The sequence below is a fragment of the Anabrus simplex genome, chromosome 10 (assembly GCF_040414725.1).
Source record: "Anabrus simplex isolate iqAnaSimp1 chromosome 10, ASM4041472v1, whole genome shotgun sequence".
Taxonomy (NCBI): Eukaryota; Metazoa; Arthropoda; class Insecta; order Orthoptera; family Tettigoniidae; genus Anabrus; species Anabrus simplex.
This window is the reverse complement of record NC_090274.1, coordinates 22,783,987-22,919,216: the sequence shown is the minus strand read 5'-3', so window position 1 is coordinate 22,919,216 and position 135,230 is coordinate 22,783,987. Positions and strand designations below refer to the sequence as shown.

The window sequence follows — 135,230 nt, the reverse complement described above, 5'->3', positions numbered from 1 at the left end:
TAACGCAGTGTGACTATTAAAAGAAAAGTTTTAATGTTGGAAGATAAATTTAATGTGATTCACCAAATTGAGAATGGAATTTAAAAAAGCTGACGTCTGTGGTGAGCCTTGGTAATTCCACAGTCCATACAATTTGGAAGAGCAAGGAAAAAATTGTTGCTGCATTTGAACAGAATGATTTGAAAATTAAGCGGCCATGTAAACCTGAATGGACCGACGTGGATGAAGCCTAATTAAATTTATGTTACTGTATTCTTCATTTTGCACCTCACTGGACTGATAATATGAATCTCCGTTACTATGACACTCGTTTATAAGGACTGATTTTTCAGGTCCCTTGGATGTTGTTATAACCGAGTTCTACCGTATATCCCGCTGCAGCCTTATGTCATTTTTATAAACATTTCTGCCCGATCCAGAAACCAAACTTTCCACAATATACCCTCCTGTCATTATTATTATTACTATTATTATTATTATTATTATTATTATTATTATTATTATTATTTATTATTATTATTATTATTATTATTATTATTATTATTATTATTGAAGCCTCCATGGCTCAAACGGCAGCGCGCCGGCCTCTCACCGCTGGGTTCCGTGGTTTAAATAACAGTCACTCCATGTGAGATTTATACTGTAGAAAGCAGAGGCGGGACAGGTTCTTCTCCGGGTACTCCGGTTTTCCCTATCGTATTTCATTCCAGCAACACTCCAAAATCATTTCATTTAATCTGTCATTCATTAATCATTGCTGCAGAGGAGTGCGACAGTCTTTGGCAGCCGGCACAATTCCTATCCTCGCCGCTAGATGGGGGCTTCATTCATTCCATTCCTGACCCGGTCGAATGACTGGAAACAGGCGGTGGATTTTCACTTCATTATTATTATTATGGACAATGGAGAATAGCATAAAACGGTTTATAAGGAAATTTTTTTTTTTTTTGCTAGGGACTTGACGTCGCACCGACACAGATAGGTCTTATGGCGACGATGGGATAGGAAAGGCCTAGGAGTTGGAAGGAAGCGGACGTGGCCTTAATTAAAGTACAGCCCCAGCATTTGCCTGGTGTGAAAATGGGAAACCACGGAAAACCATTTTCAGGGCTGCCGATAGTGGGATTCGAACCTACTATCTCCCGGATGCAAGCTCACAGCCGCGCGCCTCTACGCGCACGGCCAACTCGCCCGGTATAAGGAAATTGAATCAGTATTGAGCATGATAAGGAAAAAACATGTATCATTCTCTGGATATCTTATCAGAACACCTGACACCGGAATTAGCAGAAGAATAATTGAATAATTATGGAATAGCAAGACCAAGATTAAATGGATGAGGGAAATTAAGGAGGATATTAAAGAACTACAAATAACAATAGACGATCTCAAAAACAAAACAGAAAAAATTAAGATACTTCAAGGCACACACACCAGGCTACAGACCAAGTTCAATAAAAGGTCTAATGGGAGGGTATTTTCAGTAGAACAAAGGAAGGCAGCATCTCTCAGAATGAAAAAAATATTGGGCTGATAGGATATCAAGAAATCCTTTGTATAACATATTGACTAGAGCGATCCAATGTAGGCCATAAAATGTAAAATAAATAAATATATTATTATTATTATTCTGGCTCTTACCTGAGGATCCTGGGTTCGATACCTAACCAGTCCTTGGTTTTTAATTGTGGACTGAGGGCTGGGACGACATTCAGTCAGCCTCAAGATACCAACTAAGCAGCTGTCTGATACGAAAGACAGCGGACCCGGTGAAGAAGGCCAAGCAATATAGCTAAAGATATCGTCGGGCACCCCGCTATCTGCAGGCTATCTGACCCTTAATGGGAAGTTGCACCACAAGTTTTTTCTTAAATTATTATGTAACATGTTCGAGTAAATATTTGTCCAGTGGTGGTGGTGGTGATTGTTTCTTTTTTTTGCTTTACGTCGCACCGACACAGATAGTTCTTATGGCGACGATGGGACAGGAAAGGCCTAGGAATGGAAAGGAAGCGGCTGTGGCCTTAATTAAGGTACAGCCCCAGCATTTGCCTACTGTGAAAATGGGAAACCACGGAAAACCATCTTCAGGGCTGCCGACAGTGGGGTTCGAACCCACTATCTCCCGGATGCAAGCTCACAGCTGTGTGCTCCTAAGGTGATTGTTTTAAGAGGAAGTACAACTGGGCAACCATCCTCTATTAAAACTAATCAGAGTGAAAATAGAGGAGGTCTGCTACTTGAAAGAATGAAGGTTTCGTCAAAAGACTCCCTGAGCCTCGCAAACTTAACACCATCAGGTCGGAAAAAAAAGATCTGGCTGAGGGAGGTCGGATAATAATAGATGAAATTGAGTCTGGTTTAAGTGGAAGGAGTGCCAGATTCAGCTAGGGAAACTGTGGTCATCCACCCACGTTCCCAGGTTGAGTGCCCCTGGTCACCCTTTTAGTTGCCTCTTATGACAGGCAGGGGATACCATGGAGGTATTTTACAGACCCCGCCTTTAAGGGGTACTCGGTTCAGAGGACCCCGGGGTTGATTCCTGGCTGGGATGGGGATTTTAACCATGTCTGTTTAATTCCTCTAGTTCTGAGACAGGGTCTTTGCATTCGTCTCAATATATTTCTTAATTTACAAATCTGATGTCAGTCTACAAACCACCATCACAAATACAGGCAACAGTGAATACAGAACATTCCCAAGTAAATGGGGAAAGAGGCAAAGAAGTAGTAGTTCGTAAAGTGTGTTAAATTACAGCTGTATCAACTGGCAAATGTTCCCTTCTTCAGGTGAATCCCTACAGTTACATCCAGTTTCCATTCATTACAGCAGAACCTCATTAATCCGGACTGCGAGTTGGCTGTGTGTGTAGAGGCGCGCGGCTGTGAGCTTGCATCCGGGAGATAGTAGGTTCGAATCCCACTATCGGCAGCCCTGAAGATGGTTTTCCATGGTTTCCCATTTTCACACTAGGAAAATGCTGGGGCTGTACCTTAATTACGGCCACGGCCGCTTCCTTCCAACTCCTAGGCCTTTCCTATCCCATCGTCGCCATAAAACCTATCTGTGTCGTTGCGACGTAAAGCCCCTAGCAAAAAAAATTAATCCGGACTAATTGGGGCTCTAGGTTGTCTGAATTAATTAAACTCCGGATTAAACAAAATAATGTATGAAATGGCCAAAATACGTATTTAAACACACTATTCTGTAAAAAGAACGTGTACAGTACAGCATTTTAAATTTAAGAAAGACAAAGGTTATTTAGTATTCAAGATGTAATGCAATACAGTGTTAGGCCCCTCGACCACAATACAGAATAAAAAAATGTAGTACATAATTAGAACATGGCAATCCAGGCACATTTTCATTGACCACACTTGACACACTTACTGGTTTCAAGAAACTGCTGATATTTTGATTCCTTTAAACAACAAGCATCAACTTCACCATCTTTTGTTGTCTTCCTTTGACATTAATTCAATTAATGATTAACTCACGCAGATCCTCAAATGTTCGTAATATGCAGACATGTTTTCATCGTTGTCATCTTCAACGTACTTAATCGCTATGTTAAGGTGGTCTTTAATTTCAATAAGTTTTGGCTTAGGGTTAATAATATCACCTGCTTCATCCTGGTTAGCTTGCTGCTGAGATCACGCTTTCAATGATCTCCTCTGTTAACACGTGATAACCTGGATCATTTTCATCTGCTTCTAGTCACAACTCAGTGTCTTCCAATGTTGCTGAATTTTCACCACCTTGGTGGAGAGTATTGTGAAAATCCTCTGTTTCCAATCCAGTCGTATCCGGTTCGATCTCTTCATTTATTCAAAGTTTCTTTCACGAGTTAATAAAAGTTGATGGTTGTATATCATTGACAGCAGAAGCAAAATTGAGAATCATAGATCCGAAATTGTAATTGCATTTATGTATTACTAGCAGGTGCTCGCGGCTTTGCCCGTGTTTATTAATTCAACCGCGTTCGATTTTTCTAAACTGTTTAATTAAATGCAAAAGAAAGACTATATTTATTAACATACATCGTTTTCACTTTTAATATTAGTCGTTTTCTATTATTTCAATATTTCACCCCCTTCAACCTCCGGCCGTAGGGGTGTCTTACCCTACAGTTTTCTTTCTCAAACAGTAAGTCGTATGAGTATCATGTTTGGTTGAGAGCTATGCTGGAACATGCACACGTACATCCATGATCTCGGTCATTTTGGACAATCCTTTCACCCTGACTGGGAATGAACTTTGGCTAAAACGGCATCCAGAGTGTTAAGGTACATCTCAGCTACCCCAAAGACTATGAACATGTGTATTTAGTTTGGTTGAGAGCTATGCTGAAACATACACACACATTCGCCCGTAATCTCTTGTCATTTTCGACATTTCCTTTCTTCACTCCTTCTCACTCCCTATGCCGTCCGACTCGTTGGCTGAATTGTCAGCATACTGGCCTTCGGTTCAGAGGGTCCCGGTTCGATTCCCGGCCGGGTCGGGGATTTTAAATTTTAACCTTCATTGGTTAATTCCAATGGCTCGGGGGCTGGGTGTTTGTGCTGTCCCCAACATCCCTGTAACTCACACACCACACAACACTATCCTCCACCACAATAACACACAATTTCCTACACATAGCAGATGCCACCCACCCTCATCGGAGGCCTTATAAGGGCTGCACTCGGCTAGACATAGCCACACAAAATTATAATTATTATTATTATACTCCCTATGCCATGGGGACAGAACTTGGACTTTTCATTTTCATATATCGTTTATAGAAGAAGAAGAAGAAGATAAGTTTTAAGAAACACATTATAATCTTTACATACTCTGGTTAGGCAATCCACTGATCTGACTTGTCAAGCGTTTTACTTACCATCCCCTATTTTTTTTCTTCACACTTCTCAACCTTTATGCCGAACTACCCATCAGATTTCATTCAAACCACTTCCTAAACCCACCCCGGGGTAATAAGAACAAACTCTGAAATTTTCAGTGAAATCGGTCAAGTGGTTTTTGAGTCTATTCGAGACATGTATACAAACAAACATTCATTTTTATATATAACTATATATACTTTAAACAGCTGTCCAGATGAAGTGAAGTCCACAGTAATGGGGTTCGGATTAATGAGGTTCTGCTGTATTTCGATAGAGAGTTTGAGTGGAAAATAGTTGAGTAGAAGTCATTTTTCAATCTGTTTCGTGAGGTTTAACGACGCACTAACTCAGATATATTTTCGGCGATGATAGAATAGGAAAGGGCTAGGAACTGAAGAGAAGCGCCCGTGGCTTATTAAAGTACTGTACTGTCTGGTGAGAATATTGGAAACCACACAGAAAAACATCTTCAGGTTACCGATGGTGGGGATTGAAAGCGCAATCTGCTGAATGCAAGCTTACAACTACATGACATGCTACCACGCATCCAACTCGCTTGGAAGACGTAAAACTATAATTTTTTATATTCGTTATGCCCAACTAAGGAGTGCATGTGAACTTATTCAGCACAACGTTTCTTCCTGTCTTCCCAAAATCTCTTCATCTTTTCGCTGTGCTTCTTTTTGCGTTCTTCCGTCCATCCTGTGCTTTTCTTTTAGGTTGATCAGCAAATTTGTGTTTGTTTATGGGAATTCTGAATTTTTTCTGTCTTGCAAGATTTCTTCATTTATACCAATTTCCTGAAGATATTTGTTTATTTCTCTAAGCCAGTTGTGATTCTTAGAGATACTGCGAGTTTTAGTATTTTCTTTGTCAGCCTATTGTTATCCATTCTGGTCAGACGACCGTAGAATTTTAATCTTTTTTTTTTTCTAATGGTGTCTGATTTTTCTGTCACTTGATAGATTTCCTGCAGTTTCCTTTTCAACCAAATACCATTTTCGCATTTAGGTCCTAGAAATTTCCTGAGAATTTTCCTCTCTTGTTTTTCGATTTTTTATTTGTGATCTGCCACTAATTATCAGAGTTTCTGATGCATAAAGGACTTCTGGTTTGACAACTGTGTTGTAGTGTCGTAATTTTGCGTTTTGGGATATAGATTTTTTGTTGTATCTTCTCCAGACAATTTTGTATGCTTTTTGTAATTATTTCTTTGTTTGCTTGCTGATTTAACCCATTTGGTTGTAAAATTTCACCTCGGTATTTGAATTTTTCTATTTGGGAGATTTTCCCATATCTAGTGACTAGAGAATGGTTGTTAAATCCTAATCTTGTACCTTCCATATACTTCGTCTTTTCATATGAAATTTGCAGACCTATTCTTGCCACTATTTCACAAAGTTTTTGTACGGACTGGAGTGCTTGTTTGTTGTTCGAGAGCATTGCCACATCATCTACAAAGGCGAGACAATCAAGGTGACTTTTGTTTTTGAGAAGTCTACCAATATTGATCCCTTTATTTTCATCTTTCCATTCTCAAACCACTTTTTCCAGAAGTAGATTGAATACTAGTGGTGATAATTCATCGCCTTGTCTGATCCCTGTTGTAATTTCGAATTGCTCTGAAACTTCTGCTAAAAATTTAACTTTCGCTATTGTGTCTGTCAGAGTTTGCTTGATCAATTCCCTTGTTTTTCTGTAGACTTGAAATTCCTCAAGTATGTTGAATAGATTCTGTCGGTCTATTGAATCAAAAGCTTTTTTGCATTCAATAAAGGTAATTATTGTTAGTAGTACGGTACTGGACCATGGCATCAGCATTTTTTCTGCTGAGTCAGCACCCGAGGTCATTGACCCCGGCCAAGTGCATTGACGTCATGACCACATGACTGTGACATCACGACCACATGCTTCTGTTTGTAAACAAAGCCACGAGCATTTGTTGACAACTGTCATCTTAACGGACCCTAACCTCACTTTTTCGGACAAGTGAACATCGCTAACCTCACTGCTGCCATCTTGACAGACCCTAACCTTACTGTTGCCATCTTAACGACCTAGGGGCGCGGAATTTAAAATCTACGTGCTTTTGACTGCTGTCATCTTGACAGGTCCTAACCACCTGGGGCCGCAGAATTTTGAACAAGTGAACGTCGCTAACCTCACTGCTACCATCTTAAGAGGGCCTAACCTCACTGCTACAATCTTAACGACGTAGACCCCCTGTGGGTGGGGGCGGTAGAATAATACCCACGGTATCCCCTGCCTGTCGTAAGAGGCGACTAGAAGGGGCCCCAAGGGCTCTGAACCTTGGAGCGTGGGTTGGCGACCACGGGGCCCTCAGCTGAGTCCTGGCATTGCTTCCACTTACTTGTGCCAGGCTCCTCACTTTCATTTATCCTATCCGACCTCTCTTGGTCAACTCTTGTTATTTTCCGACCCCGACGCTATTAGGTTTGCGAGGGCTAGGGAGTCTTTCATTTCACGCCCTTCGTGGCCCTTGTCTTCCTTTGGCCAATATCTTCATTTTTCGAAGTGTCGGATCCCTTCCTTTTTTCCGTCTGATTAGTGTTTAATGGAGGATGGTTGTCTAGTTGTACTTCCTCTTGAAACAATAATCACCACCACCACCACTTAACGACGTAGAAGACACGGAATTTAAAATCCACGTGCTTTTGACAGCTGCCATTTGACAGCTCCTAACCACGCGGGCGCGGATTTTGAACAGGTAAACGTGCTGCTAACTAGGTGTGAATTTTGCACAATCAGAGATCAGGACTGGAAACGACCGGAAGCGTTTGAGATGTGGGTCTGGAGACGAATGCTCAGGCTTAAATGGATTGAAAAGGGAACAAACAAATGCGTTCTAGAATAAATTCAAGGGAAGAGAGAACCGATTTTAACGATACAAGGAAGAAGAGCTAAGTTCACTGGCCACGGACCGGCTCCGTGGCTAAATGGTTAGCGTGCTGGCCTTTGGTCACAGGGGTCTTGCGTTCGATTCCCGGCAGGGTCGGGAATTTTAATCATAATTGGTTAATTTCGCTAACACGGGGGTGGGTGTATGTGCCGTATTCATCACCATTTCATCCTTATCACAACGCGCAGGTCGCCTATGGGCGTAGAATCAAAAGACCTGCATCTGGCGAGCCGAACTTGTCCTCGGACACTCCCGGCACTAAAAGACATACGCCTCTTTTTTTTTCACTGGCCACATCTTGCGACACAACACCTTTCTTACCAATCTGCTAGAAGGAAAAATCACGGGGAAGAAAGGCCGAGGACGACCGAGGAAAAAAATCCTTCAAGACTTAGCACAGAGTCTTCATTATGGTTCTTAATTATGAAATGGAACGAGGAGCTGAGGACAGGAAAGAATGTCTGCATAGATAAGGCATTGCCTTTAGACGATGATGATAGTAATTTTTAGAAGACAGGTATAGTACCGGTACATACAGTAGTGAAACAAGAAACATACGTCGGTTAACACCTTAGTTAGTCTCTTCTGTTTGTTACTGTTAACCTTTCCTCCCTTCACGTTGAAACTTCTCGTCAATACCACGCAGCCGAGATTCGTAACTGCAGCTTATCATCCGCGACTTCTGGGATTGCTTTCGTACGCGAACGGTAATCAGTTCACACCCGAGAATCAGCGAGGCTTCGCCGACTTTCCGATCATTAGAAGTTTTAGTTTCTCGGTTCCTTTCATATTTGCTCGCAGCATCACTATAAACCTTTATTTACTTGTTAACTGTTCCTCACAAACTACAAATGCCGTATTGCACAGTTAGTGTTGCACAAAATATGAGTTACAGAATATTATTTTCTTCAAGGGAGGAAATGTTTGCTTCGAGAAATCGAGAAATTCGTGTAACCGAATTTCGAGTAATAGGAAAATAAATACACGTGAAGAATAGGATAAACGGCCGGGAATTTTAAGTTACTTCGAGACATTGAAAATTCGAGTAATGGAGGTTCGAGATATCGAGGTTCGACTGTATATCATTATCTGGAAATATGGACGTGGTAAGTCACTGATAACTGGCAACCCGAAAGATGAAAGTGACAAACCAAGTCATTTTGTCCTCTTTTTGATGTTCCTAACGACGTGGGTAGTCTTCACTAAAGAATCTTTAAAAATATCTCATAATTCAATTAAATTGGAAGGTTAATGAAATGTGCAAATTAAGGAAAATAATTGTCTCAATTGAAATAGCATTTGAGAAACTGGCTCTTCACGTAGACGACGATGCCATTCAGTAACGTCCTGAATTAACTTACGTTCCGTCGCTCGCTGTTTCCTTGAATATAGAATAGCACACATTTTTAATGTCCCTATATCTGCAAAACAGTTGGCACCTACTACATGATGTGACAGCAAGCGAAGACGATATTTTGTCTGATTCGACTGGGGAAACGTTAAACATTCCACCTGTCATTTTCCTATACTGAACTCCTTTCTTCCAGACGTGTTTATTAGGTACTTTCCCAAACATAATGGATTGGCTTTTCTGGTTATGTGTACGGACTTCATGACACCTAATTCTTATACAGTATTATTCAAAGTAGCACACATCTTTGAATAGCCTTATATAAAAAAAACAGGTGGCATTTCCTGGGATTTCCGCAAAAATGAGTTTGTCAACATCTGAGATGTCCCTGAACTTGAAATTTTCTATAAGGCAAACCTCTCTTTTGAAATTCAACAGTATTAACAAAGTTTTAAATTACGAAATATTTCTTTTGGTTTACTAAACGTAACAGATCCTTCAATTTTGCGGTGATATGGGGCCTATTGTTAGGAGTTTCACACAAATTTATACTGAAAGTGATTTCAGACTATAAGTAAACGTTAAGAAAATATCTAGCTCTCCGTATTATTTTTACCATTGCCATTGCATCCTGGTAATTTTGCATCAAATCTCGAGGTTCACGTAAAAGAAGGTAATATAACCATACGCCCGACACTTAAATTCATGTTTATTGCGTATTTCTTACGCCAAGTGGATAAAATAAAGAGAAACTGTAGATATCTGCGGAAAGCAGTAAAGATGGATGACACAGTTGGGGCTGCGAATACTTGGGAGAAAGGAGACGAGCTGCTCGACTAAGTGGTATGTTCCAAGCTGTCAGTGGAGAGATGGCGTGGAATGACATTAGCAGCTGGGATATAGTACCATATCTGAAGTACTTATTTGATATTCTTTGTATGAAGGAGCTATACCAAATGAATGGAGAGTTGCTATAGTAACCCATGTGTATAACGGAAAGGGTTTTAGACATAAAGCTGAAAATTACAGGCCATTCAGTTTGACATGAATTGCATGTAAGCTTTGGCTTAGGGAAACTATCCTTTCTGATTATATTAGATATGTTTGCGAAATTAATAACTGGTTCGATAGAAGGCAGTTCGGGTTTAGGAACGGTTATTCCACTGAAACTCTTGTAGAATTCCAGCAAGATATAGCAGATATCTTGGATTCAAGAGGTGAAATGGACTGTATCGCGATTGTCCTGTCCAAGACATTTGATAGAGTGGGTCATGGGAGACTACTGGCAAAAATGAATGCAATTGGACTAGACTGAATGGGTGGCTATATTTCAAGAAAATAGATCTCAGAGAATTAGAGTAGGCGAACCTTTATCTGACCCTGTAATAATTAAGAGGGGAATTCATCAAGGCAGTATTATTGGACCGGTCTAGAAAGCCAAGAATAACTGCCTTCTAACGTGAACTATGAAAAATTAATTAAAGACAGACAACGAAAAAGATCTGAAATATGGAGTGAGTTTTATTCCACTGATGCTATGACAACCAATGATTGGAAGCAAGCTAACTTTAACCTCAGACATATTATAACAAGGTTTGCTACTCATGGGTTCCACTACAAGATATGCGCACACAAACGATTTCACGAACCCGGCAAACATGTGTGTGTGAAAGATGTAACCTACATTGCGATAGGTATCATGCTATGTACTGTGTATTTAGAACAGAATCTTTGACAAAATTCTGTTCTTCCATGTAAATTTTTGCACATTGTGCGCATTTTCTATTATTATTATTATTATTATTATTATTATTATTATTATTATTATTATTATTATTATTATTATTAATGCCGGCCCCGTGGTGTAGGGGTAGCGTGCCTGCCTCTTACCCGGAGGTCCCGGGTTCGATTCCCGGCCAGGTCAGGGATTTTTACCTGGACCTGAGGGCTGGTTCGAGGTCCACTCAGCCTACGTGATTAGAATTGAGGAGCTATCTGACGGTGAGATAGCGGCCCCGGTTTAGAAAGCCAAGAATAACGGCCGAGAGGATTCGTCCTGCTGACCACACGACACCTCGTAATCTGCAGGCCTACGGGCTGAGCAGCGGTCGCTTGGTAGGCCAAGGTCCTTCAAGGGCTGTAGAGCCATGGGGTTTGGTTTGGTTTGATTATTAATAATAATAATAATAATAATAATAATAATCTGCAGGCCTTCGGGCTGAGCAGCGGTCGTTTTGTAGGCCAAGGCCCTTCAACGACTGTAGTGCCATGGGGTTTGGTAAGTATTATTGGACCTTTATGTTTTCTTATATATAAATGATATGAGTAAAGAAGTGGAATCAGAGATAAGGCTTTTTGCGGATGATATTCTGTACAGAGTAATAAATAAATTACAAGATTATAAGCAACTGCAAAATGACCTCGGTAATGTTGTGAGATGGACAGCAGGCAATGGTGTGATGATAAACGGGATGAAAAGTCAGGTTGTGAGTTTCACAAATAGCAAAAGTCCTCTCAGTTTTAATTACTTCGTTGATGGGGTGAAAGTTCCTTTTGGGGATCATTGTAAGTACCTAGGTGTTAATCTTTGTATAAGGAAAGATCTTCATTCCTTGGAGTAATCACATAAATGGCATTGTATATAAAGGCTACAGATCTCTGCACATGGTTATGAAGCTGTTTAGAGATTGCAGTAAGGATGAAAAAGGAGAGGCGTATAAGTGTCTGATAAGACCCCAACTAGAGTATGGTTCCAGTGTATGGGACCCTCACCAGGTTTACTTGATTCATGAACTGGAAAATATCCAAAGAAAAGCAGCTCGATTTGTTCTGGGTGATTTCCGACAAAAGAGTAGCGTTACAAAAATGTTGCAAAGTTTGGGCTGGGAAGACTTGGGAGAAAGAAGACGAGCTGCTCGACTTAGTGATATGCTCCGAGCTGTCAGTGGCGTGGAATGACATTAATAGACGATTATGTTTGAGTGGTGTCTTTAAAAGTAGGAAAGATTACAATATGAAGATAAAGTTGGAATTCAACAGGACAAATTGGGGCAAATATTCGTTTATAAGAAGGGGAGTTCAATAAATATCCGAATTCTTTGCAATTATTTAAGAAAAGGCTAGGTAAACAAGAAATAGGGAATGTGCCACCTGGGCGACCCCTAAACAAGTTCAAATCATTTTTTCTCAACAAAAAAAAAAAACGCTTGCGACAATTTCATTTCATCATTTTATAAATTAACTCATAGCATCATTAATTTATTTAATAACAAATACTTGTGGCTAGCCTGGTGAAGCGCCTGAGAACAGACCTGCGTGTTAGGGCGGGCGGCGTCTGCCGTGTATAGGAAACTGCGTGTTAGTGTGGGGAAGGAGGGTGTTGTGAGTGGCAGGAATACACACACAGTCCGTGAACCAAGAAAATTAACTGTTTACAATCAAAATCCCTCTACCCGGAGCCCGAAGGCCAAGACGCTGACCATTCAGCTACGGAGCCGGACAATGTATTTAATCAAATGTGCTGATGTCATAATATATCTCTATTGTATATTTACTTGAATATCCCTCTTAGCTTGAAGGTTTCATTATAATTATATACGGTTAGTGTGGTATGTGAATTATTGGCCTAATTTTTTTTTTTGAGTGGTTCATGATTTTATGTTATATAGTTAACGAAATGCATGAGTTAGTACAGATAAACCTCAACATGGAATAAAAAATCTACCTATTCATTTAGACGCAAAATGGTGTCCTTTTAAAAGGACAGTAGCCATGTACGAGGTAGGTATACAGGCACATATGGCCAATAAGGTTAACATGTATGCAGTTGTCTGATATTTATTGTAAGGAAATTTGTTCAATAACGAAATAGGCTATCATCGTCTTCACACACACACACATACAAATATGCACATAAAGGAAAGAAGACTTATGTAGGTTATATTATTTTGAAGTGATCTTCAAAATTATTCTCATGAAAGGCAAAGTCATCGTTCATTGTGGTACTGCACAAAACATTTGATTTCTAGCGTACCAGACACTTCTCACACTTCAATGATGAATGACATCATCACACGCCTTGGTCTTTTTTCTGTATCGTATTGCGCAAAGCATTTGATATGCTATTCAACACCGCACTTCTCACATTTCGTAAACGCCTCCTTGTGACAAATTCTGTACCGCGTCTGCTTTCCTGGTGGTATGATGATATGGTTTATTTGATCATACCTGGAATCTGAGTTCTCAAAACTAGAAGGACGACACCTTTTCTTTGCTAGTCCGCTGGTTTATTTCTAGAAGGGCAGTTACAACCAGTCTGCGGAAAGTCAGGTGGTTTAAATTTCCTTTGTTCAGTCTGTGCAATTGCCACGCATTTTCTTCACACACATCAAAATGCACTTTCCACGAATGGAAATTATGTAGAGGCTTACATTCTGGTTACCCCTGGTCCACTCCTTCCATTCCAGAACTGTACTCATGGAATAGGTGTGGTTGTTTCAGTGAGATTTTTTCTTCCCTTTATAAGATATCTCAGTTTTACTAAAATCATCATCTTTCTCCAATGCACTCACTATTTCATCAAGAGTCATAAACATGAAAACGAAAACGAAGGTTGTCGTGGACCCATATTTGCCTACTGTCCTTTTTATAGGATACCTATATTCTCCTGTCATCGACGTTGCAACCACACAAGTAAACCATTAGGTGATATCGAAATATAATACTTACATGCCAAGAGAATATAAGGTATGAAAAATAGAATCGGCCAGGTACTTGTAGTAACAATAATCTTATTACCTTTGAATTCGTCGGCGCACGTCGTCTTCCATGATTGTAATATGGGTTTTATTTGGAGATGTATACCACACAAACAAACTCACTCAGCTAACCTAAAATGGGTACGGTAGTGTGCAAGTATACTTACCTTTCCCTCCAATACTGCAGCATCGTTAAGCCGAACTCATTATATAGCCAGCAACAATGACTGACAAATAATACAAGAGTGTCAGCTGTTCTTTTAAAAATACGGTTGGCATATCTGGGTTAAAGGTAGGCCTACTGTGTGTATTTTTGTTGTGTATGGTATAATTTGTGTGTACTATTTATACCAACACATTCACAAAATTGTTCTTTTATGTAATGTATGGCTTTGTGAAAAGGTTCCATTACTTTTAGAGCTATACCTGGCAAATCTACAATATGTCTGAGCTAAATACAATTATTTGATATAATAAATAGGCTATTTGTAATCAGAAAGTCCAGAGGTCGCAACCATCCAGAATAACCTCTTGGAAAGAATCGCCAGCCAAACAGGACTGAGGATCTCAGCAGAAAAGACCAAAATCATGCCAAACATCAAAGATGGACCAAAATTCCTGGAAACAGAGATAGGACGGATAGAAAGGGTCAAGAAGTTCAAGTACCTTGGTGAGACGATACAGGAGAATGGACTAGAAAAAACTGCAGTGGAAGATCGAATCTCAAAAATGGAGAGAGCATACGGCTTGACAAAAAACATCTACAATATGAAGTGCTTATCCTGGAATTCCAAATTAAAACATTACAACACCGTGGTCAAAGCAGAATGCCTGTATGCCAGTGCTTGCCTGTCCATGAACTACAAGCTGGAGAAGCTGGAAAGAAGAATCCTCAGAAAAATGATGGGAGCTGTCCAAACCGGAAGCGGGTGGAAACTTCGGAGCAGCAAAGAAGTTTACCAGAACGTGGAAAGAATCTCAGAGACCATGAAGAAAAGGAGACTGGCGTTTCTTGGACATCTGTACAGAATGAACGCGAACAGATTTACCAAACAGATATTTGATTACTTCTGGAGAAAAAGACCACTACAGCATGGATTAAGAAAACGACGAAGTATATGGAAAGGTTAAGGATCTTGGAAGCCCAGCTATTAGAAAGGAGTAGGCCTACGTTTAGGAACACACTGAAGAATTTGAAAGGTGTTCAAGCCGCAGGAAGAACTAAGAAGACCGGAAAAGCCTGGACAGATGAACAACGGAAGCAGGCCAGCGAACGCATGAAGGAGTATTAGACACAGAGCAAACTGCGCTCGAAGAGAAAGAAATGAAGTTGTGGCGTGATCCTTAGTGGTCCATTTGCTTGTTTAAAAAAATATTTAAAAAATAAAGTTATTTGATCGCATAATCCGAATCTTTAAGCTATTGCAATTTTAAAAGTGTTCAGGAGTGTCGAATGACTGCTTCTTGTAGGAATTAAATGGCAATGGTGATCTTGCCAATATGACGACTCACACGAAACGAGCGAGCGGTTTGAAGTAAACGTCGTCATTTTTATATTATTCTGTGCTCGTTGAGGGATATGCATACCCTGCAATTTCAAAATTCTAACAGCTATAATGATGGACTTTCATTCAACCTTTGTCTTTATCTGGTAACTGGTGAAAATTTAATGGCTTAAATTTAATTTCTAAACAATATTTTAATGACTATCAATACTGCTTTGTTTCTAAATAATAAAAATACTGTGAATGCAATGGCTGATAGTTTTAATTACGCTGCAAGATGCTTTAGATAAAGATTATCTAGCAGCAGGCTTAATCTCAACTTACAAAAAGCTTTTGGTACAAGTGGTGGTGATTATTGTTTTAAGAGGAAGTGCAACTAGGCAACCATCCGCTATATAACATTAATCAAAGAGAAAAATTGAAAGGGATCCGACACTTCGAAAAATGAAGATACCGGCCAAAGGAAGACAAGGGCCACGAAGGGCGTGAAAATGAAAGACTCCCTAGCCCTCGCAAACCTAATAGCGTCGGGGTCGGAAAAGAACAAGAGTTGACCAAGAGAGGTCGGATAGGATAGATGAAAGTGAGGAGCCCGGCACAAGTATATGGAATCAATTACAGGACTCAGCTAAGGGCCCCGTGTCATCAACCCACGCTCCAAAGTTCAGAGCCCTTGGGGCCCCTTTTAGTCGCCTCTTACGACCTGTACTTAGCGCAACCTGCCCAGCGCGAAAACGGAAACAGTTTCTCAGTATACAACGGAAAATAAACATTATTTTTATCGGTGTAATTTTTCATTCATGATGCGAGCTGAATTGTTTACGAGTTTTTGAATTCATAATAATGTTATTGGTTAAATGCCACACTAACCAAATACCGGTATTTTACGGTTTTCGGACACGCTGAAGTTCCGGAATTCTGCCTCGCTGGAGTTCTTTTACGTGCAGGTAAATCTACCGACACGAGGCTGGCGTATTTGAGCATCTTCAAAATACCACCAGAATCGAACCTGCCAACTTGGAGTCAGAAGATCAGCGCTCTACCGCCTGAGCTAACCCGGCATTTTAAAATTTTTTTGTATCTCTAAGGAAGAAATAATGTTTATAAGCTCACAGGTTATGTCCAGAAATCAATTCTTGTACATTTAACAAATTGTAATTGTTACGACAGCCGGCCCCGTGGTGTAGGGGTAGCGTACTTGCCTCTTACCTGGAGGCCCCAGGTTCGATTCCCGGCCAGGACAGGGATTTTTACCTGGACCTGAGGGCTGGTTCGAGGTCCAGTCAACCTACGTGATTAGAATTGAGGAGCTATCTGACGTTGAGATAGCGGCCCCGGTCTAGAAAGCCAAGAATAACGGCCGAGAGGATTCGTCGTGCTGACTACACGACATCTGCAGGCCTTCGGGCTGAGCAGCGGTCGCTTGGTAGGCCAAGGCCCTTCAAGGGCTGTAGTACCGTGGGGTTTGTTTAATTGTAACGAGAAATTTAACTTCCTTCTTCTTCTTCTGTTCACCCTCCAGGGTTGGTTTTTCCCTCTCCTCAAGGGCAGTGTCCTGGAGCTTCAGACTCTGGGTCGGGGATACAACTGGGGAGGATGACCAGTACCTCGCCCAGGCGGCCTCATCTCCTATGCTGAACAGGGGCCTTGTGGGGGATGAGAAGATTGGAAGGGATAGGCAAGGAAGAGAGAAGGAAGCGACCGTGTCCTTAAGTTAGGTACCATCCCGGCATTTGCCTGGAGGAGAAGTGTGAAACCACGGAAAACCACTTCCAGGATGGCTGAGGTGGGAATCGAACCCACCTCTACTCAGCTGACCTCCCGAGGCTGAGTGGATCCCGTTCCAGCCCTCGTACCACTTTTCAAATTTAGTGGCAGAGCCGGGAATCGAACCCGGGATTCCGGGGGTGACAGCTAATCACACTAACCACTACATCACAGAGGCGGACTTTAACTTCCTTGAGACTATGAAAAGCTGTGAAAACGAAATATCCGAGTATTGGGGTCTCTCTTGTGTAAAATATACAGTTTCACAGCATTCAGTAGTCGATTGTTTATCGCAACAGGTCCATAATACGGTCAAGTGACTAGAAAACACCACTGTGCAGAACCCCAATGCAATGTACCTTACATCACGTCAAAGGAAACCCGTGTACAGCGGAAAAGAAATGTGATACCATGAGATTCCATTGGGTACAGGTTTCACTGTGTAGGGAAATAGGATCCAGGAGATAAGCCAACATTATTTGCTGATGACACTATCCTCTTTCACACCCGAAAGACAGTGAGGGATTTACAGATTGATATCATGTATGGTTTTGGGATTCCTGACAACTGATTCTTCTTCTTCTTCTTCTTTCCTGGCCGCAGGTAAAGGCGCAGGAACATTTTAGTCTGCTCAATTAGATTCTACTTGGCGACATGCAGATATTTCGTCTGTCTCATGAAATTTGCTGCAAAGCACATGAAATGCACTGCTAAAAATTGTTTAGACTGTGTATGGCGAGGCGTACGTCCGTCCGCGCTATTGGTATGTGGATCCAGTGAAGTTAGTGTCTTGACAAATGAAATGAAATGGCGTATGGCTTTTAGTGTCGGGAGTGTCCGAGGACACGTTCGACTCGCCAGATGCAGGTCTTTTGATTTGACTCCCGTAGGCGACCTGCGCGTCGTGATGAAATAATGATGATGAAGACGACACATACACCCAGCCCCCGGTGCCAGCGAAATTAACCAATTATGGTTAAAATTTCCGACCCTATCGGGAATCGAACCCGGGACCCCTGTAGCCAAAGGCCAACACGCTAACCATTTAGCCATGGAGCCAGACAGTGTCTTGACAGATGCAAAATGTATGGCAGTTTTGCTGATGATTTCTAAATAATGAAGTTTATTGATTTTCACTCAGGTGTACTCTTATTTTTGCTTTTGTTTAAGTGACCCTTGACAGTGGTATGGGAAAATTGTGATATATAAAGAGCCTTGAGACCATAAAACCCTAAATCTGACATAAGCCTAACCGGCTCCTGTCCGCTATTAATGGAAGGATGGAACAAAGTTCAATTCGTTGGTAGCTGTCGCAAGACCTGTGATTGTAGAGGTTCTGGTGCCAGGTATCAGGACTATTGTACTGTTAACAGATCTATCCGTGTGTAATATACAGCAGTTAAATATTTACAATATCCGCGGATTCGGATGTGGATAACATTTTGTATATCGGCGCAGGGTTCTAGCTAATGGATCCGTTTACCCTGGTCAGACTTAGTACGTGCAGCATCTACCCTGTCGTGTCGCGGTCTGCTTGAAGCAAGCAATAAAAGATAAAAAGGTTGAGGCTCAGGAGTGGGGCGGGTCACATGAAGAGAAGAGAAGAGGAGGAGGAGGCAGAAAGAAGAAGGGTTGTGAGGGAATCAGTCCAGCCCAGACTGGAGACAGGTTGTTGACTATCAACAGAAGGTAAGTAAACAACTTACAATCATTCTTTCTTCTTGCATAGCCTTTATCAAATAACTGTTTATCAGCATGCTCAAATTAAGCAAGAGCCTTTATAACATCTACCCGATTACTTTCTGATGTTCTATGTTGTATTTCATTTCTGAAGGGGTATGTAGTGTCGTCATTGCATAAATATCGAAACCGAAGAGAATTTGTTTCAGGATTTTTAACATTTAGTCAGATGCGAAGAATTATTGCTTTAAGGGCAAATAGTGACATTATAAACCTATAATTTGTAATGTTCATTCAAATGAAGGGAAATAAAATGTATTAAAATGTAAGTCATCTCCCGGACAAAACTATCTTTACATCGGTCCATTTTACGGGAGTGAAAGATGGGTAGATTCAGGATATAGAAATAATAGACATGAAAGTAGCGAGAATGATTGCTGGTACAAACAGGTGGGAATCATGGCAGGATGGTACTCGAAATGAGGCGATAAAGGATAAGTTAGGAATGAACTCGATGGATGAAGTTGTACGAATAAACCGGCTTCGGTGGTGGAGTCAAGTGAAGCGAATGGCGGAGGACAGGTTACCTAAGAGAATAATGAACTCTGTTATGGAGGTTGGGAGACCAAGACAGCGATGGTTAAACTCAGTTTCTAACGATTTAAATATAAGAGGTATAGAACTAAAAGAGGCCACAGAACTAGTTACAAATAGAGGATCGTAGCGGCGTTTAATAAATTCACAGAGGCTTGCAGACTGAACGCTAAAAGGCATACAGGTCATGTATAAATTCAGTCGACTCCCAATAATCTCTTTTAACCGATTCTACCTCGGATAACTACAATCTCGGATAGTCATTTTGTAATTTTGGGTTAAAATTTTACAGATATGAAAGATTTAGCAAATTGTTGTCTATCTTTTTTCTGGTGTTGTTCCCAGTTATCTAATGATGGTAGAATTGGTTTTTTTTTTTTTTTTTTGCTTTACGTCGCACTGACACAGATAGGTCTTATGTTGACGATGGAACAGGGAAGGGCTAGGAGTGGAAAGGAAACGGCCGTGGCCTTAATTAAAGTACAGCCCCAGCATTTGCCTGGTGTGAAAATGGAAAACCACGGAAAACCATCTTCAGGGCTGCCGACATTGGGGTTCGAACCTACTATCTCCCGAATACTGGATACTGGCCGCACTTAAGCGACTGCATCTATCGAGCTCGGTGGACTGAGGATTAAGCTCAGTTTTGCGACCGGATGCACTTTCTATATGTCAGCCCTATATAGAGATTATATTCGCTATTGTTTGCTTCTGTGGTAGCTGGTAGTGTTATGTGTTGAACGTAGATGAAAATTGGTATCAGCACGACCAAAAACGCCCAGCCACCAAACTAGAGGAATTAACCAGATGCGACTCAAATCCCCAGCCCGGCCGGGAATCGAACCGAGTCCCTGTGAACTACACTGAACATGCAGCCAACAAGCCATACATTTTTCTATTCTACTTCTTCTTCTTTCTTCTTCGATTTCGGCCATTTATGGTCTACGTAAAATAAGTTCATGTTTGTGTCTATTTTCTTGATTCTTCGGTCGCTCCAGTACTTCTTCATGATTTCACTGTTTTTCTCATTTGTTTCAACCATCCAGACAGTTGCACGCTTTCTAACTTTTTTCCTCAAAATCCCCAAACTTTCTACTTTATTGCGAAATGTAAGTCTGCTTAAACTTTTGGCTTTCGTAATCCTCACATTTCTGCTAAACCCTTTTTCACTTCGATAAACCAACTTATTTATGTTTTGGGATTTTTGTCAAAATTGTCAAATATATTTGACATTCTTTCCGTGTTCATTCACACTAAATTATTCTTTTCCTGGAGACATATGATATTTTTTTCAGTTTGCCTATACATTTGTTTATCACTTCTTCTTATTCAAGTACTTTCCTTTCCTTATTATTTTCTCTAATTCTTCAGTTTGTCCTTTTGTGTTTTAGACTAAATATTCCAGTTTTATTACAGTGTTGGAGTTTTATTTAACGAACGAGTTGACCGTGCGGTTAGGGTCGCGCAGCTGTGAGTTTGCATTCGGGAGATAGAGGGTTCGAACCCCGCTGTCAGCAGCCCTGAAGACGGTTTTCCGTGGTTTCCCATTTTCACACCAGGCAAATGCTGGTGCTGTACGTTAATTAAGGCCACAGCCGCTTCCTTCCCACTCCTAGCCCTTTCCTATCCCATCGTCGCCGTAAGACGTATCTGTGTCGGTGCGACGTAAAGCAAATCGTAAAAAAATTGTGTGGATTTTTGTTTTAACTGAGTTATTTTTTATTGTAATGTTTTTCGTTTCTTGATACGCCAGTTCCATTTTCTGAACTCTGTTTTTGTTTACTTCTTTATCGAGGCTGGTTGGATGCATTATTCCCCCTAGGTATTTGAATTTCCGTGGTTCAAATCCTGGTCACTCCATGTGAGATTTGTGCTGGACAAAGCAGAGGCGGGACGGGTTTTTGTCCGGGTACTTCGGTATTTTCTGTTATCTTTCATTCTAGAAACACTCTCCAATATCATTGCATTTCATCTGTTAATCATTAAATCATTGTGCCAGAGGAGTGCGACAGGCTTCGGCAACCGCCACAATTCCTATCCTCGCCGCTAGATGAGGGCTTTATTCTTGACCAGGTCGAATGACTACAACCACGCTGCGGATTTTCATTTTCACTTGAATTTATTCACTCTCCTGATTCTACCATATCTTATGTTCAGGAATCTTGGAGCATTGTTAATGTTCATTACGAATTCTGTCTTCTCAAAAGAAATGTATAGCGCTGCCTTTTTCACTGTTTCTTTCAATCATGATTATGCAATAATTTTACTTCTGAAGCTATTCCGTGTATTATTTATAAGAGTATAGGCGATTTCGGTAACTGTTGACATTCCTCTCATGTACTCGTACAAGGCTTCTTGTTCTCATGTTTCCTTCTGGACCTCCCTTGTTTAAAACCTGTTCTCCTAGTATTACGCTGCGAAGCCTATAGAGCCTTTCATGGCTTTTTCTTTCTTTAGCCAATATCCTCAGTGCTGGACGGATAGGAACGTTTTATTACTCTCCCCCAATTAACGTTAGGTGGGTCTGATATTTTCACAGTTCTTCCGTAGAAAACAATGTTTAGAGGATGTCCCGAAACTTTGCAGAAACGTGGTTAAAGGGGAAAATTGAGTACAAGTGAGATATTCATTTATAGAGAAAGAAATTGATAAAACGAATACAGATAATGCTTGCATTCGGGAGATAGTGGCTTCGAACCCTACTGTCGGCAGTCCTGAATATGGTTTTCGGTAGTTTTCTATTTTTACACCAGGAACATGTTGGGGCTGTATGTTAATTAAGGCCACGGCCGCTTCCTTCCCAGTCCTTTCCTATCCCATCGTTGCTATAAGGTCTACCCGTTTCAGTGAGACGTAAAAAAAAGCATCGCTGTGTCTCTAATTTTCGTTTGTTAAAAGAATCTTACATTTTATACTACACTAAAAGACTATTAATCAGAGCCAACGTTGTTAATAATGTTATTTCTTTTGCGTCCCACTAACTACTGTTATGGTTTTCGCAGACAGTGAAGAATTTTGTCCCGGAGAAGTTCATTTTGCGGGGTGGTACATATACCGACGCAAGGTTGATGTATTTTGAGCACCTTCTAATACCATTGACTTGTCCAAGGGTCGAACCCGCCAACTTGAACTTAGAAAGCCAGCGCTCTACCGTCTGAGCCACTCAGCCAGGCGCTCAACGCGTTTTTTTTAGTAGTTTTTTGTCGGCCTACTAATATTTCAGCTGTCTTTTCTAGGCTTTGATCTTTGCGCAGTCCTCCTTCATTTGTTGCCGCTACTGCTCTTTCCTTTCCTCCGTCCGCGTCTTTCCCGTCTTCAACTTTGGCCTTTCGTGAAATCCCTAGTGGTCTTTTAGTTTCCTCCTGAGTGGGTTGCGTTCTTGTATATATCTTCTTAAGTGATCCCCAATCTCCTGCAGGTCCTTTTCCGCCTCCTTGAATCAACTTGGCTGGGCCTTCCTATCTTTAAAATAGCAAAAGATCGGGTTCGATAATCGTGTTGGTTTAATTTTTAGCAAGTGGCCATAAAATGCAATTCTCCTTTTCCGCATGGCATCAGAAATCTTCTGGACATGAATATACAGCCCATGGTTATGCCGACGTCTATATTCATCTTTGTATTTAATTGGGCCAATAATTTTCCTTAAGTTCTTTCTTTCTTTCTTTCCTTAATTTTCAGTTTTTCTATCAGGCCTTTCTTATTCATATCAAGGCATTCCGCTACATCCAAAACCTCTGGTTTTATGAAGATGCAATAATGTCTGAGTTTTACGTTCAAGGATATGGACTTCATTTGTAAACTTCTTTGGTCAGTTGATAAGCCATTTCCATTTTATTCATGCGCGGCGCGAAAGCTTTTTTTTTTTCAGACATGTTTATCTTCGTGCTAGCTCGATGTTACTTATGAATTGTGTTTTCTCCAGAGATCTGGAGACCCGCTGCCTCTTCTTCTTCTTCTTCTTCTTGTTATTATTATTATTATTATTATTATTATTATTATTATTATTATTATTATTCCGATTTTGGCTTATTTTGGACCGTAGGAAACAACTCATTTACTGGTTCGTCTCCTTTTCTCTTCCTCTTTCCAGAAGTTGTTCATCCTTTCACTGAGGTTCCTCCTCCTTTCTTCTGACCAGGTAGTCTTGGCCTTTCCTGGAACCTTTTGAATGTGGTCGTCTTTACTTTGGCAATGTAGTTGAAAATTATTTTTGTCAGCTTACTCTCACTCATTTTCCTAAAAACTAAACCCCACGACGCAACATCCCCGACGGGTCATGACCTACCAAGCGATCGCTGCTCAGCCCGAAGTCCTGCAGATTACGAGGTGTCATGTGGTCAGTACGACGAATCCCCTCGGCCGTTATTCTTGGCTTTCTAGGCCGGGGCCGCTATCTCACTGTCAGATAGCTCCTCATTTGTAATCACGTTGGCTGAGTGGACCTCGAACCAGCCTTCATATCTAGGTAAATCAATCAACAAATCAGTCACTTCTGATCTGCATTTAGGGCAGTCGCCCACGTGACAGATTCACTATCTGTTCTTTTCCTACCCTTTTATTAAATGATTACAAAGAAATTAGAAATTTATTGAACATCTCCCTTGTTAAGTTATTCCAATCCCTAACTCCCCTTCCTATAAAGAAATTTATCCTCTTCCACCAGGAACTGTCTTTTACCTTAACTAGTCCTAGGATTCTTCTTAAAATATTTTCTTTCTTTCTTTCTTTCTTTCTTTCTTTCTTTCTTTCTTTCTTTCTTTCCTTCTTTCTTTCGTTCTTCTCTAGCTTCTCAATTTCCATTGTTTTTATTCAGTACCAGGCATTATGAGGTATACAGGGCCTTTATCTTGGCAACTGTTGTATAATGTCTAATCTTTGTTTTGTAAGAGGGCGTTCTCTTACAATATCTCTTTTGTGTTAAGTCTGTATGCTAGTCCTATCTTCCTATCTCTTGCTTTATTCGCCTCCTTATCGAGCGCATTTAGTTGGATTCATTCACTCAAACATTTAAATTTGTCAACTCACTTCATTTCTCCAAAATGTATTTTTCGGATGTTTTTCTTTACCGTGTCCGTATTCTCTTTTTATGTTTTTTCGTATGAGATCTCGAGTCCTGTTTTTCTACATTTTCATGCAGTTTTTCAACCACTTTTTGACCCTCTTCTTTATCTTCTGCTAGCAATACCAGATCATCAGCGAGAGTCAGGCATTCCACCTTTAGATCCTATTTGATTGGGTGTAAACATATCCCATCTATTCCTTTTTCTTTTATTAACGGAAACGGTTCCTGTCAAGGTTTGCTGTATGTTTGCTCTAGTCTTCCTATCTATTCCGAATACCTCCAAAACTTTGAAAATCCTCTTCCTGTCAATTGAATCATGTGTATTATTATTATCATCATTATTTTTCTGGTCTTTCCTCAATCATCTGGGGTAGAACTAATGTAGATTAAGCGCAGTTTTACGGTCGTAGCCCTTTCTGACACAACCCTATCTGGAGGGATGTATTAAATACTGAGATTTTCTGCAAAGGTTAGTTATGTAGACGTATGTTAATATCACAAACACCCAGTTCCCGAACCAGAGGAATTAACTATAGGCAATTAAAATCCTCGACCCGGTCGGGAATCGATTCGAGGGCCCTCTGAACCGAATGCCAGTACGATGATCATTCAGCCAAGGAGCCTTACTAAATAATAATAATAATAATAATAATAATAATAATAATAATAATAATAATAATAATAATAATAATAATAATAATAATAATAATAATAATGGGCTACATGTGTCTCTTGAAAAATCACAATTCATCACGAACATCGGTGAATCTCCTTGTACGTTGCATCTGGAACAGGGAGAGATCAGGAAAACCAACAGGTTTAAGTACTTGGGAGAATGGTTGGAATCTAATCTCACTGAAGGAACAGCTTTTTCAACTCGAGTTAAAGGCTTGAAATGGCCTACCAACTGACGAAGAATACCTATAATAAAAAGTGTCTCTCTCGTAATAGTAAGATGAAGCACTACCGGACAGTCATCCGCCCTGAAGCCTTATATGCTTCAGAATCTTTAACACTCAACAGGAAGGGACTTATGGAAAAACTTGAAATCCGGGAAAGAAAGATAATGAGGAAGATACTGGGGCCAGTCAAGGAAGGTGACAGTTATAGAGGACGGCCTAACCAAGAGCTCTACAAGTACTGTGAAAGAATAACGAATGTAGCAAGGAAGAGACGCCTAGCATTCTATGGGCACATCTACAGGATGCATCCGACCAGGTTGACCAACCGGATTCTCAGCTACTGGCAAAACAGGAAGACCAAGTCACCATGGTTGATGGAAGTGGATAAAGATCTACAGGAACTGGGAATAACAGAAGGAAAATTAAAGGATCGGACAACACTCAGGAAGATGCTTAAACATAAGGAGTTCCAGGACATAAAACCAACGAAGAAAACTAGCGCCCTTTGGACAAAGGAGAGGAAGGAGCAACACAGCCTGAGGATGCGCAACTACTGGACAAACATCAAAGCCCATTCCAAAATGTAATAGTCGAATGTCGTGGTCCTTAGCTGGCCTATACGAAATAATAATAATAATAATAATAATAATAATAATAATAATAATAATAATAATAATAATAATAATAATAATAATAATAGAACCAAACATCTCTGAAAAAGAAGCTTTCGCATCGCGCATGAATAAAATGGAAATAGTTTATCAACTGGCCACAAACGTTTACAACAAAAGTCCATACCCCATGAACGCAAAACTCAGACATTTTGCACTGCCATAAGACCAGAGGCTTTGGATGTAGCGGAATGCCTTGATACGAACAAGAAAAGCCTAATAGAAAAACTGAAAGTTAGAGAAAGAAAGACAGATCTTAAGGAAAATGATTGGCCCAATTGAAGACAAAGATGAATATAGACGTCGGCATAACCATGAGTTGTATGTTCATGTCCAGAAGATCTCTGATGTCATGCGGAGAATGAGAATTATTGCATTTTATGGCATGCTTTCTTTTTTTTTTTTTTTTTTTTCCGCTATCTGCTTTACATCGCACTGACACAGATTGGTCTTATGGCGACGACGGGATAGGAAAGGGCTAGGAGTGGGAAGGAAGCGGCCGTGGACTTAATTAAGGCACAGCCCCATCATTTGCCTGGTGTGAAAATGGGAAACCACGGAAAACCATCTTCAGGGCTGCCGACAGTGGGATTCGAACCCACTATCTCCCGGGTGCAAGCTCACAGCCGGTGTCCCTAACCGCACGGCCAATGGGACATTTTTCCTCGCTTAAAAGACGGAAGAACGTTGTACTTAATCAGTTTACATATTACATCTCCTAAACTTAAAATCTTTGTACCTGAAGACTAACTGTATGTTCAACCCCCCCCCCCCAATCACCTCCTCTTCCCCCTTTGATATCCATTGTGCACCAGTCGCCACTGCTAGGTAGGGAATACCATAGTTGGAATAACTGAATCATTTAGGATGAGCCGCCTTCGCTGTATGGGGCAGAAACCGGCTTACGTTCCCTATTCATAGCGATATTGATTGCTGGTAGAGGTAAATGGGAACAATGGCATGAGTGCACTCCAATGGAGACATAAAGGCTGAATTAGACACGTTGTGAGTAGACTGGTTGCGGTGGTGGAGTGTGAATGGAGGAGGTCAGCCAGGATTGAGAGCGATAACGAGTGAGTGAGGTGTATCGACAGTACATTTTATGAGACAGAAAAAAAAATCAAGAGTTACAAAGAAGAAAATAGCCTATACCAATAAAACTTTTTTTTTCTGCACTTAGGACGACATCGGACATTTCTTTGATTTCACCAACTTTGTGATGTCGGGGGAAATTATTTGAGGAGAATAAACCCGTAACTCTGCTTCCAACACAACATTAGACAAACATGAACTAGTTTTACTCTCATTAAATTCCCTTAGAAATTTGACTGGAGCCTGCTGATAATTTACAGAGAAAGGCGTCATAAAAGTGTTTAATTCAGATGCTATGTCTTCAATTTTTCTAAACCATTGCCAAATTGTTCAAGGGCTTCACAGTTACAATCGGACAAGTCAAATTTTTTTTAAAAGATGATAATTCTTCAAAATATCTCTCCTGGTGGCGGTGACTATTATTTATAGATAAAGTACAGCTGGGCATCTATCTATATAACACTAATCAGCGAGAAAAAATGGAAGAATTCTGACACTTCGAAAAATGAAGGTATCGGCCAAAGAAAGATAAGGGCCACGAAGGGCGTCAAAAATGAATCCCTAGGCCTCAAAAACCTAATCAAGTGTTAACCAAGGGAGGTCGGATAGGATAGTTGAAGGTGAGGAGTCTGGTACAAGTAACTGGAAGCAATGCCAGGACTCAGCTAAGGGCCCCGTGATCCCCAATCCACGCTCCCAAGTACAAGTTGTTTTACGTCGCAGATACGGCACAGATAGGTCTTATGGCGACGATGGGGCAGGAAAGGGTTAGGAGTGGGAAGGAAGCGGCCGTGGCCTTAATTAAGGTACAGCCCCAGCATTTGCCTGGTGTAAAAATGGGAAACCACGGAAAGCCATCTTAAGGGCTGCCGACAGTGGGGTTCGAACCCACTATCTCACCGAATACTGGATACTACGCTCCCAAGTTAAATAGCCCCTGGGGCCCTTTTAATCACCTCTTACGACAGGCAGGGCATACCGTGGATGTATGCTACTGCCCCACAAACAGGGAAATTAGGCGAAAGACAGGAACAGGTCTGACCCTTCGAAAGGTATCGGAACGTGAAGGGAAAGGTATCTAAATGAAACACTCCCTAAGTCTCGCAGCCTAATACCGTCGGGAACGGAAGAGAAAAAGAGTTGACCAAGCGAGGTCACATAGAAAAGATGACAGCAAGGAGCCTGGCACAAGGAAGTGAAACCATGCCAGACTCAGCTAGGGAAATCGTAGTTGCTAACCCATGTACCCAAATTATTTTTGGAGCAGTGGAAGTTCCACCTTTAAAGCATTAATTCTGTCCCACATAGCTTCAATTAATATATTTTATCCTTGCAAATAAACATTTAAATCACTCATACGATACATAATGTTCGTTAAAAAGGCAAGGTCAGCAACCCAGCGCATGCGTTCTTACAGGGTCACAACGAGAGAGAGAGAGAGAGAGGCAGAGTACTCAAAATTGAAGGAATAATAAAAAATGCCAAGAAAATGGACATTGGAGATTAGCTTCTAATGAAACAGTTTACAAGGAAATTGAACCACCGAGCTCGATAGCTGCAGTCGCTTAAGTGTGGCCAGTATCCAGTATTCGGGAGATAGTGAGTTCGATCCCCACTGTCGACAGCCTTGAAGATGATTTTCCGTGGTTTCCCATTTTCACACCAGGAAAATGCTGCGGCTGTACCTTAAGGCCACGGCTGCTTCCTTTCCATTCCAAGCCCTTTCCTCTCCCATCATCGCCATAAGACCTATCTGTGTCAGTGCGATGTAAAGCAAACTTGTAAAAAAAAAAAAAAAAAATGGAGAAGAAATTTGAAAAGACATTTTTATAAAAATGACTAAAGTGATCCAATGAAATCCATAAAATGTAAATAAATGAATAAATAATAATAATAATAATAATAATAATAATAATAATAATAATGGGGGGTTTGCCTGTTCCCCTATCGGGCGCGTCCCAGGTGGCGGATCGGGGGGCTCGCCGGACTTGTCCGGAGGGCTTGAGGGAAATAAAATACCTCTCGCGGACCAAAAACAGGCACAGCCAGAAAACATCTTGAGGCAACCTCTGAGGCTCAATACCTTAGTTGTAACTATGAGATTGACAAAGATCAATCTCCCCATTATCTTCAACTTACTAGCATGATGGCAACGTCAGTTAATGATACTACTACCCCAGGCCCTAGTATTCATACTAGGTTTTCTCGGTCATCGGATTCTGGGGGACCGAGAACATCATGCGGGAATGTATCGGAGCTTCCCAAATCTCTTCGCCCAAAGGAAAAACATTTTATTGGCACTTTAAACATCAACACGCTTCGCAAAATTGGAAAGTTGAAGCACTTAACAGACACATTAGACCAACTCAACATCCAAATTCTGGCACTCCAAGAAACTAGGTACAGTGACGAAAATCATTTTGAATCAGGAAACTATAGAATTTATAAAGGTAAACCAGCTACCCTCCTCCCTAACAAAATATTACAATTTGGCACTGGTTTTGCAGTGAGAAAAAATATCACAAATTCGGTATTATACTTTACATCTCCTTCTGAAAGAATTTCGCTAATGACAATCAAATCAGGAAACAAAGCTTATACACTAATCAATGCACATGCACCTACAAACAATTACAATCAAAAAGACCCACAGAAGGTAGATGACTTCTGGGAATTACTAGAAGAAACTACAGCCAAAGTTCCAAAACATCATGTCAAAATTCTGCTGGGGGACTTCAATGCACAAATTGGCAAAGAGAAGAAATTTAGGACCACTGTAGGACTTTACCCTGCTCACAAAAGAACCAATAAAAATGGAGAAAGTTTAATTGGCTTCTGCGAGAATTTTGATCTAAAAATTGATGTCAACCCATTTCCTGGCACTTCCACAAAAGAAAATGACATGGAGATCCCCGAACATGCATTTAGGAGAATTTCAACTAGACCATGTGGCTATTTCCAAGAAAAACCAAAAAGAAATTATGAACGTTAAAGTCAAAAAGGGAATTATTGACTCCGACCACCACCTATCTCTTGTTAAAGTAAAGTTTCAACCCAACAGGAAGAAAACCAAAACAATCAGGAACCCAAGAATCGACCCTGAATTTCTGAGACAGAACTCAGACAATTTCCTTGCGAATATCTCCAACGATGCTCCTTCAAACTGGCTAGAACTCAAGGACACACTCTTGAAAGCTTCACAAAACATCAGCAATCCCCCAAGGAAACGCAAACACAGGTGGTGGAATGACACCTGTGACAAGGCCATAGAAGTCAGAATTAGGTCCTGGCTAAACTGGAGTTCCCATAAAACTGATCAAAATCGTGATGAATTCTTCAAAACACAGAAACAAACCTCAAAAATCATCAGATCTGAAAAACGAAAATATGATCAAAACAGACTGGTAGAAATAGAAGATGATTTCAAGAAAAACAATACACGGAACTTCTACAGAACATTCAGAGAAGAATTATCCAATTACCAGGCACCTAGTCTCTGTTTCAAACGTACAGATGGGACTTTGGAAACAAGTAATAAGGGAAATTGTGAACTCCTAGCAAACCATTTCATGGACCTTTTAAACTGTGAATCTCCAAAGGAACAATTCACCTATGAAAAACCAACACCTAATCCAGATTCAGAACCCCCCACATTACAAGAAGTCAAACAAATAATCAGAGATTTAAAAGACAACAAAGCACCAGGAGAAGATGGAATAATCGCTGAAATGTTGAAAATTGGTGGTGACAAACTGGCCCAGAGTATTCAAAAAATCTTACAGGACATTTGGTTTTCTGAAGAAATTCCGGAGGATTGGAAATGTGCATTGATTCACCCACTTCACAAGAAAGGAGACAAATCAGATATTAACAACTACAGAGGAATTTCTCTCCTCTCACTCGTATATAAAATCTTCTCTAAAGCTCTACTTAATAGATTAGAGAAACAAACAGACCACCTGATCGGAGATTATCAGGCTGGATTCCGAAAAGGGAGATCCTGCGCAGAACAAATCCTAAACCTAAAAACCATACTACAGATTCGCAAAACCAAACAAACAGTAATCACCTTTGTTGACTTCAAAAAAGCGTATGATTCCATAGATCGGCAGACCCTGTTCAACATACTAGAGGAATTTCAAGTCGACAGGAAAACGAGGGAATTGATTAAACAAACTCTGATCAACACAACATCAAAAGTTAAGTTCTTGGGAGAAATTTCTGAACCGTTCGAAATCAGAACTGGCGTCCGACAGGGAGATGGACTATCCCCACTACTATTCAATTTAGTTTTGGAAAAAGTGATTCGTGAATGGAGAAAAGAAACTAAAGGTATAAACATTGGCAGACTTCTTAAAGACAAAATTCACCTTGACTGCTTAGCTTTCGCAGATGACCTTGCGATCCTTTCGAACAACAGACAAGAAGCAATCCAATCCATAGAAAAGTTGAATGAAATAGCCGCAAAAACCGGACTTCAAATTTCATTTGAAAAGACGCAGTTTATGGAAGGAACTAAATCAAGATTCGACAATCAACCATTAATCACCAACTGTGGAATAATTTCCCAAGTAGACAAATTCAAATATCTAGGTGAAATTATTCAGCCAGCAGGGTTAAATCAGGAAGCTAACAAAGAAAGAACTGCTAAACTGCAAAGGGCTTACAAAATCACATGGAACAGATACAACAAAAGATGTATATCAAAAAATGCAAAATTACGACACTACAATACAGTCATCAAACCAGAGGCACTTTATGCATCTGAAACACTGATCATTGGCGGCAGGTCACAAATGAAAAGCATTGAGAAACAAGAGAGGAAAATTCTCAGAAAAATCCTAGGACCAAAGTTCGAAAATGGAATTTGGATGAAAAAGAAACCACACGAAATTTTTCAATTCACAGAAAAAATCACAGATACCATCAGAAAGAGACGACTAAAATTCTACGGACACCTACACAGAATGGATAACAACAGGCTGACAAAGAAAATTCTAAATCTAGCTCTAACCCTGAAAATCCGCAACAATTGGTTAGCAGAAATTCATGAAGATCTACAAGAAATGGGTATTGAGGACGAAACCATTCAAGATAGAATGAAATTTAGAAGCTTAGTAAACAAACATAAATTTGCAGAGAAACCAACAAGAAAAAATACAGGCTGGACAGAAACACGCAGAAAGGAACACAGTGAAATAATGAAGAAATATTGGGAAGAAAAGAAGAAGAAACATTGTGCAAAATAAGTTCAAACGCGCTCCACAGCTGGGCACAACGAATCAAAAATAATAATAATAATAATAATAATAATAATAATAATAATAATAATAATAATAATAATAATAATAATAATAATGGGGTTTGAGAGGCCGGCGCGCTGCCGCCTGAGCCACGAAGGTTTTAGACATTTGTATGTATGAATGAATAAATAAATACATATTAAATAAATAAATAAAAACAGAGCTTTTAAAAATATGCTCAACTTTTTCTTTTCACGCGACGCCAAAACAAACACATACAATGTATCTGAATTGATTGTTTTCTTCGGTTTCCTTCATCCCAGGCGATAAAGAAGCATAGGATAATATTTCAGTGTTTACTGACAAAGTGACATTCTCATATGTAAAGTGACAATCATCCGATTATATTCGACACACGGGCGTTCTGACGGTGTTTGAGGAAACAAGCCGCAAGTAGCAAGATCCCTCTTGTCTGACAAGGATGGGAAAGTAACGCTTCTTTAGTTTACTGAGCTGCGTTATGCAGATGTGTCCGGTGACATTTAATTTGCTAGTTCATTTTAATTAGAATAGCGACCATGTGCTAATTAATATCACGCCTACATTCATCTTCATCAGGGAGTTCAACTGTTTCTGACAATCCCTGGTTCCACATAACTTTGTCCTGGAAACATTTGGCTACATCTCACAGATTCTTCTTTGCGTATGATTACTCATTCTTTGGACATGACACTGAGAGAGTTTTTATTATACTTGTATTTTACGAAACGCATTCATGCATAGAGTGTATTCAGAAATGAGAAAAGGACCGAAATAGAAATATGCATGGAAATAATTAATATCCACGGCCTGTTTCCAGACATTCGACCGAGTCAGGGATGGAATGAATGAAGCTCCCATCTCGTGGCGAGGATAGGAATTGTGCCGTTTACCGAAGCCTGTCGCACTCCTTTAGGGGAATGATTAATGGCTAACAGATGAATCATGAAATGATATTGGAGAGCGTCACTGGAATTAATGTCCGACTCGTTGGCTGAACGGTCAGCGTACTGGCCTTCGGTTCAGAGGGTCCCGGGTTCGATTTCCGGCCGGGTCGGGAATTTTAACCTTAATTGGTTAATTCCAATGGCACGGAGGCTGGGTGTATGTGTTGTCTTCATCATCATTTCATCCTCATCACGACGCGCAGGTCGCCTACGGGAGTCAAATAAGAAGACCTGCACCTGGCGAGCCGAACCCGTCCTGGGATATCCCGGCACTTAAAGCCATACGACATTTAATTACTGGAATTAATCTGGAATGAATGATTACAGGGAAAACCTATCCCGCCTCCGCTTTGTACAGCACAAATCTCACATGAAGTGACTGGGATTTGAGAGGCCGGTGCGCTGCCGCCTGAGCCACGGAGGCTCTAGATCAGGGATTTCCAATTTGTAAGGGGTCGAGGGCCATATTGAAAACCTTAGTCATGTTCGCGAGCCGCACTTGAATAATAGGCTTATTTTCGTAACATACTGCATATAGTAAGCCTACAGAAGTACCATTACCGAAATAATATGCATCATTCAATTGAAATAAAGGTTCGATCATTTTAATTAGCTAGGTAAAATATTTACAATTACATAAAAGAGTGAAATTTGGAACCGGCCTGAGTGGCTCAGATGGTTGAGGCGCTGGCCTTCTGAAGCCAGCTTGGCAGGTTCGATGATAGATCGTTCCGAAGGTGCTCAAATACGCCAGCCTCGTGTCGGTAGATTTAATGGCACGTAAAAGAACTCCTGCGCGACAAAATTTCGGGACCTCGGCGTCTCCGAAAACCATCAGAAGTAGTTATTGTGACATAAAAACCAATCATTGTTTGAAATTTGCATTTTAAATTTTTATAAATCAAAATCTATTCAGGTCATGTGAATATTTAAAAACGACGAAAACAATTAAACTGGTTCAGATTTGGGTCTATAACGGGTATAAAAATTAATACATTTTTGAATGACCTAAATAATTATTTTGTAACTATTCTTCACATTATTTATTAAAATACTTTCGCGGGCGCATTATATGGCCTCGCGGGCCACATGCGGCCCGCAGGCCGCCATTTGGAAACCCCTGCTCTAGATATTTGTATGAATAAATAAATAAATAAATAAATAAATAAATAAATAAATAAATAAATAAATAAATATTATCTTTCCAGTCACTGGTTATCCATGATTTGCAGATAAGATATGGGTGGTGGTGATTACTGTTTTAAGAGGAAGTACAACTGTGCAACCATCCTATCATAAAAGACAGGGAGGAGCCACAAAGAGTGTGAAAATGGAAGACTCCCTAGGCCTCACAAACAGAATAGAGTACTATCGGGGTCGAAGACAACGAGAGTTCACCAAGGGAGGTCGGATAGGAAAGTGAGGAGACTGGGACAAGTAAGTGGAAGCAATGTCAGGACTCAACCAAGGCCAGGTGGTCGCAAAACCACGCTCCCAAGCTAAGAGCCCCTGGTCCGCCCTTTTAGTCACCTCTTACTACAGACAGGATATACTGTGAATGTATTCTACCGTCCCCACTCATTGAAGTTTAGAAGCGAGAAGTACTATATTCTACAGTATTTTACTCTGCGTACATCTCGTTTCGTGTATACACTGGCAACAGGAATAATAAAAACGCAGTCCATTTCAGCACTTTCAGCTTAAGAGAGATGAATATAAGTTCAGTTTATTTGGATCTGACGGGAGAACGTACGCGAGAAGCCCTAAAAATTCCGAATACGATCCTAAATATTCAAACAAGGTGGTTAAATTTTGAGGAGGAAACATCATGGTTCGGGAATGCTTTTTCCATAATGGTGCAGGCCTCCTATTTTGGATTAAAGACGTGATGACCAATGGGATTTATGGAAACATTCTAAATTATACCATGCTACCATATGCGAGGAAAAATGGGCCAGCTAATTGGGTTCTTTAGCAGGATAACGATCCTAAACACTCCTAGAAACTGGAGATGAAATGTTCTGAAGACAACCAGTTGTGTTATGCCTTGGCCGGCACAGTCGCCTGACTTAAACCCCATTGAAAATCTATGGTGGATGGGGGAAGTGAGAAAAGCTATACCGATGGAAAAGTTACCAATAAAAATCGGTTGTGGCAAAACGTTCAGAAAGTGCTCAAAAAACCAAAGGGAATGCTTCCAAATATTGACTTGATACAAATAATAATAATAATAATAATAATAATAATAATAATAATAATAATAATAATAATAATAATAATAATAATAATAATAATGAAAATGAAATTGCGTATGGCTTTTAGTGCCGGGAGTGTCCGAGGACAACTTCAGCTCGCCAGATGCAGGTCTTTTGATTTGACTCCCGTAGGCGACCTGCGCGTCGTGATGAGGATGAAATGGTGATGAAGAGGGTACATACACCCAGCCCCGTGTCAGCGAAATTAACCAATTGTGGTTAACATTCCAGACCCTGCCGGGAATAGAACCCGGGACCCCTGTGACCAAAGGCCAGCACGCTAATCATTTAGCTATGGAGTCGGAAATAATAATAATAATAATAATAATAATAATAATAATAATAATAATAATAATAATAATAATAATAATAACTGTACCGGAGGTACACCCGCCCAGTTCATTTAAATTAAGCGCCTTGTATAAGGCCTTCTGTAAAGTAAAGTTTGAAACGACTATTACAATAAATTTGAACATTTCTTAACAGATGTCGCTACTATAAACTTATGTTGTGCCCTCTGGTGTGAAGATGAACTATTAAAATTCTAGAGTAATTTGGTATTTTAAGGTTTCCTAAACTAAATTGTTTATACTTTGTTTTCGGTGTGTCAAAGTTTACAACACTCCTGTCTCTTTCCGCCAACTTAAGATGTTTTGTACATTTATTTTTCTACCAATCAAAATTTTCTGGTATTCACTTAATTATCCAATAAGAATTGGGGATGTGTCGGGTCTTAGCCCGGAGTTTTCTGGAACTTCCCCTCCACTATAAAAGCTGGCACTTTTCGGACCAAGTTGTCTTTGTGATCGCTAAAGTCTACGTCTAGTGTGTGTTCGTAAGGGAGGCGGAGGGCGCCTCGTCCAACCTCGGAAAGTCCGCCAGCTCAAGGTAATGGCAGACCCCGTTTAAAATCTGATAGTCTTTCAAAGCTAACTCAAGAGGAAGGTTTCAAATCTTTAGTAATGTAACTTCATTTTCCAAAATGTAAATTTCAAACACTAAGTGTGAATTTCAACCAAACCGAAAGAACTTTTCCGAAATCAGTGAATAAAGAGTGATGTGCCCTCTTGTGTTCCCTCTCAACTTGATTGTGAGGTGACTATGATTTTCTAACCCTTTCTATCTTGTAATTTCTGTAACTTAACTGTTTTTCTCCATCTAGTTACCTCCGTAGTATAGGCTTGGCCTCTGTAACGTCGGGCCATAAACCCAAGTAGGGTTTTATGCACTTAATGTAAATTTCTAGGAGTGCAAGAGTTCGCCTCCTTTCCATTTTGGTTTTTGCGCCAGTAATTTAACCTTTGTTTTACCAAAGCCCACGTAGAATGGATACCTGTTACCCCTGTTTCACTTCATTTATTTCATGTTAACGATATCAGACTGTTGAGCAGTTGAGACAGTTAATACTGTTTAAGTTTTGCTAAATGTGGGTTGTGCTTTTGGTAGGCCTAGAAAGTGTGAATTTTAAAAGAAATTAGATTCCTAAGTGTAAATTTGTAGAGCAAAAGTGCTCTTACTATTGGTGTAAAAGAAACTGGGAGATCCGTCTCTTTGACTGTTTGTTAAAAGGGAGCAGTTGCTGCTCATGTAAAGTTTGTGATCTGGGAGCTCCGAGCTCATGTTGTAAATAGTTGTTGGTTTTTCTAATTTTGTCACGCAAGATTACGACGCCTCTGTGGTGTAGTGGTTAGTGTGATTAGTTGCCACCCGCTGAGGTCCGGGTTCGATTCCCGGCTCTGCCACGAAATTTGAAAAGTGATACGAGGGCTGGAACGGGGTCCACTCAGCCTCGGGAGGTCAACTGAGTAGAGGTGGGTTTGATTTCCACCTCAGCCATCATGGAAGTGATTTTCTGTGGTTTCCCACTTCTCCTCTAGGCAAATGCCGGAATGGTACCTAACTTAAGGCCATGGCCGCTTCCTTCCCTCTTCCTTGTCTATCCCTTACAATCTTCCCCCCCCCCCCCGCAAGGCCACTGTTCAGCATAGCAGGTGAGGCCGCCTGGGCGAGGTACTGATCATACTTCCCAGTTGTATCTCCAGATCCAGAGTCTGACGCTCTGAGGCGGTAGAGGTGGGATCCCTCACTGAGTCCGAGGGAAAAACCGGCCCTGGAGGGTAAAAAGATAAAGAAGAAGAAGAAGGAGGAGGTTACGAGCTACTCTCGTTCCTGATCTATTATTTGCTCAGCAAAGCGTAAATGTTTAACATTTGAAAAGAAAAAAAGAAGAGAAAGAAATATAGCTACAATTTTGACTGTCGTATATCCAGCCATTCATGCCTGCACCTTCTTTCACCTCTGCTTTCCATAATATCTTCGTAATAATAATAATAATAATAATAATAATAATAATAATAATAATAATAATAATAATAATAATATGGTCTCAAAAACTATAAAAATAGAGAAAAGAAATCAAGAAATCAACTACCACCTGGATTCAAGAAGTCAAGAAAGACCTGGAAAGGAACAACATACGAGAAGAAGAATTATTGGAAAGAAAGATTTTTAGGAAGAAAGTCTTACAAATGGAAGGATTCCAAGGGAGGAAGGAAAAGAAAACAGACACAAAGTGGACTGAAGACAGGAAAAAGAAACACAGTGAAACAATGAAAGAATACTGGAAGAAAAGGAAAGAACAACTAAGGAGGAACAATTGAAATTGTAACGTGGTCCTTAGAAGGCCGGAACGCAAGAAGAAGAAGAAGAAGAGAGAGGAATAGCTAGAACATACATAAATAAAGAATATAAAAATGGATAATGATTGATAGTGCCAAATATGTACAGAGAACTAGAGCCCATCACAGATACTATACGGAACAAGGGGATCTCTTTTCTTGGTCACATTATGAGGACACCAGAAAACAGATTACGTTACCGAGAAAACTTGTATAGTCCTCTCCGTGTAAGGACGTACCCTAAGGGTGCAACCTTACCCTTTCTCCCCTGTAATATTAAGATATTGATTTATGGTTACTTTTTTTGCTGTTGGGTCTTTTTCAGTGTCGGTAACCATACAGTTTAGGGACCCTACTTGCCGATACGACGTCTTACATTTACCGTTAATCTGGCACGTTGGCAACGTTCAATCACTGCTCTAGCGTGAAGTGCGTGTTGCCACCGCATCGCCGTTAAAGTCACTAGTGATACATTTGCGAGAATATTTAAAGCATATTTTCTTTTTCTGTGGGATTGTAAATCTATTTGGCTAATACCAGGTAAGTAGGATTGTGGCATGTTCGGATAATGCATTTAATAACATAGTTTGTGTGAAATGATGAAAGTGCTCAAATACGTCAGTCTCATGTCTAGATCTACCGGTACATGAAATAACTCTTGCGGGACGAAATTTTGGCAGTAGAACTTATAACATTATTATTTTCAAATCCGCAGTGAACTTGAAAGCTGACCTAAATTCCGTTCACGGAGCTTGGCACATTAGTATTCCTATATGTTTCCTGATAAGCTTGAAGATATAACCAGCCTGCAGGCTGAAAATATGCCCAATAATCTCTCTCCTTACTGGTTACCGGTATTGAAGAGAGAAGGAAATATTCGCGCAAAAGAAAGGGAAGTCATTGGATGTCTGGAACTTTCGAAAATCACACTGCAAAGACTTATTAAATAAATTGCATCGTTTAACACGCCCCTCTTTTCAAGAATATGGTTATAGTACGCCTACTGTATATCAAAATAAAGACAAATAATTTAAGTGAGAAAGTGTGTTTATTTCCTTAATTCCTCATTGAGGAGATATTCATAATTATCTTGATTTATTTCATCTTATCTTTTATCATTTACTAGGGTAGGGAAACATTCATTATCGGTGTTTACATTGAGGTTAGTTTGTTATGGTTATGTCTAATGATTTTAATATGTAACCAGGCAGGTTGGCAGCAGTGATCAGCCATTACAAAAAAGAGAAAAGAAGAGCATCGGGCGGCGATATTTACTTTCTGGGGTATTTCCTTACGTGGCAATTACTATACTCTGGAATCTGAAGCAACAAGTAGGATGGATTGAGGAAATTAGAGAGAATATGGAAGAACTAGAAATAACTCTGGATGATTTGCAAAACAAAACAGGAAATGTCAATAAACTGAAAAACATAAAAATACATTTTAAACCAAAAACAGACAAACGACATACATATGAGGAACGACAGGAAAGATCAGAACGAGTGAAAAGCTACTGGGCAATTCGGAAAGAAAACTTATCGAAGAAGATGACAAGAAAATGATTTACTGAAGTGGTCCCATGAGGCCTGTAAATGAGAAGACGAAGTAGAAGAAGAAGAAGAAGAAGCAGAAGATGAAGATGAAGAAGAAGAAGAAGAAGACCTCAGGCTTTTTAATTTGACGCCATCTGGCTGTCTACTCGCCAATTTCAACGTTCCCTTGTACTTCCAGGCCTACTAGACGGCAGAGTGAACAGAATCTGTCTTGGGCGTCTACGGCTGAGTTTTAATGAATTTTGTCGAATAAACCCCAAATGTGTCACCAGAGACCTTTTACAAGGTAATGGTAGACCCCGGGAAGGTTTCAAATCCGCGATCCGGAGGCCTACATTCTACCTCTGACCCACAGAGAGAGCTCACTTGAAACAAATAAAACAGTTGTAGTCAAATTAATTTTTCTTTTTTTCATCATGTTCTAACACTGGTTTTTTCAAGCACTTTTTTTTATAAAAAGCTACGATTGTGTAGTTCTAAAACATGAAGAATAAAGTAGACTTATTTTCAATAAATCATAATTATTGTTGTATCAGTCTGCAAGTCGATTTACTGAAAATGTTCGCAATTTTCCTTGTAACGGTTAAAAAAATCGACCGTGCATCATCACTCTTATTATTTCTGCCAGCACTGGTTTTAATTTTTTGTTTCCTGCACATTGGCCGAAACATCACGGGACGAAGAAGAAGTAACCTTGAATATGCAGGACGTGATTTAAGAAAATAAACTGAATGAAGATGGATGGACCACTGGCACATAACGACACACATGAATTTAATGAATGAGTTGAACTGAAGCCAGTAAATTGGCATCATTATCTACGCATGGGTTGAGAAAGAAAACTTAAGTGTTTATCTTTAACACCTTCAGATATCCACGTTTCCTTGTTTTATCTCTCTTTTCTTTAATTTTAACTTTCCTAAAAGAAGAGACACTTTGTAAGTTGCTGGGACTCATTGATAAATTGCCTGGAAGTGGTTTACAGGCCAGAGGATTTTAACAAATATCCATCAAGGAACACCTTTTGTGAACGGCACGAATTAAAGTAAATCGAGCGAGAATAGGATGTACTTTAATTGATAGGAAAACAAGGCCTCCTTTAAGCAAAGCTCGTGGTGGATCTCAAGATAAATTTAAGCCCTAGTGACAGGCTGCCTCGTCAGTCACAGACGTTATATAAATACTAGATCGGTGAAGCTAATGAAGCAGGTGGCGTCGTTTATTCTTTTTCCTAGCCTTTATACGCTTGCAATTCTCGTAACAACGTGTCTGCCAGGAATTTGAAGAATTCCTTTTTCGGAGGGTAAAACACAGTGTGTACCAGAAGTGATTTCCAGGGGCGAAGCGTCAGGGGAGACAGGGTAGACAGCGTGTACCCTTAACATTTTGTGAAAGAAATATTGTCTAGTTAATGCAATTAGTTTTAGAACATTAATTATTTCCACATTCGTGACGTTATTGTATTCCCCGCTTTACTTATTTCCTTCTCACTTCGGCAATGTTAAGGCTCGCGTCAGTTACACGAAGCACGTAGGCGAAAGTAGACGCTGTCCATTCTGTGTATTTTCCCTTTGATTTTCAAAGCTTTGAGATAGAGCAACACTAACGCTATCTGTTGGCACTGACTGTGGAACTATGACTTTCCTATAGCGAGATGTCTCCGCCCAGTAGACAGATTTACCAGCGTCTCTTCTTGCTCTCATTGGCTAGTATTTGGATGTCTCTTGTAAAGGTGCTCTTATTGGCTACCATCTCAGACATGCTTTTAATGTAATTAATTTGAATTTACTTTATTATAAGACACGTTTAAGAATAAATTAATAATATTCAAATACGAAGTATAGTAAACTTACACCTAATAAATGAATGACAGCATCAAAACCCTTCAAGTACGTGCATTTTCTTGCCCGCCAATGTTAGTTGCGGTATTATAACCCCAATAACTATTGGCTTCCAGTCTTAATAAGGTACTCCAGAGTACACATACGGAAAAAATTGCTTAACTTGATGCTGTATATTCCGTTAAAGTCAGTTTCTAGTGAACGCGCTATGAGTGCCTTCCAAAGAATTAAAACGTATTTAAGGAATTGGATGATCAACCAGAGACTGTCTAACTTGGGAACTCTAGCTATAGAGAAGGAATTCCTGTGGAATCTTAGCACGATGCTCGACTTCAAGGGGAGAGTAATAGATATATTTGCCGAAATGAAGGACAGGCGGATTAAACTCATTTACAAGAATATTGAGTAAGGTGACTTGTACGAACAACTATTTATTTCTTATTTCTCTTATTAAATCTACATAACAATGAAATATATTGCTATTTTTTATTTTAAAAGTAGGTTATTATTTGACAACTCCCGCGGCATATTTCGTCTATATTTAAAAATAAATCAAGTGCACGTAGGGTTATAGGTTGTTATAGGGTTTGTCTTATTTTCAGTCATTAATATACTACTGAATACAGATGTATGCGTCGAAAACAAAATTCCTCATAATAATAATAATATGATTGAACCAGTTTAAATAAAATAAATGTCTGTCTACCCCCTTACTTAGATCACGCTTCGCCACTGGTGATTTCACAAAACCGAAACTGTGAACTGTACACCAGCGTTGTGAAAAACGGCCACTGGTTGTTTTTAATAATAATGCTATTTGCTTTATGTCCCAGTACTACTTTTACGGGTTTTCGGAGACGCCGAGTAGCCGGAATTTAGTCCCGCAGGAGTTCTTTTACGTGCCAGTAAATCTACCGACACGAGGCTGTCATATTTGAGCACCTTCAAATACCACCGGACTGAGCCAGGATCGAACCTGCCAAGTTGGGGTCGGAAGGCCTGCGCCTCAACCGTCTGAGCCACTCAGCCCGGCCTGGTTGCTTTTGCCCTCGTCTTGGCATGAGACTGTGCCCATAGCTCTTCCTTCCCCGAATTCGGAGATCAGTCCTCTTCCACGCCAGTAGTAGCAAGTGCAGGTTGACAATGTGTAAATAATGGCTGTGTGCTCGCACTAGAGAGAGTATGATTACTTTTTACTATTGCTGTAATAATAATAATAATAGTAATAATAATAATAATAATAATAATAATAATAATAATAATAATAATAATAATAATAATAATAATAATAATAAATCTTTCCTTCTTAATCTGTGTACCATCCAGGGTTGGTTATTCCATCTGGCTCATCTGGCTACCCCTACACCACGGGGCCGGCTGCGCGGTCACTCCGCTCGGTATTATTATTATTATTATTATTATTATTATTATTATTATTATTATTATTATTATTATTATTATTATTATTATTATTATTACCGCGGTTTGGTGGATCAGCAGAGGTGAAAGAAGGTGCCGGGGTGAATGGGTCTAACTACCAAAATCAAAGTTAATTTAAAGCTGTAACAAGGTTATATTTTTTTTGCTCTTACTTTTTTTTGAACAATAAGAGTGGTGGTGGTGGTGATTATTGTTTTAAGAGGAAGTAAAACTAGGCAACCATCCTCTATATAACACTAATCAGAGGGAAAAGTGGAAGGGATCCGACACTTCGAAAAATGAAGATATCGGTCAAAGAAAGGCAAGGGCCACGAAGGGCGTGAAAATGAAAGACTCCCTAGCCCTCGCAAACCCAATAGCGTCGGGGTCGGATAAGAACAAGAGTTGACCAAGAGAGGTCGGATAGGATAGATGAAAGTGAGGAGCCTGGCACAAGTAAGTGGAAGCAATGCCAGGACTCAGCTGGGGACCCCGTGGTCGCCAACCCACGCTCCAAAGTTCAGAGACCCTGGGGCACCTTTTAGTCGCCTCTTACGACAGGCAGGTGATACCGTGGGTGTTATTCTACCGACCCCACCCACAGGGGGATGAACAATAAGAAACAATGCAATAGGTACAAGTAGCAAAAATTAACTCTAGGAAAGATAAGATTGGTGGTATAAACAGAACTTGGGCTTCAAGCCCTCCCTTTACATTTTCTGAGCTCTCAGCTCACAAACACATATTTACCAAAGGGCAGAAAACCCCCAATACCTGGAGCACTTGCTCCCAACTTTTAACCTCAAGCCTCCCAGAGGCACTTTTACACACTGGAAAAGAGCGAACACGCTCTCAGTTTTTCACGCCTATTGAAGGCAATATCAGACTTTACCACTGATTGCCATCAAGGCACGGCTTACAACAATGACACGGGGGTATCTTGTACCCAATCTACTGGGCCTTAGTAGGAAAAGAACAGGTTAAGTAAATGGCCCGGATTACCAAAAAGAATGGAGGCGTATACTTGCACTCCTAAATACACAGTTTAAAACCTAAAAGGCACTAGGCCGATGAAACAGGGGCTATTCCCAAACTATGGGGGTGACTCGTATAAGGAAAAAAAAAATAAAACATTAAGGAAAAGAAGAAAATCAGTTACCAAAACGTAGTCACCTCAAACCAATATGAAGGGGAGCTCGAGAGGGTAAATCACTCTCGATCCCCGAATTACAGTTACAAATTTACTTAAGTTTTTTACATAAACTGGAAGAAATTTACATATTTGTAAAGATGGGTTACATGGTAAAGGTTTCGGACCTTTCCCGCGGATTAAACTGCTGAGCTAGCAAGAAATAAAGATGTTAAGCGGCCAGTATCTTACTGAAGAACTGCTGCCTGATGGAAGAGGCGCTCTCCGCCTCCTGCTACACGTCCATACACTAGGTTAGATGTTGATGAAGTGGCCAGGAGACGTGAAAATCAGCAGTTTTTATACCCTCGGGGAAGGTTCGAGACCTTTCAGGAATAAAACAGCCACGCACACTTAGTTTTATTGGGTCGCTTAGAGTTACACACCAACATCGAAGAAAAACCTGTGATTGGTAGAAAATTAATTACAGAAATTCTTGATTGGCTAAGTTAAAAAGTGGCGGAAAGAAAGATTAATATTACAAACCCACAAATGAAAGAACGAAATTTAGTAAGGACAAAAACTTATGAGTACAAAATTTCTTCAAGAAAATTCCTTCACTTCGCACCAGGGTGCATGATCACAGTTTTTAGGCAGTGACATCTATGAGAGAATGTCCAAACTTCTTGATAAATAGTAAACGAAACACCGAGCTCGATAGCTGCAGTCACTTAAGTGCGGCCAGTATCCAGTATTCGGGAGATCGTGGGTTCGAGCCCCACTGTCGGCAGCCCTGAAGATGGTTTTCCGTGGTTTCCCATTTTCACATCTGGCAAATGCTGGGGCTGTACCTTAATTAAGGCCACGGCCGCTTCCTTCCCAGTCCTAGACCTTTCCTGTCCCATGGTCGCCATAAGACCCATCTGTGTCGGTGCGATGTAAAGCCAACAGAAAAAAAAACGTCGAAATTCACACAATGACATCTTCAGAGGAAAGGTTTAAGTAGATCCAGTTTTGAGTTCACTGTTTCCCCTGTAGAGGAGAACTTTAAGGCGGGAAATTCGAATGTGCGGCGTAGAGGTGTACCACCCGGTACTATTATTATTATTATTATTATTATTATTATTATTATTATTATTATTATTATTAAATACTGCATATGCTTAAATATATGAAATACTAGCTTTCGTCATTTATCTCATTTTCTTACAGTTGCTCTTATTGAATGCACATATTTGGAAGACAGTAAAGTTTCACATTAGATTAGCTACCATTTAGTCGTCAAGATGAACCGTACATGTTGGCTGTTGCGTCACCTGCTTTGAACTTGCGCCTTGCGCTTGCGTTGTCCATATTTGAGCTTGCAATAACTGATGTACCTACACGACAGGCGAAGCAAGTGAACGAACTGTTCGCGAGATAATGGTGCATAGACGTTGACGCTTCGCCACTGACGTGATTGCTAAAATGTAACGTATGTTTTATGGGTTTGTATACCCGGTGTCGTCATCCTAGTTAGTACCAAATAACACCTTACATCTCGTCAACAATAGCTTTTATTAAACACAAAGTGTGGTCTTAAGAGAAAAAATGGAAGGGATCCGACACTTCGAAAAATGAAGGTATCGGTCATAGAAAGAAAAGGGTTACGAAGGGCATGAAAATGAAAGACGCCCTAGGCCTCGAGTGCTCCAATACTGTAGGGGTCGGAAAAGAACAAGAGTTGACCAAGTGAGGTCGGACAGGATAGATGAAAGTGAGGAGCCTGGCACAAGTAAGTGGAAGCAATGGCAGGACTAAGCTAAGGGCCCCCTGGACGCCAACCCACGCTCCCAAGCTAAGAGCCCCTAGGGCCCCTTTTAGCCGCCTCGTACGACAGGTAGAGAATATCGTAAATGTTATTCTACCGCCCCTACTCACAGGGATTGTATTTTCTTAATACACATTTCTGAACTACACACAAGATAACACACTACAAACCACCATAGAAACACACAATAGTGTGAATACAACCGACGACATAAATTTGGCATCAGGAAGGGCATACATCCGTAAAACTGGACCAGATATACACTAAGAAATTGGGAAAAGTTCAAGAAGAGAAAACAAAAAAATCTTAAAAATAACCTAACAATGTTTTTATGTGCCTAGGTCTTTGTTCGTGACTGTGAATTAATTATTCATTATTCATAAAGGAAAAGTGATGTTAAGTAATAATATGATCATCGTCTTGCTGAATGTTTTTGTTTTTCCTCCGTGAACGATGAACTTTATCACAAACCCTTCGAATTTTCATATAATACCAAATCAGAAACCGATTAACAATAAATAACGGTTCTAGGATATATAAGTACTGTCTCATATTAACATAGTACCTTCGCCGACCGCAGTGCCTCTTCGTGACAATGCACCGTTAATTTCAACTTTCAAGCCATAATGTCGTCTCAAACCCTCATATTCTTCACAGCAGTTGGTCGATCTTTACCAAATAAGGCAAGAGCCAGGTAGCCATCATATTTTTCTCGCCAGTTATGAGACAAGTGAATGGTTTATATATAAAAAAAAGAACAGTTGACAGTCGAGATCAAAGACAGGGGAAGGAAGAGCCCTCTTGCACTGAGTGTTAACACGTGATTCAACAAATGGGGGAGTCAGCTGTGCGAGCAAGACCTTCCCTCAGCCTTAGGGATTAACAGTCAAGCCGACACTGCACCGGCGTGGCACAGAGGAAAAGACAGCTGCTAGCAGGGTAAAGAATTTCAAGATAAGCAATTTCATTAGAGACTGGTAAAAAAATAAAGAATGGTTTTGGGATGAGATTCTCCTGTAGAAGCATTAACTGCTCTCTAAATGGGCTTCTCCCAGAATCGTAGACAAGTGTTGAGACCGGGATTGATGGTGGTGATTATAGTATTTAACCGGGTCGAGCTGAGAAGCTCAGACTATAGAAGTGCAGGACCTTTCAACCCAAGTTGTTGTTCTTGGGTTCGATTCCAGCTAAGTTCGGTGGTAATTGAAGGACCTCAAATACGTCACCCACATGACGGTAAATTTACCGGTTCTAAACGAACTCCTGCGGGATAAATATCTGGCACATCGGTGTCTCCAAAAACCTTAAAAAATGAGTGGGATGTAAAAGCCCATTATTATTATTATTATTATTATTATTATTATTATTATTATTATTATTATTATTATTATTATTATGTCCGACTCATTGGCTGAATGGTCAGCATACTGGCCTTCGGTTCAGAGAATCCCGGGTTTGATTCCCGGCCGGGTCGGGGATTTTAACCTTCATTGGTTAATTCCATTGGCTCGGGGGCTGGGTATTTGTGCTGTCCCCAACATCTCTGCAAGTCACACACCACACATAACACTATCATCCGCCACAATGACACGCAGTTACCTACGCATGGCAGATGGCGCCCACCTTCATCGGAGGGTCTGCCTTACAAGGGCTACATCCGGCTAGAAATAGCCACATGAAATTAAAAATTTAATGATTATTCTTTTTTCGTTATGTCCATTTACAGAGCGCGTTGGAACTTATTAGCTTGATGATGGTTTTCCTTTCTTCTTCCCTCCAAAATCTCTTCATGAACTCGCTATGCTGTTTCTTGCGTTCTTCTGTCCTTTGTTTCCCTGTGGTCCTTTTAACCTTTTCCGTGAGCGTGTGCTTTGCAATCAGAGTTCCAAAAGCCTTGCGATCCCTGATGGTATCTTATGTGATGTTCATTTCTTTTAAGTCCTGCTTTATTTCCTCTAACCAGCTGATTTTGACCTTCTTTGATTTAATTATAGCAAGCAGCTTTTTTTTGCATATCTAGTGTCGTCCATTCTACAGATGTGTCCATCGAATTTCAATCGTCTCCTGTGTACGGTATTGGTGAACTTGTCGATTGCTTTGTACAAATCTACAGTTTTTCTTTTGATCCATATACCATTTACATGAACGGGGCCATACATTTTTCTAAGAATTTTTCGTTCTTGTTTTTCAATTTCATCAATTTTAGAGTGGCCTCCTAGAGATGTGGTTTCTGAGGCATAAAAAGCTTCCGGAAGAACAACAATAATCTTGTAATGCCGAAGTTTTGCATTTCGTGACATCACTCTTTTATTGTAGTGATTCCATGTTATTCGGTATGCTTTCAGGAGTTTGGTGGCTCTTTCTAAATTAGATTTCCTGTCCAGTCCGGATGCTACAGTGATTTCTCCTAGATATTTGAAGGAAGGGACTGTGTGATTAATCCATAATTTGTCTATAGTGGGGAACTTTGGATATTCTGGTGTCCATTAGCCATGATACGAGTCTTTTCATATGATGCTATCTCATGTAACTTCTCTGTGGCATACCTGGTTTCTTCACTAGTCTTGGAAAAGATATCTAGATCATTAGCAAAAGCTAGGAACTGCACGTTAATTCTTTGTCCCCGAGTACCAATGTTTGTACCTTCGATTTATTTCCCCATTCCCTGATGACTTTGTCTAACAGTAAGTTAAAAAGGATCGGGGAGAGGCCATCTCCTTGTCGAACTCCTGTATGCACTTCAAAAGGCTCTGATAGTTCACCTAGAAACTTCACTTGAGATGTTGTGTCTGTGAGAGTCTGGCGGATTAATTCTGTGGTCTTCTTGTCCACACTTAGCTCTCCTAGGATGTCCACAACAGTTTGTCTGTCGATAGAGTCATACGCCTTCTTGAAGTCCACAAAGGTGACAAATGTGGTGGTACTGCGGCGTGCTCTTAATATCGTCTTCAGACTCCAAATTTGCTAAGAACACTATCTTCCTTTTCTGAAACCTGCTTGGTATTCGTCAATCAAATGATCTGTTTGTTGTTCAGCTCTGTTTAATATCGCTTTTAGTAGAACCTTGTATATAACTGTTAAAAGGGATATGCTTCTGTAGTTGTTGGGGTCCGCTCGATCACCTTTCTTATGTAACGGATGGATAATGACATTCTTCCAGTCCTTCGGAATCATCATGGTCTCCCATATTTATGTTAAGAGTGTATGAATTCTTCTGATGAGGTCATCTCCTCCTAGTTTCAACATCTTTGCACCGAGCGAGTTGGCCGTGCGGTTAGGAGCGTACAGCCGTGAGCTTGCATCCGGGAGATAGTGGGTTCGAATCCCACTGTCGGCAGCCATGAAGATAGTTTTCCGTGGTTTCCAATTTTCACGCCAGGCAAATGCTGGGACTGTCGCGATAAGACCTATCTGTGTCGGTGCGACGTAAAGCCACTAGCAGAAAAAAAAACTTAATGTTGGTGGTTTGTACCCTGATGTCTTGTAGAAATTCCGAGTGTTGTTTTTCTGGAAATCCTGTTCTATTTCTGAGGGTCTGTTTTTGTCATAATATATGTACGTTTTTCGCGGCGGATTGTTTTTGAAGTCAGTTTTTGAGTCTTCAGGAAATTCTCCCATCTGTCGACTGTGCGGTATCCATTCCACTGATTCCATGCTTTGATTCTGTCATTGATAGCTTTATCACAGGTTGTGTTCCACCATCTGTGTTTACGTTCCCTGGGTGGCTGTCCCAATTTCATTGCTGATGACTGTAATGTGTTGCGAATGTCTGGCCACACCTTAGGATCTTCAGCGCATATGTCACGTACGAAAATGTCAGCGTTCTTCCTCAGGCAGTCCGGATCTACTCTTGGAAATCGGTTGCCTTTAGGTCTGGATCTGTTTGGTTGGAACCTAACCTTGATTTGCGTAAGGTAGTGATCCGAATCGACAACTTCCTTCCGTACTTTAACATTCTGAATCTCAATCATATTCTTTGCGGAAATAGCAATATTATCAATCTGGAATTGCCCTAGTAATGGGTTAGGTGATCTCCAAGTATTCTTTTTATGTAAACGTCTCATAAAGTGCGTGGACATGAGTCTCGGCATGAATGATGTACAAAAGCTTATTAGACGTTCTCCATTCTTATTAGTCCGCTGATGTGCAGGATGAAGTCCTACGATTGATCTGTATTTCTTCTCTCTGCCAGCCTGTGCATTAAAATCCCCTAATAAGATTTTAACGTGATGTTTAGCGATCTTGCTAGTAGTGTCTTCAAGCAGTTCCCAAAATCTTCTACCTTCTGTGTTTTTTTTCTTATTGTCTATGTTAGTGGGGACATGGGCATTTATCAAGACATATGCTTTGTTGTTGATTTCACTGTAAGCAATGAGATTCTTTCACGTGGTGATGTAAAGTCGATAACTGAATCTAAGATGGTTTTCCTTACTGCGAAGGCCGTCCGCAGTATTGATAAATTCCCTTTGATATTTATGGCTGGTTTACCCCTAAATATCCTGAAGTTTTCAGAGTCAAAGTGGTTCTCACCTTGGAATCTGGGTTCTTGGGTCGCTAGGATTTGAATATCAAATTTTGGTGGGGGCGAAGAGATTGTTAGAAGCTCCGATCCTTCTCTGAAGCATGATGTTCCCGATCCCACAGAATCCGACGATCGGAAGAAACCGGACGTGCATCCGGGACCAGGGGTAGTTGCATTGGTAGCGTGTCCTCCATTATGCCAGGGTTAGGCTACAAGTTGAAAATACATCTAGTGGCGATATTTTGGGAAAGATCACGAAAACACAACTCGATTGTTGAGATCGAGAGGTGCCTCGAGATGTTCGTGGTTGTGGGTAGGCATTTCCTCTTAACCCAAAAGGTTATGGCTTTCCCGCCAACACTCAGGTGGCTGATTGCAGTGGTTTCCCACTGGGCGATGGGATCGGCACGTCCCTACGCCGCTTATTATTATTATTATTATTATTATTATTATTATTATTATTATTATTATTATTATTATTATTATTATTATTATTATTATTATTATTATTATTATTATTATTATTATTATTAGCCTCCGTGGCTCAGGCAGCAGCGCGCTGGCCTCTCACCGCTGGATACCGTGCTTCAAATCCCGATCACTCCATGTAAGATTTGTGCTGGACAAAGCGGAGGCAGGAGAGGTTTTTCTCCGGGTACTCCGGTTTTCCCTGTCATCTTTCATTCCAGAAACACTCTCCAGTGGTATTTCATTTCTGAGGACTGCGACAGGGTTCGTCAGCCGGCACATATCCTACCCTCATCGCTAGATGGGGCTTCATTCATTCTATTCCTGACCCGGTCGAATGACTGGAAAAAGACTGTGGATTTTCATTATTATTATTATTATTATTATTATTATTATTATTATTATTATTTATTCATGTTATCGGCTTTACGTCCCATTAGCTACTACTACTAACAATAATAATATACGGGGAAGTCCAACAAAGCAATTCGGGTTTCAATCAATCAATCAATCAATCAATCAATCAATCAATCAATCAATCAATCAATCAATCAATCAATCAATCAATCAATCAATCAATCAATCAATCAATCAATCATTCATCTGCATTTAGGGCGGTCGCCCAGGTGGCAGATTCCCTATCAGTTGTTCACCACGTATTTACATTTATTTATAATTGCTTACCTAGCTTTTTCTTAAGTATTTTCAACGAACTCGGAAATTCATCGAACATTTACCTTGATAATTTATTTCAGTCCTTTACTCTTCGTCCTATAAATGAGTAAAGATCATAATATGAAGATAAAGTTCCAATTCAAGAGGACAGATTGAGTTAAATGTATTATGTCATTCCACGCGAACTCTCCACTGACAGCACGAAACATACCACATAGTCGAGCATATCGTCTCCTTACTCCCAAGTCTTCCTAGTCCAAAGTTTGCAACATTTTAGCAACACTACTCCTTTGTCGGAAATCTCTCAGAACAAATCATGCTGCTTTCCTTTGATTTTTTTCTAGTTCTCGTATCAAGTAGTCCTGGCGAGAGTCCCATATACTGGAGCCATACTCTAACTGCGGTCTTACTAGAGACTTATACGCCCTCCCTTTACATTTTTACTACAACCCCTCAATACTCTCATAAGTATAACCATGTGAAGAGATCCCTTACCTTTCTTACCTGCCTCATTAATATGATTACCCCCAATGAAGATCATTCCTTATATCAACACCTAGGTACTTATACTGTCCCCCATGAAATACTACCCCCCCCCCCTCCCACCAACACAGTACTTAAAACTGAGAGGACTCTTCCTCTTGATGAAGCTATTGCTGCATTTTTTAGGTTTTCTAAAAGTATGGCAAAATCGTCTGCAAAGTAGACCTTTTTTTTACAAGCGAATGGACCACTAAGGTTCACGCTACAACTTCATTTCTTTCTCTTCGTGCGGGTTTTTTTCTGTGTTCAATACTCCTTCATGCGTTCGCTGGGCTGCTTCCGTTGTTCATCTGTACAGGCTCTTCCGGTCTTCCTGCGGCTTGAACCCCTTCCAAATTCTTCACTGTGTTCCTAAACGTATTTCTCAAGACCTCAACGGAATCTACAGCTGAAAAGTTGAACTTCGGATCGGTGCAGACTGCGGAAGAGGCAGACCAGTACTCAGGGAATAGTATGAGTACACAGCAGTGTTTGTCTCCCATGTTAGAGGCGGCTGCAGGGTGCTTGGTCAACGGTCTCGAAGGCGGAAGAGGAATCTTAACTCCCAACGGCAATGAGAGCGGAAGAACCTAGTGGAGTAAACCACGAAAAAATAATCATTTCGGACTAACAATCCGATCTTACTTTGGAAGCTAATTCCTTCCTTCACAAATCACTACTTCATTCGCAAAGTAGACATTATTATTATTATTATTATTATTATTATTATTATTATTATTATTATTATTATTATTATTCATCCTTTTTTGTTCCTTCTACCTCCTCCAATACTCCTTGATCTGCTCACTATGCCACCTTCTTCTCTCCTCGGACCATTTTGAGCCTATTTTCATTCCCTCCCGCCTTTGGAATCCTTCCATTCTTAACATTTTCTTTCTAAAAAACTCTCTCTCTCTCTCTCTGTTTTTGCTTCTCTTATATTGTTGTTTCCAAGTCTTTCTTGACTTCATGAATCCAGGTTGTTGTTGATTTCTTGTTCCAAAGATATTTGAGATCTGTTTCGTTAACCTGTTGTCATCCATTCTGTATAAATATCCAAAAAATATCAATCGCCTCTTCCGCATTGTTTCTGTTATGTTTCCGATATATTTCATAATTACTTCTTGATTTCCAGAGTTCTGTAGTTCTTAGCGGGCTGAGTATTTTCCGTATATTTTTTCTTCCCAGTACTTCTAATTAATTCAGCTTGTAATTCAGTACTGGACATTGACTTGCTATAGGCAGTCCGGTTTGACTATTGTGTTGTAGTGTTGTATTTTGAGGTTTTTAGATAAACACTTCTTGTTGTAGATATTCTTAGTTATACCTTATGTATCCTTTCCTCTACAGCGGATGTTTTCAAACCGCTTTCTTGAATTGTTTCTACCAAATATTTGAATTTCTTTACCTTTCTTATTCGACAAATTTCTGTTATTAGAAATTCTAGAGCATTTTTCATATTTGTCATAAATTTGTTTTTTTCCTAGAGAAATTCTTAAACCTGTTCTGTTGGCTATTTCTTCCAAGAGACTGACTTATATTGCTGCATTTTTTCAGGTTTTCTGAAAGTATGGCAAAATAATCTGCAAAGTAGAGATGATGATGATGATGATGATGATGATGATGATGATGATTATTATTATTATTATTATTATTATTATTATTATTATTATTATTATTATTATTATTATTATTATTTGAGAACCGGCCAAACTTAGGACCACGCCAATACCACTTCACTTCCTTCTTATCATCCCTCTTTCTCCATAGTGCCTTCATTCTTTCAGAATGTTGCGCTCTTCTCTCTTCAGTCCATCTTCCCCCTCTACGCTCATGGGCGCCCGCAAGGGGGGCGCAAGGGGGGGGCACTTGCCCCCCCTGGAATTCTAAAGATGTTGATGTTCAATTGTTTAATATCATACCAGATTATTTTATAAACTGAAATTACTGACAGTCATCTAGCATATGTTATAACTGGAAGTTTCTGTAAACAATTTAATGTTGCTGACGTTATATTGGTTTTTATATTCAAGAAAATTGTTAATGTGCCCCTCCCCCCCTGGAAAAGATCCTGCGGGCGCCCATGTCTACGCTCTTTCTTTTTTTCCACAAGAAAGTCTTTCCCTGAATTGGTTTCTACCACGACATTCTTCATCTGCAGTTCCTAACCTCTTGAGTTCTTCCTTCTTCCCCCGGCTCTTCAAGTAGTATATTTTATTAACAATTTGTTTATTTAACCTTGCTGCATCCATTCTGAACATGTGTCCATAGAATCACAGCCGTCTTTTCCTTATTGTTGTTTCCAGGTCTTCTGTTCTTTTGTATATCTCCTTATTTGATCGTAATCTGTAGTTTCCCTCTACCACCCTTGGACCGTAAATCCTCCTTAATATTCTCCGTTCACCGAGCTCGATAGCTGCAGTCGCTTAAGTGCGGCCAGTATCCAGTATTCGGGAGATAGTAGGTTCGAACCCCACTGTCGGCAGCCCTGAAAATGGTTTTCCGTGGTTTCCCATTTTCACACCAGGTAAATGCTGGGGCTGTACCTTAATTAAGGCCACGGCCGCTTCCTTCCCACTCCTAGCCCTTTCCTGTCCCATCGTCGCCGTAAGACCTATCTGTGTCGGTGCGACGTAAAACAACTAGCAAAAAAAAAAAAAAAAAAAAAAAAATTCTCCGTTCAATCTTTAGTAGTTTTTCCAAGTTCGTTAGTGTTGCTGTTTCCATCCCATACACCCCACTGGTTTTACCACAGCATCATAATGTCTTAGTTTGGCATTAATGAAAAGATTATTTTTGTTATAAATGGCTTTGGTGGCAGTGTTTAGTCTTTCCAACTTAAGTCTTTTATTTTCCATGGCCTCATTATCCATCCCGTTCCTGCTGATAATCTCTCCCAGGTATTTAAACTGCTTTGTGACCTTCACTTCGCCATATTTCGCCTTCATTGTTCTGTTCATTGTGCTCATCATCTCTGTTTTTGTAAAGGAGATTTATTATTATTATTATTATTATTATTATTATTATTATTATTATTATTATTATTATTATTATTATTATTATTATTATTATTATTATTATTATTATTATTATTATTATTATTTGAATATATTCCTCTAACGCTGGGTATATGGCATCACAAACCTCTGAAACAAATTTTTAAATTGTGCTTTTTGGCACTCGGTACAAAAACTGTAGAGTCGAGTATGAATCACCGCTTGCGAGATATCTAGAGCAATCTGTAATTTCAGCTTCGGTGATAATGCTTCTCGCAATGCAGTCTCTTCTTTCTTTATTGCATTTGTAACTTTTCCAAGAAAAAACTGAATCGTTGCGGAGTCACTCGTAAATGACTGTGGTAGCTTTTGGATCTTCTACTACTATCTCCTTCAGTAATGTTACAGAGCATCCTAAATGTAATTTTCTCTTTGTCCAAACTCGTTTTTCCTTCTCTTCTCATTTTAAAGTCAGCAGTAACATCTCTGCGATAACTCTCGCCGTTGCAAATAGCTTGAGCATCCATTTAAACAAATAATATTACAGAAAAACACGACAGTTTTCATGAAATTACTGTGTACACTTATTTATTATTATTATTATTATTATTATTATTATTATTATTATTATTATTATTATTATTATTATTATTATTATTATTATTATTATTATTGCAATTGGCTTTACGTCGCATTCACACAGATAGGTGTTATGGCGACGGAGGGATAGGAAAGGCCTAGGATTGGGAAGGAAGCGGCCGTGGCCTTAATTAAGGTACAGTCCAGGCATTTGCCGGGTGTAAAAATGGGAAACCATGGAAAACCATCTTCAGGGCTGCCGACAATGGGGTTCGAACCCACTATCTCCCGAATACTGGATATTGGCCGCACTTAAGCGACTGCAGGTATCGAGCTCGGTAAACTAGCCTTTAGTTACAGGATTGTAAAACTGCAAAAAGACCTTGACAAAGTTGTGAGATGGACAGCAGACAATAGTATGATGGTTCAGGGGTGAAAAGTCAGGTTGTAAGCTTCACCAAGAGTTTTAATTACTGTGTTGATGGGGTGAAAGGTCCTCATGATAATCGCTGTAAGTACCTAGGTGTTAATATACGGGGGAAAAAATATATATATATTCCCTGGGGTAATCATGTTAACGAGATTGTAAGTAAGGCTACAGATCTCTTCATAGCAGACAAAACACCTAATACGCGACTTCAGGAAGATAACAATCAATCACTACTAATCTGCATTTAGGGCAGTCGCCCAGGTGGCAGATTCCTTATCTGTTGTTTTCCTAGCCTTTTCCTAAATGATTTCAAAGAAATTGGAAATTTATTGAACATCTCCCTTGGTAAGTTATTCCAACTCCTAACTCCCCTTTCCCATTGTGATTTTTCCTACCTTTAAAGACAGCAAAACGCAAAGCAAAGCAACGTCATCTCCGTACAGGCCATGAAGGCCCTGGGAATAGCTTCCACTATTCGCAACCTCGACACTTGATGGGGTAGAGTGGTTAGCTCTACGCCCGGCCGCCTTTGCCCCCCGGAATTAACCTGGTACTCATTTTTGGTGTAGGCTGAGTGAACCTCAGGGCCATATGCACCTCCGGAAATGGAAATCTCATTTCGTAAATTTTACGACCTCCTGACCGAGTACGCCTTTACCGCCTCGGCCAGGCAGCCCCTTTTAAAGACAGCACTCAAATTTATTCGTCTACTGATGTCTTCTCAGGCCATCTCTCCACTGACAGCTCGGAACATACCACTTAGTTGAGCAGTTCGTCTCCTTTCTCCCAAGTCTTCCCAGCCCAAACTTTGCAACATTTTTGTAACCCTAGGTACTCTTTTGTCGGAAATCACCCAGAACAAATCGAGCTGCTTTTCTTTTTGGATTTTTTTCCATATCTTGACTCAAGTAATTCTGGTGAGGGTCCCATACACTGGAACCATACTCTAGTTGGGGTCTTACCAGGGGTATATGCCCTCTTCTTTACATCCTTACTACAACCCATAAATACCGTTATAACCATGTGCAGAGATCTGTACCCTTTATTTACAATCATATGATTACCCCAATGCAAATCTTTCCTTATATTAACACCCAGATATTTACAATGATCCCCAAAGGGAGCTTTCACCCCATCAACGCAGTATTTAAAACTGAGAGGACTTTTCGTATTTATGAAACTCACAACCTGACTTTTAAGCCCGTTTATCATCACCTACTGTCCATCACACAACATTATCGAGGTCATTTTGCAGTTGCTTGTAACTTATTTATTACTCTATACAGAATAACAACGAACCCAAGTCTTCCCATTCATGAAGACATGGTTGTTAGGTATGGACGTCTGAAATCAGGATCTCCGCCGATTCAGACTGCAAGGAAATTCATCAATAGGAATTTTAGCGGTTCTGATGAACACAGCTCCAGATGAATGGCAGATCATTTTTAGTCTTCAACATCCACAACCTGGTTTTAATCTCCCCATAAGAACTTGGGTTCTTCTCAACAGAGTCCGTATCAATCATGGTTGATGTGGTTCATTGCTGCATAAGTGAGGTATGCGCTCCTCCCCTGAGTGCGACTGTGGTGAGAAGAAACAGACCTTCCGTCATATTGTCATTGGATATCCAAAGGAGGTCATATACTCCGGTCAGCTGAAGGAGTTTGTGTGTTCTTCTGACGGGGTTGTATAATGGTTGGACAGTTTAGATTTGAGTCTGTGAATTGTTTTTGTGATTGGTTGATTGTTCTTATGTTTTTTGAATGTTTGTATGTAGAGTTAAAAACTAGCCATAAGCTAAATAAAATAAATCAAATCACTTCATATGGTTATGAGAGTATTTAGGGGTTGTAGTAAGGAAGTAAAGGAGAGGGCATATAAGTCTCTGGTAAGACCCCAATTAGAGTATGGTTCCAGTGTATGGGACCCCCACCAGGATTACTTGTTTCGAGAACTGGAAAAGATTCAAAGGAAATCAGCTCGATTTGTTCTGGGTGATTTCCGACAGAAGAGAAGTGTTACCAAAATGTTGCAAACTTTGGGCTGGGAAGACTTGGGAGAAAGCAGACGAGCTACTTGACAAAGAGGTATGTTCCGAGCTCTTTGGCTGAATGGCCAGCGCAGTGGCCGTCAGGTCAGAGGATCCTGAGTTCGATTCCAGGCCAGGACGGAGATTTTAACCTTAAATGGGTAATTCCCCTGGCTCAGGGAGTGGGTGTTTGTGTTGTCCCCAACATCCCTGCAACTCACACACCACATACAACACTGCAATAACACTCATCTTTGCATATACACGACAGATGCCACCCACCATCGTCGGAGGGTCTGCCTTGAAAGGGCTACACAGGCTAGAAATAGTCACATGAAATTATTATATTAGTGGAAAGATGGCGTGGAATGAGGAATTTAAATGGAAACAGTAGGGCAAATAATATTCGATTTAGGCCTATTTATCGTTCCTTCAGTTTCTATAATTTTTAAAATATTGCTGTGGGGAAATCAAGATTAACTGTTGATGATTATTGGAGATTTCTCGGACCTTTTATTTCAGCTCTCTTTCTCATTTGATTCAAATTACGAAATTCAGGACAATTGAATGGGGAACACTAACTACCTACGTGTTAATATAAGGAATGATCTTCATTGGGGTAATCATATTAAAGAAATTGTTAAGAAAGGTTACAGATCTCTTCATATGGATTTGAGGGTATTTAGGGGTTGTAGTAAGGATGTAAATGAGAGGAGGTTGTATAAGGCTCTGGTAAGCCCGCAGTTAGAGTACGGTTCCGGTGTATGGAACTCTCACCAGGATTACTTGTTAAGAGAACTGGAAAAAAGGTTCAAAGGAAAACAGCACGATTTGTTCTGGATGATTTCCGACAAAGGAGTAGTGTTACTAAAATGTTGCAAAGTTTGGGCTGGGGAGACTTGGGAGTAAGGAGACGAGATGCTCGACTATGTGATATGCTTCGAGCTATCAGTAGTGTGTTGGCGTGGAATGACATAACTAGACGAATATGATTGAGCTGAACTTTTAAAAAGTACGAAAGATCATAGTACGAAGATAAAGTTGGAATTCAAGAGGACAAATTGGCGAAAATGTTCGTTTATAGGATGAAGAGTAAGGGATTGGAATACATTACCATGGGAAATTTTCGATAATTTTCCAAGTTATTTGAAAATGCTTAAGAGAGAGATAGGAAAACAATTCATAGGGAATCTGCCACCTGGGTGACAGCTCTAAATGCAGATAATTGATTGATTGATTAAAAGGCTGATGTAATCTTGTCCCGTTGCCCTTATATTATTATTCATTTCCATTCATTCATATCATTTTTGCCGTTATGGACAGTGTTTGAACTCGAATATCTCATGATGACACAATTTTCACTTCTTTCCCTTCTCCCTCTTCTCTTCACTAAATCTCTGCATCCTTTGCCTGTGCTCCTGTTTCCTTTGTTCTGTCCACAATGTTTCTGTCTTCTTCTTCTTATTATTATTTACTATCAATTTTGTATTCCTAATTTTGTTTCTGAATTATTTTCTGTCTCCTATCGTTTGCATCTTGATCCCCACCTGCCTTAAGTCTTCCTCTGTTTCATGATACCAATTTGTTTTCTTGCTTGAACTGTTTACTACATCAAAGATTTTCTTTGTAAGTCTGTTGCTGTCCATTCTCTGTATGTGCCCATAGAAAGTTAGTGTGCGTTTCTGGATCATGTCTGTGAGTCTGTCGGTGTGCTGGTACAGCTTTTCGGTAGGTCGTTTCATCCATATGCCATCTCTGTGTACTGGTCTAAATATTTTTCTGAGAATATTACGTTCTATTTTTTCTGTCTCTATGATGCCTGATGCTCCAATTGTGGTCGTTTCTGCCGCATACAGTGCTTCTGGTAATACGACTGTTTTGTAGTGTCTAAGTTTGGCCTGTTTTGATATGCTTTTCTTATTATAATGTGACCATGTGAGTTTATATGCTTTCTGGATTTTTTTCCGTTCGTTCTATGTTAGACGCCTTGTTTGATCCTCCTATTTGTATGTATTCCCCTAAATATTTGAATTTTTCGACTCTTTTTACGGATCCATATATAGTATGCATGGTGTGCACACTGTTGTTCTGTCGTTCTATACATTGGGACTTCTCGTAAGATATCTGTAGACCTGTTTTGGCAGCTATTTCATGCAAACGTTCCAGTGCTTCCTTTGCCTCCTGTGTATTATTGCTGAGTATGGCTATGTTATCTGCAAATGCCAGACATTTTATGACAGTTTTTTTTTTTTTTTTTTTTTTTTTTACGTTTTCTTCCCAGTAGTATTCCTGTAACTTGTTTCTCCCACTGCTTGATAATTTTGTCTAACACCAGGTTGAACAAAATTGGTGAGAGCCCGTCTCCTTGTCGGACACCTGTGTGTACCTGAAAGGGTTCCGAAATTTGTCCCATTAACTTGATCTTGGAGGTGGTGTCTGTAAGTGTCTGTTGCAATAAGTACTCTGGTTTTTTTGTCCATGCCATATTCTTCCAGCACGGTACTTCAAAGAGCGTCTGTCTGTCTATGGAGTCGTGCCCTTTTTTTCAAATCCACAAAGGTAACTACAGTGTTTCTTGTTTGTCTGACTTTCAAAAGCGTTATCAAGTGCCAGATCTGTTCGATGCATGATCTCCCTTTTTCTGAAGGCTGCCTGGTATTGCCCTATTTGTGGATCTGCTTGTGGTTCTAGCCTGTTTAACAGCACCTTGGAGAAAATTTTGTACGCAATTGGTACTAGCGAAATACCTCTGTAATTATTTGGATCTGACTTATCATCCTTTTTATGTAATGGATGGATTAATGCACATTTCCATTCCTCTGGCACTTTCTTCTTCTTATATGCATTCAATATCACAAAATAATTACCACAGTTCCCTCCGATATTTAATACTTTCGTTTCGGTGACGGCAGTGTGTAATTGACTATCGTGGACATTTTTCTTGGCACGAATCTTTGAGCTGGAGTATAACGCTTTAATCTTGTTGATATTCACATCAACATCTTAAGTTACACCTTCTTCCGACAGTTTCCTTCTGTGACTTGTCCTCTGCCATATGGACGTGCTTCTTGAAAAAACACAGGTTCTTCCGCAGTATGACGTGTTTATACTCCGTTTGAAATAATAAGGATAGTTACGATGAAAGAGTTGATTTGTGGCCAGTGTAAATATCTTCGGCAATAAGATATTGTAGCTTCTAAAATAGTAATCTGAACACATTCCGATGTAGCGATCACAGCATGTGAAGTAGGACAGCCTGAAGTGATTTCTACATGTCATGCCTGTAATTCACTGCTTACGTTTATTTGCCTAAATAAGTTGGCAACGTTAAGTTGTTAACAAACACAACGAAGAGGGAATACAAGCTTCAACAGCACAGACAGGTCGTAAAGGTAACATAACTCTTCAAATTGTTATGAGGGTATTTGGATGTAAAGGAGAGGATGTATAAGTCTCGCGTAAAACCCCAATTAGAGTATGGTTCTAGTGTATACACGGGCGTAATTTGAGCATTTGATTGGGAGAGCAGGGATTGCCGGGGAGTCCATCGGTCCTCCCTTTTGAGATAAATTTGCGACCACAAAATTATTACTAATATTCCATACTAATCACTTAATTTAATAACCAAATATCTATAAAGTAAAGAAATGAAAATGAAATATCGTATGGCTTTTAGTGCCGGGATATCCCAGGACGGGTTCGGCTCGCCAGATGCAGGTCTTTCTATTTGACTCCCGTAGGCGACCTGCGCGTCGTGATGACTATGAAATAATGATGAAGACAACACATACACCCAGCCCCCGTGTCATTGGAATTAACCAATTAAGGTTAAAATCCCCGACCCGGCCGGGAATCGAACCCGGGACCCTCTGAACCGAAGGCCAGAACGCTGACCGTTCAGCCAACCAGCCGGACTAAAGTGAAGAACATTCGCAGAGAGTTAAAAACTAGACCTAATTCAAATGTATTTGTTACTTGGCCTGTTTTTATCCTTAAAAGTAAAAATCAAGCAGACATCATGAAAAAAAGTTTCTTCTTCTTTTTTTTACATAATGTGAAGTTAAAATTGATTATTTCTATCACTATTATACGTAGGAAGCCTATACAATTTTGCATCGATCATTTTCTTTGATTGAGCTACATTAAACAGAGTAACGAAAAATGTACTGTACTTCTAAATATATATTTATAAGTCTGTAATATTATGAACATTTTGTTTGCGTCAAAATACTGGTGGGGAGGGGGGGTGTGTGTGCCAAATGCCAACCCTTACCACCCCCGAATTACGCCTACATTGTACAGGACCTTCACTAGGAGTACTCATACGAGACCTGGGAAACATCCAAACGAAATCAGCACGATTTGCTCTGGGTGATTTCTGAGAAAAGAGTAACGTCACGAAAATGTTGCAAACTTTGGCCTGGGGAAGACTTGAGAGTAAGGAGACGAAATGTTCGATTATGTGGTATGTTTCCAGTTGTCAGTGGAGAGTTGGCGTGGAATATAAGTAGACGAAAAGGCTTGAGCGGCGTGTTTTAAAGTAGAAAAGATCATAAAATTGGGAAAACATTCACTTATTGGCCTAGTAATGAGGGACAGAAATAAAATATTAAGGGAAATGTTCGATAAATACCCAAGTTATTTGAAATACGGTATTTTAAGAGAAGTCTAGGTAAACAGTTGATAGGGAATATGCCGCCTGGCAAAGGCACTAACATTTATTTATTTATTTATTTATTTATTTATTTATTTATTTATTTATTTATTTATTTATTTATTTATTTATTTATTTATTTATTTATTTATTTATTCTTTCTTAATCTGTTTACCCTCCACGGTTGGCTTTTCCCTCGGACTCAGCGAGGGATCCCACCGCTACCGCCTCAAGGGCAGTTCCTGGAGCTTCAGACTCTGGGTCGGGGAATACAATTGGGGAGGATGACCAGTGCCTCGCCCAGGCGGCCTCACCTGCTATGCTGAACAGGTGCCTTGCAGGGGGGATGGGAAGACTGGAAGGGATAGACAAGGAAGAGGGAAGGAAGCGGCCAAGGCCTTAAGTTAGGTACCATCCCGGCATTTGCCTGGAGGAGAAGTGGGAAACCACATAAAACCACTTCGAGGTTGGCTGAGGTGGGAATCGAACCCACCTCTACTCAGTTGACCTCCCAAGGCTGAGTGGACCCCGTTCCAGCCCTCGTACCACTTTTCAAATTTTGTGGCAGAGCCGGGAATTGAACCAGGGCCTCCGGGGGGTGGCAGCTAATCACTACACCACAGAGGCGGACTATTTATTTATTTATTTATTTATTTATTTATTTATTTATTTATTTATTTATTTATTTATTTATTTATTAGTTATAGAATGTCCCAGTGAGCTAGTGGCTCAAGGAGGGACTGCTCTTTACAATCACAGCTTGGCAGTTTTCAGTTAACAGATAAGATATATAAATGCCTAGGAATGTTTTACAAATATTGATTTACATCGTAATATCATTATTTTACATGGAAAAGAGAAGATATGCAAAATAAAGCAAACTTAGGTGGAAGCATACGTACAGTGTGGTTTTCGATTTAATCTCCAACAAACTGTTCAAGGAAATACCTGTGTACTTCTTTTTTTTAAATCTGTACAACTCATTGATTTGTTTCAGTTTTGGGGGTAGATTGTTAAAAGCTGTGCTTGCCGAATGAGAAATACTTTTAACACCATATTTGGTAGTGTTAATGGAATCTTTGTAAAACTGGTTTGCTGATCTTGTGTTATGGGTGTGAATACGGTATATTTGCTGTATCGTAGTTCTGTATTAATAGAAATCATATTATTTTTTATACCTGAACATAAATAAAGCTTGAGACTGTTTAATCTAGCATTGTACTGGTAATATGTTCGTTTCCTGAAAAACTTCCACAGGTGGTTTTAGTAAATCATATCCATACATCATTTTTAAAGCTCCCTTTTGGAGTATTTCTAGTTCCTTTACAGCTTCCTGTATACTATTTCCCCATATTATATTCATGTACATAAGGTGTGAATGTATGAGGGAGGTATATATGTTTCTTAAGTGTTGATTGTTTATTCCATAGTCCTTCAATCTACACCCTCTAAAACGACATAAGGACATTTTGCCACAAGACGTAAAGATAAAACCACTCCAAACTTTGATACTACCAATACTTGAGTACTGCGACATTGTCCTCATTGATGCAACCCGTGAACAAACTATGAAACTTCAACGAGCATTGAACTCTGGTCTTCGATTTGTTTTAAACTTGAGTTACGATGCTCACATAACCCCTAGCTACACATTTCTTTCCTGGCTGAAACCCGAGAGGCGACGGAAATTCCATGTACTTATGTTAATATATCGAACTCAGAAGGAAAATCTACCCAAATACATCTCTTCAAAATTCCATTTACTATCCTCATTCCATAATTGTAACACTAGATCTGACACTTCCCTCGCTATTCCCGTCAACCACTCATCAATATATAACAGATCCTTCGTTGTGGCTGGGTCAAGACGTTGGAATTCACTCCCAGCTGCTGTCAGGAACTCAAACTCAATATCGAAATTTAAGACTGCATGTGGAGATTACCTGTTGAATAATGCTGACTGTTTCGTGTGTATGATGACGTATAATAGGTTGTGTGATTGTGATTATTATTATTATTATTATTATTATTATTATTATTATTATTATTATAGTGTAATGTACATAATTTTAGCTTCTTACCCATGTACGTAGATCACTTTTATGGCCATACTTATATTTCCATTTACTTTATTACTTATTGTGTTCTCTTTTTGCATTGCTTATTTTTTTTTTTTTCAGTTTGTATCTTACTTTTTCATTATGACTTTGTCTCTCATTATCTATACGCTCCGAATTTTATTCTATTTTATTTGTTGAACTCTGCTTTCTTTCTTCATTTATATGTTGTCCAAATCTGTAATTTTTAGCTTATCTTTGATTTTATGATAGAATAGTACATTTCTTTTATATATGTATTATCTGTAGATTAATTATGTGGTTAGGTGTAAGAGAGGGCCACGAGCCCTAACTTCGCCACTGTTAAAGTCAATAAATAAATAAATAAATAAATAAATAAATAAATAAATAAATAAATAAATAAATAAATAAATAAATAAATAAATAAATAAATAAATTACACTAATTGTTTTTCTCTTTACATTTGAGATATGCTCATTCCAACTTAAGTTATTGTCTAAAGCCAGGCCTAAATATGAAAATGGCTTTACTCATTGACTATTATTACTACATTATAGGTATTAATAATTTGTGTTCCTTTATGGAATATCATGTATTTTGTTTTTGAGGTGCTTGTTACTAGATTATTTTTGTTCAGCCATCGGTTGACTGATTGATTGATTGATTGATTGATTGATTGATTGATTGATTGATTGTATACTTTTACAGGAACTGAGTATGGCGCTGATGATGCTGCTGCCTTGCCTATTCGCCCTACTTCCAGTTGTCCCCGTATCCGGTAAGTACTCGCTGCTAAGTTCATACCAACACAGTGGCGGTTTCAGTGAGTGGGCTGGATGGACGTGAGTCCACCGAAAAATCTCAGATTGTCACATTTGAAAAAAAAACGTAACTTTAGAAAATATCAACAATAAAGACCAGACAGAAAAGACACACAAGCACGAAGAGACTGTAATTTCACATTTTCGAGCTAACCAGTGGTGAAGATAATGACATGGCTTGTGATGGGCCCATGAATGTTTCTTAATTCAGTAGCTGAAGAGTGACTTTACATATCGATAAAGCTACATCACACAACACAGTATTATTTGTATTACAGAGAGATATTCCAAACGCAGGCCGTCGTAGTGCAGAGCTTTTTCCATCAATACGAGTACGGTAGTTATTTCTGAAAGAAAGTGAGGGTTTCCAGCTTGTTCCAATAATAACCATCCCTTGCTACCACTCACAACAATCAACAAGGCTTTTGAAGTAAATAGCCAGTTCTGAGAACCCAGCACTCAACGAATATGCGATAACAAGGACATCCTCCGTATCTAAACTCTAAAGTTTCGAGCCTGTTTATAACTCTTGACGGTCAATGTAGCGAAGTAGGCTTACGATGGACGGTTGAATTGTAAATACTGTACTAGTTAATTATTATTTGCTCCTCAGAACGAGATTATTTCTTAATATTGTGACGGTCAGCGTGTTTTGGTTGCTATAACTGGAATATGCATTTCTTGCGTGTGTGCGATATACATGTATTACTTTAATTCTTTCGAATTTGAAGACTAAATTGTGTAACATTATTATTATTATTATTATTATTATTATTATTATTATTATTATTATTATCGTCGTTGCTGTACACTGCAATAATATACAACCTTGTAATACGAAATAAACTTATAACTTTCCTTATCAGGAAACGAGAAGCCTATTTTCAACTGTCGCGGCGGTGCCCCGAGCGTCTGGAGCTAATGTACAATCTCCTGCAGAAAACGGATGAGAATTTTTTTCCAGAATACTGCTGATCCTTCCTTAGATTTACTCATGTATTCAAATGTCCTTTGCAAATTTGCTAAATTATATAATCGAGATTAGGACTTTGCTAATTATTCAATATTCTGTACCGGGTTCGGATGTTCAGAAACCCACCACCACCACCACCACCACAACCACCACCACAGCTTCCTTTTTGGTTATTTGTTAGAATTTAGCATGAGTTGGACGTTTCTCAGCATATTTAGTCTTGTTTTATAGGGCATATAAATGCATATTTAGTCTTGTTTTATAGGGCATATAAATGCATATTTAGTCTTGTGTTATAGGGCATATAAATGCATATTTAGTCTTGTGTTACAGGGCATATAAATGCATATTTAGTCTTGTTTTATAGGGCATTTAAATGCATATTTAGTCTTGTTTTATAGGGCATATAAATGCATGTTTAGTCTTGTTTTATAGGACATATAAATGCATGTTTAGTCTTGTTTTATAGGGCATATAAATGCATATTTAGTCTTGTTTTATAGGGCATATAAATGCATGTTTATTCTTGTTTTATAGGGCATATAATGCATATTTAGTCTTGTTATATATGGCATATAAATGCATATTTAGTCTTGTTTTATAGGGCATATAAATGCATATTTAGCCTTGTTTTATAGGGCATATAAATGCATATTTAGTCTTGTTTTATAGGGCATATAAATGCATATTTAGCCTTGTTTTATAGGGCATATAAATGCATATTTAGTCTTGTTTTATAGGGCATATAAATGCATATTTTATCATTTATTTAATCCGTTTACCCTCCAGGACTGGTTTTTTCCTCGGACTCAGCGAAGGATCCCACCTCTACCGCCTCAAGGGCAGTGTCCTGGAGCGTGAGATATTTGGTAGGGGTTACAACTGTGGAGGAGGACCAGTACCTCGCCAGGTCACTTACTATGCTAAATAGGGTCTTGTGGGGGATAGGAGGATTGGAAGGGATAAACAAGGAACGGGGAAGGAAGCAGCCGTGGCCTTATGTTAGGTAGAATCCCGGCATTTGCCTGGAGGAGAAGTGGGAAACCACAGAAAAGCACTTCGAGGATGGCTGAGGAGGGAGTCCAACAACCCCTCGGAGGCTGAGTGGACCCCATTCCAGCTCTCGTACCACATTTCAAATTTCGTGGCAGGTAATCACACAAAACACTACACCACGGAGGCGGACAGCGCATATTTTACCTTTAAAAAATTGTTTTGGTCATATTTATGTGATTTTAGTTGTTTAAGGTGGTATTTTGATTGTATTTTGCCCCAAAAAATGTATTGTACATAGAATATGATGTCCGATATTTGCTTGTGTAAATGAGTTTCTAGCATTGTGATCTCAAAGCTGAATAGCTGACGCTTATTCCATCTCGTCTGAGTTTACATAAAGACTTTTAGAATAACTTCCTTTAGAATAAGACTTGCAGTGCCGGTACGTACATCCACTGGAATGTCATCCTTGTTAAGAGACAACGAAATACTACAAGGGCTTATCTTTTTATCTGTCTTAGCATTTGTGGCTCGTGGCCACTTCAGGCAGCGCCTAAATTACCTTTCTCCTCTCACCTTTCTTAAAAATGTCAATAGAGACAATTTTCAAGGATTCATTGTTACATTAACAGTGATAGAGCTGACATAAGAACACCTAAAGAAAGTGTTAAATTAAGAAATTGCGATGAAGAGTTCGGGGAGGAAATGTTCTCTGCGGAAAGAAAAATCCTTTTCTGCACAATGTGCGATGGTAAAGTAAGCGCAATAAACCGTTTTAATGTCCAGCAGCATAGCGACACTGTCAGGCACTTAGATGTTGGGATGAACAGGGAATAAGAGGTACGCAATTTACTATATTTTACTTTATTTTGTGCCCACACCAGGCCTCTCCGGAGGACATACGCCATTATTATTATTATTATTATTATTATTATTATTATTATTATTATTATTATTATTATTATTATTATTATTATTATTATTATTATCACTTTCGGTATTAACAGGGGAGAAAGAGTAAGGTTTTACAAGTCATACGATACGGTCATTACCCTCTAGTAAGAGTTTCATTTGCTACAGTTCAGCTGTAGCTCATCTTCCGAGGTTATAGACACCCACTCTCTCCCTCACACCCTTCCTTTATGAGCTCACCTGGACACATTGTGTTTCTATTGTATTCCTTTGTATGCGCTTGAGACGTCCGTTATGTTGACTGTCAGGTAGAAAAATAAGGAAAAACAAAACCCCTGATAAGTGACTTGCCTGCGAGACACTGGAAAGACATGGGTTGCCTAGATACTAGGCGTTCCAAATTCTACTGTACTCGCCGAGTACCGGTATCTAACTAATTCTTAATTACTACAGTATTACTGCTGTAGATTGTTTCCAAGCTCTGGTAGCGAATTTATATGCCAAAATATAGTACATATTTTTACGGAACTCAGTAATTATCCAGCTTCTATAATAGAATAATATCTACGACTAAAGGTGTTTGAGGTAAAATTATCAATGTGTCATGGTTCCAGCAATTATGCTCTAATGAATGCCAACATAATTGTGTTCTGTAGCAGGGCGGACAGGAGCTGGTCTTCACGATCAGTCCTTCCAATCCAATGTTATCGATGGCGGAGGGTTCACGTCCAAGTCGAACCTCATGATGACGGTAAGATTAAAAAAAAAAAAAAAAAAAATCTATTGACAGTGTTTGTGTAAATAGTTGTGTGAAAGTAATGTGCATATCACTAATGGAGAGGTCTGCCTTAGGTGCCTGCTGGTCAGCCCACTTCGATATCGTCTCACCATCTTTCGTACATCTCGTCGAGTCTCGATGCCCAGCAGATTGTGTATCGAGTCACGAAGCCGTTAGGAAGTGACGAAGGACGTCTGGTGTTTACTGATCAACCACACAAACAGGTGAGCTATCCACGAGCTGATATAAAACAAACAAACATCAAAGGCCGCGTAGTTATAAGCTTGTATGCACGAGATGACGGATTCCAATTCCATCACCGCCACCCCTGAAGATGGTTTTCCGTGATTTCTCATCTTCACACCAGGTAAATGCTGGCGCTATACCGTAATTAAGTACACGGCCGCTTCTTTCCCAGACCTATCCTTTTCCTGTCCCATCGTCGCCGAAAATCTATCTTAATTACTGTGATATTAAACAACTAAAAAATTAATTAATACTGTTTTTATTTATTTACGCCATTATTTATTTTATATTTACTTATTTGCATACTTATTTAGTTATGTCATTATCTGTTCACTATTTAATTCACTCACAAATGAATTACTTATTAGTGATTTATTTACTTCAAATGTATTCATTTACTTCCTTATTCATGAATTCATTTATTTATTTATTCTGTCAATTATTTATTTATTTATTTATTTATTTATGTTATTGTTAAACTGCTCCGGAGGTAAAGTAAAAATTGACTTTCTTTCTTTCTTTCTTACTTCGTTTACCCTCCAGGGTTGGTTTTTCCCTCAGGCTCAGCGAAGGATCCCACCTCTACCGCCTCAAGGGTAGTGTCCTGGAGCGTGAGACTTTGGGTCGAGGGGAACAACTGGGGAGGAGGTGCCTCGCCCAGGCGGCCTCACCTGCTAGGCTGTACAGAGACCCTGTGGGGAGATGGGAAGGTCGAAAGGCACAGACAAGGAAGAGGGAAGGGATCGGTCGTTATCTTACGTTAGGTAACGTCCCGGCATTTGCCTGGAGGAGAAATGGGAAACCATGGAAAACCACTTTGAGGATGGCTGAGGAGGGGATCGAACGCCCCTTTACTCAGTTGACCTCCCGAGGCTGAGTGGACCCCGTTCCAGCCCTCGTAGCACTTTTTCAAATTTCGTGGCAGAGCCGGGAATCGAACCCGGGTCTCCAGGGGTTGCAGCTAATCACACTAACCAGTACACCACAGAGGCGGACCAGTACTGTAATATGAAACAAAATGTTAAGACGTGAAATAGAATAAGGAACTAACAAAAAATGAAACTCTTTTTTTCCCCTTTGCAAAAATCAAATGAATATTATATATATGTGTCCCGTCATGACCATCCATTAACAGCTGTTCATTTCAGATGGAAACCAGCCATAAGACAGCACACGACTGAGAAATCTGAAGAAAAAATTCAAGGGGAAAAACTTTCAGATGGCAAATTACTGTCTGGAAAAAAACAGATTGGCAGATTCTGCAATAAATACTTTGATGACCTACTGTGGAAATGCCATAGGAAGTAATTCAACATCAGTAAATGATGTGAGAACTGCTATCTGAGCTAGTTGGTACCATAAAACTCATCTGATGAAAAGTCCTTCATTACTTCTGCCCAGGCGCAGTTCAAGAATACAAACACAAAAACACATTACTTTAGCTGTTATGGATGTGATTAAGCCAATTTTCAAGGATTTAGTTGCTACTGAACTGTTGAAAAAGTATTTAGGAGGTTATACACAAAATGCTAATGAGTCTCAATGCTAGGATTCGGAAAGAGTGCCCAAGAAGTGGAATCTGTGGAAAGACAATAGTAAAGATTGCCACAAATGATGCAGTTATGACATTTAATGATGGAGTGAAGAGTAGGTTGGCTGTGCTGCAAAAAATGGGCATGAATCCTGGTGTCTTTTGTGAATGTGCAATGCTACAAGAGGACGTTATGCGTATAAAGTCTGCTGATAAAAAGGGTACAAGAAGCCACAAAAAGCAGAAGAAGATTAAGACTGGAAAATTAATCTGAGAAATCTGCTTTAGAGGGAACATCTTATGCCTAGGGAGCATTTTAACAGCCAGTGGAAGGCTGCTGTGTCTTTACAGTGGTCATATAACTTTGCAGCTCATTTTCTCAAAACTATAGTTTTCAAAACCATTTCTCTTCTAACTCCTAAATTATATGGTGTATTGCAATGCCACTTTTCTCTCATGATCTTAGTGATAGTGTCTACAAAACTGACCAAAATCATGCGGCTAGGGTTGATAATTGTTTCGAAAAAAATATCTACATGCAAGAATAATGACCAAAATATGCAATATTTAAGTAACACAAAATTAAAAATACTAATTTTGCAAATATAGTTCTAGAAGTGGTCAGTTTTGTAGCTGTAACTTCAAACAGTACGTTTAAAAAAGCAGAATACAAATATATTGATAAATGACCCAGCTATGAAGGAAATGGTGAGCACAGACACACAGAGCTGCCATTTTGAATAATTAGTTGGCGAGTTTGATAATGTCAAAATCAATTCTGAGATATGTGCTTGCATAGTAAACATGTAGTATGCTTCTTTTGGAAAGTTTCGTCGTCGTACATACAGTAGAAGCTGATATAACAATTATTTAAAATGTCCAAATTTTGAAGGTTGTTTACTGTACCAATCCCCTTCAGATGGAAACCATCCATAAGACATACTGTACTTATTTCAAAAGTTAATAATCGAGCGAGTTAGCCGTGCGGTTAGGGTCGCGCAACTGTGAGCCTGCATTCCGAAGATAGTGGGTTCGAACCCCACTGTCTGCAACTCTGAAGTGGTTTTCCGTCGTTTCCCATTCTCACACCAGGCAAATGCTGGGGCTGCACCTTAATTAAGGCCACAGCCGCTTCTTTCCCACTCCTAGCCCTTTCCTGTCCCATCATCACCATAAGACCTATCTGTGTTGGTGTGATATAAAACAAATTGTACCAAAAAAAATATGTAGATAAGAAATTAAGTAAATGAATTAGAAAATATGTAAAAATTTTTAAAAAAAGTAAATAAATTAATAAGTTAAAGTACTTAAATAAATAAACAAAACCTGCGTCTGCTACACTATAGATTCTCATTGTTAGACTAGGTGGAGCAAGGCATGCAAGCACAACTAGCCACAAATCAGTAATTCCAAAAAAAGGTTTCATGACTGTAGATTTAAAAATCATAGGAACAGAACCAACTTTTGGATCGTTAGGCTGTGTGCGTTTGCAGATAATTGCCCCCCCCCCCCATGCTATTTGGGCTCATCAATTGGATTGGCACGCCCCTGCAAGACTCTGCTTAGCAGTGGCAGAGCAACTGACTATCTATCTATACAAGTTTTAATTCCGTCCATGAAGAGGACGGTGGGCCTCCTAGATAGTAACGCTGTCCCTCAGGCCAGGAGATTTGCAGCGGTGAAGGAGATGCTCGGAGAAGGTGAGGGGTTTGGCGGCCATGGCCTGTACTAGGAACTGTCCTGGCATTCGCCTTAGTGCAGGAGAATGGAAAACCATTCTCAGGACAGGTGATGGTGGGACCAGTCCCTCTCCATCTCCTGAATACAGAGGCTCAGAGCCATGATAGAGCCGTGCCACTGCTCCCCTGCTCGGTTGGTCGGAAAGAGTGCGGAACTGTCGGACCATGGACCAGCCGTGGCGGTGGTGATTTTTATTTTAATAGGAAGTGTTGTATGTCCGTCGCTCCCTTCTCGATCCGCCAGCCAGCTACACGCGTGCCAGTGTGTTATTCTTCGAGCCTCGACGCGCAGCCCTCAGTGCGCGTGCCTGGAACGTCGTGTGTGCTATAAAAAGGAGTTCCTAGCCTGTCCAGACGCCCACTGACCCCGGTGTCCAGCTCCAGAATACACCCTACGTCGAGCACGGAGGCTACTCCTCTTGAAAATGTGCTTCGGCCAGGTGGACTGAATTTCTGGCAGTAAGAGGTCTCACCTCGGGTCAACGCGCCTCTTGCCTGTTCCGCTGTCCATGTCCAGTCTTACCATTATATGCCACTATCATTCCCTAGCTAATGCAAGCTCCCATTATCAACTTAGTTTCGCTAAGTAGGAACTCTTCAGTCATCGAACTTACGTTAATGAACTCAGACACTTCAACAAGGAAGGACTCTCTGAGATATTTACGTCAGTGCTTCTGATAGTTTTCGACTATCAAGAACTTTTCATGTCACAAGGACTATCTTTCCGAAATAGTAGTGAACGTGAATACTCCAACGTGTATATAGTGTACAAAGACAGACTCTTTCCCCAAATTCATAGTTCATTTTGCTTCGAGATAACTTTCAGTTTTGTTAGTGTAAATATTGTAATTTTACATGTGAAGCAAATAAAGAAGTTGTGTTTTTGTAAACCCAACCTTGTTTACAACAGGAAGTACAACTAGGTAATAATCTTCTCTGAACAAATTAAGTGGAAAAGAAATTTAATATAAAATAAGGAATTTCGAAACAAGGTACAAAATAAAACAAAAAATTACTGAAATAAGCCAAAAAATTACTAATGAATCAAAAGGGAACGTGCATTCTCTGAGTGACAGTACATTTGTAACTTACATACCCTTGATTACTCCACTGTCGCATATAAAGCGGATGACGAGATCAGCAGTAGTCGCGTCATCGGCTAGTATGCTTTCAAGTGTTTCTTGCAGGCCGAGGCTTCGCCTTAGGCCAGAGAGATCGGCGCACTCTGTGAGGATATGGGCCACGGTGAAGTCGGCACCACAAGAACACACTGGGGGGGTCTTCCCTCTTTAGGAGATAAGAGTGCTTAGATCGTAAATGAACTATCCTCAGCCTACACAAAACTATGGCCATGAAGGCTGGAAAGAGGACCGCCACACGGTGGTTGTCTTAATTATTCTCAGCTTGTTGGGAGTTCAGATGGCTAGCCACTCCGATTCCCAGGACGCCAAGATGGTTCGATGTAGCTGAGAGGTACATTCATACATCTTGGAGGTAAATGTACGGCTTCCTTTGCAGCTTTATCCACAAGTTCATTCTCCCCAATCCCAACGTGGTTTGGAAGTCACGTGAAAGTGATTCTGGTGCCAGCATCACTTATCCTGGCTAGAAGGTCATGAACCTGTTGCACCAGTGGGCGTTGCGAGAAACAGGTGGAGTGTTATGGTTTTTTTGGTAAAAGAGCTTAACGAGTCGGTACACATAATTATTAGAATTATATCACGACATAACAGGTTAGATCATTGCAGACCATTATTTAAGAGACTAAGGATACTCCCAGTACCAAGCATATACATCATGCAATGCATTCTACACGTGAAAATACATATTGATCACTTCAGAAAGAATTTTGACAATCACAATTACCAGACACGAACAAGAAATAATATTTTTATCAAGCACAAGAGTAAACCATTGCCTTAAGACATGTAGACTCTGTTGGAATCAGATTATGTAATAAGATTCCAAATAAGATTAAAGATATTAATCTCGTGAGTTCATTTACCACAGCTTTAAAAAATCTCTTGCTGAGTAGCTGCTTCTCCTACAGAAGAATACATGATGAAGTGCTGGTGATGATGCTATTACTTATTAATTTGTAAACATTCTTAATATCTAGCATATAGCCTTAAAAGTATGTTGATGTCACATTGATTATGTACGTTTTGTTAACACTACATTCATAGATTTTTATTTTGTCTTGTAAATATTGATTCTTCTTTCTTTCTTTCTTCGTTTCGGCCTGCTGTGGACCACGTTATTTCAACCGTTTGCATCCTTGAGCTTTAATTCTTCCCCAGTACTCACGCATTCTCGTTCTGTGAGCCTCCTTTCTTTCATCAGTCCACTTCTTGCCTGTTTTCAACTTTGGCCTTTCTTGGAACCTCTTGTATCCCTGGAGCTTTTTCTGGAGAGGAGCACGTTTCTGGATGTCTTCGAGTGTGATTCCTATTTCCTGAAGGTCTTTTTCAACTTCGATAAACCAGGGTCCCTTGGTTTTCTTATTAAGAAAGTAGGAAAATATCCTATTGGTCTGTCTCTGTGTGCTCATGCGTGCTATATGGCCATAAAAATTAATCCTCCTTTTCCGAATCGTGTCCGTTATCCTCTCCATATGCTGGTACAGATCGCTGGTGTGTCGTCTCCTGTACTCACCATTTTCTTTGATTGGTCCAAGAATCTTTCTCAGGATTTTTCTTTCTTTAGCTTCTAGCTTCTCCATCAGACCTCTTCTGTTCATTGCAAGGCATTCTGCTGCGTACAGTGCTTCCGGGCGTACAACCGAACAATAATGCCTAAGCTTGGCGTTGATGGACACTGATCTTTTGTTGTAGACATTCCTAGTCAGCTGATATGCCATCTCCATCTTGTTGATTCTGTACATGATTGCTTCTTTCTCAGAGTTGTTAGGTACTATCCACTCACCTAAGTACTTAAACTTTTCCACCTGCTTGATTTTTCCCTGTTCCACAATGAGCTCTCTGGGAGCTGGCTTGATGTTGGTTATAAACTCTGTTTTTTGGAAAGAGATTTGAAGGCCAGCTTTTGCTGCTTGGATTCTCAGTTGGTTAATTTGTTTTTCAGCAGTATCTAGGGAATCAGAAAAGATCGCTAGGTCATCTGCAAAAGCTAGGCAGTCTATGATAAGATCATCTTTCTTATATCCTATTCTAAGGCCATTCTCAACCTCTTCCTTGCACATCTCCTTGCGCCATTCCCGAATGATTTTCTCCAGAACGCAGTTGAAGAGAAGGGGTGATAGTCCATCCCCTTGCCTAACACCAGTCTTGATTTCGAAGACGTGTGAAATTTCTCCCCTGAATTTCACCCTGGACGTAGTGCTGGTTAAGGTCTGTTGAATGATAGCTCTCGTTTTGTTGTCTAAGCCCATTTCCTTCAGAATGCGGAGGAGAGTGTGTCGATCTATGGAGTCATAGGCTTTTTGGAAGTCAACAAAAGTAACTACAAAATTCCTATTCCTGGATTTTAGGTACGACAGGACGGACTTAAGGTTCATGATCTGCTCTGCACAAGATCGTCCTTTTCTAAAGCCTCCTTGGTATTCACCCAACTGTGAATCAAGTTGCTCTTCTGCCCGAGTTTGAAGGGCTTTGGAAAGAATTTTGTATGTTACTGAGAGAAGGGAGATGCCGCGGTAGTTGTTTACATCTGTTTTCTCACCTTTCTTATGTAGGGGATGAATCAGGGCTGCTGTCCAATCATTTGGGATCCTTTCTGTTTCCCAGATCTCGCGAATGATCTCAGTTAGTTTATCGATCGCCTTTTCACTTGCGGACTTCCAGAGTTCAGCAATTATCGCATCTTCTCCAGGTGCTTTGTTGTTCTTTAATGATGTAATTATCTGTTTGATTTCCTCTTTTGTGGGGGGAGAAGAGTCTGGGTTCTTCAAAGGTGAATTCTGATTCTGGTTCTTCGCAGTTAAGAAGAGATTCAAAATATTTAGCCAAGATTTGGCAGTTATCCTTGTCATTGTAGGCAACCTTTCCATTGTGATCTCGGAAATGTAGACTTGGTGGGGTGTACTTCGTGAGGTTGCGTTTGAAGGTTCTATAGAAATCCCTAGTATTATTCTTATTAAAGTCCTGCTCAATCTGTGTCAGTTGGATTTTGTCAAATGTGCGCTTTACTTGGCGGATCACTTTCGCTGCATGTTTCCTAGCCTTCAGAAAGTCTTCATATCTTTCTGGATTCTTCAGGGAATTCCACCTTTGCCAAGCGATTTGTCTTTGTGTTATGGCTTCATCACATTCTTGAGTCCACCACGGATGCTTCTTTGGTTTCTTTAGCAATACTGTCTCCTCAGCCGTTTCAACAATGGCATTTTTCAGTTGTTCCCAATTTTCTGTGTTCAAAGACTGAAGTTTCTGGGTGAATTCTTCGCTAGTTTTCAGCTTTTCTGTATCAAATTTGCTAGTTTTCTTTATCTTAACTCTCTTGGTGTTTCTTGGATGAAGCTTAATTTTGATCTTGGATAGATAGTGGTCTGAGTCAAGGTTAGCACTTCTCAGGACTTTAACATTTTGGATCTCTTGTGTTGCTTTTCGTGCAATGGCAACATGATCTATTTGAAATTCTCCCAAGTGAGGATTTGGTGATATCCATGTCTTTTGTTTTCTCGGTAGATGTTTGAAGGCTGTTGACTTAAGAACAAGATTGAATGCCTTACAAAGCTCTACAAGCCTTTCCCCATTTCGGTTGGTTCGTTTGTGGGCTGGATAGTTTCCAACGATGTTTTGGAATTTTCTTTCTTTGCCAATCTGGGCATTGAAGTCTCCAAGCAAAATGATTGTGTGTTTGTCAGGAATTTTTGATATAACATCTTCTAGGTCCTCCCAGAATTTGTCTGTTCCTTCTGGGTCTTTCTTGTTTGCCTGGTTGATTGGCGCATGTACGTTCACAAGCGTGTGTACGTTGTTCATACTCCGAAAGCTAAGCATCGAGACCCTGCTGTTAGGAGAGCTGAAGTCAGTGACCGAATCAATAATTTTCCTGCTGACAATAAATCCTGTACCAAGGTGTGGAACAGTTTTCATCACACGTTTGCCAGTTTTCCCTTTGAAGATTCTATAACCTTGTGATTCAAACGCATGTTCATCAGTAAACCTTGACTCTTGAATTGCTGTAATTAGGATTTCATGATGGGAGAGGACATCCGTAAGATGTTTGAGTTTACCAACTTTCAAGAGGGAGTTGGCATTGAAGGTAGCAAAAAAATTTCGGTGTTTGTGGCTGATTTTGTTCCTAGGAGTCTCCGATACCTCCTTGCATGTAGGTGCAGGCTCCCCAGAATCCGAAGGCCTGCTTACGTCACTCAAGGCGACAGTGGATTGGTTACCACCTGGGGTACAATTTCCTGTTGAATTTTCCTCCATGCTTTGCAGTTGAAAACTTGTAGTTTGGGGTTGGTGTAGTTTTACATCGACCAAGTTACTTCCAAGGTTGTAAGCCTTGGAGAGAGCCTGGTGTTCGACTCGGGATGGCATTTCCTCCATACCCCATGCTTCGGTTCTCCCGCCGGTACTCGGGTGGCTGATTGCAGTGGTTTCCCACTGGGCGATGGGGGCGCCACGTCCCTACGCCAATTTGTAAATATTGATTATTAATATTATTTTTAAAAATTATGATGTGCTGTCCTAACATTGAGTTATTTGGTGTTCTTGTTTTTTTCTCCCTTTTCTTCTTGTTCAAAATGTTCATTATTGTGCATATATTGTTGTTAGTATTAAGGAATCACTCAACAACTCCTATACTGTTGGCATATTTCAAAATATGTAATTGTACAGTCTTGTTGGCAAATAGGTATTGCTAACCTGCTAAAGGAGAAGAGAATTCTCTCTTTCCAAACTATGCACTGACCGATGGAAATACATTTCCAAAAAAAAAAGGCTTTGTAAATTAATAAATGTTTGATACCGGGAGAGTTGGCCGTGCGCGTAGAGGCTGTGAGCTTGCATCCGGGAGATAGTAGGTTCGAATCCCACTATCGGCAGCCCTGAAGATGGTTTTCCGGTTTCCCATTTTTTACACCAGGCAAATGCTGGGGCTGTACCTTAATTAAGGCCACGGCTGCTTCCTTCCAACTCCTAGGCCTCTCCCATCCCATCATCGCCATAAGACCTATCTGTGTCGGTGCGACGTAAAACCCCTAGCAAAAAAAAAAAAGAAGTTTGACCTCACTGAGATTTGGTGAAGTGGGCAGTCCTAATTTGTTCATGACAATGAACCTGCATATCGATCCTTACTGAATTCAGAGCTTCTTGACTAAAATTGAATTTCTGCACTTCAACATCCCACCTAATCACTCAACATGGCCGAGGTTCTGCTCTACTTATGCAGAAAAACCAGTATTTTCTCAAACTTTAGAGCTATTGGGATAGTGACTAAAAAAAAAAATTCTGAAATATCCAAGTCCAAAGCTGAACACCATCAAGATGGCTTATTCCTCCTTGGATTAACTCATCTAAGAGAAAGTCTTGTACTCTTTCCCAATTTTCCCTTTATGTGTTTATAATTTTACAACATTCCATTACTGGGCGAGTTGGCGGTGCAGTTAGGAGCGTGCAGCTAAAAGCTGGCAACCGGGTCATAGTGGGCGAGCCAACTGTCGGCAGCCCTGAAGATGGTTTTCCGTGGTTTCCCATTTTTACACCAGGCAAATGCTGTTCCTTAATTAAGGCCACGGCCGCTCCCTTCCCACTCCTGGCCTTTCCTAACCCATCGTCACCATAAGACCTATCTGTGTAGGTGCGACGTAAAGCCAATTGTAAAAAGAAAAACCAACATTCCACAATTACAGCCTAAAACAAAACAGGTCTTTTTCTTCCTTTTCCCCACCAGCTATCGATCGTCAGTAAATGCATAACACTAAGATTAATATTATGTTAATTTCAGATCCAGCAGTTCACGCAGGCTGATGTTAACTCGATGCGGCTGGCCTATCTTCCTCCAGATGTTGTGGACTCTGAACAAATGTACAGCCTTCACCTGGCAGTTACCAAAGCTCGAACAAATGTGGAACTGATTGAGCAGAAGATATTCAGAATTAAGGTCCAACCAGCCAACCTGCGAGAACCAAAGTTCAAGATTGTGAATCCCAAGATACAACTTAAGCAGGTTAGTGTGTCTATCTAGTGTTTCCCTGGCTTTCTCCTTGGTCTCTTTCCTTGGACAGTAAGGGAAAAGTATTGTCTGTCAGGTCTCTCAGTCTTCAATCTCATAATGTGCCCATACCATCGAAGTCTACGCTTCTTTATTACATTGATAATAGGGACCTCAATGCCAGCTACCTTCCTGTTTACTTCATTCCTGAGTTTACCCTACTGATTCATAGTTCTGATGAATTTAATTTCTCTTGCCTGAATTCTGCTGTAGTCATTGTTTAGTAGAGTACATGCCTCTAAACCACATGTGAGAATTGAATTTTGGCACTTTTTAACTTATATGCTATAGATCTGTCAATTGATTATCTGGCTTGTTAAAGAAGTGAAGGGCACCAATACAGTGAAGAATAAATGTAATTTAAAACTCAAGTTAAAAAAAATACAATCTTTTCAACAACACAAATATTTTCTTGTTCCAGGTCACATATGTAGACATCCCAAAGAAGTATTTTGAAATAGACCGAATGGACAATGATGACCCCAACTTAACGTTTGTTATCACCGAGATGCCTCGAAGTGGCTCCTTAACTTTCACCTTTGAGAATAAATCCTTTATCAATTTAGAAGGAGGTAAGTAGTCTTCATAAACATGTAATATAATTGATTACGTGAGAATGTTTTTGATGTTGGAGAGTGAAGCTGAAACTGAGTTTTCCAAGATGGAAGTTACACAGTGATTGGTGCCTTAGAGAGACTGTAGTGCAATGATATTCAGAATTTTCAACACTCCTATAGCTCATTCCATGTCAAGAAAACAGTATTGCTCTTATGGGCCTATAAGGAGTGAACACACCCCATCTTAGACACTCATAATTCCTTGTGATTAAGGAATATTATAATGTACTTTATATTGTATTATAGAAGAAAATGGATGAGGCATTGTTTTGCCCATGAATTCTATTCTATTCTATTTGGTTCATTACGACCCCTGAGGATCACAAGTGACTTGTTCGGCACGTCTTCTTTCTTACCAATACCTCTTCATTCACTCACTCCTCCTCTTTCTCTCAGCTTCCGTGATCTGAATCTGGATCCTGGTGTCCGTCCATCTGTGACCTTCCATGAGCTTTTTGTATTTGGACCTATCCTGTACTGTCATCAGTGGATATTTTTCCTTTATGCCAATAGTCTCCCAATCTTCTCTGACTTCCTTCATCCACTTATTTCCAGTTAAGCAGGTTGCATTCAATATCTCCTTCGTCAGCCTACTGTCATCCATCCTCATGAGATGTCCAGCAAATCCTAACCTTCTCTTTCTTATCACACTGGAGATTGGTTCTATACTCTCATATAGTTCCTGCCTTGATCTGTGTACCCAGATTTCACCTTGCTTTTTGGTGCCCCATATATGTCTCAAGATTCTTCTTTCCTCCTTCTCCAATTGTATGCATGCTCTCTTGCCCAATGTCAGCATTTCAGTTGCATATAATGCAGCATTCTTGATGGTTATCACGTAGTGTCACAGTTTGGCGCCCCTCGAGAGGTTCTTCTTTCCGTATGTAGTCATGGCTGCATATCGTAGTTTCAGCAGCAGTTGAGCTCTGTCTGTGGTATTTTTGTTGCTTTGTACTTTACCCGTGATGTTCTCACCTAGGTACCGGAAGCTGTCGACTCTCTCTACCACTTGGCCTTTTACATTCCAATCCGTCTTCGTATTCAGTACCTTCGTCTTGTTGTAGGCTATTTTTAGACTAACCTTTGCTGCAGTCTCGGCTAGATTTGCTAGTGCCAACTTGGCATCTTCTTCCTTCTTATGTAAAAATACCATATCATCTGCAAAGGCAAGGCAATCCACTATGACATTGTGTTTGATCTTATATCCAATCTGTACACCATCAATTCTCATGGTTCTATTCAACTGTCTCCACTGCTTCACCACTTCATCCGTGAATTATTAAAATAATTACTTAACATTCTCTATTTAATAAATACATTCGCAGGGAGGAAGAACAATGGCGGAAACAGCCATCACTTTGTTGCTTTCCTTAATTTTCCTTCTGAGTTGCTCTGCTACATGCAACGCGTGATTCGTTACGCTGTGAATCGCCGGCAGCTCATCACTGTTGAAGAGAAGTCATCTATTTATTTATGTGTGTGTTGTAATATTCTTGTACTGTACAGCAGTTGTTACTGAAGATTTTGATAACTGTGGTGTGCAGTGATACAGGTGATGGTGGTGGTGGTGATTATTGTTTTAAGAGGAAGTACAACTAAGCAACCATCCTCTATATAACACTAATCAGAGAGAAAAAATGGAAGAGAAACAATACTTCGAAAAATGAAGGTATCGGCCAAAGAAATACAAGGGTCAAGAAGTGCATGAAAATCAAAGACTCCATAGCCATCGGAAACCTAATAGCGTCGGGGCTGGAAAAGAACAAGAGTTGACCAAGTAAGGTCGGATAGGATGGATGAAAGTGAGGAGCCTGACACAAGTAAGTGGTGCAGTGATACATGACTTGTACTGATACAGAAATTTGCCATGATGTTTATCTGCACTTGGTTTTGTTATTTAGCTTTTGTTTCTTAAGCGCATTTTATTTTTACCACTTTTTAACAAGCACATTTAATTGTTACTATTCTTTCTGTGAGGCAATATGATGGCTCAGTAGTACCTGGCGTTGCCTCAGCGGCAAATTTATTAAATGCAATTAAATGCATCCCCCCACCCCGAGCCTATAAAAATTATCTGTTGTATTTTCTCCCAGTCTGCCTTGAACTTCAACTTCAATACTGAGGTTTTTTGTATCTGCAGTAGTTTATCCATGTTGCTGTGAAAACCAAAATAAGTCTCCCCCCACTGTCTTACAATCCCTACACCCTAGATTTCAAAAAGATAATTTGCAGCCTACTTTCTTCCTTCTTTTATTTTGAACTTAAAATTACTGAGTTTCACCAATGGTACTTCTGAATTTAGAATTGGCGATTAATTTGAAATCACGTAATTCAAAGTCCGATTTTTGAGTCCAGGCGACTTTGAATTAACAAGGTTTTACTGTAGTATTATTTGAAGTAATTCCACATACTGTATATCAGATGTATAATATTGTATTATAGGAAAATTTTCTTCTCGTGTTAATTTAAAATTTTGTGCTTGACAATAATGTATTTTAGTGTACTATTTGCCACCGAGGTAGACACCTCGTTTGCAAATAAAGAGATTTTGATTTTATATATGCTGCAGTTTTCCCGTGATGTTGCTGAGCAGAGTAATAAGGGCAATACTGATTTCCTAACAAAATATGAGCTATAGGAGAAGACTGTAAGTCTGCTCTTTTCTAAAGTCACCTATCATATCCAAAAGATTGAAAATGCAGTAGAATTACCTTTATCTGGCTCAAACGGGATAAAATCTGATCTGAATGTCCAAAAATCCGGATAGTCTGGAAAACTGAGACAAAAATAATACATTTTATGTACAAGCAATGAATACAAGAATAATACATTTTATGTACTTTTATAAAGCCTCCATGGCTCAGGCAGCAGCGTGCCAGCTTCTCACCGCTGGGTTCTGTGGTTCAAATCCCGGTCACTCCATGTGAGATTTGTGCTGAACAAAGCAAAGGAGGGACAGGTTATTCTCTGGATACTCCAGTTTTCCCTGTCATCTTTCATACCATCAACACACTCCATTATCATTTCATATCATCTATCAGTCTTTAATCAATGCCCCAGAGGAGTGCAACAGGTTTCGGCAGCTGGCACAGTTCCTATCCTCGCCGCTAGATGGGGGCTTCATTCATTACATTCCTGACCTGGCTGTATGACTGGAAACAGACTGTGTATTTTCTCTCTCTCTCAGATGTTTACCTACACTAAAATTTAAGTCCGAGTGGGCAAAATGTTCACGTTAGAACCATTTGCCGCAGATTGTTGAATGACCTTTTATAACACACTAAAAAAAAAAAAAAAAAAAAGCCAGGCTGAGTGGCTCAGGCGGTTAAGGTTCTGGCCTTTTAACCCCAACTTGGCAGGTTCGATCCTGGCTCAGTCCGGTGGTATTTGAAGGTGCTCAAATATGACGGCCTCGTGTGGGTAGATTTACTGGCACATAAAAGAACTCCTGCGGGACTAAATTCCGGCACATCAGCGTCTCCGAAGACCGTAAAAGTAGTTAGTGGGACGTAAAGCAAATAGCATTATTATTATTATTATTATTTTTAAAAAATCTTATGGCACAAAAGTCCTGATGGGCCTATCAAGCAACTGCTGCTCAGCCCAAAGTCCTGCAGATTACGAGGTGTCATGTGGTCAGCATGACGAATCCTCTCGGTTACTATTCTTGGCTTTCTAGACCAGTGATGCCATCCCACCGTCAGATAACTCCTCAATTGTAAAGATGTATGCTGAGTGGCCAGCCCTCAGATCCAGGTAAAAATCTCTGATCTAACTGGGGATTGAATCCAGGGCTTCCAGGCTTGCTATCTCTTGACCACTAGGTGGTGGTGGTGGTGGTGGTGGTGGTGGTTGTGGTGATTATTGTTTTAAAAAGAAGTACAACTGGGCAATCATCCTCTTTTTACACTAATCAAAGTGAAAAAATGGAAACCTAATATCTTTGGGATCAGAAATGAACAGCCGGGCTGAGTGGCTCAGACGGTTGAGGCATTAGCCTTCTGATGCCAACTTAGCAGGTTCGATCCTGGCTCGGTCAGTGGTATTTGAAGGTGCTCAAATACGTCAGTCTCGTGTCAGTAGATTTACTGGCACGTAAACGAACTCCTGAGGGACAAAATTCCGGCACCTCAGTGTCTCCGAAAACCGTAAAAGTAGTTAGTGGGAGGTAAAGCAAATAACATTATTATTATTAGGAAATGAACAAAAGTTGACCAAGGGAGATCAGAGAGGAAAGATGATAGGGAGGAGCCTGGCACAGGTAAGTGGAAGCAATGCCAGGGTTCAACTAAGGGCCCTGTGGTCGCTAACACACGCACCAAAGTTAAGAGCCCATGTGGCCCCTCTTAGTCGCCATTTGCGACAGGCAGGGGATCCTATGGGTGTCATTCTACTCACTGACCACCAGTAAAAAGTACAAGATGTATATAAATTAAACAGTAAATTCAAATACAGTTCATAGGTTACAGTAGAACTCCATCTTAGATTAGAGTTATTGTTTATCATTTCAATTAATAAAGAAGTCTGTGAGTTTCATTTGATTCAATTTTGAGTGACTTTACGTTCTTCCCAGTCCTGCGGACCCTTCACCATTCATTAATTCAGTTGGTGTTGTTTCAAGTTGCTCTTCTGAGTATATTAATTTTACGAGCATCTTTGTCAGTTCACTTAGACTGAAATGTGCATCATGTGCTTCATAATTATCATTGCTTTGAACATTATTGTTAGTTTAACAAGTTGCAATAATTTCTTTGTCTGTCAGCTGAAAGCTAAGATAAATTTAGAATCTGTGTTTTCTCAATGCAATCCTTTTAAATTTAAAAGACTGTTCATCTTAAACTTAACACAATTTTAAAAAAAAGTAAGTTTAATGTAGAAATATTATCTGCATAAACAGCCCAGATAAACTGGATTAATGTGATTCTACTGTAGCTCTATAATTCTAATTCCTTTTCATCTCTCTTTCTTAACAGGAAATGAATTTTATTTGGAGAACTTCGACAGTGGTTTTGTGCGTTACCAGTATTTTGGAGACAGAAGTCAACTCGAAGATCGTTTTGAGGTCCTGGCTACAGATGGCAATTTTGAAATCATGAACATGGTTACTCTGGAGATCATTCCGATAACTCCAGAGACAATGAAAGCTGTAATTCATTTTGAAGTGGAGGAAGTGACAGTTAAAGAAGATTCTACGACATTTCACGCCTCGGTTATAAGAGAAGGGAACCTTTCTGTTCAGTCACAGGTGTGGTGCGACTCCATGGATGGGACAGCTAGAGCTGGCAGTGACTTCATAATAGTAAACAGATCGCTGCTGGTTTTCGATCCTGGGAGTTCCAGGGCGAACTGCGAAGTGGCGCTGCTTGATGACCAAGTCTATGAAGGAGACAAGGACTTCCGTCTTGGACTCACCACTCTTCCCGGAGACAGCGATGTCATTCTTGGAAATAGGTCGATATTGAAGGTGTGGATAAGGGATGTGGAGGATAAACGAACTGTCGAGTTTGAAAGGCGTCTGGTCACTGTGTCGGACGATAAGAGACAAGGAGCAACTGTCACGGTCAATGTAAGTACGAACAAAGGAATCTCATGACGCTCCTAAGTATGATGTTGAATAGTATTTTGATGGTCTAGAACCATACTTGTTGTAAGTCCATTTTTATTAACATATTACTTCTGAAGCTCATCGAATGTTCCATGTCCAGAGGTATGGTGTGAATGACAGGGAGGGAGGAGATCCATTTAAAACACCTGATATCAACAGAACCATTTTGTTCTATGTCCATATTTCCTACTAATTTCCGGACCATACCATTCCATGTCCAAGAATCACAATACCAACATAACGTCAGACACAACATATCCATTGCCTTAATTAATGTTTTGGAAAGCAACATCCACACATAAACATTACAGAACATAAATACCAAGAACCTGGTCATAGTGCTGTTGGAGAAGTCGATTTAGTGCATGAAGTTATAGAATGACACATTAGAAATATGGAGCTTGATGCAAGTGCGATAACAGGTATAACTTGAAAACACCCATAGGTAACTAATGCAGATATCGATCTCGAATTATTATTGTTATTATTATTATTATTTTTTTTTTTTTACAAGCGAATGGACCACTAAGGATCACGCTAAAACTTCATTTCTTTCTCTTTGTGCAGAGTTTTCTCTGTGTCCAATACTCCTTCATGCGTTCGCTGGCCTGCTTCCGTTGTTCATCTGTCCAGGCTCTTCTGGTCCTCCTAGTTCTTCCTGCTTTCACACCAGGCAAATGCTGGGGCTGTACCTTAATTAAGGCCACAGCCGCTTCCTTCCAACTCCTAGGCCTTTCCTATCCCATCGTCGCCATAAGACCTATCTATGTCGGTGCGACGTAAAGCCCCTAGCAAAAAAAGTTCTTCCTGCAGCTTGAACACCTTCCAAATTCTTCAGTGTGTTCCTAAACATATTCCTTTCTAACAGCTGGTCTTCCAAGATACTTACCCTTTCCATATCCTTCTTCGTTTCCTTAATCCATGCTGTAGTGGACTTTTTTCTCCAGAAGTAATCAAATATCTGTTTGGAAAGTCTGTTTGCATTCATTCTGTATAGATGTCCAAGAAACACCAGCCACCTTTTCTTCATGGTCTCTGAGATTCTTTCCACCTTCTGGTAAACTTCTTTGTTACTCCGAAGTTTCCATCCGCTTTCAGTTTGGACAGCTCCCATAATTTTTCTGAGGATTCTTCTTTCTTTCTTCTTCTTCTTCTTATTATTATTATTTTACAGTCATGATTATTATTATCATCATTTTATGATTATTATTATTATTACTTGTATGTATGGCTGTGAAGTGTTACATCCAGTTAGTATTTGTATTATTATTTATGTAGTCGAATGATCGTATTGTGTGTGAGGTTAAGCCACGAAACATGTGTTGTACATAGACATTTATATCAGTTCTGTTAATGTAAATACCTGTAAATTAATATTATAATTTATTCTTACCTGTATATAATTTGTAATCCATATTTGTGAAACACACTGTAATTTCCAGAATGGTAATAGGTGACGAGAACGATGGAGAATATTCCATACATTATAATCTATGCATTAGACACTCTAGAATTTTCACAAAAGTAGTTTCTTTTAAATGTAGCTTTCTAGAAGCCTGGCCAGGCACATACATAAGGAGATGATCTTGACGGTGACAAATAAGTTAGCTGTTGAACGAGTTACCATGTAGCAGGATTTTACTTGTGATCTCGTGACATGCGGTAAACGCAGTTGCCATATTAAAGAGATCGGCAGTTGTTTGTTTTAAATGGTGGTTTTTGATGTGAGTGTTTTAAGGTTATGTGCGTGTGTCAATTTGTAAATATATGTAATAAAATAACTGTACCAACTGACAGCATCTCGTGTGCGTTTTTGTGGATACGTTGAGCTCCATTAGTCCATTGTCTGTGTTCAGGGTTATTCTGAACTGTAGGTCAAATAAGAAATTCAAAGTTAGTCAAATGGTGCCAAAAGATGCTTTAGATTTTAAATCAGTTGCTCTTAAATCAAATTCAAACAAAGTGCCATACCGGTACTCAAAATGAAAGCATATACAATATGAAAAAGGTAGTAGTTTAGAGAAATTCAAATGCTCATTTTCAGATAGTGATTTTAAGGAAGTTAGCATATTAGTGCACACTAAGGTGAAGTCTAATTCTACTGTAATTTTATCAAAACCAAAAGTAATTAGCACTGCCAACCCAAAAATTGGTGCAAGAAAGATAAAGGACATTAAGTCACTTTACAAGTATTTCTCATTAGAAGACAAAGAGGTATGGAACAGTTTACTGAAGTGAAACTTGTACCAATGATGTCAAAAACTGAGAATAATAGTATATTACAATTATTTGTTAAAATTAATATAACTAATATGAATGTTCTATGTCCTTCATCTCTGAAATAAATCAATTTCTGTAAATTATTTTGTTCTATGTCCATCATCATCACCTCCCTGTGGCCTATTAATTTCCAATGTTTGGAATGGTTCATTCATTAATACATCTTATAATTACATAGGAACCTAATAAAGTCACAAGATCAGCCTATGATAATAAATAAGGTACAAATTGGCTGCCCTAAAATGAAATAGCTTATTCTGTAAAATGGGATAAACGGGACTTGGAACAACATGGTTCTAGACCATCGATTTATATATCTACTTGTTTATGTGGCTCCTTGGCCGAATGGTCAGCATGTTGGCCCTCAGTTCGGAGGGCTCTCGGGTTCTAATCCTGGCCGGGCCGCGGATTTTAATCAGGTATGTTTAATGTATCTGTCTTGGGGACTGGGTGTTTGTGTCTGTCTTAATAGACTTCTCTTTATCTATAAATAACACACCACAGAAACTCGCTATAGTGGAAACATCACCCCAGGTATCAGGAAGGTTATCCAGTCGTAAAACAGGACAAAATTCACATCAAGTGCCAACCGCAATCAATTGCGGAAAAGGTCAGGAAGAGCACAAGTCTTTATTTAATTATTTATTCATTGAGTCGCACAGAAAAAAAAAATTAATCTCCTCACATTTAATATTTTATCGGACTTACTTTTAATTACCGGCATTATCAGAGCATAATTACCTCCATATAATTTAATTTCACAAAAATGGTTTATTCCAACCTATCCAGTACTTTATATTATTTACAATACATATATTTACATTACAATGAGTCACTAGGGACTAGTTTCGACTCTACTTGGGGTCATCATCAGCCTTAATTAAGTACACATTTTTTGTCGAATGTTCTAAAACATTATCTTCCTATAAAGTAATAGAACTAGTAATATGAGCTATAAGTACAGTACCATAACAATCGTTGTGATATGTGGTTACATTAAACCGAGCGCTGTGGTACTTGAAATGTTACATGAATATTAAAATATTTTGACACAAATTCATTACATTAAAAGTATACATTTTCGTTAAAATGTCTGAGTACAACTGTACAAATGTTGGCAGTAAGTTCTGTAAATTGTAGTTCAATTGTACTTTGCATCAAATTTTATGACAGTGCTTGAAATATTACATGAACATTAAAATATTATGACACAAATTCATTGCATTATGATAGAAGTATACAATTTTGTTTAACAGTTTAAGTACAATATCCAGATGTTTCTAGTATGTTTTGTAGGTTGTAACTTGATTGTACTTTGCATCAACTGAGTGAAATTTTATTTTTACGATGCTGGCACAGAGGATATTTGAGATAACTTCCATTAAGTCCAAGTAATGGTAATGTAGCTTGCAAGGGTTCAGTAATAGATGTATGCAGACTGGATATCCGATGCAGAATTGAGCAGGCCAGAACTTCTTTTCAGAGACTTAGAAAACTTTTGACAAGCCGTGACCTTTCCATTTCACTACAGACACGACTACTCCGGTGCTACGTTTTCAACATTCTGTTATATGGCGTTGAGGCATGGACACTAACTGAGACCATGTGCAAGAAGTTGCAAGTATTTGAAATGTGGGCGTACCGAAGGATGCTGAAGATACCTTGGACAGCTAAAATGACCAATATAGACGTTTTGCAGCGTATGAACAAAGAACCAGAAATTCTCACTACCATCAAGAGAAGGAAGCTAGAATACTTTGGTCATATGATGCGGAACTCTAAATACCACCTTCTGCAAGTAATACTCCAAGGGAAAATTAATGGAAAACGTGGTCCGGGGAGAAGTAGGACATCATGGCTCGGCAACTTGAGTCAGTGGTTTGGGGTGACAAACCTTACTCTGTTCAGAACAGCTATGGACAAACAACAGATCATGCTACTGATCGCCAATGTTCTGCGAGGACATGGCACATGAAGAAGAAGAAGAAGACTGGATATAAACATCCTTGAAAGTCTAGCAACTACCAGCCAAGCTGCACACATTGCCGTGCAAGGTTCCATTTGTTTCCGCTATGGACTGAGAATTCCATCTACTCAACCCACCGCATTCAGAGCTTACTTGTAATTCTATAAGACTTTCAAGGGTTGCAGGTCTCTTCATGTGGTTATAACAATATTTAGGGGTTTTAAGGATGTAAGGGAGAAGTGTATAAGTCTCTTGTAAGACCCCAATTAGATTATGATTCCAGCATATGGTACTCTCACCGGGATTACTTGATTCAACAACTGGAAGAAATTCAAAGGAAAGCAGCACAATTTGTTTTGAGTGATTTCCGATAAAACAGTAGCGTTACGAAAAGGTTGCAAACTTTGAGCTGGCAAGACTTGGGAGAAACTAAATGAACTGCTCAACTAACTGGTATGTTCTGAGCTGTCAATGGAGGGATAGTGTGGAATGACATTAGTAGAAGAATTAGGGTGGGTGAAGTTTTTAAATGTTGGAATTTAATTGGACGAATAATTTGTTTATAGAGAGAGCAAACTCTTCTAATTAAAAGAGGACTAAGTTCATAATGAAATGAAATGGCGTATGGTTTTTAGTGCCGGGCATATCTGAGGACATGTTCGGCTCGCCAGGTGCAGGTCTTTCAATTTGACACCCTAGGTGACCTGCGCATCGTGATGAGGATGAAATGATGATGAAAACAGCACATACACCCAGGCCCTGTGCCTGTGAAATTAATCAATGATGGTTAAAATTCCCAACCCTGCTAGGAATCGAACCCGGGACCCCTGTGACCACAGGCTAGCACGCTAACCATTTAGCCATGGAGGTGGACTAAGTTCATAATAATTGTTGCTTCTAAGCGTGCGATGCCACCGCTCACAACAAATGTTATCTGTAGATTCTATTGTTTTTTTGCTAGGGGCTTTACGTCGTACCGACACAGATAGGTCTTATGGCGACGATGGGATAGGAAAGGCCTAGGAGTTGAAAGGAAGCGGCCGTGGCCTTAATTAAGGTACAGCCCCAGCATTTGCCTGGTGTGAAAATGGGAAACCACGGAAAACCATCTTCAGGGCTGCCGATAGTGGGATAATAAATAATAATAATAATCGTATGGCCTCAGCTACCGTGTGCAGACATTTCAATTTGACGCCATCTGGCTGTCTGCTCGTCAATTTCGACGTTCCGTTTTACTCTAGGCCCCCACTAGATGGCAGATCGAGTAAACCGAAACTCTCTTGGGCGTCTATGGCTGAGATTTAATGAATTTTGTCGGGTAAACACCAAATGTGTCACCAGAGATCTTTTACATGCCGACATCGCACGACATGGAGTGTCGAATGGACTTTTTTCCGCCCTTCAAAAATCCGACTACCTCTGCCGGGTTTGAACCCGCTATCTTGGGATCCGGAGGCCGACACTCTACCGCTGATCCACAGATAGTGGGATTCGAACCTACTATCTCCCGGATGCAAGCTCACAGCCGCGCGCCTCTACGCGCACGGCCAACTCGCCCGGTAGATTCTATTGTTTCTGAGGAAAGGGTACTGTGGGGAAATAAAACAATACTATGTGTTCATTGCTTTTTTTTTTTTTTTTAGTGACTGTACATTTTAACAGCATCCCACTTCATAACAACCAGACACCAAAGTGCCTGGGAATAACTTCAAACATAACTTTGTCCCATAAGCTGCATTTGAAACCTCTAGCTGACAAGATTAAAATCAACATCACGAACTGTGCATTGCTACATGGGGAGTCTCTTTAACCCCTTGAAACTGACCTCCATACGTCGTATAGACCTCCTTATCTTCATATGTTCCTCACCTTCATGCATGATATAGACTCCTGTAGGCCTATCTTCACTTTTTTCCTAGCTTGTAAAGTTTTAAAGTTGTCGAGATGTAAATGGTATATCTTTGAAAGTGAAAATGTCTGACTTCCTTGTTGTATGAATCAGCCCAATTCAGTGTTTCATTTCTCTTTCCAAGAATTTGAAATAGTCTGACCTCTTTTCATTTGAGAGCATGTAGACTTATATTTCTTTTGCATTCTAGCAGATGTTTGTTACACTATACAATGTTTCTTTATGCAGATTAATAGTATACGTCGTTATATTTTCACTGATATGAATGTTAACATCGTCTGGTGAGGATTCGTACAGTTCTTTCAATGCCTTGAAACCTCTTACAACTCATAATTACTTGGCTCGCTGTCACTTTGAAATATGATATTGCAGAAGCATGGCAGGGTGCAGTTTGATTGAAAGAGAAGTAATTAAGTTTTAAGAAAATGGGTGATATGTCAGAGATATGTAATTATAAAAGAAGAAAGTCAAGTAAAAACCACTGCATGTATATATGATGATCTTCCAGGTGGTGAGGAAGGGTGATTCTTCTGAGGAGTTCCGAGTGCGGGCCGTTTCTCGAGATGGCACTGCAGTCAGGGGAGTTGACTTCGAAGAACTGTCTCAACTGCTGGTGTTCAGTCGCGGAGTGGAGCTGTTGCCTCTGAGGGTGAGAGTTCTGCCCCGACCCAACAGGGGACGAACCCTAGTGTTCACACTAGAGTTACTTCAAAACGGGCTTGTTGGAGCCGAGTTGGGTGAGAAGAAGTCTGTCTCCATTACTATTAGAACTGATGACACAGCGATGAAGGTATTACCGTCCAGACCACTGGTCATCTCTCTCCTGAACCATGACACCGCTACAGAGGAATCTGGGCTTGCTTCGGGGTATCCACTCGCCTGCATCCATGCCTGTGATAGCAGACATCCCTTATACAACACCACACAACGTCTGTGCCAAGACACAAATATCAAGGACATCCTATACTCCTGGGAAATAGCTCCTCCTTCTGCGTACTTGTCTTTCAGAGAAATTGTGGACTCTACATTCTTTTCCAATGTTCACAGCAAAGTATTGGACCCATCATTCTTCTCCAGAAACTTCAAAGTGCGATGCGTCACGACTCCTTTATCTGGCCGAGGACTGAAGGGTGTGTCGACAAGGAGCAAAGCGGTGAACATCAGTGGGGACCAAAAGACGGTGTGTTCCAGCAAACATCCATTTGTGGCAACCCTGGACTATGTGAACAGTTCATCGCCAGATGTTCGGCATCGCAACATGATTCATGTTCACATCGAGCTCCCTCACGCGGATGGAGTGGTACCTCTAGTCTCTACTTTGCCACTTACAAATCCTCGAGTACTCTTACTCGATCATCGGCACACGGCTCAGCATCTCTGCTCAAATCTCTACAACACCAGTGCTTTCCTCACTAAAGGAGTTCCAACCAGGTAAATATTGTATTCACCATACAGCGAGTTGTAAAGCTGCTTCACACAAGATCAAAAAGGGAAGTAGTTTTGTGTTGTTTTCTTCATCATCAACACTGTTCCATGGACTGGCTTGATACAGCTATCCATGCCACCTTCTTTTCGACATAACTATTCCATCTTACATACTCAAACTTTTATCATATTCTTGTTTTGGCTTCGCTTTACAATTCTACCAAAAACTAAGTGAACAAGTCCTGGGTGTCTCTGATGCCCTATCAATCGATCTCTTCTTCTGGTCAGATTTCTCCAAATTTCTTTTCTCTGGCCAGCTTTATTCTGTATATTCATTTGGGATATAATCTACCCATATTCATCATCATTCCTGTAACACCATATTTCAAAAACTTTCTTTCTAAATCAGTTAATATCCACGTTTCTCTTTCATGTAGTAGCACAAACATTATCACCTTGAACCAGCCCGTTTCCCGGGTGTTCTGAATGAGCACTCTCCATTTACTTCTGTCCATGTCGATGTCTTGTTCTGTTCCCTGCTGCAAATCCAGACCTCATCCAGTCAGATCATTTCTAATCTGATTGAACCATCTTTTCCTTGGCCTACCTCTTGATCTTTTGCCTTTGAGTTCTTTCTCAAACCACACTCCAGCCTGGCTTCAACACAGAAGGAAGTAATACCAATATAAATGGTCCGTTATTGGACATTATAAATTTTCCAGCCAACTCATTCCTAGTTGCCAGCGTTTCGCCCCCATGCATCTTGGTGGGTGTGCTAGGTACCAACTGATGAGCCCAACCCAGCACCTGGCAACCAGGAATGAGTTAGCTCGAAAATTTATCATATTGGTATTATAAATTTACTCATTTGGGACAAATATTTCAGGTTCCCTATGGGAATCAACATCTATATCAACAGAAAGAAGTAGCACAAATATCTTCTTCAAATATATTTTTCTAATACACGTAACTATGATCTGAGATCAGCAAATTCCTTTCATTAGAGCATGCCTTACTTGAGTTGTTGTTTTTCCTCCTAACATTGTGTTGGATTTTAGCTCAGACATAATGATATCCATGCATGACTGCTTAGTTCTTCCACATGTGAGTTGACCATCGACTTTAAAATTTAAGGTTCTACCAGCAACTGTTTCATGCACAATATGTGTGACAAGGCCTTATCACTGGAGGCCTCTTCTGCACTTTCCTTTTTTCTTTAAGTGTATGGCTTTTAGTGTCGAGGAGTGTCCGAGGACATGATCAACTTTGCATTTCTGTAGCTGCTTCTCCTAGTACACCCCATGGTGGTGAGCTACATGTATCGGTGTGCGAGGGTGTTGGTGTTAGTTGGTGGTTATTGTTTTAAGAGGAAGTACCACTGCGCAACCATCCTCTGTTAACACTAATTATAGGGAAACAATGGAAGGGATCCGACAATTTGAAAAATGAAAGGCGTGGAAATGAAAGACTCCCTAGGCCTTGAATGTTATAATACTGTCAGGGTCGGAAAAGAATAAGTGTTGCTTGACGTTGAAATGGGAGACGAAAACCATTTTGAGGATGGCCGACGAAGGATTTGAACCCACCTGTCTCCCGAGTACAGAGATAGCCTGTTCAATAGTTATTTTCTCCATAAACAGATGTGACACCAGTTCGCTGCCTGATTATGCTGTTCCAGACATTTCATAAGATATAAACTTCATGGTATGATCCATATTGAATTGTGATCACAATAATAATTATGAAATTAATGTCGTAATGGCCAATAATGCAATATTATTGAATTACATTACTAAACTAGGGACTAGTTTTGGCCTTGGCTGGCCATCTTCAGCCTTAATGTAATACATCTAATAACTAAACAAATGTACAAACACACAATTGACATTAAAAAATGGGATGAACTATGTGTAAAATTTGAAAAATAAATTAGGGTCCACCTTCATTTCCACCCCCTCTCCTTTCCGACCTTTCCCCTTGCCACGCCTCTCTCTTATTGCCCTGCCCCTTCCTTTTCCTTTAAATCTCACAGCCGTTAGTATGAGACACACAATAGGCCATGCACCACATGCCGCAACGAGAGGTAAGTCTCATATAACCTATGCCATTTGACTAATGCACTCTCTCCTTCAATTCATTAATTTTATCTAATTTTATCTATCATTTATTCAGGTTAACTTCATGGACACCGCAATGAATTGCGAATTTATACCAGCCACAAATTAAGAATGTGTTACATCTAACCATACCTTCATGTGCCGTCCTGACAATGTCCAACAGCATTTCAGCATGATTTTAACAGGCACTACAGGAACATTTCATTTTATTTATGTTGGTCGATGTGGAAAAAGCAGTTCTGCGTCAGCTGGTGGTTATTTACAGTGGCGTTCAGTGGCTTGCATACTGCTAACACCACTCAGCTAGGTTCGGTGATTGATGATCTGACTACAGAATCAACATTTACCAGTTCCCGTTTTGCAATTGTAATTGTAATAATTAGCAGTGATGAAACTAACAATTCTATGAATATTAATGCAAGAAAGAGTCTGGATGATGAGCATACTCCAGATGCTAAGAATTTGGAGCCTAATTTATTTTTCAAATTTTACACATAGTTCATCCCAGATTTTAATGTCAATTGTGTGTTTGTACATTTGTTTAGTTATTAGATGTATTACATTAAGGGTGAAGATGGCCAGCCAAGGCCGAAGCTAGTCCCTAGTTTAGTAATGTAATTCAATAATATTGATATTATAGTAGTGAATTATTATTGTGTTCCAGACATAGTCCACCTGTGTAATCCTACCATATGCATCTCCATGATGCGGCATTGGTGCTCTGTACTTTTCCATAGCAGGCCAACATTTTGATCCGTACAACACAACTGGGCATAATACAGTGTGATATACCTACTGTATATTGGATTCAAAATGATTGACATAGGATGGTCACAGAGCCCACCACTGATGTCTTTCCACAGCATCCAAGACATGTTTACTCTTATTCGCACCTCATCATTCAGATTGCCATTATCTGCAAACAGTATCCCAAGAATCTGAAGGAAAGCAATTTTAAAAGATCCTCCCCATTAATTTTAGGAGTACCATTGTTCTGATTAGTCTCCATGTACTCTACATCTTGTGCTGAGATAAAGGCCATATTACCGGGCGAGTTGGCCGGGCGGTTAGGGGCGCACAGCTGTGAGCTTGCATCCGGAAGATAGGGGGTTCGAACCCCACTGTCGACAGCTCTGAAGATGGTTTTCTGTGGTTTCCCACTTTCACACCAGGCAAACGCTGGGGTTGTACCTTAATTAAGGGCATGGCCGCTTCTTTCCCATTCCTAGGCCTTTCCTATCCTATTGTCGCCGTAAGACCTATCTGTGTCGGTGCGAGGTAAAGCAAAAAAAAAAAAGCCATATTAGCCAAAATGGCCGTTCCACGGTTGAACTTGATATTATAGATACAACCTGCTGGTAGCTGAGATATGGTCATTCCACAATTGGACTTGACTGGTGGTGGTGATTATTGTTTTAAGAGGAAGTACAAGTACAACTAGCCAACCATCCTTCATATAACACTAATCAGAGAGAAAAAATGAAAGGGAGTCGAAACTTCAGAAAATGAAGATATCGGCCAAAGGAAAATGGGGGCCACGGAGGGTGTGAAAACGAAAGACTCCCTAGGCCTCGAGTGTCGTAATAGCGTCGGGGTCGGAAAAGAATAATAGTTGACCAAGGGAGGCTGGATAGGATAGATGAAAGGGAGGGGTCTGCCACAAGTAAGTGGAAGTACTGCCAGGACTCAGCTGAGGACCCTGTGGTCGCCAAAAAAAAAAAAAAAAACACACACACACAAAATTAAGAATTCCTGGGGCCCCATTTAGTCACCTCTTATGACAGGTAGGGGATACCATGGATGTTATTGTACTGTCCCCACACACAGGAAAAAATTGGACTTGACGTTGTACATCCATCCTACTGTCACTTGCAAGTAGAATGTTGCCAGAATAAAGGAAGGTCCATCAAAGTTTGTGTTGCAGTTGTCTTCTAGTTGGAAAGATAGCAGTTTTGATCCCAGCTGATATCTGTGAATTTTTTTAGGGTGTTTAAATATGACAATTCCTTGTCATTGGCTTCCAGCACATATGGAATGTCCCCTACATTCTATGGCCATTGGAGAAACATTTATCAATATGATTATTATTTTTTAACATGCTTAGTTCTCAGGATATGAACATGATTTAATTTAAATCTTACTGTAGTATTTCCCCCCCAATATCAGACTGTTTATAGGGACGTGATAGTAATGTTTTAGCTTGTCTGCTGCCCTGAGGGACGACAGAACTGTGCAACTGTACCAGCACCTCAACCTCGATACCTGTCTGTGGACCTTCGATGCTTGGTTCCACATGAGCGAGCTGGTCGACAACTGCGGCGGAAGAGTGATCTCGGAGATGCAGGTAAGCAGTACCAGGCCAACAGTGTTCTCAATATGTGATAAATAACTGAATGTTAAATGTCCCATCAAGTTTGTGTAAGTTGTAGCAATTAGGTTTGTTTGTTATTCGAGTCTCCTAGAGGGCAATGTCCTCTCTCAGGCCATGAAGGTGTGTAGCAGTGCTTTGAGGTGAGGAGAATGGTGAGACAGAACCGGTCATGGCCTATAAACGGAACTCTCCCAGTGAGGGGAATAGATAACCATTCACAGGACGGCTGACGGCGGGACCAGCTCACCGCCTCCCGAATGCTGAGCTGTAGAGCCAAAGCCTACTGTGCTCGGAATCACCTTTTGTGCGTATCACTACTTTTACATTGTTTAAAATTGTTACAATTTGCTTGAGGTCTCACCGACACAGATAGGTTTTGTGGCGATGATGGGATAGGAAAGGCTTAGGACTGGAAAGCAAGCAACTGTGGCCTTAATTAAGGTGCAGCTCCAGCATTTGCCTGGTGTGAAAATGGGAAACCATGGAGAACCATTTTCAGAGCTGCCAACAGTGGAGTTCAAACCCACTATCTCCTGAATACAAGCTGATAGCTATATGACCCAAGCTGCACATCCACTGGCTTGGTCCATATCTCTACTACTATTGTGAGTGCCTGTTCTTTTCTTGAAGATAACAACATTCTACTTCTGCTGTGTCTGTCAGATCACCAGATTTGTCACCTGCTTTCAATATGTGGAATATGATCAAACTATAGGTACAGCATAACCATCAACTTTGAGCTGGGAAGACTTGTGAGTTAGGAGACGTACTGCCCGACTAAACAGTATGTGATAAAGATGTTGATTCCCATAGGGATCCTGAAATATTTGTTCCGAATGAGTAAATTTATAAATTTACTTTTAATTTATAAATTTTAATTTTTAATTTATAAATTTACTTTATCATCTGATGGCCAGGCAGAAATCAATTTTTGAAAATGAGACAAAGTCTCTCATAGTGCATTGGTACTGCCAGTGGCTCCAAGTAGCCTGCGCAGTGGCCTCCACGGTATGCACTGGCCATGCGTCTTGGTGGGTGTGCTATTTACCAACTGATGAGCCCAACTTAGCACACTGGGGTGAAACGCTGGTACCAGGAATTAGTTAGCTGGAAAATTTATAATGTCCAATAACTGATCAACTATATTGATATAAACGGTATGTTCCGAGCTGTCAGAGGAAAGATGGCATGCAATGACATTAATAGATGAATAAACTTGAGTGGAGTTTTTAAAGGTAGGAAAGAATGGTGGTGGTGATTATTGTTTTAAGGGGAAACACAACTGGGTAACCTTCCTCTCTTACTAGTGATTAGAGGGAAAAGAATGAAGGACTCCGACACTTCAAAAAATGAAGCTATAGGCAAAAGAAAGACAAGGGCCAGGAAGGGCGTGAAAATGAGAGACTCCCTAGATTTCACAAACCTCATACCATCGGGGTTGGAAAAGAACAAGAGCTGACAAGCCAGGTTGGATAGGATAGATGAAAGTGAGGAGCCTGGCACAAGTAAGTGGAAACAGTGCTGGAACTTGGATAAGGGACGCATAGTTGCCAACTCATGCTCCTATGTTAAGAGCCCTAGGGTCCCTTTTAGTCACCTCTTACGGCAGGTGGGGAATACTGTGGATGTTATTCTGCTGCCCCCACCCACAGGGAGACAAAACCTTGATATTCAGTCACTACACTCAGTTATCAAGGGAAGATTTAATTAATTTCAGATGAGTGCTGACATGAAGTTATGATGCTTTCATGTGCCTGTTATAGTCAGATGCAACTCTTAGAAGGGAAGATATGACTGCTCAGCCATGGGGTTGGACACCTAAATTAGTATGGCCATGCAATGTGGGAACAGCCACATTTGGTGATAGAAGTTGAGAAAGGCTGGTGACTGTGGTGGGGGAAGTCTATGCATTAGCAATAGATAGCCTTTGTGGTGTAGTGGTTAGTGTGATTAGCTGCCACCCCCAGAGATTCGATTCTCGGCTCTGCCACGAAATTTGAAAAATTGTACGAGCACTGGAATTGAGTCCACTCAGCCTTGGGAGGTCAACTGAGTAGAGGGGAATTTGATGATTTTGATTCTCACCTGGTTTTCTGTGGTTTCTCACTTCTCCTCCAGTCAAATGCTGGGATGGTACTTAACTTAAGGCCATGGTTGCTTCCTTCCCTATCCCTTCCAATCTTCCCACCCCCCAACAAGGCCCATTCAGCATTGCAGGTGAGGCCGCCTGGGCAAGATAATAGCCTCACGTTCCAGGCTACTGCTCTTGAGGTGGTAGAGGTGGGATCCCTTTCTGAGTCCAAGGGAAAAACTAACCCTGGACTGTAAACAGATTAAAAAAAGTAGTTGTTTGTCTTGAGAGTTGAGAAGGTGCTAGCATTAGGGCCTAGGAAAACAGGAACATACCCAGAGAGAAAGCAAGGTGGACCGAGGTTAGGGAGTTTTCCATCCGTAAATTCATTCGTCCTTTATTCAAAGGTAACAAAATATTTACAATATCATAACTGAAGCACCCTTTCAAAAGTAAACCAATAAACTTCTATTGGCCTCATACATACAACAGAGAACAGAAGATCTATTACCCACAGGTAATATAACAGAAATAAAAGTAGTACTAGAATGTAACATTCAAGAAATACATATTACAAAAAGAAACGGCCTTCAACTGGCCATAGACCCCTGGGTTACGGACCTGGCACATCCACACAGCACAGCACACACAGAAGCACAACTCTAACCCAATTACACACCCATTCGCGGCCACAAGCATTAGCCTTTCACTCAATATACACATGCAACATTCACTGATGACTTACGCTCCGATATTCACAGCCCAGCAGCCTCGGGTTCGAAAGGAACCTCAAAGTAGATGCTCTGGTAGAGTGACAAATAAATAATGAGAGACAAACGCTGGGCACAACTAGCCACCAAGACTACGCTTGACAAGGGAAGGGGAAGTAATAGGAGGAGGAAAAACCAATGTTGAAACAGAAAATACACTCAGCTCGTAGCGCAGGCGCACTTCAAGTGTCTGTAAGTGTCTTTTGAATCTGAAAGCGTGATTAGAAGTTTCTCGTTACACAATTTTTTGAATACATGGAAAGCATCTGTGATAGAGTACCTCGTCATGTGTATATTTTCCTTACCTAGATGACTTACAGAGTGTTACGACTGTGCAGGTGAGAGAAAATGGAGAAAACTACGTGACAGTACAAGTCCCACTGTATGTTACCTACCTCATGGCTGGAGCTCCGCTGGGGTGGACAGCTGTCGACCACCACACAGAACTCGAGGTGTCTTTCCACTACAGTTCTCTATTGTGGCACCAGGGCAGCTTGGCAATGCAGCCACAGTACAACGGTAGCATACAGGTAAGCAAGAGATTTATTACTTATTTATTAGCACTTCGTCCTTCATTCATTCATTCACCACTTATTTAGCCTGCCCAGTGGCCGTGATCGTTAGGGCATCAACTGTGGTTAGCCAATTTTTGAGTCCTGTTGGTGGAAAAAATATTTACCATCATAAGTTGACTGCCAGGCTAGGAGAAGTGGAATAAAATTTCTAATCACTACACGTGGGAGGCTAGGGGTACCAGATCCATAATAGACTATATCTTAACAGACTTCGAATTCAGGAAATCTGTTAGGAATGTACGAGTTTTCCGGGGATTTTTCGATGATACAGACCACTATCTGATCTGTAGTGAACTAAGTATCTCTGGGCCTAAGGTAGAGAAAGTGAAATCTGTCTGCAAACGAATAAGGGTAGAAAATCTCCAGGACGAGGAAATTAGACGGAAGTACATGGATATGATTAGTGAGAAGTTTCGAACAGTAGACTTTAAGCAGGTTCAGGATACAGAAAGTGAATGGGTGGCATATAGGGATGCTGTAGTAGAAACAGCCAGGGAATGCCTTGGAACAACTGTGTGTAAAGACGGGAAAAGGCGAACATCTTGGTGGAATGATGAAGTGAGAGCAGCTTGTAAACGTAAAAAGAAGGCTTATAAGAAATGGCTCCAAACAAGGGCCGAGGCAGATAGGGAGTTGTATGTAGATGAAAGAAACAGAGCGAAACAAATAATTGTTGAATCCAAAAAGAAGTCATGGGAAGATTTTGGTAACAACCTGGAAAGGCTAGGTCAAGCAGCAGGGAAACCTTTCTGGACAGTAATAAAGAATCTTAGGAAGGGAGGGAAAAAGGAAATGAACAGTGTTTTGAGTAATTCAGGTGAACTCATAATAGATCCCAGGGAATCACTGGAGAGGTGGAGGGAATATTTTGAACATCTTCTCAATGTAAAAGGAAATCATCCTGGTGGTGTTGTGAACAGCGAAGCTCAAGGGGAAGAGGAAAATGATGTTGGTGAAATTATGCTTGAGGAAGTGGAAAGGATGGTAAATAAACTCCATTGTCATAAAGCAGCAGGAATAGATGAAATTAGACCTGAAATGGTGAAGTATAGTGGGAAGGCAGGGATGAAATGGCTTCATAGAGTAGTAAAATTAGCGTGGAGTGTTGGTAAGGTACCTTCAGATTGGGCAAAAGCAGTAATTGCCCCTATCTATAAGCAAGGGAACAGGAAGGATTGCAACAACTATCGAGGTATCTCACTGATTAGTATACCAGGCAAAGTATTCACTGGCATCTTGGAAGGGAGGGTGCGATCAGTCGTTGAAAGGAAGTTGGATGAAAACCAATGTGGTTTCAGACCACAGAGAGGCTGTCAGGATCAGATTTTCAGTATGCGCCAGGTAATTGAAAAATGCTACGAGAGGAATAGGCAGTTGTGTTTATGTTTCGTAGATCTAGAGAAAGCATATGACAGGGTACCAAGGGAAAAGATGTTTGCCATACTGGGGGACTATGGAATTAAAGGCAGATTATTAAAAGCAATCAAAGGCATTTATGTTGACAATTGGGCTTCAGTGAGAATTGATGGCAGAATGAGTTCTTGGTTCAGGGTACTTACAGGGGTTAGACAAGGCTATAATCTTTCACCTTTGCTGTTTGTAGTTTACATGGATCATCTGCTGAAAGGTATAAAATGGCAGGGAGGGATTCAATTAGGTGGAAATGTAGTAAGCAGTCTGGCCTATGCTGACGACTTGGTCTTAATGGCAGATTGTGCCGAAAGCCTACAGTCTAATATCGTGGAACTTGAAAATAGGTGCAATGAGTATGGTATGAAAATTAGCCTCTCGAAGACTAAATTGATGTCAGTAGGTAAGAAATTCAACAGAATTGAATGTCAGATTGGTGATACAAAGCTAGAACAGGTCGATAATTTCAAGTATTTAGGTTGTGTGTTCTCCCAGGATGGTAATATAGTAAGTGAGATTGAATCAAGGTGCCGTAAAGCTAATGCAGTGAGCTCGCAGCTGCGATCGACTGTATTCTGTAAGAAGGAAGTCAGCTCCCAGACGAAACTATCTTTACATCGGTCTGTTTTCAGACCAACTTTGCTTTATGGGAGCGAAAGCTGGATGGACTCAGGATATCTTATTCATAAGTTAGAAGTAACAGACATGAAAGTAGCAAGAATGATTGCTGGTACAAACAGGTGGGAACAATGGCAGGAGGGCACTCGGAATGAAGAAATAAAGGCTAATTTAGGAATGAACTCGATGGATGAAGCTGTACGCATAAACCGGCTTCGGTGGTGGGGTCATGTGAGGCGAATGGAGGAGGATAGGTTACCTAGGAGAATAATGGACTCTGCTATGGAGGGTAAGAGAAGTAGAGGTAGACCAAGACGACGATGGTTAGACTCGGTTTCTAACGATTTAAAGATAAGAGGTATAGAACTAAATGAGGCCATAACACTAGTTGCAAATCGAGGATTGTGGCGACGTTTAGTAAATTCACAGAGGCTTGCAGACTGAACGCTGAAAGGCATAACAGTCTATAATGATAATGTATGTATGTATGTATGTAGATTGCATGCCAAAAGTGTGGATTCAATTATTCCAAACCTCTCCACAGTCTTCATATAGTGAGGGCATATGACTGTTTCTGGTTATTGGAAACATTAAGCCTTGGTGTTATTTGACAGGAGTAGGCTAAGTGCCGACATCAGATTTCATCCTCTCAATACCTCATTATCATCATCTAACTTCCAGATGCGCAGGTCACTCATGGACGTCAAATAGAAAGAACTACACCAGGCAAATCAAACATGTCCTTGCACACTCCCACAACTAAAAGCTAAATAAATCGTTCATTTATTAACTTATTCATTCATTCACTCACCATATTTTTCATTATTTACATTTATCTAACCATTTCTCCATTCAGTCATAAGTGATTTATTTTTGCATTCAAAATCTATTATTTATTTGTAATCTATATATTAAAGGAGTTTATTAAAAACAGCTTTGGAAAATCCAACCGCCCATTTTACTGGACCAATTTGCTTCATTTTTGTTTTATTCCCTCCGCAATTACCTGCCGGTGAATCATGAGATATTGATAGGTCTCTAAGTTCTGCCAACTTTGAGTAATCATAAAATCAAATCATTAAAGGATCACTCCAAAAATTGCTGATGAAGGCTTACCCTAACCCGCAATACATTCTCTACTTATCAGGTTGCTAAGCAACTAACACTTTTAGACATGATATAGGCTTTTGGGCTTATGCCGTGTCAAGAAAATAAGCAGACAAATCAGCAATAGCTGAGCACGCTCTATCATCGGGTCATGATGTCATGTTCCAAGATGTTAGAGCTCTTACCCACACTAGACACTACAGGTCCAGGATTATACAGGAAGCAGTGGAAATACATAGAAATGCTAACAATTTCAACAGGGACACTGGCTATCAATTAAGTAATACCTGATTGCCAGCCATTAAAGATTTACATAGGTATTTCCCTTCCTTGTTATTTTGTCTCAGTGTTTTCCAATTCGTATATTCCTCATCGCCAGATGTTTCATTCCAGGCTTGTGTCAATATCATACACCTGTCAATGTCCATATGTTACATACACATGTTATGTGACTCTCTTAGACTGATTATAATGGTTCCGACAGCTTCCGCTTCGAACGCTAGCGCTGTACTGCGGCCGGGCAGCCATCTGGTGACGAATGAATGTACCATTTCCACTTCTATTATAACGTCTAAATTCAAAAGCTCATTGTTTAAGAAGCCTTTCTCGTGGACACTCAAGATTTTCTTCTGAAGACGCAGAGCGCAGTTCTCTGAGAAACATAAAGAATTTCACCTTATTTTCTTGACACGGCATAAGCCCAAAAGCCTATATCATGTCTATAAGTACAGGCCGTGAAAGCATCAATGGCAAGACTAACACTTTATATGTGATGTTCATCCTTAGTAATGTCATTGCATGCAGCCTCGTTCGATTACTACCTGTCAAGCCATAGAGTATACACTTCCTCTGATCACGGAAGAATGTTATTCCCTGCTAGACGCTCTTTGATTCTCAAACCTTTCCCAGAGAGGGCAGAGCATTCCTAATAACTCACATGCTGCTAAGAGAAAAAAGTCTATGTACAAACAGACCCCATCATAACATACGGCTTAAGGCCGGTCTCCACTGATTAACATTTAACACCAACATGTTAAATTTAACATGTTTCAATTGACATGTATATTGTGATGGTGTCTTCCAATTGACTTTGCATGTTAACTCAGAATGTTGAGGTTAACACTTTTAACATGTTGGCGTGTTTTCCGCTCCAAGTGGAAAACATGTCAAGTCAGTACGTTGTTCGTGAGATGTTGGCACAGCTTCGGCAACTTCCTTGCCGTTTCCATGTCAACAGGTAGCCAAACGACGCAAACGACGCGCTTCTCGTGGAGTAGGATTATAGTTACAACACTCCGCAACACTCGTTCTCTTTGTTATAAGCTACAAATACAGTACCGGTACGCGCCCGTGTGTCGTTCTCTCTGCACTATACTAAAATTTATAGTCAGAAATGGAGTGCAACAAGATTACTTTGGACTTAATTAATGATATAATAGAAAGGCCTTGTTTGTGGGATACCTCATCAAAGGAATACAGAGATAAAGTGAAGAAAGCCGACAGTTTCCAGGAACTCTAAATTATCTATAATTGTTCCCGCGAGTGTATTGAAAAAAAAACCTAGCGTCCCTCTGCTCCCAGTACAGTCGAGTATTGCAAAAAAAAATCAGAAGTCGGGTGCGGGAGCGGACGAAGTTTATACTTCAAAGTGGTTTGCTTTTGAAGCAATGAGCAGGATGAGGGGAGGAAATGTGTCTAATAAAACTGCATTTCTAAGTCATAACAAGAAGCAACAGTGGCAATAACAAAGGGCCAAATCCTCTTCCTCTGAGTCCATTGTCCTTATTTGAAAATACTAGACACCACCTAAATGTATTACCACAAATTGATATGATGAACTACTTAGGGCCTATATACAAACAAAGAAAGTCAAGTTTAACATGTTTATTAAGTGTGGACACGATGTTAAATGAAACAACATGTTGATGGTGTCACCAGTTAAGGCCTTTGGACATTATCTGGGAACACGTATCGAAGGATAACCTAGCTACACTAGAAAGAGTGAAGACCATGTACCTGAACAAAGTTCTTTGCCTGTCTAAAAAAACTCTTTTGAGACTAACCTGTAAGCTCACAGGACAACTGTTCTATATAGAAGAACTGCGATTAAAAATACAATTGCCTTTTACTACACAATACCGATTTTTACATCAAGAAAAAGTGAATAATATGGATAGATTATTACCAAACAAACGGCATGATATGACATCAGAATGGATGAATTCTGACTACGAACTGCGGCATACCATAACGCGCTTCTTATTAAATGTTCATAAAACCACTAAAAAAGGCAGGCAAAACAATATGACTACGACGGGCAAATCAAGACGAGTTATCTGACCTGCGGAGCAGCACGGTTCCTCTAGTCGGTATTTATTTTATTAATTTACACAGAACTGACAATGAGTGAAGTTTGGCACTGGTCACCGAATGACATTTATGAATAATACCAATATAAATGGTCCGTTATTGGACATTATAAATTTTCCAGCTAGCTCATTCTTGTCTGCCAGCGTTTCGCCCTCGTGTGCTAGGGTGGGCTCATCAGTTGGTACCTAGCACACCTACCAATACGCTGGCTAGTGCATACCGTGGAGGCCACTGCGTAGGCTAACTGGAGCCACCGGCAGTGCCAATGCACTAAGAGACTTTGTCTCATCACTAAAAATTGATGCCTGCTCGGCCATCAGATGATATAGATGTTGATTCCCATAGGGAATCTGAAATATTTGTCCTGAATGAGCAAATTTATAATACCAATATAAATGGTCCGTTATTGGACATTATAAATTTTCCAGCTAGCTCATTCTTGTCTGCCAGCGTTTCGCCCTCGTGTGCTAGGGTGGGCTCATCAGTTGGTACCTAGCACACCTACCAATACGCTGGCTAGTGCATACCGTGGAGGCCACTGCGTAGGCTAACTGGAGCCACCGGCAGTGCCAATGCACTAAGAGACTTTGTCTCATCACTAAAAATTGATGCCTGCTCGGCCATCAGATGATATAGATGTTGATTCCCATAGGGAATCTGAAATATTTGTCCTGAATGAGCAAATTTATAATACCAATATAAATGGTCCGTTATTGGACATTATAAATTTTCCAGCTAGCTCATTCTTGTCTGCCAGCGTTTCGCCCTCGTGTGCTAGGGTGGGCTCATCAGTTGGTATTATAAATTTGCTCATTCAGGACAAATATTTCAGATTCCCTATGGGAATCAACATCTATATCATCTGATGGCCGAGCAGGCATCAATTTTTAGTGATGAGACAAAGTCTCTTAGTGCATTGGCACTGCCGGTGGCTCCAGTTAGCCTACGCAGTGGCCTCCACGGTATGCACTAGCCAGCGTATTGGTAGGTGTGCTAGGTACCAACTGATGAGCCCACCCTAGCACACGAGGGCGAAACGCTGGCAGACAAGAATGAGCTAGCTGGAAAATTTATAATGTCCAATAACGGACCATTTATATTGGTATTATAAATTTGCTCATTCAGGACAAATATTTCAGATTCCCTATGGGAATCAACATCTATATCATCTGATGGCCGAGCAGGCATCAATTTTTAGTGATGAGACAAAGTCTCTTAGTGCATTGGCACTGCCGGTGGCTCCAGTTAGCCTACGCAGTGGCCTCCACGGTATGCACTAGCCAGCGTATTGGTAGGTGTGCTAGGTACCAACTGATGAGCCCACCCTAGCACACGAGGGCGAAACGCTGGCAGACAAGAATGAGCTAGCTGGAAAATTTATAATGTCCAATAACGGACCATTTATATTGGTATTATAAATTTGCTCATTCAGGACAAATATTTCAGATTCCCTATGGGAATCAACATCTATATCACATGACATTTATGAAAGCGGTGGTGGGTGACAGTTAGGTGAAAAACAATTCTGGTACTGGCAGTGTTACGAGACACACTTTGGAACTCGGTGAGAATTCATTTAACTGATGACATGTGGTTTTGTTGCACCACCTTCTTGAGTACTCGACAGTCCCTGTCGTCATTTTATGCTGTCTACCGGTTCTTGATTGTGCTGCTGTCGCCTCCATTTTATGGCAACATTACATACAGTTGATTTGTCTATCCCATTCTCTGGCTAATACTCTAAACCTGTGGCCAGTGAATTAGGCAGGTGAGGAAAACTGCGCTGTTGTCACATATGGGAATGGCAAAGCGACCTCTGAGCACGGATTGGCAACGCTGATCGTGCAGAGCTGTCTAGTTGAAGCTTGTCCGTTCCAGGTCTATGTGTTCTTTAAACCTTAGTGCTCGAATTTGTTTAGATGATTACATATTTCTTCTGGTATTTATTTCTGTGGATATGTATGGTATGTATGTACTGCTCTCTTTCTTAAGGCATCAACTATTTCCAACATGCAGTACTGCTCAGCCCACTTTATTTGTACGAGTCCATTTCGAGTCTTCCAACAGTAATACCAATATAAATGGTCCGTTATTGGACATTATAAATTTTCCAGCTAACTCATTCCTGGTTGCCAGCGTTTCGCCCTCGTGTGCTAGGTTGGGCTCATCAGTTGGTACCTAGCACACCTACCAAGACGCTGGCTAGTGCATACCGTGGAGGCCAATGCGCAGGCTACTTGGAGCCACCGGCAGTGCCAATGCACTATGAGAGACTTTGTCTCTTTACCAAAAATTGATGCCTGCTTGGCTATCAGATGATATAGATGTTGATTCCCACAGGGAATTTGAAATATTTGTCCCAAATGAGTAAATGGGGGGTATGCACTAGCCAGCATCTTGGTAGGTGCTAGCGCATATACCTGGGGATCTGAAGGTTTCGAGTTCGAGTCCGACCTTGGTCAACACTTTTTCCTTTATTGACACATCCCTTATTTTTTATTTTTTTTTTTCAATAATCCATTTGCTGTGGTTTCCTTTGTTTTAGAACTAATTGCAATATTCTAAATCATTATGCGACTTTGTCACTTGAACGTGTCATAATTTTTATTCGTTAGTCAAGTTCAAGCGATTCATTGCCAGACGGACAGTGAAAATGTGACAAATATTGTAAATAAAGTAAACAATAATATAAAAAAATAATAATATTGTACAGTAAATAGGAAAAGACAACCAATAATAAAGTATTTGATGTAATATAAAAATTAAATATTGTACCAAAACATAAAATTAAAAGAAAAATGAAAAAGAGAGAAAAAGAAATGAAAAATTCAAGGTTGGATTCGAACTTGAAAATTTCAATTCACAACACCAGAGCGCTAGCGACTACGCCATGGTGACAAGTCGGAAATATCTGCAGGATTGAGAATAAAAAAACAGTCTGAGGAGAGATTTTAAACGTTAAATTTTGAACAAAATACAGTCCATTGGCAAAAAACGCTCAAATTGGGCTAAAATATTTTTTAATGAAGGGCAAGTACGCAAAATTTGGAACACTTTTATAGAAAACCACATGGCTACTTCCCCTTGTTAGTACCAATGACGACACACGTCACATTATGCATCAAATATTAAAAACTTATTTTCCGCCAGTAACTACGTAAAAAAAGTGGACCTCTTACTTGGGCATTGTTAAGCTGTTGCTAAACATATTCTCCATCTGGGCATTAGATTAATTGTTAGTTATTATCTCAGTAGCCATTACAATTCGGCATAAATTTCTGCGATGTCAATAGAGAATAGTAAGGTTGTAGGGCCTTCTCGGTGGAAGAAACACCGTCTCGTAGACTCCCAAAATGTATCAGTACAGGAACACAGTTTGCCAGTAAATGTGTGTCTAAGGAGAACAGGTGTAGATTGCGGACAGTGTTACGAAGGGGATGATGCAGGACAGCATGTTCAATTGCAGCGAGTGACCAGGACAACCAGGCTTGTCTCTTGAACAATACTTTGTGAAATTCCACAAGAGACAGAAGTAAATGGCTCCAAACAATGCCATATCAACCTGTCTTTGTTGCAGCGCACTATTATAGGCTACTATATTGACTATGTGCATTGTACAGTGATTGTTTACACAGCAAATTCCTAATATGGAGTTTACTACCACAATTTTCGTGAAAATGTTCAAAAACAAATTTATCTGTTGTAGAAATGTTATTGAATATCTACAGTAGAAAAACACGTCCGGCTCCATGGCTAAATGGTTAGCGTGTTGGCCTTTGGTCACAGGGGTCCCAGGATCGATTCCCGGCAGGGTCGGAAATTTTAACCATAATTGGTTGATTTTGCTGACATGGGGGCGGGTATACAGTATGCGTCGTCTTCATCATCATCACGACATGGAGGTCGTCTAAGGGCATCAATTCAAAAGACCTACACCCGGCAAGCCAAACTTATCTTCAGACACTCCCGGCACTAAAAGCCATATGCCATCTCATTTTAAAATTTTTTTTTTTCCAGTAGAGAAACATTCTTTCCTTCATTACATGTCACCACATATGCTGCGTCAAACAGCACCGGAGGTGAAAAGCTCATTGGTAGTGCTTCATGGCTCATATGCATAAAAATATTATTGAAATATTTCCAATGATAATCTAAAATGCATAAGGAAAAAAAAGTATTGCGGTACAGCGGAAATGGTTGCCGATAACCGAGCGGCCGCAAACTGGTTAACCAAATAGCATTTTGCTGACCATTCAGCTAAGGAGCTGGACTATGATCTGCCATCACTTGACACAAAATCACCGAATGTGTGTAAGAAATAAGCCCATCTTTCCATTACTGACACTGAGCAAGCAAGCTGTGTATTTATTTGGATCTCAGTTCCCTCTGCAGCTGGAGGTGGGTGGGTGTGTCGGTATGAGAATGACATTCACTGCTCCCTTGCTGATGAATGGCACTGAATTTCAGGTAACCCGAGTAGGCGTGGATGCCGACGGACGTCTTCAGCTGGACTTCAACACGGTCGCTAATTTCCGAGGTCAGTTTGTGCTACAACATCGTCTTCTGCCTTCGGTGATGTCGGGAGTGTATCCTCCTCCTTCAGTGGGAACCAACCTCACACTCGAACTGGTGTGGTCCCAGAGGACTTGGGATGGACCGCACCAAGCATGGAGAGCCGTCACCGTCTACAGCCTGCAGGTTTGTCAATCTCCGGATACAAGTGCTCTATGCTCATGTCTGTCAAACTAAGCTTCTTCCTACTGTACTGTATATTTTGTTTGAATTTTGCTTGACCCGATCAAGCCATGTTTTGCTCGGTCTCATGCCTTTAACCACAGTTTCCAATTACTTCCTGGCAGTTCTGTGTTGTTCCAACAATTGGCCAAACCACCTAAATAAGATTTCACTTGCTGTCTGTTTAACTAGGGCCCACTGACTTAATACTTCATTACAGAGCTCATCCTTTTATTGCTTTTTGGAGCTTTGTATTTAACCACCCTTAACACATTCACTCCCGTAGATGCCTTAAGGCGTTCAAGAGCAGCCTATGTGCGGGACTGTATCAGAGTTAAGTCATTAAGGTCGCACAATATAAACTTTGTTTCGAATTTAGCGCTAAATTTGTACGAAATCGTAGTTTGTGTTGAAAACCATAGATGGCATATAAATGAATAGTCCCCAACCCTGACTATCTGAACAGAGGACACATTCCAAAGCTTTCTTTCCTTTTTTCTTTGAGTAAACACAGACCTAAGCCAGTCGTGGTATTCTTGTGAGGGTGTGTAGAAGTGAGTTATTGTGTTGCGATAACATGACGAGTTACAAACACAGTATACAAAGTGAGGAAATTGAAAACACATTACTGAACGATGATTCTGGTGATGAACTCACCCCTGATTTCAGTGATAGCGAAAGCAATTTCGATGATGATATACCAGACTCTGGGTAAACTGAAATTCAGCACATGAAAAAACCGATACGCATCTGTCTTATTGACCGCCTGCAATCAAGTTCACTGGCCAGATAGAATTAAATGTTGACATCGAAAATAGCAACAAAATTATGTCCTTCATCAATTTATTTGTAAATGACGTTTTCCGTGAATATATATGCCATCAGACAAACCTCTACGCAGAACAAGTTATTAGTGCAGCACCGTGTCCATTCACTAAATAGACCTATTCTATTTTTCAGACATGGAAAACACGTTCGACGTAAATGAGATGAAAAGGTTTTTATGACTAATGTTTGTAACTCGAATAATTAAAAAAACCAGATTTGAAAATGTACTGGACAGTCTCGCCGATTTTTTCAAAAATCATGGCACGAACCCTGTTCAAAAACATATTGTCAACCTTGCACTTTAATGAGGGGAATCCTGATAGGATATACAAAATTATGATGATTCTCGAAAGGCTCAGCAACCAGTTTTTATACAGTAAAATTTAATGTAAATAGTGCACTATAGAGATAAGGGGACTTAAAAAGGCTGGGCTGGAGGTTTAAATCACCTGCTGAGAAGCTGATAGTCAACGTGTTAATTTTTAAAATGGAAATTTATGGAAAAATAATCATTTTCCTGCTGTGAATATGTAAAAGTTTTCTGTTCATTTTCCTGCAAAATGTGTGGTCATAGAAACATTAAGGCATTTTAAAACCTAACATCTGTCTGCTGAATAAAGCAAGAAATACACACATACTGGTATGTTATAGCCATGGCTAGATGCTATGGAAGTTATTGTACATATCGAAACACAAAACCGTCCTCAAGGTCACAGCGCAGATGAATGGCTCATGGCCCCTAATCTTCCAGTAAAGTACACACTTTTAGTGGCTACACATACATGAAATAACGTTGTGCTTGAGCGACCAGATCGATCGCCAGTAATGCAACATAAATGCCACTTTCTCTGCCGTTTCTGTTCATGGCATTGTTTGACAATCAATAAAGAAACAATTGCTTTTGATGTTATACTTAATTCCTTCTAAACATTGCAAAACATGCCAAATCCCTACAGCAAACACAATTATGTTAAAAATACATTGTGTAACTGGCAAGTTCCAAAACATGTGACATTTAATATACTGTCTAGGCAACACTGCAGTAAGGAGACTACTCAGCTTGACAAGTTATGCATAATGTTGATCTATGCACGCATCAATTTGTTCTGGGCGATTTCCGACATAAGAGTAGCGTTACAAAAATGTTGCAAAGTTTGGGCTGGAAGACTTGGGAGAAAGGAGATAAGCTGCTCGACCAAGTGGTATGTTACAAGTAATGAAAATCATAACAAATCCGAATTGAAAATAATCTTATGAAAAATATGAGAAATTAATGTTTCATATTTTTCGTAAGTGGTATGTTCCGAGCTGTCAGTGGAGAGATAGTGTGGAATGACATCGGTAGATGAATGTTTGAGTGCTGTCTTTAAAAGTAGGAAAGATCACAATATGAAGATACAGCTGGAATTCAAGAGGACAAATTGGGGAAAATATTAGTTTATAGGAAGGGGAGTTAGGGATTGGAATAACTTACCAAGCAAGATGTTCAATAAATTTCCAATTTCTTTGCAATCATTTAAGGCAAGAAAAACAACAGATAGGGAATCTGCCACCTGGGTGACTGCCCTAAATGCTGATCAGTAGCGATTGATTGATGCTATTTAATCATGTGAGAGGCATGAACTAGTTCTATAACATATGCCAGTATTTATGCTAATTAATTTGTTTTACATACAGTATGAAGTGTATACTATTAGCAGTTTGTGATGGTTTTTAAAAAAAGGTGGGTGGGGTGGAGGGCGAAGTTGCAGCACACAGTTTAAATTAACAGCTATTGCATTCCCAGAAAATTACAGCAGTCATGCTGCAGCACGTGACTTTTGTGTAGAACCATCATATATATGCTGCTAGCATAAATAAAAAAGGACAGTTGCGGTGTACCATTTATATTTGTATTATAAATTTACTCATTTGGGACAAATATTTCAGGTTCCTGTGGGAATCAACATCTATATCATCTGATGACCAGGCAAAATCTCTCATAGTGCATTGGCACTGCTGGTGGCTCCAAGTAGCCTACACAGTGGCCTCCAAGGTATGCACTAGCCAAGCGTCTTAGTGGCTGTGCTATTTACCAACTGATGAGCCCAACTTGGCACACTGTGGCGAAAAGCTGGCAACCAGGAATGAGTTAGCTAGAAAACTTATGATGTCCAATAACGGACCATTTATACTGGTATTATAAATGTACTAATTCAGGACAAATATTTCAGGTTCCCTACGGGAATCAACATCTACAGTATATGTTATGAGATAGTCGAGATTTGGCTGCTGTTCTCAAGAGTTTTGAGCCTGAATTATTTTCCCTACTTGTGGGATTGGGAAACATTCTTGAAAACAGCAAATAGATTTGCTTTGTACATTTCTCAAAAACAGATTTCATCTAAGTGAAATATGACACCAATATTCAAGCCAAGTTTTGCAGAAAAGAGAGAAAGAAATCTGAGAATGTGTAATGTTTTTTCTGTGTGTCACAGGACTACACTGGAGAATACACGGTGACCCTCATCCCCTGCTCTGTGCGCCCAGGGCAGCCTTACTACAATGGCCACGCTAGGCAACGCACGGATTGCTCTCCTCGAGGCCCAGTCCACTTCAAGCTGCCCATCATGTTCCAGCAGAGCTCGCGGCCGGCTCCACTGGTTTATAGCTTAGAGACACAGTTCACCATCACCAACAGCCAAACTGAGTTCCTTGAAGAACCAGCTGCAACTCTTGTAAGTTAGTAGATAGTAACTGCTATGTGGAATTTCACAATATGATATAAACCTCCTGAACAGTAATGTCCTTCAAAGGATAAAGGATATCTCATATATATAAAAATCAATCCTCTTTCTTCTTGGCCTTCTAGATGTCTATGATGACTAGTCAAGCTTATAGATACTGTACCCAAGTGACAAATACATGCCATAAAGTTCAGAAATCTTTTTTCCTCTCAAACGCTACTCTATTTGCAAAACATTTTAAAATACACACAATAAAATCCTTTATTTTACCTGTTCTAGACTACTGTGGCACTGTACTTACGGACATATCTCAAGACAGTAACAAGTCGCTCGAATGGAGTTTAAACACCTGTATCAGATTTATATTTAAGCTGTGATATGATTCTCACATTTCAGCTTATTATAGGGAGTTGTCATGGCTTCATGTGCATGAGTGTCACAGTCTCCACATGTCCCTTCTACATGGAAGTCTAAACTCAGGTGTACCGAATTATTTCATCAAACTTTAATTACCTCTCCTCCTATCATAACCACGATACACAATCTGGCCCCTCTTTAACTATATCTCTCGGTCACTCCAGGGCTTACAACCGCTCCTTTGTAGTCACTGTCGCTAGGCTGTGGAATACCCTCCCTCCTAACATTAGAGATGTACATTCTCGTAGGAGATTTACGACGGATTTCCGAAATCAGCTTCTGAATACTCTAGCTGACTTGTATGACAAGTGAATGAGAATATTTTCATAAGAAATTAGAAATGTATTTGCTAGTTACATTTATACTGTCATGTTGTAAATTTTTAAATAATTTCTAATAGTACTATCTCCATGTCTTCAATCAGTACTACTGTATAATATTTTTTCTTAAATGATTTGTTGTATTAAAAAAAATTACATTTGTTAAATTTTCTAAATGTTGTGGTTAAGTGTAAGAGAGGGCATTGAGCCGTCACTTCACCATGAATAAAGGCGAATTACTTACTAACGTCTACATGTTCATATTCACAATCTACAAAACAACAAATGACTGAGGTTTCAATCGTCTCATAGATTCTGTGCTGTCTGCATGAAATAAGTTTTTAAGCTGATGAGTTTGTATGATTTCACAACCTCAATTTACAATCATAATTTTGTTATATGGATCATGAGTCCATAGTCAGAACTCTTACATGCCACTATCCTGTGCTAACCTCTTCAGAATAATATTATTGGTTATACTTTTATGTTTTTTGGAGATGACAGAGTGCCAGAATTTTGTCCTGTATAAATTATATTCTTTTATATGCCAGTAAATACACTATCGTGAGGCTGACATATTTGAGTACCATCAAATAGTATTGAAGTGAGCCAGGACTAAAGCTACTTACACTTCTGTTGCCATTTGTTTTATATAGCACTGACACAAACAGGTCTCATGGCAATGGTGGGAGGACTGGTGGTAGTGATTATGATTTTAAGAGGAAGTACAACTAGGCAACCATCCTCTATATAACACTAATCAGAGAGAAAAAATGGAAGGGATCCGCAACTTCGAAAAATGAAGGTATCGTCCAAAGAAAGAGAAGGGCCATGAAGGGCGTGAAAATGAAAGACTCCCTAGGCCTTGGAAAACTAATACCGCCAGGATCGGAAAAGAACAAGAGTTGACGAATGAAGGTTGGTCGGACAGGACAGATGAAAGTGAGGAGCCTGGCACAAGCAAGTGGAAGCAATGCCAGGACTCAGCTGAGGGCCCTGTATTCGCCAACCCATGCTCCCAAGTTGAGAGTCCCTGGGGCCCATTTTAGTCGCCTCTTACAACTGGCAGGGATACCGTAAGAGTTATTTTACTACGTCCACCCACAGGGGGATGGGAGGACTGGGAAGCAACTATGGACTTAAGGTACAGCACTGACATTTGTAGGTGTGAAAATGGGAAACTATGGAAACCCATCTCCAGGACTACCAACAGTGGGGTTTGAACTCACTATCTGCCGAATGCAAGCCGACAACTACGTGACCCAAACCATGCAGCCAACTCGCTTGGTACTCGTCAGCAATCTACTGTTTCAGCTACTTGGCTTGGATCTGCTTTCCCAGCCTTTTCTCCAGTTGTCCGTCTCCGTAGCGTAATGGTTAGTGTTATTAGCTATCGTCCTCGAGGGCCTGGGTTCGATTCCCGGTACTGCCAGATATTTAAGAATGGCAGAAGGGCTGGTATGTGGTAAAAATGGTACATGCAGCTCACGTCCAATGGGGGTCTACCTGAAATGAGCTGCACCACCTCAGGATGAGGACAGGAGTTTGCATTTTTTGTCCGGCTCCATGGCTAAATGGTTAGCGTCCTGGCCTTCGGTCACAGGGGTCCTGGGTTCGATTCCCCGCTAAGTTAACTGGTTAATTCCGCTGGCATGGGGGCTGGGTGTATGTGTTGTCTTCATAATGACAAGCAGGTCGTCTATGGGTGTCAAATCAAAAGACCTGCACCTGGCTAGCTGAACATGTCCTCGGACACTCCCGGCACTAAAAGCTATATGCCATTTCATTTCTCCAGTTATCTGGGATACTGTTGTGGAGTAAGCCTAGTTTTACAGCCAGGTGCCCTTCCTTTTCTTTCCTAGGCTAGTAGTTTAATGTCTCAACACATGGAAGGTTTAGGAAAGGATTAGGATCTGGAAGGTAATGGCTGTGACCAGCATTTGCCTGGTGTGAAAAAATGGGAAAACACGGAAAATCATCTACAGATGCCCTTCGTGACACCATCCGTGTGTAAGTACAATTAGGTATCCATGCTCTCTTAAAAAAAATTGGAAGGAAAATGGAAAAATTAAGGCTTCAGCAAAAGAAAGAGAAGAGACATATAGGGCGTGAAAATGAAAGAGTCGCAAGGCCTCATAAACCTAACACCATCGGAGCAAGAACAAGGACATCTGCTGAGTGATCACTGATTGTTTCAGAAATGTCTGACAACTGGCTAGTTACTTAAGAAAGACACCACTATGCATTGCCACCACTTTATTTGATTCTATTAAGACTTCACATTTTCATGTTAATTTCAAAGTTCAGTTATTTTTCGATGAGGCATATGTAGAGAGTATATACACTGTGTGGCCACAAGTCGTAGGAAAGGGTGTCCCATTAGAAAATGTGCCTTGAATGACCCTTGAGCTTTGCGGCTAGCTGCAGCTTAGCCGAGCAGTCTGTCCAAGACACCAGTGTCCTGAAGATGGCAACACGTCGCGAGTTAACAGACTTTGAACGTGGGACGATCTTCACCGCTGAGATTACACGCGAATTTGGATTTTCAAAGTCAACAGTGTTGAGGGTGGATCTTCTATATCTCAAAGAGAATGTTACCATCCGTGTAAACCGCCGCAGGGGAAGACCACAGGTGTTGGAACGGATATCACGTCGTCTCTGCAGAACCATACTGGGCGCTCGACGGGATACTGTGAGTCAGATCACTGCCCAGTTGAATACCGAGACTCAGGAACCCATTTCTACCAGGACTGTAAGGAGGCAACTGCACCACATAAGACTTCACCAGCCGACGACCAACTCGTGTCCCTTTGCTGAAATGGCATAAGGCTTTTAGTGCCGGGGGTGTCCGAGGACATGTTCGGCTCGCCTGGTGCAGGTCTTTTGATTTGACCCCCGTAGGCGACCTGCGTGTCGTGATGAGGATGAAATGATGATGAAGATGACACGTACACCGAGCCCCCATGCGAGCGAAATTAACCAATGATGGTTAAAATTCTCGACCCTGCTGGGAATCGAACCCGGGGCTCCTGTGACCAAAGGCCAGCATGCTAACCATTTAGCCACAGAGCTGACACCTCGACACAGGCTCAACAATTGATTATTTTAACTGTGACGGTTCAATCTTGACCGTATTGACTAACATTCAATCTATGTAACACTCTTCTGCCTTGTTTATACTTCACATTTTATTACATTACCTCCCTTTATAGATTGACAGAGCTCAACGACGTGCATGGGCCCGTGAACACCGCCAATGGACCATGGAACAGTGGCGGCGTGTGGTATGGTCGGATGAATCCTGGTTCCAGTTGTATCGAGTTGATGGGCGCCTAAGAGTGTGGCGTATGCCCCATGAAGCTATGGATCCTGTGTGTCCACGCGGGAGGTACTCAGTTCTGGTCTGGGCGGCGTTCTCATAGTCACAATTAGGCCCCATTGCTCGAGTGCAGGGAGTGCTGACAGATGTACACATCTTTCAGACAGTCTGCATCCCTTTCTGGCCCTGAAGTACCTTGATCGAGATGCCATGTTTCAACAGGACAATTCGCCACGTCACCGCTCTGTGGTGGCATGCAAGTGATTGGAGGAGCACTCCAGTGAAGTTACTACCATGGATTGGCCTGCCAGATCCTCTGATCTTAATCCAATCGAGCATTTATGGGATGCAGTCAATGCTCGTGTACGCTCCATGAACCGCGTACCAACTACATAAGACCAATTGTGGGAAACAGTGCAAGAAGTGTGGGTCCAGATCCCTCCAGTACGATTCCAACACCTTGTAGAGTCGATGCCTCACCATAATGCTGCCGTTTTGAGGGCTCGCGAAGGAGCAACTCGTTATTAACATCACGTTCAGTGTCTTCCCATGGACTTTTAGCCACTCAATGTATGTATTTATGAATGAAGATCCAACTTAATGCATTCTGACTTTCCAGGACTTCGAAGGAGAGTTCTCTCCAGGAGAGGCAGTCTACGGTCGAGTAATGTGGCATCCTTCACAACACTTACACTCTGCATACTCTCTGACCATACAGAGACTGTACCTGTGTGTGGGATCTGAAGGATACGTCCCTGTGTTCGATCCTACAGGACAGCACCACCATGCAGGACCTCAGTATGGCTGTCTTCAGACATCACCTCAACTAAAACATACTTTTCTGCTCTTGGTAAGACTGATCATGTGTACTTAAAGGATGTTTCCTATTTCTTTTAACCCCATTGCATGGCAAGCTCCTACATGGGAATTCTTGATAATAATGTATGTTTGTGCCTGGGTACTAAAAACACACATTCTGTTGATCATGGCAGAAGGTAGAGCATACCCTCACTTGTAAAATGTTACAGCAAGTACAGCAGAACAAGTTTTAAGTATGTTGAACTTTTACCACCTTCAGTCATTAATATTTCCTTTCCAACATGATTTGCCAATAAAATCTCTGCAACATCATTTCCTGTGGACCTGTCACAAACACCTGTTGTTTCATCCACTGAAGCCGATACTTCTGTTTTTTTTACAGCATCTCTCACCTGGTTAAAAGTTAGTCTTCTCACTATGAAATTTATAATGCACGCACCGCCCTACCATTTTTTACAGACTGCCCGTCTAACAGAATCTAGATATGTGCTAGTTACATAATACTAATACATATTTGAATCATTGGGTGCTCCAAATTAAAGTGTAAATACTGTAAAACTGTTTATTGAAATTATAAATCTTCATTATGGTCAGCATATTGTATTCGGAGTTTAAATATTTGGCTTGACTATCAAGGAATTGCATGCGAGCACTCAATTCTGCACGACGTCACAAACCCATATGGCACTCCACAGCAACCAAGAAGTAAGCCCTGGTGTTACACGATTATGAACGACCTGTAGACCACTAGAAGTTCATAAAACAATTATATCTTGTTCATATTAACACTAAAATAGTTCAATTTTGCAGTCAGTGTTTACCCGTCTGATATTATTGTTAATGCCTTGAGGGGAATGAATTGAAATTTGCATACTCATTTTTTACATGGTATTCCCCATATGGCTACTCATTCCTGCCATCTGGCTGACGAAAATTTCTGGGGAGGTCACTGAAAGTACTATGGTAGAAAATATTGCTTTAGTGAGGAATCTTGGGGAACATTCTTGCTGGTATATTATTCAAGAAAATCTCTAAAATAGTATATCAACAAGGTAAGAAATAAATATCATACACAAATAATAAAAATCATAATCTGATTTTAAAGTTCAGGGTCCCTTTTGCTGCAATTTAATATTGTCTTTGTATCTTTTGCTATTACAAAATTTTGTTAAGGAAAAAAGTTTTATGTACCTTTATATATTTTTTTGCATACTTTGCAACATACAGTAAAATCTTAACAAGACACTGTCCAAGAGAACACATGAATACTGTGTTTTACCGTGAAGTTGTGCCTGTTGCCATTTCTTGATGGATGCAATATTTCTGTATCCGTCTCCTGGCACAGGCCAGAGCAAAGTGTAGCTTCCACCGAAGTCCCAGTCTTATCCATGGTTGTGACAATATGGAAGCTGCTGGGGTATGAGTGGTGCTGAGTAATGACATTTGGAGCACAAATAGTGTCCGAGTGTTATGAAAGGTGTTGCTCATAGGATCAGCCGTGCTGCAGTGGCACCTTCTGGTCCAGTGAGGAAAGCAATGGCAAACTACCTCACTCCTCATCTTGCCTAGTACGCCTCATTTGGGCTCTGCCATTGGTTTTTGTGGTTTTCCTATAACGGCATAGCCTTTGGTGGTGCTATCTGAGGATTCAACCAGCCTCCGGGCTGATAACCTAACAGACAGACCGTGAAGTTATACATGAAATACAAAACACCATATTGTAGGTACAGCATTTCATTCTCCTGATGTAGCTGAAGTGACTGAAACACAATCTTTTAATATAATTCTTAATGTAAACAGTGGAATTCCTAACGATTCAGCAAGCTGTTTCTGGTGAAGACTGCGCATCTGAAAAATTCCTAATTTATCAAATAAGGAAAGTGCTTTTCTTCTCACACTGATAATTACAGACAAGTTCCAATATACTGAACACAATTGATGGGTAATCATAGAATTAAAAAGGTAAACCAGTAATGGGATGTAATGAAACCTTTTCGTCTTGCTTCTTTGTCCATAATTTCTACGTTGGTATGTCTATAAACTGTTAAGTTCCTTAGTCTGTCAAAACTAATTTATGATTAAATAAAATTAGAAAATACCAGAAAAAGATATTGTTTAATTAAAAGCAGAATTACACCTTTCATTCTTGAAAGATCATCAGATTTTATGAAATCACACTTTTTATTATTATTTTTAAGTCTCCATTGGCTCGGGTGGCAGTGTGCCGGCCTCTCACTGATGGGTTCCGTGGTTAAAATCCTGGACATTCCATGCAAGATTCATGCTGGAAAAAGCAGAGGCGAGACAGGTTTTTCCCTGGGTACTCTGGTTTTTCCTGCCGTCTTTCATTCCAGCAACACACTCCAATATTATTTCATCTGTCAGTCATTAGTCATTGCCTCAGAGGAAAGCGACAGGCTTTGGCAGCCGGCACAATTCCTATCCTCGCCGCTAGATAGGGGCTTCATTAGTTCCATTCATGACCCCGTTGAATGACTGGAAACAAGCTATGCATTTTCATTTTTTTAAGAACTGATGAATATTATGAAGATCAAATTGCAATTCAAGAGGACAAATTTTGGCAAATATTCATTAAGGAATGAAATAATTTACCAAGGGAGAAGGTCAATAATTTTCCAACTTCTTTGAAATCGTTTAAGAATAGCCTGGGGATCTGCCACAGCCCTAAATCCAGATCATTGGTGGTTGATGAGAAGAGAGCCAATCTATTTGTAGATGTGGAGTTTGTGTTTCCTTGTTATTGCTCCCTCTTCCCAAACTGACCTGTCGTCGTATTTATATAATTCATGTTCCTAGAACTTACTGGGTTTTGTTCTTACAGGACAGAGACCATCCTCATGCAGTAGATAAAGTATTTGATGATGTCGAGTTCCAAGCATATTTTGCCTACGAACTTCCTGATTTGCAGCTGCTCGAATCTTATCCCGGAGTAGATGGCTTTGTAATCAAAGTTGATCCTTTGTACAAGATCAACTCTGGTTATCAGTGGTATCTACAGGTGAGTAATATACAGAACCTAACAACCGGCACCTGTTTTTCTCACTTGCTTTCTTTACACTTGACATGGCCAGATAATTACAATAGTTGAATTTATTGCCCATTGCATTCTTCATTATACAGTCTACCAATTTTACCCTCTCTATTGATTGATTATTGTCCTAATGAGCTATTAGTTTGAGAGAGGGACTGCCATTTACTGTTTTGCCTTCATAATTAATGGTAAAAATGTTTAATGTTCCTAGTATAATATACATTGATTACAATAATATTGGCAGTACACTGGAGATAATTCACAATTATACTTAACTGTGGCAGAAGCTTCCGTCGCTCATGCGGCAGTGCGCCAGTCTCTCACCGCGGGGAGTAGCTAGTACCCTAATCAAAATAAATTGAAGTACTAATTTTATATTGTATTGATTAGGTGGATTACCTAATTTGTGTACAATAATTATACTGTCATCTACAAGGAACTTGAAAATTATAAACTTTGATGGATCTCCAGTGCGACTGACAACCATGTTCAACTGACATGAGTCTGTGCGATTATGATCTCTTCACAACAATAAAAGAAACCCTGTGACATGAAAGAAGAATCGCCAGAGATGGTCATGCTCATGGAGAACCATACTTTCCACAAGTGTGGTAGAAGATGGTAGACATAAGGGAAGGGGTGGGAAGGGGAGAGGTACATTAAAGCGGTGTAACTGGTGTTTCCACAATTAACATGATGATGATGATGCTTGTTGTTTAAAGGGGCCTAACATCTAGGTCATCGGCCCCTAAAGGTACGAAATGAGATGAAATGTAGACAATTTAAAAGTCCAAAACTTATCTGCTGACCAGAATTCAAAACGTGGTGATGAAGAATGAATGGCTGAAAACGAATTTAAAATAATCAGCAGATCCAACTCACAATACTGAAAATTAAAAATAATTCCAGAATTAATCCACTGACTAGAATTAAAAAAAGACAACGAACAATGATTATGAACGTAAAACAATCAGTGGATTTGACCCACAATGCCCTACCTTCCCAGAAACGATCTTAAAACAGTAGTATATGGTGACCAAGGGACTGCTTCCAAAGCACAATCCTGAATCGATGACTACTGTTGTCCAAAATCCAGGTCAATGACCCTTCATAATGGTACTTATCACTAGGAAAGAAAGAACCATGATATCCCTTTCAGACCTGAAAGAAAACTGGAGGCGTGAATTTTTGTTTGTATGTCAAAAACTGACTAAAATGCTCCTCAATACACATATTGATAGTTTATTTTACAAAATAAAAACTAACATCCGAAAAAAAGGACCCACACAATTGTGCGTATCAAAATTCAAAACCTCGTTGTATCACATACGATGATGTATCTTCAAAATTTACGTTCACTAACGAATGCACACACTTCATTGAATATATTCCGGTATTCAGTAAAGCTTCTAGATTAATATAAACGCAATAAATAAATACTTACTTTTGGCACTACTGCTTCTCGCCATCTCGCCGATCAACTGTGCTTTTTAAACTCTTCTTCCTTCGCCCTGGCGGTCAAGCGCATACTAAAAACAATTGAAATAGACGCCACGTGTCCCGCACAATCACTGCAGTCCGGTCTAGCGCCGAAAAAACATCAAATACGGTCAGGGATAAACAAAATACGAACCCGCACAATTGTGCGTACTCGGTCTGAAAGGGTTATCATGTAGCGGTACTAATCATAAATAACGTAGGCTTACGGTATTCTACTACTCACAGGTAATGTAATACGCATAGGTAAAACAGACTTATGGTGTATCTCACATTATGGCGCCACTCATAGGCAAGGCAAGCCAATGGTGTTTTCACATACGTGTACTAATCACAGGGACTCGTACTATCCCGTGGTGTCCTCACATAGTGGGTACTAATCACAGGCAAAGCAGACCCACGGTGTCGCTCATATAGTGGTACTAATCACAGGCAACGTCCAGACTCATAGTGTTTCCCACATAATGGCACTAATCACAGGCAAAGCAGACCCGCGGTGTCGCTCATATAGTGGTACTAATCACAGGCAACGCCCAGACCCGTGGAGTTTCTCATAGTGGTACTAATCACGGGTAGTGTAAAACCCATACTGATTCACCCTCTGTTGCTACTAATCACAAACCTATTGTGTACCTAACATAGTGGTACTACTCACAAATAAAGGCGACCCGTGGTGTTCCTCGCGTGATGATACTAATTACAAGTAGTCTCAGGGTTCTAATTCAATCAGCCCTTGGTCGCTCCTAACAACAGACAGGGAGGGTGTATTCTTTGTCTCTGTCCCCCACCCACAGGGGGGCCAGTATTAACAAAGGCAGATAAAATTATAGTGGTGTTGCCATTACTTTTCATCCAACTTACAATATGGAATGAGATTCATATAATTTTGACAACTGATGTAGGGCTCACCATAGCATATCTCTTTCCAGGTGCTGTACAACATCGGCCCTGCAGGACCAGGCAGAGTTAGGAGGAGCATGGCAGCAGAGTCGTTATCACACAACGGAACGGACCTAAAGAGCCTGCGTTTACGGAGATCATCCTGGAATGTAAACTGGCCAACAGTTATCAGTGTGTGTGTAGTCCTTTTAATGAGTACTGCCGTGGGAGTATTATACTGGTGGTTCAGAGGGGGAGGAGGACAAGAGGAGAACAATGTTAACTCTACACCAACAACTCGGACTGTTATCAAAGTACAAACCGTACCTCCAGCAATGAGGAGGAATTTTCATGTACAAGATGGTACAGAAGTGTAATAAAACAGAAACTATGTTGAACTTAGCATTCCATTCATTTTATATTTTGATAATAATTATTATCGAGCCACCGGTTTTATGATTCACTAGCTACATCTACAGTTTATGAAGGCCCCAAGATGCTGTTAATCTTTCAAAACGATGATGATATATTTTGAGCATTGTCAAGTTTTACTGGACTGAGTGCAAGAAGGCCAGAACCCTCCCACTAAACATTCAATTTAATAATTGGAAATCACAACATTCTCCCTGCATGGAATGACATTCTAATTGTACCAGTATTAAAAATAAGAAGAAAACAATTGTTCAAGATACAAATGGACATAGGCCTATAGCAATATACTTAGGATTGTGTGTAAGAAAAACATTCCAACGTACCCTACCACTCGTTAATTTCAATACACCATGACTTATCTGGTATTTCAGATATGAACACAATAAAATTTATTTCTCTAAAAATATAATTATACAGTATTAGCCCGATTTTGCATGACCTTGAATTAATGTAAACCTGCATTTAACGGCAGAAATTTCCAGTCCCGAAAATTATTCCATCTGTCTGTCTGTTAGGTCATCAGCCCAGAGGCTGGTTGGATCCTCAAATAGCACCACCAAAGGCTATGCAGTTATAGGGAAACCCACAAAAAACCAATGGCAGTACCAAAATGAGGCATACTAGGCAAGATGAAGAGTGACGTAGGGCAAAACCTGCATTTAGCGTTAAGGAAATGTTAAAATTCTCAAATATTTATTCCTATTCATTTTGGTTATGGGGCATTAAGAACCTATGAAAAAGACTTTATAAGCTTGATAAGGTTTATTCAAGACAGAAGAGTAATTTAGAGCGCAGGCATTTAGGACGGCCGCTGTAGCAGACTAGAACTCCTGTTTTAATGACAATGTTATTATAACCTTCAAAAATTCCTATATTAGTCTGTGCAATAACCTTTGGTTACAACGAGAACCCTTTTACCGATTCATCCGTTATTACAGTCAAATTCGAGCGTGTTTTTTATCCGTTATCAATATTCATGCGCTCCACTCCAGCAGTTATATTGAATCGATCATCTTTCTATCGATTCCTCGCAACGCGCGAACAAGTCGATCTTGAGCGAGCCTAAGGTCTTGTCATAACTTCGACTCAGGGGGGCTCATTCCCGACTCCCGCGCTTTGCTTCCAGCGTAACATCGTCTCATGCTGACGTCACGTGGAGGTCTGTCGGCAGCTGTTGCGGTGAACGATAAGGAACTCACTTTCAGTATAGGTCTATTTTGCGGTACGCAGTCTTGTAACATTTTCAGTATTGTTTTGATTGTTGTGTTAAAGATGAGTAAGGTTTCTAAATAATACTTAGTTAATAGTGCTATGGCACAATGTACTAATTGGGGATGGAAAACAACTGGTGTCTTGTACCACAGATTTCCAAAACATGAGGTGCGCAGTAAATTACAAGGAGTCTGAAAAGATCACGGTTTTGACATTTGATGAAATGACTATAGACGGACGTATTTCATACCATTCATCTGATGACTGCATACTAGGGCCTTACAGCAACGTCCAGGTAGCGATGGTTCGAGGGCTCTTTGCTGCATGGAAGCAACCCATTTTTTATGATTTCGACGTGACAATGACGTCAGAGTTTTTAAGAAACATAATTTAAACTTGAGGCTTGTGACATGCATATTGTCGCAGTAACTTGTGACCCTGGGGGGAGGGGGGAAAAAATTTAAAGTGTGGAAGGAACTAAACGTACACAAGGACAAGAGCATTTTGCCAATCCAGTGGATGATGAAAGGAAGGTGTGGGTGTTCTGTGATGTACCCCACCTCTTGAAATTATTGAGAAACAACTTTTTAGATGAATGTTTGACTTTAGCTGATGGTTCAGAATCAGAAGAAGACAATAGAACACCTATTACAAATTCAAACAGGGGACCTATCAACTACACATCATTTAATGAGGCTCATCTTGTGAGTGTAACAGACAGATCCTGTCAGAATGTGAGAATAGCTGCGCACAGCTCTGGCAGTGCGGTATACTTTAAACAAGGACGCTGAAAGCAACTTCATCGAGCTAGTCAATGACACCTTCGATGTGTTGAATTTCAGGGCACCTAAAGATGAAAAGACTCCCTTTAGGAGTGGATACGGCTTAAACTTAAGGAGCCAGGAAAATATTCTGAAGCGCTTTCTCAAAGGTGATTGCATAAGTGAGATTTGGTAAACGGAAAACTTTACCTCCGTTTCAGAAGGGGTTCATAATATTTACAAACTCTCTCTTAGGACTTTCTGAAGACATGCAACATGAAAATATGCCTTATATTTTAACCGCCAGATTAAACCACGTGTCCGTGGCCTAGGAGTTCTTTTAATAGCAATCCGTTTCCTTTTGAAGTTCGTAACAGAATTCGACTTCTATTACTCACAGGGAGTAATGAAATCCCTCTCTCCTGTAGTGTGTCAGTGAAAATTGAAAATAATTCATTGCCGAGTGATACGGGTACTTTTCATCCTGATGCTGATAATGAGAAAGATTTCTTGAGCTCTGCAAGCAATGACCTATATACAGTGTAGATGTTTTTGAGGGGCCGCTAACACCTGTACCCGTAGATGAACAGGAAGAAACGTTGAAGTTGTTAAGACTTGGAAGACTTGAGCCAGAACTTCGAAACTGAAGACGTAAACCAGGATGCAATTAAATATCTTGCAGGTTACTTGGCATTCAAATGTCGCTGTGTTGATGATGGCTTGGGTGACAAAGGTGAAATGTTTGCCTTGGCACAGGAAGTGCCTCACGACTGGTTATCAATCATTTCAAAAGAAGTCCTTACTCGTCCAACCGAAGAATGGTATCAAAATGTTACGCAGTTTGATGTACTGTTTGGTAGTTTTCACGGGATTTATATTTCTAAATGTGAAAGAGTAATGCAGACTTTGACTTCTATAATAAAATCAAAATTTCCAGAACTTGACTAGAATATTATATTGCTGTACGTCAGAACTAGGACTTTCATTAGAATATGTCACCTCAACAAAAACATCATATAGATGCTATGAAGAAGTATTAAGCGGAAAAGAGTCGACTGTGGGCAGCTTCAGCCTCTTCAACAACTGCCTAAGTCATCAAAACGTAAGTTTCAAAATACAATTAAACCAATAACTATTCCAGTGTTTCTATTCATGTACTGTTCTTACAGCCGGCTTTTACGATGTAATTACTCATTCTTCTATTTTCTATCAACAATAGTATATCACTGATTGCAGGTGGTATGTCAAGTACCTCTTTATTATAATAAAGCCAACTTTTTAATTATTTATAAGAAATTGAACTTATTTTTCCTAATTATCGAGGTTTATGCTGCATGCAGGCAATGCAGGCGCGCGCTTCTAGCCCTCCCGGCTACGTCACGCGTGATCAACCAATGACAGCGCTGTGAGCGGGAATGTCCTACCTAATATACTCTATCTACCTTGACTTCGACTCGTGTACACAAACATCGGGATATGTTTTTGCAATAAGTGCAATGCCAGCAGTTGTTAACTCCTTAGAAATAAAGGCTGGAGTAAACGAATGCTTCATTTTAATACTATGTACTGAAATAATGTTATCATTATTTTACAGGGGGCTTGAAATATGTTTTCATATCTAGGTTAGGTGACGCCATTGAAGTAAGAAATTGGAAATGTTTTCCACAAGCCTCTGGAGAGATGCTATTACAATTTTTAAGAATGAAACTGAACATGCGTGTGCGGACTATTGGAATTACAAAAATACATGCTAGTGAGCAAACCGCTGCTTGGAATACATCCGCAAAAATGTTTAAACAAACCGACTGCTGCTTCATACTGATTTTAATGTGTTTTTGTGAGAGTCTGGTACCTTTTCTGACTTTTATGGAAAATCATGTATAACGTTATAAGAATAACCTTAAACCGAAGCAGTTTTGCATTCACCGACAGAACTCTGTCAAAATGAAGCACAAATTATAACTACAGTGCAGTGTGTAGGGTAGATATCTCCTTGTTTTATTGCTGTCACTGTGTAAATAATGTATGATGGCACAATTTATGTTAATACAGACAAAGATCTTCAGAAAAGGTGTGCTTTCTGCTGAAACCTTGATTTAAGATAAATCCCCATTTACGGTTAAAAAAATCAGTCGCTATAAAAACGTTAAATAGGGGCTCTACTGTATTTCACTTTCATCAAAGTATCCTCCCTTGAATTTAATTACTGCCTCACAAACTCAAGACACGCGATCAATCAGTTTTTGTAGGTATTTTGAGTCTATGATTCCACGCATCCTTAACAACGTTCCAGAGAGGTTCCCTGCTGAATATAAGAACTTCCCTGATACATCTGTCCACTTCATCCCAGACCACTTCAATAGTATTACAATCTGGGCTTTAGGACAGTCAGACCATATCTTTCAGCACGTTCTGTTTTTCCTCTGATGCAATGTACTTCTTACAGAATGCTGACTGATGTTTTGGGTCATTATCCTGTTGTAAAGTGAACTCTTTTCCTATTAAGATCAATTCACACAGTATTGTATGATACTGAAGTATGCAGTGGTAGTGCTTCTGATTCATACATCCTATTTTCACAATGTCTCCAACTCTTATCTCCAGCGAAACACCCCCAAACCATAAGGCTCCATTCACAATGCAAATGTAATCGTAAACATAACAACGTAACGTAATCGTAAAATTTGTGGTATTCAAAATGGAGGAATATAACATGAACGTAAAGAGTACACAGCAGCCAATCAACACACTGCCATGTTATTTAGCACTCGGAAGTCAGGTTTTAGGCTATTTCGCAGTTTTATATTTTAATATCTCGATGGAATCAAACAACGTGGTAGCGGAATTCGTATTACTTCAAATATCTCTTGCTTTGCTCCTGGGAGCTGGGAGCCCAGCTATCACACTCTGACGAGATATCTGGACAATATCGTTTTTGTAAACTAGTAGTCTGTCAAAATGTTAAGAAATATACAGGGACACTGTTTAATCTATGACAGGGATTGTCTCTCATCCGGTCGCCAGTGCTGAGAGTTTGTCTCCTGCCATTTACCACCAGATTTCATTGCTACAGCATATTTATTTCCATGTATTCTTTTTCGGTAAAGCGTCTTTGTAATTCCTTATCCTTTTATCATACTAGGTACACACAAAGATTATTTTGAAAGAGAATTACAAGGGGTTCGTTGAAAAAAGTCATACTGCACACAAAATACAACGTTTATGTCTGTTCTGATTGGCTGGTTCTTAAACCTAACGTAAAATTAACCACAAGAGCTTGGAGTTCGCAATCCATTAATTTTACGGACTCGCAGTTAAGTTTACGTCTGCGCATTGTGAATGGTTCTATTAGATAACACGACCGCTAACTTCTAAGTTAATGTTAATATTAAGTTTACGTCAAGTCTGCATTGTGAATGGGGGTTAACAGAACCCCCACTGTGTTTAACTGTAGGTAGAATGCACTACTGGGTCACCTTTTCTGCTTCACATTAGCAAATAAATATTCTCCTTATGGTTCCAAAAACCTCAAATTTCGATTCATTCGTGAATAATACTTTCTTCCATTCTTCATGTGTCCAATTATGACGCTTTCTAGCCCATCTGAGTCTCTTTTTATTTATGGGCTTTAGAAGGGGTTTCCTTGCTGCCACACATCCTGGCTTCAATCAGTCTCCTTTTTACTGTTGCAAGAGATATTTGTTTCTTGTTCATTTCTACCAACTTTTAGTTGTTTTACAAGGTTGTCCTGGCCGTGGTCTGTCCCTATTGGTCCTGTTGTTGTCTGGCGGGTGAAGGTTGTATTGCACTCCCCCATAGACACGCTACATATCTACAATGTTTTGCAATTTGATGAACTGATAAACCTACCTGTTTGAGTGCAACAATTGTTTTTCTATGGATAACTCTATTCTTGGAGCCATAAGAACGATGTGTACATTGTTAACCATCACTAAGGAACGGAAATGCAGGAACCAAACAGTATGTATCTTAGCAATGCTTGAGGGACTGCCTGGCCGAGGTGGTAAAGGCGCGCTCGGTTCACCCGGAAGGATGTGGGTTCGATTCCCCATCAGGAAGTCGAAAAATTGAAGAATCAAGATTTCCACTTCCGGAGGTGCGTATGGTTCTGAGGTTCCAGATAGTGGAAGCCTTTACCTTCCACCCCTCAAAAGCCCTTCATGGCCTCTACGGAGATGACTCTACTTTGCTTAGCAATGCTTGAAGTACACTGCAGACATCACAACACTATAGGAAACAGAGGTACATAGGCTTGGCCTTCAGTCGTCAACTAGGTAAACAACTAGATAAACAGGTATTATCTGCGCACTTTTTAGCGAACTTTGAGATTCGTACTGGCAACCTTTGAAACACAAACTAAGAATCGCTTATGATCGCTGTGCAACATCTGGTGTACACTTTACGTACTCGTACTGTTGTTCTTTACACAGCAAAGCCAAACTATAGAATTCATGCTAGGAACAAGTTTCGCATCGAGAAATGTTATAGTATTATATATTGTGTGTGTGACACAGTTGTTGGCATAAGATAATAAAGGTTTAGAAAATGCATATCGATCGATCATATTATTGAATCAATTCAGATTTGATTTCCATTCAGTTGGCAGTATTACCGGAACCAGCAGTGCTCCCTCCGTACGCCTCAACCCAGTGCAAAAATCTATCAGTAAAAAGTGCGTGTACAATATCTATTGTTTATGCACACAACGTTATTTTGGGGTAATATTGCATCTAGATAAACACAAACACACAAACCTCACATGTGTACAAGTGTTGTACTATTCCTTTGCTTGCTCATGCGTGACCCTGGTATTATACCGCATCTACAGGAAATTTGATGTAAATTATTAGGTGTATTGAAAATCATGAGTGGTAGGGTATAATACTGAAACATCTATGATGCTTAGATCAGTTTACAAATTAAATGCAGACTTTATTTAAAAAAAAAAAAACAGCTGTCAAAACCTAAACATTAGTTGCAACATCTGTGGGACTATCCCAAGTCCGATTTTATTTCTACTGTATACACTACAATTCGAAGAAGTTTTTTTTTGCTAGTTGCTTTACGTCGCACCGACTCAGATAGGTCTTACGGCGACGATAGGACAGGATAGGGTTAGGAGTGGGAAGGAATCAGCCGTGGCCTTAATTAAGGTACAGCCCCAGCATTTGCCTGGTGTGAAAATGGGAAACCACGGGAAACCATTTTCAGGGCTCCCGATAGTGGGGTTCGAACTTACTATCTCCTGAATACTGGATACTGGCCGCAATTAAGCGACTGCAGCTATCGAGCTCGGTGAAGAAGTTATTACTCAAGAAGCACGAATTATACAATTTGTGGATATTGTTATTTATTCTATAAAAGATACAGAGTCATGGCTTAGAAATAGGACACAAATTTTCAGTATGGTTCTTTACCAAGAAACAGACATATGAACACATGTATAAAATACAACAAATTCAAAATTTTAGTAAAATATTCAGTTAAATATAATGAGTGAAAATAGATAATAAATTACTTTGGGAAGCATATACAGAACATGTCCACTCTAAATCCAAATGAAAAATAAATCTAAATAGAACAATATGGAGATCTGATCCTTACACTCTACTAATACTAGATAAGAATACTACAAGGTCGTTATGTTACTTAACAACTATGGAGACTGTGAAGTATTGATGGAGGGCCACGACATACAGATAAATGGTCAATGCAGTTCCTTAGGTACTGTTGCTACGTAACATCGTGTCACAGATTTTATTACACGACACTTTTGGATGATCCTCCAGCTCAGACTTATTTATGTCAATACATCTTAAAAAAAAAGAGAGAGAGAGACAAGATAACATCCTATCCTCCCAAAACCTCAGTTATTAAAAGAATGTGTAACCCGTTGTGCAGAAAGGGACCTGAATTTTCATTTTTCATTTTTGTGGTTCTAAACATTTTCAAAAAGTGTTCATGCTTCTAGGTGCAATACTTCAGAAAATACAGTGGAAACCTTGTTTGTGCGTTCCTCATTAACACGCTTTCCTGAATAGCACGTCGTATATTCAAAGTCCCGATTCTCATCGTATTAAATCCTTATAAAAATACCTTGCTTATTGCATCATGAATTTTCGCTATTAGAGCTTAGTACGATCACATTTTTCCTAGACCTGAAAATGTTACTGTATTTGTCATCCCTTCTGAAAGAAATGTGATTTCGAACTTGGGTAAGAGCCATCACCACAGTTGCGTGATTATGGGAAAAGGCCTTCCTCAAAGAATAAGTTGCACTTTTGGGGAGCATGCCATTAGCCTCAGGAATGTTCAGTTTTGCTTGCCGGTTAGCAGCAAGACTGCAGAATAGCAAAGTGAGCCTGTTTGTGCTTGTATTTTACATTCCATTCAGAAGGTGGAAAATGTATAGAAATGTATTTTGTACTGAGTGGTACGGTACAGTGAAGTGTAGCTAACATTTGCCACGTGAAGACTTTCAGCACAATACGGGGACAATGTTTTGCCACAGCGAAGTGTTTACCAGGGAATAAGACAGTTCAAAAGGGGCCACATGATCATGAAGGATGAGGAAAGATCTGGGAGCTGCAACTGATGTCAATATTTTATTGAACCAGTGTGTGATACGATCCTGAAAAACAGATTAGTTGCGGTCGATGACGTGGCAAACCATATGCATCAGCCAGGATTCTGCATATGAAATCATGCATAACAGGCTCAACTTTCACAAAGTCTGTTGCAGATGGGTTCCAAAGCAACTCAATGAAGAA

At 40.1% G+C, this 135,230-nt stretch overlaps 1 protein-coding gene across 1 annotated transcript; it reads left to right on the top strand.

The window, feature by feature from the left end:
* Window positions 1–18,812: 18,812 nt before the first annotated feature.
* LOC136881910 (extracellular matrix organizing protein FRAS1) lies at window positions 18,813–126,430 on the top strand. Its single transcript, XM_067154352.2, has 15 exons — window positions 18,813–18,878; window positions 65,766–65,835; window positions 69,416–69,510; window positions 69,612–69,761; window positions 79,966–80,187; window positions 80,654–80,804; window positions 85,823–86,415; window positions 93,118–94,040; window positions 98,351–98,495; window positions 101,702–101,893; window positions 111,911–112,141; window positions 115,483–115,722; window positions 120,407–120,637; window positions 123,449–123,625; window positions 126,085–126,430. The coding sequence occupies exons 2-15, from the start codon at window positions 65,775–65,777 to the stop codon at window positions 126,409–126,411; spliced, it is 3,738 nt and encodes a 1,245-aa protein (XP_067010453.2). The 5' UTR covers window positions 18,813–18,878; window positions 65,766–65,774; the 3' UTR covers window positions 126,412–126,430.
* The last annotated feature ends 8,800 nt before the right edge of the window (window positions 126,431–135,230 follow it).

Bases quoted from the DNA above. Each gene is read 5' to 3' on its own strand.
- LOC136881910 (XM_067154352.2), top strand. From the start codon at position 65,775: ATGGCGCTGATGATGCTGCTGCCTTGCCTATTCGCCCTACTTCCAGTT. The intron at 80,188-80,653 runs GTTAGTGTGTCT...TTCTTGTTCCAG, and splicing joins CCAAGATACAACTTAAGCAG to GTCACATATGTAGACATCCC. The intron at 120,638-123,448 runs GTAAGACTGATC...TTGTTCTTACAG, and splicing joins AACATACTTTTCTGCTCTTG to GACAGAGACCATCCTCATGC.